Source organism: Arctopsyche grandis, chromosome 4 (genome assembly GCF_051622035.1).
Source record: "Arctopsyche grandis isolate Sample6627 chromosome 4, ASM5162203v2, whole genome shotgun sequence".
NCBI lineage: Eukaryota > Metazoa > Arthropoda > Insecta > Trichoptera > Hydropsychidae > Arctopsyche > Arctopsyche grandis.
The window spans coordinates 1,179,134-1,289,649 of record NC_135358.1 but is presented as its reverse complement, the minus strand read 5'-3'; the positions used below and the strand labels follow the sequence as shown (position 1 = coordinate 1,289,649).

At 35.6% G+C, this 110,516-nt stretch overlaps 4 protein-coding genes across 6 annotated transcripts; 1 reads left to right on the top strand and 3 right to left on the bottom strand.

Annotated features, from left to right (window-relative positions):
- Positions 1-6,782: 6,782 nt before the first annotated feature.
- LOC143910318 (diacylglycerol kinase theta) lies at positions 6,783-73,584 on the bottom strand. Of its 2 annotated transcripts, none has more exons than XM_077428736.1 (18): positions 72,240-73,584; positions 31,532-31,611; positions 31,272-31,374; positions 25,718-25,938; positions 23,333-23,501; positions 15,170-15,334; positions 14,182-14,437; positions 13,898-14,109; positions 13,601-13,813; positions 11,643-11,777; positions 11,369-11,543; positions 11,153-11,301; positions 10,898-11,068; positions 10,691-10,823; positions 9,841-10,002; positions 9,616-9,772; positions 9,434-9,541; positions 6,783-7,607 (listed from the first exon to the last, which is right to left on the bottom strand). In XM_077428736.1, exons 1-18 carry the CDS (start codon positions 72,376-72,378, stop codon positions 7,506-7,508), a joined length of 2,850 nt encoding a protein of 949 aa, XP_077284862.1. In that variant the 5' UTR covers positions 72,379-73,584; the 3' UTR covers positions 6,783-7,505. The 2 variants fall into 2 exon arrangements, with proteins under 2 accessions (XP_077284862.1, XP_077284863.1); XM_077428737.1 differs by lacking the exon at positions 6,783-7,607 and adding an exon at positions 8,039-8,176 and having other exon boundaries at positions 10,691-10,829.
- A 12,216-nt stretch (positions 73,585-85,800) lies between these two features.
- Positions 85,801-92,828, bottom strand: GCS2beta (glucosidase 2 subunit beta). Its single transcript, XM_077428947.1, has 2 exons — positions 92,411-92,828; positions 85,801-88,653 (listed from the first exon to the last, which is right to left on the bottom strand). The coding sequence occupies exons 1-2, from the start codon at positions 92,690-92,692 to the stop codon at positions 87,349-87,351; spliced, it is 1,587 nt and encodes a 528-aa protein (XP_077285073.1). The 5' UTR covers positions 92,693-92,828; the 3' UTR covers positions 85,801-87,348.
- Positions 92,829-96,674: 3,846 nt separating this feature from the next.
- IFT20 (intraflagellar transport 20) lies at positions 96,675-97,273 on the top strand. Its single transcript, XM_077428817.1, has 3 exons — positions 96,675-96,798; positions 96,867-97,021; positions 97,157-97,273. Exons 1-3 carry the CDS (start codon positions 96,675-96,677, stop codon positions 97,271-97,273), a joined length of 396 nt encoding a protein of 131 aa, XP_077284943.1.
- Position 97,274: 1 nt separating this feature from the next.
- LOC143910375 (putative protein phosphatase CG10417) lies at positions 97,275-104,201 on the bottom strand. Of its 2 annotated transcripts, none has more exons than XM_077428815.1 (7): positions 103,811-104,201; positions 101,917-102,151; positions 101,497-101,825; positions 100,939-101,422; positions 100,743-100,865; positions 100,172-100,581; positions 97,275-99,236 (listed from the first exon to the last, which is right to left on the bottom strand). In XM_077428815.1, exons 1-7 carry the CDS (start codon positions 103,919-103,921, stop codon positions 99,018-99,020), a joined length of 1,911 nt encoding a protein of 636 aa, XP_077284941.1. In that variant the 5' UTR covers positions 103,922-104,201; the 3' UTR covers positions 97,275-99,017. The 2 variants fall into 2 exon arrangements, with proteins under 2 accessions (XP_077284941.1, XP_077284940.1); XM_077428814.1 differs by having other exon boundaries at positions 97,276-99,236; positions 101,497-101,843; positions 103,811-104,155.
- Positions 104,202-110,516: the final 6,315 nt, after the last annotated feature.

Genomic DNA, 110,516 nt, shown 5'->3' with positions numbered 1-110,516 from the left:
GGGAGATAATCCTCGAAAACCAATTATAACAGTCGCAGGAATGCGACGTCTCACGCTCGTACAGATTCTGGGAAATGGCGATGCCTAATCCGAGGGTCTCCTTTGTTGCCCTCGAAACCACTTGATAATGCCGATTACGGCGTATGTTACAATATCAAACAAATCTACTGTTACAACTAGTGCTTCCAATCCCGGAACTAGAAGGAAAAAAATAACGGTCGGGTCCCTGGTTGTAACAGTAGATTTGTTTGATATCGATATTATATTTTTCTAAAAGTTTCAAAAACATATTTTTAATATGGTAATTGGATTATTAGTCACATTGCGGTGGTCACAAAGATAATTTTTGCCATGAAAATCGCGTATACGCAATATTTGGCACTCAAGTTCTCGTTAGTATGATGGACTTTTCGGCTGCCAGATGTTCCGTTATAGAGATTTTGGTGACTTTTGGACGAGCGCTTTGTGACCAATAATCATCGAACCTTATAATATACATTCCTGTATGTTTGTCCATTAATTCAATAATTCCCAAAGTATATATGTATATTAATTTTACCGGACCGAAAAAAATAATCGGTCCGGCTTTGGTTTTCATTTCGGCAAAAATAACGGTTATTCCGGTTTTCGGTTTGGCTCCGGTTCGGGTCCCTGCTAAATATTGTAGCTGCCTGATATACTGACATCTATGATATATACGCTAGACGCTACTGTGAAATTTGAAGTCACACCTAACCTAACTTATATCTCGATATGATAATAATTTTGAAGTGACCAATTCGTTTTATAACAAGGCTTTTTTCAATTTAATTTGTAGAGATTCATAATCCGAAAAATTCTCAAACCTTTGAAGTCAGTTCTCGTACTTAATTTTAGTTATGAAGGCATCATGTAGTCCATTTTTATTATTACATAAAATAAATAAATTTAATAGAGCTTGCATTTTTTGGGGAAAAAAGAAGTAATTAAATACAAATTTTAAGAATTTCGCTCACAGAAAAATAAATAATTTGTTCAATATGTTGTTTTTTTTAAACTGCTTCAGAATGGTAAGTATTATGTTTGTGTATTTTATTTATGGTTAGTTTAAATATTACATATTTCTATACATACCTATAGTCAAATCTTATAACTAATTTCTAGGGACCAATAAAATTATATCGTTATAATGAAACTGGAAAAGACGGAAAAATACTGTTTTTTTTTTACTTTTTCTATGTACGTATTATTAACAACTAGCTGTATTACCCGGCTTCGCTCAGTGTTTATAATATAAACCGCTTAAACATGACTAAGCTAATTTAATTAAAAAAAAAAAAAAAAATTAAAAATTTAAAAAAAAAATAAAAAAAAAAATAAAAAAAAATAAAAAAAAAAATCAAAAAAAAAATAAAAAAAAAATCAAAAAAAAATTTAAAAAAATCAAAAAAAAAAATCATTTTTTTTTTTTGCCTTCTAGGGCTTCGCCCTCGGCACCCCCCTGAGCCTTTGCCTTCTAGGGCTTCGCCCCTCCACGCCCCATGAGCAATTGCCGTTTAGGGCTTCGCCCCCATGATCAGTTGCCTTTTAGGGCTTCGCCCCTCCGCGCCCCCATGATTCAAAGCCGTCTAGGGCTTCGCCCCCCTTAGTTAATGCCTTTTAGGGCTTCGTCCCCCGCGCCCCCAAGATTAATTGCCGTTTCGGGCTTCGCCCCCCTTAGTTAATGCCTTTTAGGGCTTCGCCCCTCCGCACCCCCATGATTAAATGCCGTCTAGGGCTTCGCCCCCCCTAGTTAATGCCTTTTAGGGCTTCGCCCCTCCGCGCCCCCACGATTAAATGCCGTCTAAGGCTTCGCCCCCATGATCAGTTGCCTTTTAGGGCTTCGCCCCTCCGCGCCCCCATGATTAATTGCCGTCTAGGGCTTCGCCCCCCTTAGTTAATGCCTTTTAGGGCTTCGTCCCCCGCGCCCCCAAGATTAATTGCCGTTTCGGGCTTCGCCCCCCTTAGTTAATGCCTTTTAGGGCTTCGCCCCTCCGCACCCCCATGATTAAATGCCGTCTAGGGCTTCGCCCCCCCTAGTTAATGCCTTTTAGGGCTTCGCCCCCCGCGCCCCCAAGATTAATTGCCGTTTCGGGCTTCGCCCCCCTTAGTTAATGCCTTTTAGGGCTTCGCCCCTCCGCACCCCCATGATTAAATGCCGTCTAGGGCTTCGCCCCCCCTAGTTAATGCCTTTTAGGGCTTCGCCCCCCGCGCCCCCAAGATTAATTGCCGTTTAGGGCTTCGCCCCCCTTAGTTAATGCCTTTTAGGGCTTCGCCCCTCCGCGCCCCCACGATTAAATGCCGTCTAAGGCTTCGCCCCCATGATCAGTTGCCTTTTAGGGCTTCGCCCCTCCGCGCCCCCATGATTAATTGCCGTCTAGGGCTTCGCCCCCCTTAGTTAATGCCTATTAGGGCTTGCGCCCCATGAGGCTGGGCCCCCCGGGCCCCCTTCGGGGCCCCACGGGGCTGCGCCCCCTGTGGCGCCCCCTTTTGAGCCCCATGGGGCTGCGCCCCATGAGGCTGCGCCCCCCGCGCCCCCTTCGGGGCTTCACGGGGCTGCGCCCCTTGTGGCACCCCCTTTTGAGCCCCATGGGGCTGCGCCCCATGAGGCTAGGCCCCCCGGGCCCCCACGGGGCTGCGCCCCTTGTGGCGCCCCCTTTTGAGCCCCATGGGGCTGCGCCCCATGAGGCTGGGCCCCCCGGGCCCCCTTCGGGGCCCCACGGGGCTGCGTCCCTTGTGGCGCCCCCTTTTGAGCCCCATGGGGCTGCGCCCCATGAGGCTGGGCCCCCCGGGCCCCCTTCGGGGCCCCACGGGGCTGCGCCCCTTGTGGCGCCCCCTTTTGAGCCCCATGGGGCTGCGCCCCATGAGGCTGGGCCCCCCCAGGGCCCCACGGGGCTGCGCCCCTCGTGGCGCCCCCTTTTGAGCCCCCCGGGCCCCCTTCGGGGCCCCACGGGGCTGCGCCCCTTGTGGCGCCCCTGGCGGGGCCCCATGAAGCTACTCGCCTTGCGCCCCCGCGGGGGTGAATCCATTGAAACGAAAAAAAAAATCGGCGCCCATGGATCGAAAAAAAAAAAATCGAATCACGTGTTCGATGACGTCACCGATCTACGGACGACGACGACGACGACGACGAAAACGACGACCAAGGATACATACAAAGTCTCTTTCCAAATTATAGATTAGATAGATGAAGTTTTGTGATTGTGCAAAAATTCGAACTCGAGATTTTTGACTGATTCGATCACTGATCTCGTTTTCATGATCTAGAACAAGCCAAGAACAGTTTAGTAATAATCGTAAGTGAAACATAAGAGGTTTGTAAAAATAGGTGTATGTGTGTGTATTTTGAGGATTTTTTGAACACCGTTAGTCCTATCGAACTAAAACTTCGTATCGGTTACTGAAATTCTTATCGATACGATGTCATTTTTTTTCAAATTTTTAAGTTGACCGGAAATGGTACTTTTTTTTAAGTTTTTAAATCCAATTATCTCCCAAGCCGCTAACCGAATCAGACTGAATTTTTTTTACATGTAATAGAAATTATAAACTTAATACCTTAATATTTTTCAAATATTTTTACCTGAAACGGAAGTAGTACTTTTACTCTAGAGAATCGAGGTTTTTATGTTTTTTTTCAGAAACCTTTGGGTTTATTGAACTGAAATTTTATATCTAGAAGTATAAGCTTAATACCAAGTTTAATAGAATAAAATTTGTAATAAAATTTGGTAAGCATTCGTCAACCAGAAGTGGTAGTTTACTCTTGTTCGATTTTACTTCTACTATGTTTTTCGACCCCTTTAACATGTGTGCTCTTCAAGAAAAAATTCCAAATATAATAATTGTATCAATGTGTTGAAAATAAAAAAAAATCACTAAATTTAATAAACCGAAAGTGGAATTTTTCTTCTTGGCAAAGTCAAAATTATTTTGACCACGATTCTTTCCACACCCCTGAACGTATCAAGCTGAAAATTTATATTTGTATTCTTTATGTACTAACTTAGAGCTGATAAGGTTTTGGTCAGAATTCGTAAGCCGGAAGTAGTATTTTTTTTTAAAACAATATGTCATTATTTTATTTTGACATTTTAAATTATTTTCATTTTCTTGATATTTTAAGTAATAAAAATAATTCGAACAAAATTCGCCAACCGGAACTTTTCCCTACGTCTGCACTCAATTTGCATCGAAAATGCTCTCATAACTGGTATGTGTCCACGTGTATGCATGTTTAGTTATCGAATTTTTTTAAATTTCGTTATTTGAGTATTCGTTATAACGGAATTTTGTGGAATGTGACGAGTCTTATTAAAAAGAAAGTATACAAAAACAAAAAAGCATATAAACAAGCCGTTTAATTACATATATTGGGTCATAAATGAAACACTTAATCATGTTATACTATATTTCATTACTAGAATAATATGTTATATTTCAATAAACATTTACATTCAATAATAATAAGATATATTTTAATATGGTTATTTTTAAATTTAATTGTCATAATTTGAATATAAGAACATAAAGGGAAATAATAATTTTTTTTGTACGTTAAGTGGGCCTATGCCCGTTGGCATCTGAATGTGTGCACATCTTCAATTGTGTCATTTTTATTTTACTATTTTTTTTTTTGATAATAATCTATATATGCGTGTATATTGTTTTTTCCTAGTCTGTATATTTAATATATCCAGTAGGGGAGGTATAAGATATATATATATATATATATATATATATATATATATATATATATATATATATATATATATATATATATATATATATATTATATATATATTTTTTTTTTCTTTTTGATACAGTATAAGATATACACATATATTTTGTGCAACGCACCGGTCTGTAAGATGGCCGCCTTTGTTTGAGCGTTTATACATATATTATTTACATCAATATGAACCAGTATGAGATGCACACACAAATAATGAAAATCCTTATACTTAGTAAATTAAGATTTAAAACTTTCCTAATTTTATATGGTTTGAATGAATGATAGACCGTGCTAGGAGTTCCCCAGTGTATACTAGGGAACTCCTGAGCCCGCACGGCCACAGCCTCCACGGACGTTGGGAACAATGTACACGTTGAATCTCCGATCGGTGACCCGTCCACAGCAACGAACGCCAGCAAACTTACACGAGCCACAACACGAGCGTTGTGATAAATCAGCTCGAGTCAAGCTTCACAGCGGCGGAGACGGTATGAACAACAGATGAGGGTGAATGAAGCCCACGGATATACCGGGAGAGTTGTTACAGTCTTCCGTTATATGCGTGCGCTGTGTATTTGTAATATATGTATATATATTTAAATAAATGCCTCAACTTTCATATATTTTTTTCAAAATCAACTATTTTTGAGTATTAAAAACGAATTACACATATATGTATATCACTAGGAGTGAGGCTATGGCATAAGAGTAAAAAATTTTTCTCCATACACACATGGCTTTTAATTACTCGATCAATGATTTTTAAACATTCCAACAATATTATTATATACATACGAGTCGAGCTTAGATTAGGGTGGTTTAATATTAGTATATTACTATTAATCCCGATACTGACCGTTTGCATACACATATATATATATATATATATATATATATATATATATATATATACATATATATATATATATATATATATATATATATATATATATATATATATATATATATATATATGTATATATATACGAGCAGTTTATATATATACATATATATATATATATATATATATATATATATATATATATATATATATATATACATATATATGTATAATTGATGCTGACCATATTTTTTGAAGTAGTGACCAAATAAATATAAGCTTATATGTATGTATAATATTTATATCTAATGATGGAATTTTTACGACTTTCCCTTTCAATCATTGTAGATTTGATCAGAAGTCAAGCTTCATAAACAATTCATTGTCGTCATGACAATTTGTATACAGTCGAACAGAATGGCGTCTCAACTTGCAAATGTTTTGCAAAAGTTTTGTCACTTTTCCATTGAACGTATTCTAACATGTATGAATAATCATATTACAGATTTTGTTTGTATATATTTTGCAGCTTTTTAATTTTAACGTGTATATTTTCTACATTACTGTAGTCTTATTTTTATTTACTATATATATATATATATATATATATATATATATATATATATATATATATATATATATATATATATATATATATATATATATATATTTATAGTAAATATGTGTAATAAATTAGAGACTAGAGTTTTCTCTTGAAGCGGTTACATTCTTGACCCGCGTTCAGGATCGGCCGAGCCGAGCGCCGAGAGCTACGGTTTTTAGCCATAGGATCTCTCTTTCCCTTTGGTAAAATACCATACTTTATCGTAATATATTAATATTACATTACAGTAAAACATTTTCTTTTTATAGCTATATATATACTTATTCACATGAATATCTAAAAAATACATTTAATTAAGCGTTATTGACTTGCATGAGTACGAGCAGTTTATTTTTTTAGTTTTTTTTTTTAGTTTCAGTCCTATCAATGGTTGCATTCGAACGAATGCAATTTTTGTAGTGAGTTTTTTTATTTTTATTTTTTAAACTGCGTCCACACGCAAGTTCAATAATTTTTTGAAACAGTTAAACTTCTACAATTTTTAATATATAATAAATAATTGAAATATTTTTTCATGATAATACGGAGATAAGTTCAACATAGCGCATAGTTGCTTTTTTTTTAACAATAAGCTACTGAGATCGCGTCTCATAAATGTGACGTCACTCTTGTTCTTCCCGATTTACACGATTTCACACGCACTTAATCGATATTAATACTTCAAAAAAATAAATATCCTTATAATATTCTTCACATCTGACTAGACATTTGATAAAATTATAAAAAAGTAATTGTTTTATTTGTTCATATTAATTTTGGTATTCATTAGTACACTTTTTCACTTTTGTGCATCAAGTTTCAGTGTCACAATATCTTCAGGTTTGAATCAAACGAGCGGTTGATCAACCTGGATTGTTCTGGAGCGTGACAAGTGTCCTCGTTCAAATTTTCAAAGACATATACATATATGCAGGTCTAAAAAATATACGACTCCTTGGCCTTGTATCCGTTTTGAATAACGCACAGTGATTTGTCGTGGGCCGTGTCCGAATATCTAGGTATTTCCAAATGAGCCCTTGGGTAGACTAGCTTCCCAAATATTTGATATTCGGACACGTCTAGGAGCAGATCACGCTTGCTACAGAAAATAACTTATCACACATTTTTAAATAGTGTCCATTCCTCGGCTCGTTTCTTTTCAGAGTAACGTAATATATTGGTAATTATTTATTTTTTGTTTTGTTTTGAATGTGTCACTATGAGCTCTTCTTCGTTCACGCGAAACTCGTGAACCTCGACGAAGTGGAGAGTGGCCCAGGTTAAATCAATCGCTCGCTGTACCAGATTCAGAAGTCCTCCGTGTCTGGATGAGGCGACAGAGCTCCCCCCATGGAGGGCTCAGTGTTGCGTCTCTTCATCTTACTCTTCAGTTTCTTCAACATGGTGGCCTGGAGAGGGATGCGGAAAGGGGATGAAATTTTCGCATTCAACATCAGTGGCAGGTATAGTAAAAAAATAAAAATAAGAAAATGTTCAAGTGCTTAATAGTAAAAGCTATATATATGTATGTATATTTACTATTGGAATGTATTATTAAGGATGCAATACTTTGGCAGCTAAATTTATTTTCATTTAACATTAATTTTGTAAGGTGAAATAAGAACAACAACGGTATACATTGCTGATGTGAAAATGTATGATGCTTCTTCGGTTTAGTTGAAAAAATAACAAATAATAAAATTTTAATATAATAATGAAATTTCAACGTAAGCAAAATGAATCTTAAAGTACATATAAGTATTATAATAAGATATAATAATAATAATAATAATATACGCATGCCAATAATGCCAAATGGCGGTAACATGATCAAGGAATAGTGGTTGTGATGATGGATGAAGATTATAAAGATTGGAAGTGGGGGAGAGAGGGGGGGCTAGTCGCGTGGCTCCTGCCCCTCCGCCAGTTGCGGCTCCGTCATTCGCCGCTTGGCCTTTATTTTCTTGAGCATCGTTGCCTGTCACCCCACAGAACAAATCATTAGGTTTCAGAAGTTAACAAAAAACATCATTATTTGAAAATCGATCAACTCGTGCTATAATTATTTTAAAATTCTGAACAAACAAAAAAAAAAATATATCAAAAAATAAATAAAAATGTTCGAATATAAAAGAAAAACACACAATCGTTTTAAAAAATCTACACAGACAACATCAAAACAATAGTCCAAGCAGATTCGTTGGAATTCGACGTGTTGCAAAACACACGGGCAGGAGCAAAATTGTGCAACATAGATATATAAAAAAAAAACAGGAAGGATCCACCGTCGTCGTCATCGTGATTATAACCGACACAACATATATATAAAAATAAAACACAAATTATAAAACAAAAACATTGATTGGCACTATATATTATATGTACATACGTGTTGGTCGTACTTTATGTAGATTATTATATAATTTTTTTTGTAGAATTTTGAGGGACAAAATTGGAGGAAAAAAGGCAGCAGAAGCAAAATATATAAAAAAAAACCAAAAGACCTACTTTTGGATTTTTTAAACTAAATACATGCAAATTGTATGGATATTAAAAAAGCTTCCTGTTATTTAGTGTACAACTACATTGTTAAACTAAAATTAAAATATTATTTTTTTCGTATAATATTAATGCAATAAAAAAATCATCATCAATTCGAAATATTGTATTAGAAATCATATATAATTTACAAAGAAAAAACTAATATTAAATTATAATAGGGGGTTGCATGAATATAATATAATAGCTTACATGCTGTGCTACACTATATAAATTTTATAATTTTTACTGGTTAAATTCAATAATACTGGACAAGGGGTTTTATTTTATTTTCATATAATTTGGTTAAAATTTAAATATATTCAATTACTAACTCGTTTGAATTGAACATGAACAATTCAAAGGCAACCAAAAATTTGCAAGATTTGGAATTGTTTATATTTTAATTGAAATATTAAAACTTTAACATTTAATTAGTCAATTGGATTGAATAGTATTAAAAAAAAATGTCTAAATCTTATGCCGGCTTTATAGGTGGATCACCTTCACCATGAAAACGTTTGTCAAATGGATTAATTTCAATATTACATTTATGCCAGTCAGTCAGTCACAAAATTACAGTCCAGGTTAATGTAATGAATCAACTTACCAGTAAAAATCATGGAAAATAATAACAAAAAAAAATAAAAACAACTTGAAACATGCTCAAGCTAGTGGCAATAACAATTGAATATACCTTTAGAGCTGACTTCAGAACTACGACTTCTCCGGGAGACTGTACCCATGGTTCACCATCGACTTGGACAGGAATGTCAGATTTCAAATGAATTTTTATATGTCCACCCTGAAAATGATAATTGTTGCTGTAAAACTAAACTTTTTGAAAACAAATTTTATGTGCGATAGAATTGAACGAACTTGTGCAATACGCATAGCCGAACGTAGTCCGGATTGAATTTGTCCAAGATGGACGACTCCCGTCACTCCCACAACTTCCAACATTCCGTCCCAGTGGTTCGGCTTGCTGAAATGATCTTCCTTCTCGGGTCCCCAAGGATTCGCTCCGGAGCCCCAACTGATGCAAAATATTACATAAGTATTTTTTAACGATTTAAAAGTATCACTGCATCGAATGTTTTCAACCTGAGAATGTTGAGGATTATGATGCCTTCGACGGGTGGCAATTCTACATGTTTCCCGTCTACTTCCAAACGAAGTTCTCTTTGTAAATCACGGCAAAGTTTTCCGCATCTGCCGACTATTTTTCTTAAACCCATTTTCACATAAACTCCTTTATTTCGTAACCTGTAATCAATCGATACAAATAATATAATGCACATGTTAATCTTTGACATTTCAGTATTACTAACTATTAGCCGACACATAAGAGTGAGTGAAGAGATTTAAATGGCAATGAGTGGGTCATGTAGCTAAAGGAATGAACGAAAGGTGGGTATGAGAAATGTACGATGGTACTGTTGCGTAGGGGTGGGTGGAGGATCCAAGTAAAAGGCCAAAGTTGTGTCACAGCATTTATTGGTGATTAAGGAGATATACGCACTGCCAGTGCTCCGTCCAGAATGTCTTGATATCGCCTTAGTACCACTTTATAACGGGTCGGTTGCTCAAGGCATATTCAACGTCCGATTTGTTTACCTATTGTTATGGTCACTTACTCGGATGTCCAGTCCCACGCTTTGGCGTTGTTAGTTCTGAGAACTCCACGGGAATGCGACCGAGTACCGCCATCGCCGCTAAGTGCATTCGGGGGTATCTCATTATTATCCGATAATCCTCGAAACCAATTATAACGGTCACACAGTCTCTGGGATGCTAGTCGGCCCAATCCGATTGCCCTTACTCGGCGGTGTACGTAACAGTATTAAACAGCTTGTAAGAGGATGCAAGTGAGATCAAGCCTTATAAAAATGAAATGATTTTGGAGATGGGGAAGCGCTGCACTAGACAAAGCTCCTTATAAACACATACATACCTGCTATTAAATTTATTCGGATTCTCTTCTCTTGCATTGTGGAAGTCGAGACATAAATCTGCATCGATCCCAATGCCAAAATAATTATTCATAACAAAAATCTGCGAGTTATCTTCACTTTGTGATCCGGCGGCTACAGCTGAAAGTTGTAGCAATTAGGTCTTCGAAGGAATGATGTCAAGTGAATTTACATTTCAAAAACAGTACCTGGCAATTGTTTCGGAAGCTCTTGATCGGGCTTGTCCTCCGGATGGAAGACCACAGTCCAACGATCTAAACGGATCTCCTCGGCTTCAATGACGTCCCTCAGCAACGACAGAGGATCTTCGCCACCGGTGTAGCCGGGACCCCACCGTAACACTCTCGCCAAATCATTACCTGTTACAAATAAATACTAAGTTACAAAACAAGCACTACAAAACTAATCAACTAAACGACTGAAATATACATAGTATAATATACCTGTGCCGAGAGGGACTATTGCACAAGGTGGGCTGGAACATTCGCTATCTTGACCGACGTTATCAAGACATTGCAAAACCCACCCTATCGTACCATCTCCTCCACAAACGAGGATTTTATAATCCTTAATGTGTCGAAAAACGTACAGCCTGAAAATTATTATGATGAGTACAAAGTAACAAACTGTATTGTTGAATTATTCGTTGCATTTTGTACCCAGGTAATGGTCCCCCGTTGTCCAGATCAAACACTTGGAAGGGATTGAGCAGTTTTCTAAAGGACGATATCAGTTCCAGACCTTGACATCCTCCAGATTTTACGTTCACGAAAACAAGAAGTGGCTTAACGCCGCTCGGCACCATCGATGGCTCAATACTCGGCAGCAATAAAACTAAAATGTAAAATTTTATATTTGAGTATTGAATATACATATATTTAAGTCAAAGTATATATGTATATATGTAATAGAATTGAGAAGCGAATTTTATACCTAAAAGTTGCTTGTCGTCGAGTCGGGACTCTCTGAGAGCTAGCAAAGCTTTTATGGCCCGGCTAGCATCTTCATACGTTATTACCATAGATCCGTATTCATAATAGATTGGTCCAATTGACGAAAATCTGTTTTCTATTTAATAAAAAGTATGAAATTTAAGTTATTTTAAGCATGTATACAATTATAAAGAAGTGTTTCTCAATTTTCAAGACTCAAGAGATACATCTGGTCAAAATTTAAACATATGTATTTGGAAAGAGATGATTGATTTTAAATTTGAGCACTATTTAGATTTTATCACATAAAATCATCGATTTTAACATAATAATAAAATATAATTTAAAACATGTCAAGTGGTGAAGGTCAATGAAATATTTGTTATATAGTTTTCAAATGAATACATAAAGTTGGTTTAAAATTTTTCATTATTCATGTTCACTATTTATTCTGGGTTTGGTGCAAACGATCGACAAGCGCCAGACAGACTGAACCACAGATTAACCGGATGGCTGCTTTAAACGCAATTCTCGACTTCACGAATGATAGATTGCACATCAGATGTCGAGTAACCTTTCGATGTGCACAGATGCAATGATTAAAATGGTAATTATTAAAATTGAGTTGGATCTTTGTGGCGAGTTAAATAAGGCAAATTTGGAACTTAAGTATCGGGAGCACAGAACGTATACATGGTAGGTATGTCGGAACTTCGGGTAGATTTCGCTTAGTGTAAGTGCGAGCAGTGCGCACGCATAAGGTACACGTGTCGTTAATCTGTGGTTCAGTCCGTCTGGCGCTTGTCGATCGTTTGCACCGCATCGCTTTTTATTGTTCATAAAATATGTTCACAATACATCTTTCAATCTATCGATCATTTTTTTTTGTTGTTATTAGTATTGTAATGTAGAGATTAGGTAAGTAGCGCTCGTCAACCACCAAAAGTGCCACATACAAAAACCAATAAGGTTTCGTGACCCATCAACCAATAATCTCTGTGCAGAAAGTACTATTAGAATAATCTATTAGAATAACCTATGAACAATAAAAAGCCTTAAGAAAAATCATACATCCAAAATGGTTCTGTGATTATTCCGCAAAAAGCGATCTCGCGCACGTCACTAAAATCTCGATCTAGGAACATCTGGTACCTAAAAACTCCATATTGTACTAACGAGAACTCGAGTGCCAGATATTCCGTATTCGCGATTTTTGTGCCAACGATTGTCGTGCACGCGATCGAAATTTGCGCAATAATCCGTTTACCATCCAAAATATGCTTTGAAAGACGACACTTTTTTCAATTTAAGAACCCATTTTCAATGCCATGCTTACTACAGTTGCTGACCATTTGAATTTGAATTAAAATAAAAAATAGGAACATTGTTACATTAAAGATTATCGTTTGTGGGGATGGTTGCGACTGTTGCGTTATTTGGAATCGGAACTTAACACGTATACGGGAAACGGAGATTACAGTCTTTAGCGTCTTGTTGTTTGACAGCGGGAGACTGTGATGGTTTGCATCCATGCTCTCCGACTGTTGCAATCATTTATATCTTTGTGATATAAATTATTGCAAAATTAAAAATATAATAGTTTTTTGAATAGGGTAACCAACCTCTTTTTATACCAAAATTATTTTCAAGTTAGAAAAAAATCTCAAAATATTCTCATCGTCTTTATGCTATTAATTGTTGCAAAATTTTATATTTAATAAATTTTTAGACTGGGGTTGCTGGGACTGCCTTACGTACGGCAATTTCAATTGACCCGCAAAGAAAATCGTTAAAATTGAAAAGAAAGGTACACGTGGCGCTTGTCGATCGTTTGCACCGCATCGATTTATTCTTTATATGAAAACTTTGATACTGACTGGTGGGTATTAAATGTTTAATATAATAATGACCAAATAAATTTTTATAATACATATACATATGAATAATAATGAAACATACCTTTCCCAAGAAATTCCATAAGCATATTGTCATAATTGCGTTCGGATAAACCGGGAGGTAGATTTCCAACGAACAGTGCGAGTCGAGGACCGTGAGGATCCTTCGCCGGCTGAACACAAAAACGCATCAGCTCTGCCTGTCGTATACTCTCACGACCCAATCGTTTGACAATCTCCCACGGCCGTTCGTCTGGACTTAAAACCCTTTCCGTTACTGGAACATTCAAAACGCAAAAGTCAATATCAAAAAAGAAAATGTAATTGTAAGAATTATTGTAATGGAAAAATATTCCGATACCTCCTCTATCAAGAAGCATTTCTGAGCATCGATAATCCTCAGGTTGAATGGGGGGTCCTAAGCCGAATTTCTTTAACGCTTCGCCGACGAGATCGAAAACTGAGGTGGAGCCATCCACCGGCACTACCGTGCAAGTTTCGGTCGCTTCGGAACCACCGAGGGCTACGCGACCTGGATACACCCTTACGGATCCATCTATATTTTCCTTATCCCTGAAATTAAATGGGTGTGAGTGGATCAACAGCACTTTAGTTCTAAGTTGTACTTTTGTAATTATTGTATACCTGAATCGTAGAAAAATTGCTGGTCTCTTGTTGTCTCGCCTGGTGAGACGCTGCAGTGGATGGGGATCTTGAAGTGGTGGTTCGTCGGGATGAAGGGCATCAGTAAGCCGATATGCAGCAGCTCGTCGGTCTGCCAAGTGGAAAGCTGCTAGTGCAGCACGTAGACAAACTTCAACACTAGCTGCTCGGTTTAACGACACAGTACGGAAGATTCGCCGCCTTAAAGATTGGTTTCCGTCATATACTTTTATGACTTCTGAAAGGAAAAAGCAAGTTTACAATTAAATATTGTTAAAATCATTAAGAGCAGTCGAAAAAAAATATGATTTTATTTATTTAGCTATTTAGCTAATTTATTTATTTATTTATTTTTTACATATATACCAGGAAGGCCTTACAGGTAAATCCCAATGCGCCTTCCTGGCCAATTACAAATTACAATGCAGCATTTTTATATAAATCGCTGAATTATGAGACACTGAAAAACTCGCAAATCAATGAGACATCTATCAATTTGTACACAAACTTATTTATTGCGCATTAATTAATAACAAATTATAGGTGACATATCGTATAGGAGGGATTTTAGCCATTTTTTTTCCGGGCACCGTTTCAACAATGAAATCAGAGAAAATTGGCAAACTCTGATAGGAAACGATCAACCTGAAGTCACAAATCCAGGTCTAACCAACAGCATACTCTGAAAAATTATTTTTTTCATTCGAGGCCCGGCCCTGGGATCGAACCCGGCGCCTTCTCGACGCTAAGCAGAAGCTTAACGTCCGAGATATGCTGCTGGCTATTTAAAGATAAAACACATAGTACGGAGATATTGATCCATTAATCTTTAAATGGAAGTGATGTTAATCAAACTGCTTTTTTAAAGAAAATAATAATTGTGTTCCAAAATAAATGTAAAATAAATCTAAAATGTTAGGAATCCAACCCTATTGAGAATGAGGAGAAAGAAGAAGTATTAATTTATAACCTTCATCTCGATCCTCCTTTTCCCTGCCTTTGTGATGTCCTTCTTCGTGTTGTCGCGGAGAAGGTGATTGATCTGGAGTGGTGCCGCCACCAGCAGGACCAGCACTACCTCCAGCGCTTCCTCCTGCACCTCCTCCACTGCTTAATTCTTCACTAATGCTTCGTGCTGAACATAACATCGTAAATATAAGATACAAATGTATTTGGGAGATTGGTGTGAAATTTCAGCTACGTTTACAAAAGTCTAAATTCAATTTTGAAACTGAAAGATTGTGTCACACAATGATTGTTTCAATTCTTCATGATTTTTTAAAGATCAATAATTTTATCTCTACTCAAAAATAAATAATATAATAGAAATTTTTGTATATTTTATCAAGAAAACATAACCTCTAGTGATTAACATTTAACACTAAAAAATTATAATTTAACACTTTTTAAACCCAAAAACAACAAAAACTTTTAGCACATTCTCAATATAAATATATATATGTATATATATATATATTCTTCATACACATATAAGAAAGTAAAATAATTAAATTTATGAATATTTTAATTATCAAATTTTTATGCTCAATTTATCAGTGTTAAATTTTTAAGAAAATTCGCGTTCATACAAAATTTAGACGGTTTAAAAAAGTAAAAATATTAATAAAAAATAAACCAAATCCAACCATGTTAAAGCACACGTATTATATAATACAAACACATACATACAATAAAAAAGCCCCGTTTAAATAATTATTCATGAAAAATATATTGCAATTTATCCGTCATATTAACACTGATAAGTTTGTAGTAAAATTTAAAATGTTGTCATAATTATTATTATTTTATTTATTTAGAACATTCAAACTTTAAATATCTACTAGGGGTTCATGCACATTTCATTATTATTAAATATGATTCGTACGATAATAACAACAATGAAAATGGGAAAGAATATAATCTACATTTCAATCCAATTGCAGAAAAATGACTTTTTAATAATTAAATAATTGGGCTGAAAGTATTTATACAAATTCCAATCGATTGTATTTTTTTTTTTTAATATGTATACATTTATAAAACAAAACTTCCATTGATACATTTTTATGAATGTGATGTTTCAGATTTTGTAAAATATGAATCTCGTCATAAAGGATCAACGAAAAATAAAAATAAAATAAAAACAGAGTACGCAAATATAACAATTTATTTTTAATTAAATTTAATATTTGTACTCCGCTCGTGAATCGAAATTTAAATTTTATTAAATGCTGTGAATGAAATTCATAACAGAAAAATCACATGCTATAAAAAATCTATGTTATATATATTAAATCTAAGTACATCCAATTATGATCATTAGCAAACATTAAACAAAATAGACAAACATGCAAATAAGTAAACGTGAACACCTCAATAACTCTAAAGCTTGTGAATATTATTATTTTTGTTATAACATACAAACATTCGTAGTACAGATTCTTGCACAGACATCACACATACCATATACTACAGAGTTTTTCGTTCTTTTTCAATGGAACAAACACTAACTTTACCAAATGTGCATTTTCACATGACACAAAGCATATAAGAACGTTTATGATTACAAGGATAGATAATATTTGACGAACTTTCACCCATTTGAGACTTCCTTTAGAACTAAGTCACAAATATAATGTTTAATATGAGGCTCATGAATTTATTATAGGTTGTGGCTATTTGCAGGTACCACATCTGCGAATTATTGGCTATTTGCAGGTACTATATCTGCGACAGGCGCAAAGCCTTCTGCGCATGCGCGTGAACTTATAATCCGATTATAATTTCTTACATTTAATGTATGCTAGACTTGTTTAATCACTCGTTCATTATACATGAGGCAAATAAATTTAGCACGTTATTATAATAGATTTATATCATTTAGCTAGTTGGCGGCTTGTACTTGTATGTATGTATTATACGTTGTATATGATAATAATTTTCTAACAATTAATAATATTAACTAATTTGGATTATATGTTTTACTCTACGTCACTTTGCGAGTTCGAACTAAATTTTAAGAGGCTTAAAACAAAATTTTAACAGTTAACACGCTGACAGTGACAGTTCACGCGCATGCGCAGAAGGCTTTGCGCCTGTCGCAGATATAGTACCTGCAAATAGCCAATAATTCTCAGATATAGTACCTGCAAATAGCCAATAATTTGCAGATATAGTTCTTGCAAATAGCCACAACCATTTATTTTATACTAAACTTAGAAATGTACAAATTCCACAGTTTGGTCACCTCTGAAAATGAACACCAACTGAACTAAATACCACTGAAATAAACGAAAACTCTGCACAATTGGTTGTTAGAAGACATATACACACACACACATACGTCGAACGGAAAAGTTGCATCCTGTGATTTGCCAAGCAACAATGGTGGCTATCAAAACAGTCAGGCAAATATGAAATAATAAAAGCACAGTGAAAAGCCAAACACGTTGCACACACACAATCACCGAACACATACACCACTTGTCAAAAGTTTCGGTGCACTCGCATTTCACTGTAAAGTTTCACTATTAATCATATAACTTTACAAAGAAACATAAAAGCGTATCTAAACTTGACCAGTGGTATATGTACATATACATTACCCAACACATTTTGGTACCTTATAAGTTAAAACTACTCTTAGATATGTATTCTAAAAATGGCATCATTTATAGTTTTGGAGACGGGGCATAGTTACCTTATATAATATACTGATTCAATTGGTTTTCCATCAAAACTAATAACATGATCTGTTATTGATAAATATTGATGCTATATTTACATGTCCATTTATGTATTTTGAGAAGGTTTTGAAAAAAAAAATGCATGTCATTAGGGAAGAACTAAAAGCAGGGATTTTTGACAGTTTCCAGATAAGACTTCATTAAATGGCTCACTTCATTAAATATATTAAATTATTCTTGTGCTTATCCTAATTCTTAAAAGTGTTCTTGGCGTATCACTATTCTGATTTAGTACAGGACAGGATCTTTCATTTTATTAAGTTTCAAATCACATATTGCTTTTCATAAAGCTTTGATGATTTAAGTCAGAGCAAAGAGAACATAAAAAAAATACAGCAAGGAAGTTGGGATATCTATATGATGGCAGATTACTGGTACCCTCAGCGAAACTGGCTCAGTAGATCTCAATCTAAAAAGTCTTATAAAATAAGCTTCTTATATGCTAAATGACTGATTATATTGTATGCTAGTAGTAATGTGGTTGTTTTGATCGATATTGTCAAAAATAATTGTTGAATCGGTTGAATCAGCATCTAAAGTGAGTATGTCATACCTCTAAAACTAATGCTGATGCCATTATTTGAATTGTCAAAGAAAAGGTCTAACTTCCAAAGTATTTTTGTTGGGCTTTGTAATATCTAAGGTTTCCCAATTATGTAACCACATTAAAAGCTCACACTCTAGCAATCACTTGAGTTAGGTTTTGTACGATCTACGAGGGTCATTTTATAAGCAAGTATCGTTTTGTCATAAACTGATAGCAGTTTGTTGTAATTCAAAATCTTATACAATTTTTCAAAATAATTCCCTTTGATCTCCAATCATATTTGAGATCTAGAGATGAGCTAGACGATCTCTCGTCGAAGAAATCTGCCACCTGTTCTTTAAACCAGTCGGTGGCCGTTTGGTGGACCTCGTCATCAGTTTGCATGTTCAAAAATACATTTAACTTCAGGAAAAGATGGAGGATTGTTTAATATCTCACATTGAAACTTTTGCAAACAGTTTTGAACAGATAATTAATCGGCAGAATTGACGATCGACGAGGTAAATGAAATGCTATTGAAAAATAGCATTTGAGAGACTCAAGAGCTAACCGACTCAGTTTACAGACACATTCCAGACTAGGGTTTATTCTGAAGCATCAACTTGCTTTATCAAAAACTTATGTGTGTATAATATGTATATGCGAACGATTTTTACTTAAAAAACGACACTCGTATGTGAAAATGCAGAAAAGAATATGCATTTGGAATATTTGATATATAAACAGAGGAGCAAGTGATTATTAGTAGACGGTGTGTGTGTATAATATATATATGGTATATGCGGTACAGGAGAGATGATGGGCAATGGGCAGTGGTACCTCTTGAATAAGGGGGCGAATATTGGCAGTGGGGGGCGCAGGCGCGGGGCAGCATACGTCGAAGAACTGCGGGCAGCGCGAAGCGGACCCAAGTCGGTCGTACGTCAGGTACACTGCGGCCCCCGTCTCGCCCTCCGCCCCCTACGCCCCACCGAGACAGCGAGCGCAGCTCCGCTGTAACACGTGGGCCCCATGTCACACTCACATCCCGCGCCCCCCTCATTATGATACATCATTTTCATCTAATTCTAATCTGTCTGTGCTCACACTCGCCGCTAGTGCACGTCGCTCTCTCACACCGATACACATTCTCACTCCGGTGTATTAACAACAGTATCTCAATAATGTGAACTTGATGTATGATATTTATAATAGTATAGGCGTACTGGATATATACTATCTTAATGTATTATTATAAATATTTTAAAAAGCAACATTCATTGAACTAGTCAAGATCTGTCAATTTTGAGATGAAATTGTCCAATCAAATTTGGCTGAAGTGAAATGTAATATGTGCTGAAAACCATTGTGAAATATGTCTATCTTGAATAAATAAATAAGTATATTACCACTTGTTATGGCCACTTTTGAAATTAAGGAAAAATTCTGTATAAATCCGGCTCAACTTTTTGTCCAAAGTAAGTAATTTTACTGTTCTTAGCCATGGCAAGGAACTTAATTTTTTAGGTCAGCATATTCCAAATTGAAATATTTTCAATGATAAATATAGTAATAATCTAAGATTGGCTTCGAAAAAGAGCTTAACCATTAAGAGGGCTGGACAGCAGCGCCTTGTCCATACAAACGTACTATACTTCTCCCTTCCTCAATTATGGCACTAGAGAAATTATTTTTTAATATGCTATGGATATCCACCATTGGGGTGCCTCTATCGTTTTATTTTTTTGATTAATTATTTTTTATAGGAGCTAGGAGCCGCCAAACATCTATAAAATCGCCTCTTTTTTACACCCACTAAACGAGTCCAGCGTGCTTATTTAACGGTCGATTTAAAAAAAATTCCGCCGATAGATGCACAGAAAGTATCTTTCTCATACCGATGATGAAATTTTTTTAAAAATTGGTCCAGTTTTGGAGGAGAAAATAGGAGAATACGAAACCTCGATTTTGTCAATTTAAAATACGTTTATCTGGTCGAAGCGCAACTGTCGCATTCACTCAATATATACATACACTCAATATATATATATATCGAAGAAAGGAACGGTAACAAAATTAAGGTTTCGGGTGTACAGCCCTCTTAAGAGACAATGTTGAGTTGTTTTAATTTACAGTATACTCATAAATTGTCATATTTAAAATGTAAATTTTTAGGGTTTGGTGCAAACCACAGATAAACTGGATGGCTACTTTAAACGCAATTCTCGACTTCACGAATGATAGATTGCACATCAGATGACGAGTAACCTTTCGATGTGCACAGATGCTATTATTAAAATGAGTTGGATCTTTCTGGCGAGTTTAATAACGCAAAATTCGGAACTTAAGTATCAGAAGCACATAACGTATACAGGGAAGGTATGTCGGGACTTCGGGTAGATTTCGCTTAGTGTAAGTGCGAGCAGTGCGCACGCATAAGGTACACGTGTCGTTAATCTGTGGTTCAGTCTGTCTGGCGCTTGTCGATCGTTTGCACCGCATCGAAATTTTTAACATGAAATTTACTTGGATTTTAACAGTTAAAAACAAATTTTGTATTCACAATACATAGTGCTCTTGTTCACTACTAATTGATAGTAGTAATATGAAATACAAGGTGAAATTTCAACATATTACACTTAAGACAAATTTAACAATAACACTTTCACTCTGGAATTGGAAATTTATTACAAACATCAATCTTGACATATTATTTATATGAAATTCAAATTGACATGTCACTTTTTAAAATCTATATAATATGCATAAAAATAACTAAAACTATGCATAGTAAAAATGTGTCGTTTATTTACGTACATATATGACAGGGACACAATTGTAATATTATTAATAATTCATATTCGATTCACTAAATTGAGTTACTATGTGTAATAATACGGTATGTATAGTACATATAAAATATAAAATTCAAAAGTACACTATTCGATATGAATTCAGCACTACTTATGTATGTAAGAGTTGTCAATTTAATTTTGGCAAATTTTAACGGGTACATTTTACAAAACCAAAGATATGTATATGTATAACAATAAACTACGGTGATAGCAAAATAACAAAGCTTGCTATGTATACGTATAATAGTATAGGGATATAATGTGAATGTTTGATCAAGTATACAAAAGCGACGTACTCAGTGTGTGCAAACCACAGAATGCTGGTAAAAGAATGCTAATTTTCGTCGGTGTAGTTTTTAGACGAGGCTAAAATGTATGTCTTTCAAAAAGATACAATCAAAACTATATACATATGTATATGCAATGCGCTAAGCCTCCGTGTACTATTATTATCATCATAATATTGAATTGTTATTTATATTGACTTCAAACGTTAACGTGAGATTTAATTGAAAAATTGGGATGAAATAGTCGGAGTTTTCGTGGAAATGATAAGTAAACGTACAATACATATATACATTACAGTGGCCTTGATTTTGCAGGAAATTTTTAAATTTTTTTGGGTTTCTTATAAATACAAGTCTTTTGGTAAAAGTCTCATTGCTTTAATTATTTTCTTTTAGGTATGCAGATTATTTTTAACATTTACTTAATTTTTTGTTTTAAACTTTTTTGAAGAAATCAAATAATTGCGCCCTTTCAAGGTTGAGATGATTTTTAAATTATTTTTGATAAAATTACATCCCTAAAATAAAAAACGGACTATGAAGCATTAAGAGAATTATTGTGCTTATTAGAAAATTGAAAAAAAAACTAAAATTATCGCCAAAATGATGATCATTTTAATATATGTATGTATTTATATTAGAGTGCACTTCATTAAGGTAAAAAAATGAATCTTTTGGGTTGCAATTTATTATTTTTTCTAATAATTGTAAACAAAGTTTTTAGACTTTTGCAATGCTATTTTTTTTCAAGTCAGAAAGAAAATAATATTATGAGATACATATGTACTAATTGTAAATAATAAAAAGAAAAAAAATCTAGCAAAGTGAGGGCCACTCTGATGTACATATGTATGTATTATATGTATATATAGAAATATTTTGATTATAAGAATTAAATAAAAAAAAACATCAATATATTAATAATAATAAAGAACATTTTTTTGTAAGTTTTATATTAAACGACAAAGAGGCGAGGCACACGGAAAGCCATAATAGATAGACATTCAGTATATAAATATATATATAATATTTACCACCATCGTACATGCGCATACAATGAATGAGGTTTTTTTTTGGTTGTTATGACATTTATAGGCACGAAGCTCAAAAAAAACTTAAAAATTTATGCCGTCGGCGCGAGCCACCGTCGACGAAAATTTTTCAAACAACGGATAAGAAAAATGAATGATGCAACATTGAAAGTATTAAATGGACTAAAAAAAAGCATGCGCTTATCGTTCTAATACTTCATTACTGGGGAAAGTCAAATGACATGAACCGCAACGAGGTGCAATCAATCAATCGGATCACGTCGACTATGCATGGATCAAATTTAGTGTTTGGATAGCCATCTATTCGTTTCCGCAGATGCCTTTCCCTTTTTTTTTTATATCAAACCAATTTTGTATAGTATATAAAATTTAGAAAAAAAAGTTAAAAATTTCACATTTGTATAGACAAAGTTCCACAATTGGAATGAAAGTATAAGAAAAAAAAACAGGGAGGAGAATATCTCAATAAGTCATACAATATTTATAGTCATAAACATATGCGAAAAATATATATTATTTCAATTACTTTCATATTGGATGTGCAATACCTACAGTGAAATAAAAAAAATGCATTGTGGAAGTTTTGCTTTTAACTTGACTCTTTTTGTGATTTGGGCAGGGTAGGGGGGGTTGTGTGAAAAATAAAAATGATATTTGTTTGACTTACGGCATGAATATTCCCTTTGAATTGGTGGCGGTCGTGGTTGTACTCCAATGAGAGCTTCTAGGGGTACGGGAGCTCGAGGTACGGAGACAGCATGCGGAGGTAGGTATATGGGTTGCAGCATCCCGAACGTACACTCGAGCGACACAAGGCAACGACATCCTCCATGACACTGAAATCCACCACACACATTGATTTAATATGTGAAAGAGTCAACACTGCTAAGAACTGGACAGAACAATAAAAATAATAATATGATATATGGGAAACTGTAACAGTAGTTAGCCCATACAAATATAGTCATAGGTGATTTATTGGATTTTGAAGTTTTTATAACTTTCAATAAACTTCATTTAAAAGCATTTACTAACATAAACCAAAATTGAAGAAAGAATAATAAGCGAAGCTACTTGAAACATTAAATTCCGATTAGACATAAAAAAAATCTGATTGATGGGAGTGATTTTAATTACTTTAACTAAAATGTGTACATATGTTTACTTATATCTTGTTTAAATTTAATTTTTCAATGCTTTTTATTGTTCATAAATTATGTTCACAATACATATTTCGATCTATCGATCATATTTTGGGTTTGGTGCAAGCGATCGACACGCACCAGACAGACTGAACCACAGATTAACTGGATGGCCGCTTTAAACCCAATTCTCGACTTCTCGACTTCTCGACAAGACGAGATTGCACATCAGATGACGAGTAACCTTTCGATTTGCACAGACGCAATTATTAAAATGGTAATTATTAAAATTGAGTTGGATCTTTATGGCGAGTTTAATAAGGCAAAATTCGGAACTAAAGTATCAGAAGCACAGAACGTATACAGGGTAGGTATGTCGGGACGGGTAGATTTCGCTTAGTGTCAGTGCGAGCAGTGCGCACGCATAAGGTAGACGTGTCGTTAATCTGTGGTTCAGTCTCTCTGGCGCTTGTCGATCGTTTGCACCGCATCGCTTTTTATTGTTCATAAATTATGTTCACAATACATCTTTCAATCTATCGATTATTTTTGTGTTGTTGTTAGTATTGTAATGTAGAGATTAGGTAAGTAGCGCTCGTCAACCACCAAAAGTGCCACATACAAAAACCAATAAGGTTTCGTGACCCATCAACCAATGATCTCTATGCGGAAAGTACCCCATGGGTATAAATATTGATTGGTTTTGGATCGTGATTCATTCGGAGCTGGTGGGCCGACTGGGTAAACAACAATAAACTAACTCTACTACTACTACTGCGTCTTCACTCCGATTTCGGAGACCCCTCTACAAACACGTCCACATTACAGAATCTTATTTTAATGTTAGTGTACAGCATAACATGAAAAAAAGCTCAAAAACAAAATAGATAATGATCAGTAGATTAACATCTATTAGAATAACCTATGAACAATAAAAAGCCCTAAGAAAAATCATACATCCAAAATGGTTCGGTGATTATTCCGCAAAAGGCGATCTTGCGCACGTCACTAAACATCTAACGGAACATCTGGCACCTAAAAACTCCATATTGTACTAACGAGAACTCGAGTGCCAGATATTCCGTATTCGCGATTTTTGTGCCAACGATTGTCGTGCACGCGATCGAAATTTGCGCAATAATCCGTTTACCATCCAAAATATGCTTTGAAAGACGGCACTTTTTTCAATTTAAGAAACCATTTTCAATGCCATGCTTACTACAGTTGCTGACCATTTGAATTTGAATTAAAATAAAAAATAGGAACATTGTTACATTAAAGATTATCGTTTGTGGGGATGGTTGCGACTGTTGCGTTATTTGGAATCGGACCTTAACACGTATACGGGAAACGGAGATTACAGTCTTTAGCGTCTTGTTGTTTGACAGCGGGAGACTGTGATGGTTTGCATCCATGCTCTCCGACTGTTGCAATCATTTATATCTTTGTGATATAAATTATTGCAAAATTAAAAATATAATAGTTTTTTGAATAGGGTAACCAACCTCTTTTTATACCAAAAATATTTTCAAGTTAGAAAAAAATCTCAAAATATTCTCATCGTCTTTATGCTATTAATTGTTGCAAAATTTTTGGACTGGGGTTGCTGGGACTGCCTTACGTACGGCAATTTCAATTGACCGCAAAGAAAATTGTTAAGAAATCGCTACAAATATTTTTCGTTTTGAATATTGTTGTTTATTTTGTACTTGGTTAAGCACAGTGTGGTTTTTTTTTTATATAGAGCAATGATGTGTGGTTGTTCTCCGACGAAAGGGTCTCTCAGACTGAATTCGTTGGGGGAGAGGGGGTGGCCTCATGTTGAGGGCTTTGAGGGTCAAATTCTTTGACCTTTAAAGCGGGCCTTACTTTACTAATATGGTGAGATGTGATTGTGAGGGTATACTTACGGTGATACCGCACCATTCGCAGCGATATCCAGTGAGGCATTCTGCCGACCAGCAGGCCTTCCTGCAGGCCACACATTTGGTGGCGGGGGTCAGATTCCCCTCGCGCCAGTGATGGCGATGCCGCACGTCCGCCAAACGGACTTCTGGCACGTACGTGGCATTTTCTCGACAGTCTGCTGCCGCGAAGTCCACGCATTCGCTGTGCACGTAATACTCGCATACTGAAACATCAAAAACAACATTCAACATTTGCCTTTCAGTGACTTTTCGCTATAGCACGAAGCCGCGTGCACAGGGGCACGGCGCGACTCGATCAGTTATCCCTACCCAAGCCCTACCCCAAGTGGCGGATCCAGGAAATTTGCATTTCTAATTTTTATTATATACATTTTTTTCAAAAATAAGACGTACATATATTCAGTTATATTATTAATTTATTGTCATATAATTTTATTAGTTTTATGGGGCGTATGGAGTGAAACGACGGAATTGTTAAGGCACAACTGTTTAATGGTGCTTACAAACTAAACCAACGACGATTTTGGGCCAACTTTTTGACCAGCAGTAGCGTACAAAATATCGAAATAAAAATTAAATTTTAAAATTGAAATTAAATATCAAAATCAAGCTAAAGAGCGAGATTGAGCTAAAATTAGATCATCGTTGATGTTTTGAATTACAACAATGTTTTGAATTACGACGATACGCATTTTAAACCAGAGAAATATTATAATTTCTCTGCTTAAGAGCGAAAAAAAATATTGTTAAAGTCGTCACGAGATGTTACTGTATTTCCACGTGGATGATCGATAAAAAAAAACCAATTTATAAAAAAACGCGGTGTCGGATGTCGGTGATTTGTCAAAGGGTTTTTTTTTTCTTTCGTCGAAATAAAATTAATAATCACACATTATCCGATAAATTTTACCTCTGAAATGATTTAATTACTTGATTTATTTCGACGAGAGAAACAATTGAAGAATAAAAAAATCCGTTTGATGTGACCGACAACACCCCGGGTTAGCAAAAATCGTTGGATCACCCATACTAATACATGATATATTCTCAGTAACTGCGCATTACAGGGAAGTAAAAATAATAATTCTTTGATTTTTTTTCGATCTTAGTGCGTATCTTCGTAAGTCAAAACATCTTCGACAAACAAAAGTCGAGGATTACCTGTATGTGATTGTTGATGATCTAATTTTAGGTCAATCTCGAAAATTTATTTAAATTGTGCATGTTCTGTTTTACCTTTCAATATTTAATTTTAATTTTAATATAATGATTATAATTTTATTTTGATACTTGAATTTAATTTTAATATAATAATAATAGTTTTAATTTTGATATTTAATTTCAATTTTTAAATTTAATTTTTATTTCGATATTTTGTACGCTACTGGTTTTAAAAGTTGGCCTGTGGGCCGTTCGTTGGCTTGGTGCGTACGCACCATAATATGATGGGTGGGAAGGAAGTAAAGTAGCAACAGACCAACATGGTCGAGTTGGTCCCAACTCGCAGGATGGTGACCGAAACTCGACCATGTCGTAGAGCCGCCACAGTTTGAATTCCGTTTTTAAACGCCGAATGCGAATTTTAATTATTATGTACACACATATATGCATTATGTAGTCCTCTAGGGTGATGGCTTTTGACCTCGTGCCACCATTGTGGATCCATTAGTGCCTTCCCCTAGTGACGTCTCTAGGTTATGTGTTGCCCTTAGACGAAGTACAAAAAGTCGCCCCTTTTAAAAATATTGTGAAGTAGAGATTATACGGTTAGTTTTTGAGAAACACCCATTGCCTAGATTAAGATTCAACGTCCTTTGGATCTATGTATAACGCATTTGGATCAGCTGAGGATTGATGAAAAATTATTAAAAATGTGCCTATACCCATATTCTTCTAAATCACCCGATATATGTTTGTATGTATGTATGTTAGGGTTGCCAGATTTCTTCCAAGTCAAACCGGGACTCACACACTTATTAGAGCACTTAGTTTTTTCAAATAATTATTATACATTTGGCAACAATTAAAATCATAGTTTTCAATGCACTGTAGAATACTTTCAACTAAATCTATAGAAAGTCTATTTCATTCATTAGTCCATTGAATCTCAATTAACGAGTATATTCGAGAATATAATTTAACTACCCACTTTTCTACAGCTATTTTTCCATTCCAATTTGGAGCTTGTAATTCTCTCTTTAATATATATTTTTGATGTAACAAATTGTTTGAACAAATATGTGTCTTCAACTGTTTTTTCAATATCTAGCCATTCTGGTATTTTTCCCAAGCTCATCCAGGAAAACACAGAATATTTTTTTAATGGTATTGTCCATTGTTTCAAATAATCTGTCAATGTTTCATAAAAATTTGCTACTTCTTCATTAAATCCATCAATTTGTCCCTTTGAAATTGCTTAAAAAGTATGCATAATAGAAAAATTTGAAACTGGGACTTTTGAACGTCCCGAAAGTTTCTTTCGAAACACTAGGACATGAGGCTTAAAACCGGTGACAATCCCGATTAATCGGGACGCCTGGCAACCCTAATGTATGGCCCAAACGTGAGCATCTTAGGCGATAGTAGGGGTGGGCTTTTAAGGCATTTAATGGATCTGTATGATAATATAAGTATTTTTGTTGATAATGTTTAACTTTTATATATATATATATATATATATATATATATATATATATATATATATATATATATATATATACATATATATAACTAGCTGAACCCGGCATGTTTCCGTTCTCGTTCCAGTTCCCGTTCCCGTTTTCGTTCCTGTTCGCGTTCCCGTTCTCGTTCCCGTTCCACAGTCATTCAATTTTATATATATTTGTTGACGTGGGTCATCCGCTGTGTGTTTCCTGTACAGCCCTGAATGGTCAGTACATTCGAGTGCGAGGTAGGCGTGGCGCGATTATTGTCACACTCGAGGCGTGATGCGTTGAAAGCTTTACTTTCGCGTCAGTAAAATTGAGGTTTTTTCCCGTTTTTTTTCCACAGTAATCTTCCCTGACATACATACAACAAATCCTGAAAGTTCCATCGTAATCGCTTCAGTGGTTTAGGAGCCTATTCGAGACACACACACAGACATTCAATTTTATATATACATATATAGATGGTATTTTTCAATTGGATCTTTTTTAAATATTTATCTATAGCCAGCTCGTTATACGAATAATTGAATGATTGAACCAAATTGATCGTGGATATTTTCGCATAACAAAAGGTGTTCGAATTAAGCGAATTTGAGTGTGTTGTTCTTTTTTTATTGATAAGTTTGTAAGAGTTAGAATGGGAGAGTTTGTGAAAAATAGAAGGAAAAATATTTGTGATGGGAAGTGGAAAAGAGAGGAGAGACTGAAATCAGGATTTATTGCAGATCGAAAAGGCTGTTTTCCAGTTGAGGAGTTTCACTTTTAGGGTGAGTGTCATCCGTCAGCGGTGAGAACAAGAGGAGTGTCGGACATAGGTAACTCATCACTGTCATTAACTTTACTTTAAGCGGGAAGGAAATCAACTGGCTTTCTGCAAAACTTATTTATAGAATCAAGGATGCTTCGATCTTCGAACGAACGAACGGCCTCGAGAAGTGCCGTGCCCTTTAGACGCGTATAAATAAAATTCGAGATGGGTATTTAAAAATCTTCTCGAAATTCTATTCTACCGAACTTTTACTACGCCTTTCATTTTTCCTACGTTTCGTTCATAATTACAGTTTAGTTTTTATTTCAAAAGTAATTTGTCATTACATTTGAAACAAAACAATATTTTAAATACGCTTAAGACTTATGTACACCCAAAAATTATATATTTAATAAAAAAAAATCTAGAAAGGATTCTTCTAGCTGAGTTTAAACTTAAGATTGTCCATATAGAATTGAAGCATGGACGTCGCACAGAGTAGTATTTGGCCTCAAAAGCCAGCCAAAAATCAAAAATTGAGTTTATGTTGGGGTCCCAAAATAGGTAAATACGTTAAAATGCGAAGTCCTCACTAGCCAAATATAGTCGCAGTCGAATCCTGTCATTTGTGTGATAAGCTTGTTTTTGTTCGCGGCATTTTGTTGTTAAACAACATTTCGTTGCGATTATTTTTATGCAAATAGCATTTTTGGTAGAAAAACTTAGTATAGATGTTGAACCAGATATGCACACTAGTTTCATTCCTTTTAAAATTTTATTTTACATGTTTCAATCTGTCAACACACCCTACTATTTTCACTTAGGTTTCCATTGTACAAATTGATGTTTTTAAACGTATTGTGCTTATTGTAGCCGAATCAAATCTATGTGATGTAAAACTTAAGGATCTCTACTTTTATTCTAGTAAAACAAAGTTTGCCCGAATTTGCCCATTAAAAAAATAATCAATAATAATTTAACGTATTTTGGAACTCCAATTTTTTACTTATTTTTATTCTTTATTTATATTTAGGGTTACCAAATATTCGAATGTTGAATATTGAATAGTAGCTTTAAATTATTTGGATTATGTTTTAGAAAGGTAAAGAAGTTATTAAATTTTAAAAGAACCCTAATATGGAACATCGGATAGAATCAAATGTGCAGTTGATTTAAAATAAAAAAAAATAGGTTTGAGATTCATATTTATAGGTATATTCCAGTTTCTGAGGATTCTGTCATGTCTATGACCCAAAGGCATCTACATACATCATATAATAAGAGGAAGCACCTAAAACCTTTTTATTCAAAAATTCAAAGATTTAGAAGAAAAAAACTAGTAACTGTTACAAAGTGGCCCCAAAGTGAATTTCGAAAAATTATCAACAATTTTAAGATTGTTTACAATCGTTAATAGCATGTAATAGTACTGAAAGCTTTTTTCCGCTAAAAAACATTAAAAAAATATTTTTGGCCAGGTTTTCAGGCCAAATACCACTGTATGCGTCGACCAAAGCCTAATGTGTAATACATATTTATATGGTTTGAAAGTTAACGAATTAAATTGAGGAAACGGGAATCAGGATGAGGACCTCGTGGCTGCCTTGAGAAAGAGTTTTGTCATTTGCTTTCCGGATCATATAAATATAATGAAAAGTGGGAATGGATTAAGATATATATGGGCAAGTTGATTTTTGGCTATGTCGATTTTGTATGAAATCGTTTCAATTATTGTAAGACAAAAGCCCAGCAAGCCTTGATAGGAGATTTTGACTACCTACACCTTGTCAGCTACACGTATTCGTAATCATCGAGAAAATCGAATAAAATCTTTGATTTTAATCTAAATTACTTCAACCAGCAAATAATTGCTCAACTGATGGTTTTAGAGTGGTACAAAAAGAAAATACACATTCAAGGTCTGACCGAACTATATGGCCGTCGACTGCTGCAGCACGACACAACACGGCAAAGTTGATACAAAAGGCAACTCTGTCGCGTGACGCGTAGTGCGTTATATCTCATACAATTTCATACAAACAATATTTGGCCGCACGCTGCCGTTCGTGTCGTAGACGCATAGTGCGGTCAGACCTTCAGGGTTGACAGTTTGACTTACTCATGCAATGTAGGGATGTTGTCTCATCAAGACGCTTTCGACAAACTGTACAAAATTTCCGTTTATGATGTCCTGGCTCAGACCAACAGTGTGCCACCGGGTTCTGAAAACACACCACAAAATATTCTCAGTTGTGTTAAAATTAAAAAAAAAAAACAACATATAAAACAAAGCCCACACAACACGTGTTCATAGCGAGTCATGAACGATAAGAATCATTATGGAGAATGATGTAAAAAAAATGTAATTAAAATGTTTACCTTGATAAGACTGGGAGCGATACTGGAGCATGGCGTGACCACCTGACTGATACAGCGATCGTGAACGGTGAAATTGCACACTGCAAATTAACAAACGAAACACAACATTAGTACATACATATAAAATTGTATAAATAATGTGAGGGGAGGTAGGAAGATTTATAGATGGGCACTATCATGTTATGATGGGGGGGAAAGGTAGTGTGTTGAGAGAATCGAGTTCACTAGGTTAAGTATCATATCGAATAAGAAGTTCTATGTAGTTATAAACGACATGTGCTTTCCGGTAAAATTCAACCAACGTGGTACAAACTACATACATATTTATATGGTCCAAACGGCCATTCATCGTTTCAAAGCTGTGCAAATTGAATATCAAACAAAACGCAAAATTTTTAGGTTATGTGAATCACGTTTTGAACACTTAAGGTCTGACCGCACTATACGGCCGTCGACTGCTGCAGCACGACACAACACGGCAAAGTTGATACAAAAAGCAAATCTGTCACGTGACGCGTAGTGCGTTATATCCATAGAAGCAGAATGCATAGAATCGCTCTCAGCCTCCAAAAATGTTGCTACAAAAACTCTGCGCGGCAGAGTTTGTTCATTGTTTGCTAAACTTCGTCTCTCTCTCTCTCTCTTGTTTCTCTTCTTACTTTCCGTCTCTCTCTTCGATGGCTCGCTTTTAGACGGTACTTTTGTTAACAATGACCATTCTATGCATTCTACTTCTATGGTTATATCTCATACAATTTCATACAAACAATATTTGGCCGCACGCTGCCGTTCGTGTCGCAGACGCATAGTGTGGTCAGACCTTTAAGGTCTGACAGCACTATGGGACAATCGAACGATCCGACACTTCACAACAGTACGTGACCAAATATTGTTTGTATGAAATTGTATGACACATAACGCACTGCGCGACAGTCGCATGACGTACAATGATACCTTGCGTCAAAGTTCACTTTTCGACCAACTTTGATGCAAGGTGTCGTTGAGTGGGGGTTGCCATGCGACAATTATTCTCCTTCTTCATATCGTGACTTTGAAATAGCATGTAGCCATAATCTTTTGGTTTTTCTAGATTGTTCTTCTTCCTCGCATATCAAAGATACTATAACAGCGTCCGTTTCGTCCATCTTGCTCCGAGGTACCGAACAAATGATTGACATAATTTACTGCGTAGTGTCCCATCGCTGTCGTTCAAGTGCGGTTTACCTAATATTGTCGCACACTGTTGTGAAGTGTCGGATCGTTCGTTTGACGCATAGTGCGGTCAGACCTTTAACCCAACATGACGTAACATTACATGTACATGGGTGGCAAGCTATAATTTTGGACATACATACATGGAGTGGGAAAATATGGGAATTCCACAAGACCTATTTGTTTATGGAATATTCCTTATTTTAGCAGTCTTTAATATTTCAGGACAAATGATCCTATCGGTCAAAACATCTCAGCTGATCAATAGGAATTGAATGTTTATATCATGAAATGAAATATAGCCACATTTGTCTAAAATGAACGGAGCTTTGTGCAATGGACTTAATTACCAAAGTATTATTTTTAATGAAAATTTGTACATTTCATGAAGTTCAATTTTGATGTACAGATTTCACTCCACATTGTTTTAAATTATATTTCAGTTTATATATGTACATATATGTCACAGTGAAATTATATTTCAAGTGAAAATATATATCACTGACGTTTCAGTGAAATCATAACCAGTTACATTTTCAGGGTTGGTTTTGTTCATTGAATAATAGATTGTTAGGAATGGTATTATTTAAGGATTATAATAGGTTAGGTTAAGTAAGTAAGATTGGGTTGTTAGGGTTAAATTTATAGAGTTAAACGTTGTCAATTTATTGTTTGATACATTTTCACTGCTTGAATTGGTGAAAATATATTTTCACTTGAAATATGCTTTAACTGTAACATGCATATACATATGTACTTTCGAAAAGTTATGAATCATATTACATTTATTATTCGGAATCCATGAATCCTATTTCTTACATATGTACATATGTATATTAAAATTCCATTCTCTGTTCTACAGTTCCAAATCCAGTATATGTCAATAAGTAAGATGAATAAAATAAAATTTCTTATTAAGTATCAATTTTATAGTTGGTTTATGTAATAGGTACCATTAAATTCTTTCAAATCATTTTCCTTTTTTCTTCCTATATATTTTTTCCCAGTCAATATTCACTGTTTAAGGTTGCGGCTGATGGTGATGATAACCTCAACTGTTGCCATTCTCCACATTTTGCGAGATCGTGTACATTAGAATGGTCCTCACTTTGGAAAACTAAAAGAAAATCAAAATTTTTCGGCGAAGTGAGGACCACTCCAGTGTACATACAAACGCCTGGCAGCTCCTTGTACTCCGCTACATATATGTATTATATTTCCCAAGCTTTCTTTATCGATTATGCCTGTTTCTGCTGTTCATTCTGTAGAAAACTTTGATATAAATTTTCCGGGTTTTTCAATTTTCAGCAACCCATTTTTGTTCAGTTGTAGTTGTTGCACCTCTATAGCTTCATACAATGTACATTTTCCATTTATCAGAGCAAGATCTATTTCCAGAGAACGTCCACGTGGAGTGTGTACAGCCTTTGGCACGTGACAGTGCCCAAGTGCCACGTGCCAGCCAAATTTATTAACCTTTTGAATGCTGACCAACGCCAATCGGCGTTTTGCCAATAAGTCCATGGGCCTGGAAAACACCGACAAACGTTGATTTTGAGCATGTAAAGTAAACAAAAATACTACACACTAAGCCTTTCCAGGTAGGATTGAAAATACGTTGAAAATGGGTCGTGTAATCCGGGTCATTCATTTGTCAACGTTTATAAAGACTGGTTTATACCGGAATGTCTGAATTTATAACCATAGCAGAACTTCTCGATGGAAATCCCTAACTGCTGAGTATTTTAGATTGTGGCTTGGCATTTAGATTGTGAGCATTACATTTTAACAACAATGAAGAAGATGGAACTGGTTTTGGAAAAATACATTAATTAATAGATTTATTTTATATTATTGCAAGATATATTCGAGAGTCTAAACACACTTTTACAAAACTCAAAATCGTCAGCAGTAGCTATCTAGGGTTTGTTTAGCTACAATTTTTATACCTGCTTTCTATTGGATTTCTAAATAATTCTAGTTGGAAATGTTGGCGAAATTTTCAGAGTGGCGACTTCCAACAGAAAAGACGTCAGCACTCAAAGGGTTAATATTGTAATGTACAAACATTGTAATTTAAAATAGGCTGGTGAAAATGATAAAAGTAAACGTCTATAATAGCGACTTAATGGATTGTAAATCTTCATTTCATAAAAAATCCATTATTTTTATTGTAATACAAAATCATTCCAAGAAATTTAATTTTACCAAGAAAAACTAAATTCTCGAATTAACTTCTAAAATGTGTATTTTAGCCCATTTGAAGCGGCCACGGAAGATTTCTATAGGACCAATTATACAATAATACACAATAACACGGCCTCGGAAAAATTCCTCGCGAGAACCACTGGTGAGTTTTGAACATGAAAAACATTTAGTTCAGCGGACCCTAGTTTGAGAAATGCCTATCCACCTATAAGATATTGAAGTCATATATCGAAAAAATTCTCATCAAATACCATTCAAGTTTATTACGTTCATAACAGGAACCGCTTTCTTTTGTTCAGAGGGTGGTTATATTTTTCCTAACTTGAACCCCCGAACCGCCCCCCACCGCGGCAACTTTGTGAAATCCGATAATTTTTATGCGAGAATCACCACCCCCTCCCCCTTCCGGTTTGGTCCCACACTAGCAACAAGGTATAAAAACCTGGCGCGCGGTATACGAGAGAGAGAGCGTTGTCGTATATAGGTCACACAGGTTGGGCGAAGGACGAGCTCGAGGGAGAGGGAGGGTAGAGGGCGGATTTTGGGGTGGGAAGGTGAGAGGCCGGGGATGGGAAGCTGGAGCGATACGCGCCGTCTTTCGGTCCATATCGAAAATTCGCAGAAATTGTCAGCGGGACTGTGCGAGTTTTCCGGCGAAAATGCAACAATTTATAGGTTGGATGGAAGTGGAAGTTGGGAGGGGGAGGCGGAGGGTGCGAATGGGTGGATTGCTGGAGGGATGGTGGGGGATGTGAGGGTAGTGGTCCCCCACTGACGTCACGGGTCTCGGTGACGTCAGCGCGCTGCACGCGGCAGGGCGCCGACCCAGTTCGGCGTGCCACGCGCAATCACGCGCGATTGCCGGCTGGAAAAGCGTGCGCTTTTCCCAGCATTTCCCAGCTTTGTCCGCTCAATCCGCCAAGGATGCCTCCAAATTAGAGCCGGTCTTTACGTAACGATACAGGTGATTCGACAAGACCAGTCAAGTTTACAAAATACCATATATTAATTTATTTTATTTAATACAGAATAATATATAAACAAGAAAGCAGTATAGTGACACAAAAAAAAAATTATAAATACATATAAAAATATAATATTCCATGTACAGTGAACACCACATGGTAATATAAATATAACCAGTAGCGTGGTCTAGTGGTGAATGTTGAATTATCTCGTACTTGATGTTACGAGTTCGATTCCCGCTAAGTCTCGCTATTGGCCAGACCTTGATTTGTCAAGGTCGATCGTTAATTATCCGAATTTGCCAATTTTTCTGATTTTCATTGAAACGATTCCTGTAAAATTGGCGTTTCCTTCCCAATTTTCTGTTGCGAACCTTTAGTTATTGTTATATATTAGGTTTCGCCATATTGCTCACCAAAGATGTCTCTGTGGTTGTTTATCGAATATAAAATTCGTATTGTTACATGAAAGTTATTCATCGTTATTTATCGTATTAATACGATATTTGTAATATCTGACGATAGATGTCAGATATTGTTTAGATTTACATGTATCTATGTAATAATTATGTGGACCAGGAAGGCGCATTTGGGGTTTACCTGTTAAGCCTTCCTGGTATATTTGTATATATGTATGTAAAATAAATAAATAAATAAATAAGAAAACAAAAAAGAAAAACATATCAAAATTAAAAAAAAAAAACAATGAATAACAAACTTGTTAAAGAAGTAAATCAACCACAGATTAGCTTCTTCACCTTAGCCCTAAAAATACTGAAAGAATCAGTAAAAAGATCGGGACAATCATCTAAACCAGAGCATCGTAACCTCTGAATATTCGCGGCACACATTGTTTACGACTCGTAGAGTTTGTAAGCTACGTACATACATATGTATGTACTTTATCGGCAGTCGCTAGTTATTCTGTATATGCATAGGGACAAAACTAACTAAAATCGCTAAATTCTCCCTCACACGCGATCTCACTCGCACGCATTAGGCCGAAGTGCTGTTCGGAGAACACATATTACCGCGGTGCACAGGTTACGATGCTCTGATCAAAACCATCATAAAGACGGCATATACGTGCGATTGCATTATTAAAAGAAGTGTTATTACGACAAATTGGTGGATAAAAAAGATTTTTACATCTGGTGAATCGGGCATTAACGTTAAAATTTATTTCGTTCAACACAGATGTGTCAAGGATACCATTAGCAATCTTGTATAAAATTCACAAATTCGCTGAGACAAACTTGCAATCTTGAAAAAAGAGAGTCTGTCATTATAAGATTTTACATTTAACAAGACCAGTCTTATGGGATAAATGGTAAATTGTTACTATATGGGATAAATGGTAAATTGTTACTATATGGGATAAATGTAAATTGTTAAATTGTTACCAATAAGGTAACAATTTAACAAGACCAGTCTTATGGGATAAATGGGGCAGAAAACGCTTCTGAATTGTCTCTAAATGATCTATGTGACTTTGGTAATAAGGGGACCATATATATATATATATATTTATCACATCCATAGAACGTAAATATTATAACTCTGCATTCGGTATAGCGTTTTAATGATTTATCAGGGTGACTGAATAAAAATGGTAATTTTTTATCATTCACTCCAGTTGACTAACCCTTTGAGTGCTGACGTCTTTTCTGTTGAATGCCCGCCACGCTGAAAATTTCGCCATCATTTCCAACTAGAATTATTTAGAAATCCAATAGAAAGCAGGTATAAAAATTGTAGCTAAACAAACCCTAGATAACTACTGCTGAGGATTTTGAGTTTTGTAAAGGTGTGTTTAGACTCTCTAATATAATATATCTTGCAACAATATAAAATAAACAAAATAAATCTGTTAATGAATGTATTTCTCCAAAACCAGTTCCATCTTCTTCATTGTTGTTAAAATGTAATACTCACAATCTAAATGCCAAGCCACGATCTAGAATACGCAGCAGTTAGGGATTTCTATCGGAAAATTCTGCTATGGTTATAAATTCAGAAATTCCGGCGTAAACCAGTCTTTATAAGCGTTGACAAATGAATGACCCGGATTACACGACCCATTTTCAACGTATTTTCAATGCTGCCTGGAAAGGCTTAGTGTGTAGTATTTTTGTTTACTTTACATGCTCAAAATCAACGTTTGTCGGTGTTTTTCAGGCCCATGGACTTATTGGTAAAACGCCGATTGGCGTTGGTCAGCATTCAAAGGGCTAACTAACAGCCTTTTCAATTATGAATTCCTTTGACTTTTATTTTATATTAGTGTTTTTCTTGCTGAAATTTCAATGCGTGGTTTTGGAAAATAATTGATAAAAGATTTGAAATTGAAATTATGTACCTACTATTGAAGTAATGTACTAATAATATTAGTAATATTAGGGGGACCAAAAAGTAATCAAAATTTTTCAACGAGCTCTTTCGCAGTCAGTTTGTGTCGAGACACGGCCCAGTAAACACTTTCTGTTATTATGTTGAAGGTATTGTTGTACATTTATTTTTTCCGTTAAAAAAGAAGAATTTCTACTTGAGGAAGGATGTTGAGACCAACAATAGAGGAAGGGCGTCATTTTATACTGTTTATGTTAGACCAAGTAATGAAAGCAAACGAAGCAGTGAAAACAATCAACGATACTTAGGGAATATTCTGAAACTAAACAAGTGTCATCGGTGGTATCAATAATTTAAAAATGTGAATAGGGATATCAAGGAGATTGCACGAAAATAACAGCTAAAAAATTAGATGATGATATCCTGACGTCAATGGTGGAATCAGATCCTCGTCAAACCATCGAGGAATTATCGTTGAAAATTGGCTCTCTATTATATGGTCTATATATTATAGTTCAGGATCATCTTCGTAGCAAAAAAAAAAAATTGGGAATATTTTTTTGATTACTTTTCGGTCCCCCTAATATTATATATTGTCAAAAATAAGTGACTATACATATGTATAAGGTAAAATTATATTTATTTTGAATTCTAAGGACGTGGTATTAAATTTTAAGATATTAAGAGGTTTTAATTTAAATATAATATAATAACGTTTTTAAATTTTCTAAGAGGAAAAAGTCCCACTTTTGATTTATAAGATCCCCATTTTTTTATTTACATGATTATACTGTAATTTTCTCGAGAATAGCATATATGTATGTACATCAGAAAATTCAGATAAGTTTTCATTCCTAATTTTTATAATAGTAATTTAGATTTGATTCAGGATTTTTACTTTATCTACACATACATATATACGAAGCTTCGACATATGAAGTTTTATGATCATGAGAAAATTCGAAATCGAGATTTTTACTGTTTTGTATCTTGTATCGAATATTGATTTCATTTTAAAAATGTGTTTTCATATATGCTTTATATGAAAACACATTTATATGTGAAACCTATTAACTTTACCTATATGTGAAAATTATTAATGGTTTACTTAACATAATTATGTTTTTTTACTATCAATCTATGTAACTTAATAAACTGTAAATTTTCCAAATAAATAAATAAATAAATATAGAAATTTCATTAAATTGTCATATTAGTTTTCTGAGAACTATTTGAGTTTAACCTTTTAAGATTAAAAATTTTTATCTCATCAAAAAGCAATGGGCAAGCAAAATTCTTCTCAATGGAATCTGGTGAATTGCTCGAATGCAACATTGCAATTGACATTCAAAGAACTCATATTTCAAGCAATTCATCCAGGCGCTTCTCAGGGGCATGTCAATAAAACAATAGTATTACATTACACATTGCAAAATTTGTAAATTAGCGAATAGCAATCTATTTATCGGCTTTTCACAAGGTGACCGTTTCAGGGCGATTATCGTGTTTCAGACGCATTTGATAAATAGGTATGAATTTTTTTCCAGTTGTCTTTTCCACTGTCATTCATGTAACCGGTTCACACCCACATATTTAATATCAACAACGCACGACTGAATCATTTTTCATAATTCAATTTGTTAAATTAACCTTTCTAAATATAAAAGCGTGTGTGGTTTCACCGTTTCGCTGCGAAAAAAGGTACACATTTCGTCCAATTCCGAATGGAAAAATTTAACATAAACCGGAAAATCGAATGGTGATGTCACATTATCGTTGAGATCATCAAACGTTCGAATCTGCTGCCATTCTGCTCGATTCAAGTTTAATAATAAGTCATTTCAATGTTTGAATGAATATATGTATATTATATTTAACTCAGTTTTGATTCAAATCGGGAAGTGTATATATAATTGAAGACGGAAAAGAGGCAAACACGAGCAAGAGCAAGAGTTGAAGCAGAAACTACTAACACTGAATTTCATTCAAGGGATGATATTTTTTATTTTTATTTATTTATTTAAAATTTAAATTTACTATGACACTATTGGGGGCCTCGCCCCAAGGCATCACTCATGGCCAAATTTGTACATCTCTACTTTAAATAAATTTATAACATATAACAAATGAAAATAAAAAAGCGGACACCTATAAGGGGAGGTACCATTTCCGGTCAACTTAAAAATTTGAAAAAAATTTACGTCGTGTCCATAAGAATTTAAATAACCAATACTAAGTTTCAGTTCGATAGGACTAACGGTGTTCAAAAAATCCCCAAAATACACGAGCTCACACACAGAAACACATTTTTTCTAGATCATGAAAACGTGATCAGTGATCGATTCTGAGTTCGGATCAATCAAAATCAAAAACATATGTAGCTCTGTGGTTAGCGTACAATGCTATCAACTGAGGAGTCATGGGTTAAATCAGTGGACCGGTGTTGCTGGACAGACCTTGGATATATGTATGTGACTCCAGGTCGATTTTTTCCTATCAGAGTTTGCCAATTTTCTCTGATTTCATTATTGAAACGGTTCCCGGTAAAACCTTCCTACCTACTATGTCACCACTATTTGAGTTTGATTAATGTCCAATAAAATGTATGTAAAATTCATAGATGTCTCGTTAATTTGCGAGTTTTTCAGTGTCTCGTAATTCAGCGACTTGTATAATAAAAAAAATGCTGCAATGTTTGTAATTATCCAGGAAGGCGCATTGAGATTACCTGTAAGGCCTTCCTGGTATATGTATATGTAAAAAAATAGATACTAAGCCTGCTTTAAAGGTCACGGAATTTGACCCTTAAAGCCCTCAACATGAGGCCACCACCCCCCCGACGAATACAGTCCAAGAGACCCTTTCGTCGGAGAACGAGACGGTTGTTCATGAATATCGCACAAGAACAACCGCACATCACTGTTCTAATAAAAAAACCACACTGTACATAACCAAGTACAAAATTAACAACAACGCATGAACACATAAAGCGCGCATGCGGTAGGAAACAAAACCTGAGATGTGCCGTGCGAATGCACGCATACCTCAAGTAAACATACATGCTACACATAAAAATAGATAGTAAATATGTATAATATAAGATTCGACGTCAATCGGCAAGATGTTTTCATTCACCAACGTTTAAATAGACTGTAAAGGCATTGGCCTGTCACTATGTATGTATGTATGTATGTGTATAGATTCAGCTTCCTGGGAATATCCCAGCCGTCGGCCATTGTGCAACGCTTTGAATACAACAACAACAGCAGCAGCAGCAGCAGCAACGGCAACAACAACAACAACAACAACAGCACACACAACCAATAGGAGGAGGAGACGACGACAATGATAAGAGAGGAAGATCTTCGCGCTAAAAACAAGTTGCAGTTTAGCGTGTGCGGGCTCGACATTGCCACAATGGCGCCCCGGGCACAATGGCGCCCTCTGAATGGCGCCCGGGCGTTTATATGTACGTGTATTATTTGCGCAGCGTTACACACCTGCCGTCGGCTCGAGTGATGCTCAAACACGAGCCGGGCACAACTCAAACACATGTATTTATATGTATGTATGTATATCCACCCACTCTCCTCCCCCTGGAGTCTGACCAGACGGCGAAGCGTCAAAAAGTACCTACAACCAGTGGCGGCTTGTGGAACATATTCTTGGGATAGCCGTTTTCCAACGAGACATTGAATGCTGTTGCATAATTTTTGTTTTGGTGCGTAAGCTTGAAGAAACATCACAAGTGAATAGCCTTGTCGCCATGACGTCAAACGCATGAGCGGTTTCTTGAATGAATTTTTCGTTTAAAAAATTATGACATATAGTCAATGGACCTTTAATTCGCACAAATTATTCACCGGCCGTATATATACATACATATATTCATATTTATTTTATTAAATTTCATACCAGGAAGGCCTTACAGGTAAATGCGCCCAATGCGCCTTCCTGGCCAATTACAAACAATGCAGCATTTTTATTACACAAGTCGCTGAATTACGAGACACTGAAAAATTCGCAAGTTAACGAGACATCTATGAATTGTACATTAATCATACTCAAATAGTGGTGACAGTAGGTAGGAAAGTTTTTATATATCTATGTAAAATAAAATATATAATGGTTTGGTAATTATTATATGTTTGGTGATCACGGAACATCTAGTACCCAAAAACTCCATCAATAAAATAAAAATATGTATACATATTTAATTATTATAATTGGGTGCTGCAGTACTGCAGTTCCTGTGGACGAGCCGCGTTTGCCTACAATCATCCCTTCAATGCGCTGGTTTTACTTTATTTGAAATGAAACTTATATTTTAGTTTCGTTTTGTAAAGACGACGTATCAATAGATTTAGATTTTTTTTAAATAATTTTTTTAAACATCCAAAAATTACTAAAGCCAAGGTTTAAAATAGCTACATAAATAGGTAAATCGTCGTAAAATGATAGGTCCAATAATTATCTGAAAAACTGATTATCATAAAATGTTATACACAGATACATAGATTTCACAACCATGAATTTCAGTATTTTGGGATCATTTAAGTTCAGCTTCTGTATTTAAGCAGTCACTCAAGTGACGGAATCCCTTATAACAGCTTTAACCACAAGCTGGCGCGAATTTTGGCTAAATAAAATACTTTAAATTGAGTTACAACAAAATATATATATAAGGTTATAAAGGATAAAAAAAATTCAGTCCGATTCAGTTAGCGGTTTGGGAGATAATTGAATTCAAAATATTCCAATCAACTTAAAAATTTGTCGTGTCGATAAAAATTTCAGTAACCGATACTTAGTTTCAGTTCGATAGGACTAACGGTGCTCAAAAAATCCCCAAAATACACAGACACACATTTTTTCTAGAACAGTGATCGATTCTGAGTTCAAATCAGTCAAAATCTCGAGTTCGAATTTTTGCATGATCACAAAAATTCATCTATTGTTACTACGTACATAAATAAAGTAAATATATAGTAGGACATTTTTGCTTTATTTTTAGATGTTTCCATAAGCAGATTGCTAGAAAATCTTTCCAACTACGAATAGTTGATGAAATATTACTTTACTTATCGGAAACTAGGATAGTTACCCTATTATCGAAACGGAGGATATTCTTTTAGGGAATCTCCGACGGGTTAAAGTTGCATTTAATCTGTCAATAATGTTCTGTGGTCAGTGATCTAAATAAACGACAATATATATTTGTTTAATATAATATGAGATATTATCATAATAAAATCGTAATCGTTTTTTAATTAATTATATTTTTCCCGCGCCTCGTCCCTGTATGCAAGCTATTTTCATACGACCCGAGTGATTCGATACACTGCACTGATTCAAAATGAAGCTGCTCAATATTGTTGAATATATGTATATACAGTATAGGGATGAATTGAGAAGATCAAATATTTTTAACAGCGTATTGAAAGTTATTTGAATAATTAGATATAATATTTCAAGAGCTAATTTTGATATTAATTCTTCACTAAATGTTCCTAGTCGGAATTTTTCACTTATCGTACGCATAATTTAAGCGTATGAATAATTTAAGGTGGTATTCATCACTTTGGTGCTTTATCAGAATTGACAAGCCACTTATTTTATAATTTTACGACATTTGGTAATGGTCTATAAATAATCGGCCAGTAACTTTGCTTGATTTGGCTAGCAAATTATATTATCGGTCACTGACTTTGGCTATTGATTGCTTGTCAAAGAGAGATTAACCGAAAATTAATGAGCATTTTCATGACCATTAATATACGTATGTATGTATGTACATATATTATATTATTATTTCAGAATTCCAGTAAAAGTTTAGTCTGTAAGTTATATCATTGTTCAATGACAGCTATGCAATTAATTGTCTATTTATCAAAAAGAAAACAAAAACAGTTTACTGACTGTTTATTATTATTTTTATTTTTATTTCCGAATTATTGAAAAAGTTTCTGACCATTTAAGAATTCGGACAATTTATTAAGTAATCATTACAGTATTTATTGAAAACATAAGGATGAATTAATTTAAACTTTCACATTAGGTTTAGATTGTAGAGCCAAACTACAAGGCGTCGCTCGGGTAGGTGAAATTTGAAAAAATAATGCACTTTTTACAGAGATAAATATGTATGTCAAATTCCGTGTTTCTACACAAATCGAATTCTTGTATATAGATTTTCAAACAAACATTCATCTTTATTCATATACATATGTACTATGTAAACAGTGGCGGACTGGGACTGAAATTAGTGCATGCCAGGAGTTAAAAGGGGGCCCCCAGGGTTAAAAAAATTTGTCCCCCCCCCCCCCCCATATAACAAAATTTTCTTCTTTCCATCACGCTAAAAATCAAGGGTAAAAAATAAATAAAATTTTCAAAAATGGGAATAAACAAATTTAGGTACAATAAAAACGGCAAAAGCAAAATAGATCCATAAATTACATTGTATATTTCGTTTTAACCCTTGTCCTAGGTAAATAGAATGCATCATAAAATAATGCGGCATAAAACCGGCTTTTACTTTCGGTAGAAAACATCAGGGACGTCATTTCAGCTTTTTCTTGGGGAGGGCAGGCAAAGATTTGTCAAATTGAATTTTTTTTCAAAAAATATTTTTTATATCGGAATAAAAATGGAAAATATTCTTTGCATACACTTTATTGAGTTATAAATATGAAAAAAATAAGTTTATTTTTGAAAAAATATTATGTAAAGTGAAAAAAGCGCCGCAGGCGAAAATTTTTTTCCAAAAATCTTCACATAATCGATCACTGATCACGTTTACATAATATAAAAAAATGTGTGCGGCTCTGTGTGTCTGAGTGTGTTTCTGTGTGTCTTTTTATTATTTTTACTATTTTATATATGGATATGTATGTAAATAAAAAAATATTTTTATCTCAACCAGAAGTAGTACTTTTACCCTATAAGATCGAGGTATTTTTATTTTTTTCTCGGAAACTTTTGTTTCGACGTATTCAACTGACATTTCATATCTATAATTATAAACCTAATGCCAAGTTATATATAAAATTTCGTGAACACCCGTTAACCGAAAGTGACAGTTTACTCCTGTTGGCTGTTTACCGGATTTTTCTTCCACTATTTTAATCGACCCTTTAAATATGTCTGCTCTTCACGATTTTATGTATAATTCCTTGTATCAATGTGATGAAAATATAATTAAAAAAAATCGTCAAATTTAATTAACCAGAAGTGGAATTTTTTCCTCTTAAAAAAGTCAAAAAAATTTTTTACCACACCCCTAAACGTATCAAGCTGAAAATTTATATTTGTATTCTTTGTGTACTAAATTTGATAAGGTATTGGTCAGAAAGCAATTTTATTAAATAACTAAAACTTTTTTTGGACCGAATCTGTTACACATGAAGTTTAAATTCATCTCATTCGTTGTTTCGTGAGAGAATGGACGTCTGCAAATACATAAAATAAAAATACGACAAAAAATAAAATCAATTGTGATTGAACCGATTCAGTAAAATATTAATTTAAAATCTTTCTTGAAAACAAAAAATATACAAACTTTTGAAAAAATAAACGTTACACATCTGTTTTTGAGGCGAAATAAAGTAAAGGGGACCTTTCTATAGAATGAACAATTTCTAAGAATTTTACCCACGGCATACCACTTAAAAACCAAAATAATTTTTTTTTTCAAAGCACATGGCAGCGATTATTTTATTAGTTACCCAAAAGTAACATACATAAGAAATAAACGTAGCATTCATAGATCCATAGAATCTCATTAATCATTAAATTCATAATATTTTCTAAATTCACACTATTCCTTAACTTAGGGGGTTGAGTGCCCTCCTATGCCCCCCACCAAATTACGTCCCTGAAAAAAATGCATAATATTTTCAATTAATGTTAATCGAAAATCGGGATTTTGGGGAGGGGTCCCCTATCCTATATTTCTATATACATGGATGTGTGGATGGAAACTGTTTAAAATTGTGTATTTAAATCTTACTATATCGTCGAAGTATAATCAAATGTTATTTTTAAAGTATGAACTTAATTTAAATCGCTGGTTGATGAGTTAATTTAATAAAAAGTTATTTAATTTTACTGAGGGCCCATATTTTCTAACAGATAGTGGGGCCCACATGCCATCGGGCATGTTCGCTTGTATGGCCAGTCCGCCACTGTATGTAAATATATGTATCACATATAATTAATATATGTGTATGTATTTACATATAAATATGAACTAGCCGAAATCGCTTGGAGGTTTGAAAGTTGAAAAAAAATCCTTTTAAGGTTTTGGTAGGGTTTAAAGTTGGAGTATTATGAGATAGCATACCAAATTTCAACGGTTCCTGTAAAATTGGCTTTTCCTTCCCAATTTTCTGCTGCAAACCTTGAGTTATTGTTATATCTCAGGTTTCGCCAGATTTCTCACCATACATAGATGTCTTTGTGGTTGTTTATCGAATGTAAAAATTCGTACTGTTACATGAAAAATGTTATTAATCGTATTTATACGATGTTTGTAATATCTGACTGTAGATGTCAGGTATTGTTTCGATATACATGTGTATGTATGTAATAATTATGTATTTAGATGTCTCGTTAATTGTGAATTTTCAATGTCTTGTAATAAATTAGCCACAGTGACGATCTGGAGCTAATCTGTAATGTCACTATGGCGAAATTGTAAAAAATAAAGTATTTAGACTCTAGATAAATTGTTCGAAATTTAGTTTACAGACCCAGAAGAGTGTACGTATAAGTTTGTGTTGAATGCAAATTCAGTTTACCTTGGTATATTGTGTAATACCGCGACTGTAAGGGCCGGGACGCACCGCTCAACTCGCGAACAACTTGGTTGAGGGCGACCAGACCAATGCATGCAGGTAGATGGGACATGCCACACTCGTCAACTTGTTTGTCGCACACATTTCCATACATTTTTTCGTGTCGAGCAACAAGTCGGCCGACAAAGTTGCACGGTGCGGCCCGGCCCAAAGCGCTGAAAGAGTCTCAATGACTACCTGTACCGCGTGTCCCTCCATGAATCGAATCTCACCTCTAAGATCTAGTACAAATGATTCAACAAGAATCAATTCGCAAAGTCCAATTCGCAAAGAGGTCGCTAGATAGACAGGTAAATCGAGTCCAACATCAATAGCTGAAAATGCTCGCATTGTTACACCGTCACATACTAGATTGTACGTATTTGTACAACACGTCCCATGTGTTCCACATATGCGTCACACACGTGAGCGAAGCTTTGTCTATTGTTTGTTTGGCATTTCAGATAATGAGCACATACTACAATTTACACAAATGATTAGACTGTAGGTATACACGCTTTTTTCCCCGGCTTATCGCACCGACAGATTCACGATGACATGGCTGATTTGAAAGTGTTGCAATACGACGAGGATTCATTGAGGAACGGCCATTTTTTCCACGAGCCACGTGTGCGTATGTATGCTCATTCACCAGTCAACAGGTTGATTAGGAAGAAAATTAGGGGGAGGCTAGCATTGTAATATGCGAACATGGTATATGGCTTGTAGACACATGTGGGGTGTTCTCGCACGCACTGTGACAGATTGACTTAGGTCGCGGGTCGGCAACCTTTGGCCGGGACAAAAAATATGTTTAACCCAAGATAGGTGCTGACAAAAGGAAATCCACGGACCAATTCCACAAAAATATTATTTACAACATGCTGTCGTTTTATCTTTTATCTTCTGAGCAACCCTGATGCACCTAATCCAGTAGCTTTTAGGTAAAATTGTATAGTGGTTGCATATTTGGCATCAGCGCGCTGATAATAAAGATACGAGTTTAACCTAAAAAATTAAGACTTTGTGACAATTTTTGACGGTAAATTGTTGCAGTTTCTTATAGTTGAATGATTCAAATTTAATAATTAATTAAATTCATGGCGGAGTCGAGCAGAGGTCTACTTTAAAAACCCTTGGGAACTTTTTAATTTTTACAAGATATATCAAACTCAGGCGGTGGATATTCTAATCAAAATTTCTATAAAAATTAATTATATTTTTCATATGATTTTATTTAAATATATTAGAGCATACCTTTTTAAGTAATATTCAATCGAAAAGTTAGTTAAAAAGCTTTCGATTAGAGCACAATTGAACTCCAATTCGGAAGTCACAAATGCACCCAGTACAAATCTATTTCGTTGCATATCTCGAGTCCCAAGTTTGATCTAGTGTGATGGGCTTTTGACACAACTAAATAAAATTGTATTAATGCTATATCATAGTATAGGTATTTAACAATATAAAAAGATAATATTTTAATAGTTAAAATATAAAAGTCGTGAATGTTTAGGCATATCTGCAAATGACTACACTGTGCAGCGGTTCTATAGAAATGTATAAAACAATTATTATTTTGGTATTTTGAAAACATTCCGTTTATTCGATATGTTTAATAAGTATAAAATATATAAAAGCATGCGCCGCGGTTAAAAATTATTTTTTCAATACCTTCAATGTACATTAAAAATGTCAAAAACAACACATTATGTTGCACCGCAGTCAAATTTATTTAAAAATCTTTCTATAAATATATTATTATATATGTAAATATTTTTGTGATATATTTAAATCACATCGAAATTATATTTAGAAGTATACATATACATATTTGTACTTTGCACATATTTTTTTTAAGATTCAGTTAATGTTATTAACTGTCAGTATTAAACTACTCAAACTTCGATATATTGATTACTAGTGGTTTTTGTAATATAAACGGCTTAAACATGGCTAATCTTATAGTAAACATTCAGTTGTTTTTTTATTAAATTTATTTGAGTTGAAAAAAAATAATATTCATCGATATCGATATCGTCGTCATAGAAACTTTGATTTGTTTTCGATGCTCCCACGCAAACCTTTAAACCTTATTTACATACAAAGTCTCTTTCTAAATTATACATTATATTTATTAAAAAAAAAATAATACAAATCGTTAAATTGAACGTGAAATTTAAATTCTATTTTATCAAAAGCAATGATAGTTTTATTATTTTTTGAAGATGGGTACCCATATTAAAAAATGTTTTAAATATAATTTAGAATGAATATCAAAAATAAATATACATTTTGTACCCCCCCCCTTTTCATTTTCACATGGCAATATGAAAGTAACAAAATGCATACATTGCTAAAATTGAACAGGTGAACTTGTCAAGGGAGGTTCGAAGGGGTGGATGGAGGGAAGGCTATGTGCAGGAAATGGATGGGGGGGGAGGTGAAAGGGGGGGGGGCTACGTTGGCAACAAGAGGAGGAATGGGTGAGCTATTTTTAGCTCCAATGTTGTATAATGTCGAGTCTTTATTTGGGTCGCGAGGTGGTCGAGGGGGCAGAGACCCTGCTGAGGGGAGGTTGCGGGGGGGTTGAAGGCCGGAGGGGCGCGGGACGAAGGGGCGCAGCTGAATGGGCCCCCGGCCGGTGCAACGACCCGCCGTGCCGGCTGTGACCTACATTGGGTCCCCCATTGATCACGAGGCCTCCCGTTCATGCCTGCCGGCACGACCAGAACCGAGGGGCGGAGGGGCCAGAGGGGCCAGGGGGGCCAGGGGCTGAAGCGTGCGTCACGCGCTGCTACCAGGCTCTGCTGCATCTCCCGGGGTCGCAACCGGTGCCTGAGCGACCCGGAGGTATCCGCTTTAAGTTCAAAGGTTACATATGAACCTGCAATGGTGCATTTGTCGCCAGACCATTGTCCAATGCATCTATCGATTCGACGATATCATACATAGTAATGTGCTCTGAGCCTTAACCACTTCACCGCCATAAGCGCACAGGTGCGCGCTCCTTAGTATTTAAGGCTATCGAATTTCATTTCGGTTTCTTCACAGGGACATCTAAAAATATCCTGTGATACTAATGAAAATGAAAAAAGTCAATATTTTTCGTTAGTTAGCGATATATTCAAGAGGTAGTGTCAAGGGTTGACACTAAGCACATACATATAATAAAATATTAGAATCAGTTTCTACAAAGGCGTGGCGATTGAGTGGTTAACATCCACAGAGACATATGTAAATGATAAAATTTGTAAATTTGCAGCATTTTTAAAAAATTCTTTAAATACATATCAATCAACATCCACAGAGACATTTATATGTAAATATGCAGCATTTTATACAAATCGGTAAAATTAGAGATTGCTGAAAACTCAAGATTTTCCGAGAAAATGGGTAAGGTTGCCAATTTGTTGGAGCCGTTTTAATGAAAATCAAAAAAATTCTGATAGGAAACGAACGGCCTGCAGTCATAAATCCAAGGTCTGGCCACCAGAAACCAGTGGGATTTGAACACGTGTCCACTCTGTTTAAAGCTTTATATAAAATAATCGAATTGGTTTCTAAAAATGCGTGGTGATTAAGTGATTGAGAGGTGTTTCCAGAATCTGCGACAGCTTTCATTGACGTCGCCAAATAATCTTCGTTGTTAAGTTGTCGCGAAGCATTTTTGGCCCTGCTATCATTTTTTCAATTAAATACATTCAAAATATTGATTCGAAATGCTATTATGCGTATTTCGTGTTCGGTTTTATCCCAAATTTAACGCACATTTATTTATTTTAAGTTCAAGTTTGGACAATTGTGGTATTTCAGGAGTCTCTAATGCACCACAATGGTCGAAAAAATAGACAAAGAGAGATGATAAAATTAAAAATATATGCATACATTTATACACAGACAAAAAATATGTTTATGCATAATCATAAAAAAAATAAAGCATTATAATAATAGCAGATAAAGTAAAAATATTAAAGTAGGTAATTTCTTATATCTACAGCTAGCACCAGTATATAAGAACCAGCCGCAAATAGAAAACATCCCTGTGATGCGGAAATAGAAGACAGAAGATCAAAATTCCACTTATACATCACATCCAATTATGAAAATAATGATCGCAGGCTAGCAAACAAATTTAAGGTTAAAATAACCTACCAGACAAATAGGTTAAATTAATAATAAATAGAAAACCTACGCTCAATGAGGAGAAAAATATCACATTCAGGTTCAGCAGCAACGATTTCATTGAGAAGTCGGATAGCTCTTGGAATTTAGAATATAGTTCAAAAGCACTACTATTGTAAAAATGATTAATTTTTTGCATATTAATAATCGTCAAGTTGGAATAGTGGTATACTTAGAAAGACGAAGGGATAAATATAACTGATAAAGTTTTTAATGCTGATTTATAAGCAACATTGCAGTGCAAATGTATCAGATTTTGTGGCCCATACTCCAAACAAAGAGTGAGCAGTATAATTTTCAACCCAATTTTCTTGAAATTTAGACCAAAGGTAGTATAGCTGATTGGGAAACGTCAAAACTCAACTTCTAGCATAAATTGATTGGTGTAATTAATGCAATTAGTTGATTTCCAATACTCTTAATTCAGCAATAGCTCAGTCGTTTCAACTGAAAGGACAAAAGTTGATACAGCCATGTCTTCCAGTCCTTCCATTGAACCTTAAATTGCATAGATAGTGAAATCAGCAGGTAGTTTTGGAGTCAAATTTATATACATACCTATAGTTCTTACGATATTCTTATAATTTTTTAAAACGCACTTCTCTTGGTCGTGTTTTCAGCTGCGAATTTTTATGCTACGTTCGCTCTGTCATCGATCCTAGCCTGTTGCGCCATATTGGCAAAATTTTACCTATTCATCGTTGCTCAGCAGTACCTATCCAGACTACGATGGTTCCCCTTGTCGATTTTCAATTCGGTTATGATTTTCATAAACCCTCTATTCACAATTCAAAAAGAATTGCAACTCACCGCGTTCAAAAGTTGGCTTAATTTTTCATATATTTTCTGAAAATCCTCTGAAATTCTCTCATATATCATACCTATTATACCATAACATATAATAGTTTTAAAATTTCTTCCTGCTACATATTTTGGACCATATTTGGAATAATAAAAATAACAGGCAAAAATAAACAAACAAAGGCTGTAACATAACTTGAAAACGATAAGAAAAAGTTTCATCCAAGTCATTATTATGTAAAAATTGAAATTAATATTTATTTTCGTTTTAATTTAAATTTTCACGTAATGCCTTGGACGAAAAAAAATGTATATAAATTGGAAACCCTTTGTTCTATAATTGGGGTGACACCACTGGGAATGGCATTTGAGATAATGCATGATGCAACAAAGCAGATCACAAATAATTTTGAGCTGAAGTAATTAAATATGTGGTCAGATTGATAAGTGTTGTTCAAAGTAAGATGATACTAATTTGAAAAGAATGATGAAGATAGCTGATACATAAGAGCTAATGCAATTACAAGATAAGGGAGGAGATATTGTATTAGAATGACTCTGTTATGAAAAGTAAATAAATAAATGGTTGGACTGATATACATATGTACATAGTGAGGGAATGGCTGAATATAAAGAGCAGTGGCGTAGCGTGAATTCCTGGTGCCTCCCCGCAAAATATTTTAAGGCTCCCCCCCCCCCATATATTCATATTATATACTTACAGCAAAATAACTTTCCAAATTAATAATTTATACCTTTTTTACGTATCGGTATATGTACCTATATATCGAAGTGCATTAATATGTAGTTTAATCTGGACGACCAACAAGCAGTGCACAATCTGTTTAAAGTAACTGATGGTGAATTTTCCTTAAAAAATTCCCACCTGTTCCCAAATTTTATTGGTTTTAATCATATAATTTTGTTTTATTGTTTACACATTGGAAAAATATATACAAGAATAAAAGAGAATTCTCGGAAAATAGGTTGAAAAGTGGCACTGACGTTCAAAAGATGGAAAAAAGGTTGGTTTTCTAGCACTATTGGCATAGATCAATTACACAATGAGGATGAATTCAAAACATGTATAATAATGTATTTACATACATATAGTACAAATAGGTTGAAAAATAAGAGAAGTTTTTAAAAAAGTTATTTAAAAAAAATTACGGAACAAATTAAAAAATCTGTGAAAAAGGCGCGCCCCCCGCATTGCGGGGTCTGCGGGCGCGGTAGCTACGCCACTGGAGAAGATTTATTTGATAAATGGTTGATGACGATCAAAATACTATGACTTTTGATAAGTTTAAAGGGATTTTACTGTAAGTGGTTCCAGAAGGTTGATTCGAGAGTGATAAAATTCTGCCAAATCTTTTGGAACGTTGGGTCGGTCCTAGGCCAAAGAGGGATTCGATTCCCGGGCTTGGGGTATAGGAGAGCCCCAGGGCTTGAGTGTGGGGCGGAGCACCAATGACCTAGTTGTGAGGATTTTCATTGATCAAGTACTGGAGAGGGGGAGAGCACCACCATCCGTCTTCCTTCGTGTGCTGACGTCATAGGATGCGTTTCATCATTCGCATAAATATATCCCTTACATAAATGTATTATGATGTATACCATACATACACATACGAGCATGCGAGCTCCAGCTCGTCTCTGGAGCTGCCACTATTTATAGTCTGTCCCTAATTATTTTCGTACACAAATGTTTACATCCATCATTTTAAATATTTACTATACACGATACATATAGTTTGTTTCGGCTATTTCCACCGCACGACCCATCTATCACAGATAATCCAGAGAAATCTTTGAATATGTGGCGCTCCAATTAATAGTGGTAGTTCAGTTCGGAGAAACGGGGTGGGGGAGCGTTCCCTTCCCGTGACGTCACCACCTGTGCAAATATCGTTACCCTATATTTTCAGGAAGCATGGGAACGAGAATACCGTAAATAAATGGAGTTTCCGCAAATTTAATCAGATTGTATTTTTAGCACAGCCGGCCATGTTATAATCATCGCAAATTTTAAATGTCAATTTTAAAATATGAAGTGTGGATTCGATATTCGATCTTAAATCAGACTTGTAGAGACTTGGAAAATAAAACGACTTTTACACTTTCGACAAGTGTTGACTAAATTATTGCAATTCTTATGGTCGAGGTATTTTTACAGTTCAGATACTACAAAATTATGTGAAGATGTTCTCCAGTGGTTTTACTTTAGCATTACGAAAAAAATCACCCAATGAAACCAACCCATGACTTTATCTATGTATTTGAGGAATATAAGATGGTTACAAAAAAATATAAAAAAAATTCGATATTGAACCGTACAGACAGATTATGAAATACTAATAACTATGACAGCGATACAAATTGAGCTAAAATGTATGGAAACTTGCACAAGACAAAAGTTCTACTTCCAGCTATCAGATTTTCTTCAAATTTTTTTCAATACTTGAAATCACTATCATTATTATATAAATTAAATATCAAGAAAATAAAATAATTTCAAAGGTCAAAATAAAATAATGAAATATTGTTTAAAAAAAAATACTACTCCCGGTTTACGAATTCTGAACAAAACCTTATCAGCTCTGAGTTAGCACGTAAAAAGTACAAATATAAATTTTTAGTTTGATACGTTTAGGGGTGTGGACAGAATCATGGTCACAAAATTTTTGACCTTTCTTAGAGGAAAAATCCCACTTCCGGTTAAATAACATTAATACAAGAATTATACTTGATTTTATTCGTGAAGAGCACGCATATCTAATGGGTCGAAAAAAATAGTGGAAGAAAAATCGAACAAGAGTAAACTTCCACTTCCGGGTGACGAATGCTTACCAAATTTTATACATACATACATAGCTTGGTATTAAGCTTATACTTATAGATATGAAATTTCAGTTCAATAAACCAATAGATTTATAAGAAAAACATAAAAAACCTCGATTCTCTAGAGTAAAAGTATTGTATATAAAAGTAAAAAATATTGTGGTATAAAATTTACAATTTCTATTGCATGTAAAAAATTCAGTCTGATTCGGTTAGCGGTTTGGGAGATAATTAAATTCAAAAACTTAAAAAAACCTATAAGGGGAGGTACCAATTCCGGTCAACTTAAAAATTTGAAAAAAAATCACCTCACATCATTGAGAATTTCAGTAGCCGATACTAAGTTTCAGTTCGATAGGACTAACGGTGTTCAAAAAATCCTCAAAATACACAGACACCCAAACCTAATTTTTCTAGATCATGAAAACGTGATCAGTGATCGATTCTAAGTTTGAATCAGTCAAAATCTCGAGTTAGAATTTTCGCATGATCATAAAACTTCACCTATTGTTACTACGTACATAAAATAAGAGAAAGAAAAAGTAATTACAACAAAATGTCTATACTCTTCAGGTATAAACACAGATTACCTAAACACAATCTGCTTTAGATCGTCGACTTTAGAGAGTCTTTAATTAATATTATGTATTAGATGTATTATGAGCATTTATAAGAATTGTAAATAGGTTTTTGAGCTCTTTTTCCTATTATGCTGTACATTAACATTAGAATAATATTATATAATACTATGATTATTAACAAAATTAAATTAAAATTGTAAAATAGAAAATGATCAGTAGATCAGTAGCTATTAAAATAAATATAAGATGTATTGTGAACATAATTTAGTAATAATAAAAAGCATTTAAAAATCAAAAAATAAATATGTATGTATAGAAGACAAAATATACGGATTTACGTTGAATTTTTATATATTTTTGCCATATTTGCTGTAAATTTGTTTTCTAATTAATGTACATTGCGTATTTTGTGCATTACAAAATTTTATATACATAAAGGAATCCAATTTTGATCATTAGAATATGCATCCAATACGTGTCTAGAACATATTTCATATTCAAACAAATCCAAATATTAATAATAGTGGAGAATTTTGAACACTGCTTCACACCACACACCATATATACATATATACCTATACATACTTGGTATTTTTGGAAAACTTTCACAAGTTTTCACTTGTCGCCGACCGCAAACTTTCCCAAATAGACGTCTTGACCTTTGGCAAATTTAGAGACGAGCTTTTATCAACCCCCATGCTAAATATGTCAAATGGTCTGAAAATTTCCACCCATCCTTACATATCCAACACTGAAACTCATCATATTGTTCAATATAGAGAAACATGGGGCGAGTTTGGCCTGCTGCCACCAGATAATCAATTCACGAGGGTGCAGCCACGAGTTTATTTTTACTCTGTAAAATCATTTATATGTAGGTTGCGTGCAAACACGAACCAACCGCATTCACAATCCATTCAGAGATTGCATTGAAATATTTTCAGGAAAAATTCAGTTGCTCAATAGAAGGTTCGCTAATTGCAAAACTCCACCTGCGAATATATATATATATATATATATATATGTAGTTATAAATAGATACATGTATATGCACACGTTAACAAATGCATGTTCATTCCCTTTGTGTGTATGAAATATTCGAGATGTTTTCAGCTTTCAGCGTCAGTCGGTTAATTAAATCGGAACGTATTCCGGTTGCACGAATTTAATCTAATTTCGTGTGAAGTTTCAGCGAGCTCGAGCTGAATTTCCAGTATCGATTTATACCCGTGTGCAATGGAAACGAAATAAACTAGGTACATATGTACACACTTCAAATAAAACCCGGTTATGAAAGGGTTTAAAAGAAATATAAATACACACATCAATGTACATATATACCTACATATGTACTAAGAAAGCGAATAAAAAAATTAAATTATTTCAAAGGCGGCGATGTATGATTTTCATTCATACAGCAGTACATAAAAAATAATACGAAAATTTTAACAATCTAATCTAATATATAATTTGGAAAAAGACTTTGTATATATGTATCCTTCGTTCGCGGAAATCCGTGACGTCATTGAACAAATAATTCGCTTTTTTCCAATTCAAAGGATTCGAAGTTCTTGGGGGCGTAGGCGTCGAGGGCGAAGCGCTAGGGCTCCGCCCCCTAGGGGGCGTACATATAATTTTTTATAAGAGACTTACTATATATGTTTATTTGTTTGTGACGGCCAATTTAATAAAAAAAACAAATGAGTATTCAAATATATTTATGTAAAATAAAGCTATTCAAATAAATTTAATAAAATGTTTACTATTAGATTAGTAATGTTTAAGCGGTTTATATTACAAATACCGAGCGAAGCCGGGTAATACAGCTAGTATACCTATAATTTCGAAAAAGACTTTGTATGTATGTATGTAAGGTTTGGTTAGAAAAAAAATATTTTTCTATGACGACGATATCGATATCGATTTCAATTACGTTTTCAGTTCCAGATCCAGATTCCTTTGTCAGTTCCGGTTCAGGATTCCTTTTTCAGTTCCAGATCCAGATTATTTTGTCAGTTCCGGTTCAGGATTCCTTTTTCAGTTCCAGATCCAGATTCCTGTTTCAGTTCCTGTTCCAGATTCCTGTTTAAGCGGTTTATATTACAAATACCGAGCGAAGCCGGGTAATACAGCTAGTATACCTATAATTTCGAAAAAGACTTTGTATGTATGTATGTAAGGTTTGGTTAGAAAAAAAATATTTTTCTATGACGACGATATCGATATCGATTTCAATTACGTTTTCAGTTCCAGATCCAGATTCCTTTGTCAGTTCCGGTTCAGGATACCTTTTTCAGTTCCAGATCCAGATTCCTGTTTCAGTTCCTGTTCCAGAATCCTGTTTAAGCGGTTTATATTACAAATACCGAGCGAAGCCGGGTAAAACCACTAGTATAATATATGTAATAAATTATAGATAAATTACAGATTGGATAAACAGTGGTTTTCAGGTGCGGCCAATTTGGCCAAATGCGGTCACTAGACGACTTTACTGCGGCCATTATCCCACGAAAAGTATAAGGTCGAGAACACACTGAGTGGTTCGTTTTGTTTTTGTACTTTTGTTTTTTTTAGATACTGTTAAACGTGCGAAAAAACGCAGTACCCCTTGTCCTTATTTAATTTTATATTTTTTTACAGGTAAACCCCAATGCGCCTTCCTGACCAATTACAAACAATGCAGCATTTTTATTACAAAATTCGCTGAATTAAGAGGCACTGAAAACTCGAAATTTACGAGACACCTATAAATTGTACATACATTTTATTGTACATTAATCATACTCAAATAGTGGTAACATAGTAGGTAGGAATGTTTTTAGCCAATTTAATCGGGCACCGTTTCAACAATGAAATCAGAAAAATTGGCCATCTCTAATAGGAAACGATCTACCTGGAGTCACAAATATCCAAGTCTGACCAGCAGCACTACAGATATACTCAATTTCTATTCAATCGAGGTCAGTTCATGGGATCGAAACCGGCGCCTCTCGGTGCTAGGCAAAAGCTTAACGACCGAGCTATGCTGCTGGCTATACATGGTACACAGTCCTAAAAATCACCCGCTGGAGTGTTTTCGCTGATTTTTTTTATCGTTGCTCGACAATGATCCCATATTTGAATACATGTATAAGAAACATATGTATACACTCTGCACGTGCAACTTCACCCGAATTCGGATTGGGGAACACCCACTGTCACAGCCTGGAGCCAATGACGTGACGTTCCGTACTATACAGTGTGTTTTCGCCCTAATAGTGAGAATTGACTAAACTTATGGGTGAAATCTTAAGTTATGCTGGGAAAGACAGGTTAGTTTTTATTTATAATTCGTCTGCAACGTATGAACTAGGGAGTCTAATTAAAATAAACCGGTTTACCGTTGCATGCCATGAAAAATAAGTCGGTAAATTATTACTTTTACCGGTAAATCAATAAAACTTATTCGCTGTGTTCATATCACATTCCTCTCCTTTATTTTGCCTTCTGACAACTATGGTATTTTTAATACCACCAATAAATAATGAAAATTATAGTACATATACATATGTATGTAAGTTATATAAAGGATTTAAAATGAAGATGTAGTAAATCAATCAATTTCGGATTTCGATGATATTACAGTTGTTCTATCAACCACTGAATATATGTTATCAGTAAAAGAAATCAGGCAAAAAGAATTCAGTTGGAAATAAAACTGAAGTCAGTTTTGGAAAGGAATCTCTCCCAATGACAAGGCAAAAAAAAATACTAGATTACCGGTAATCGAAAATTACGGTAAATTGAACTCCTTAGTATGTATGTATGTATGTACATACATATGTACTTCTAAATGTAATTTTTATATATGTATATTAAAAATATTCCAAATTGAAATCTACATATGTATATATATAATTTTATTTAGATCGTTATTTATTTTTTGACATAAGAATAACATCAAAAAAATTACTAAGCATATCAAAATTAGAAAATGAGTGTTCCGAAAAACAAAAATAAAAACAATTTCGATTTTAAATCATACTTCATACAGAATTTCTGTATGCTTAAAATCATACAGAAATATTTCCAAACTTAGTCGTATGCTTTCCTCATTTCACTCGATACACCCTGTATGTATATGTTTCGTTCGGGATTAAAAAAAGTCAACATTTTCAGTAGTGGCGAATATGACCCACATTTTCTTTACGAGCTTTGAGCTTTTGTTGCGTTTTTAATGACGGACGATGGAAATAGATTGCACACGATAATGATCTTTAACGCGACCGTAATCGAAACAATGTCTGCACATATCTACATAATACCATAAGGAGCTTGATTTATTTATACATTATGTATTTTTATTATGCAATATGTAGATATATTTCGGGTAGAGTTTCAATTGAGAATCGGCGATTGTGTGTGACGGTGTGAGGTAAAGCATATGATAGTCATCAATCGGGAAACGATGACGTCGGTTGACGTTGCACAAAGCGCCGAACAGGGGATCTCATTTTTCCAATTAAATCCACCAAAAAAAAATCACATTCGCGATATTTCATATTAATACATTATTATGAAGTGCAATATAGACCTTTCAGAAAAAAAAAAAAACGCTAAAATTAAATTGTGATATATCTCTTATCAGGTATCCATATTTGTATTTCAATCGAGCAGTACTGTCAACTTATCATACATTAATTTTAATTAGGAAATGACGAAATGGAACTACATATGAATTATATATTTAACAATTGGCTGAATCCGGAATGCATTGCAATGCCAGAATAAGTCATGCAATATCCGTTCCCGTTCCCGTTTCAAGCGATGGTTTCAACTCGTGTCTCTTCAAACCAACTGGTAACGTGGATACCAATGAACAAATTTCCTTGACTACACAATGGCGCTTCGAAATTTGGCGTCGTTAAAATCGTAATTACGAATATTATTATTAAGAGGTTTTTTCCCGTTTTTTTTTTCACAGCAAGCTTCCCGGACATGCATACAACAAATCCTGAAAGTTCCATCGTAATCGGTTCAGTGGTTTAGGAGCCTATACGACACAAATTTGTTGAGCCTATACGACCCAAAAAATGCCAGCAGTTTAGCTTAGTGGTAGCGTATATATGTATTTAGCACCACTGAGGTCAAAGGTTCGAGTCCTCGCCATCTGCTGGTTAGATTTGGGGATTTTGTGACTCCAAATCGATCGTTTCTCTATCAGAGTTTGCAAATTTTATCTGATCATTGCTGAAACGGTTCCTGAAAATTGGTATTAGATCTAATCCTGTTGTCACAAAATCTGCCTGTGTATAATTTGTAACAATTATACACAGTAATCTGAAATCTATAGATATCTCTATGGACATCTCTATAATTTCGTATTTATTATATTTATAAAAATTGTATACAAAAAAAATCTAAAAATAATCCATAGATGTCTCTATGATTATTATTTCTGATTAATTAATCAGCCAGCAGCATAGCTCGGACGTTAAGCTTCTGCTTACCGTCAAGAAGGTGCCGGGTTCTATCCCTGAATGAAAATGATTTTTTCAGAGTATGCTGTTGGTCAGACCTGGATTTGTGACTCCAGGTTGATCGTTTCCTATCAGAGTTTGCCAATTTTCTCTGATTTCATTGTTGAAACGGTTCCCGGAAAAAAAAAATGGCTAAAAATCCTTCCTACCTACTATGTCACCACTATTTGAAATTTGATGGATGTACAATAAAAATGTATGTACAATTCATAGATGTCTCGTTAATTTGCGAGTTTTTTCAGTGTCTCGCAATTCAACGACTTATAATAAAAAAATGCTGCATTTGTATTTGTAATTGGCCAGGAAGGCGCATTGGGATTTACCTGTAAGGCCTTCCTGGTATATATGTAAAATAAAAAAAAAAAAATAAAAAAATAAAAAAAATTGTTATATGCTGTATATTCTGATTGTATATGTATGTATTACTGTATTTATGATTTCTGATTGTTTATGTATTCTGTATTTCGTTAACGTACACCCGTCGCATTGGTGCAAATCTGTAATGGCGAGTGTATATTGATTTGTAACAATAAAAAAAAAAAATAAAAAAAAAAAATAGACTAACAGACATTCCATTTTATATACATACATACATATAAAGCATTTAAATTTTTTTGAATTTAAGTATCAATCGTAGAAATTGCTACTTATTGAATTTAAAGTGTATGCATATCCTCCAAATAAGGAGATAACTTCCACTCTATTAGAGTAACGCTTTATAATCTTTTGGGTACCATTCAGGACCATTTTTCGATTAAAAAATCGTTCAATTTTTAAACTGGGACACCAGTTTGACATACCCGAGTCTCATCCATTTTTCCGGAGATCAATTGGGAGATAAACCACCCAACTTCTGTATATTATTTTTTGCTCCAAACAACATTCATCCATCCGAGTCCAAACATTTTTACTTCATTTACCAATTCATTTTTTGGGTACCATTCGAGGACTTCTCGATATTAAGACATTTTGTTTTAATATCACTAGCATTCGAAGTCAAAGTTTTACATATATACATTAGTCATTACACGATAAAAGATATTGATCGAAAAGTTTTCTCTACAGACAAAGTGAGATCTGACATAAAAAAAAGAATTCATTTGCGCAAATGCAATTCATTCACATTCTGATTTAAATTATATTACACATCGTGTCTTATATCATACATTTTATTTTATTTTATTTTATTTATTCAATCAATCATGCAAACTCGTCTAGCAGATTGCTCTTACGCGAGGAGAGGAGTCTACTCAGATTAATAATTATTTATTAATTATTTAAATACACCTTTATTAAACAAGACATGTACATATGTCAAACGATGAGCAGCCACAGATACAACTACATATGTAAATAAACAATTTAGTCAAATTTTGGGACATATCAAATACAACGCAATACAAAAATGGAACAAGACGTCGCCGTTGAACGACATTTTTTATGTTTATTTTATTTCATAGAACATGAACACACACACGCCTTTACAGATCGCTCCAAAGCAACGAGTGCACCTATACAGATACAATGTGAATTCATACAATCACCATATTGGTGAGCCTGAAGACGCTGAATAACTTGAGATAACAAGAGAGATGAGCAAGGAGATTTACAGGAACCGTTTCAATGAAAAAAATCAAAGAAAAAATGGCAAACTCTGATAAGAAACGATCGACCTGGAGTCACCATCCAAGGTCTGGCCAGCAGCGGGACTCCAGTGGGACTTAAACCCGTGACCGCTCGAAAGCATATTATCCCTCCGTCGCCGAAATGGGGTATACATGTGCCCCAATTTTTACGTTTTTCGTAATAACTATGTGGTTTTCAAAGCTATACACCCTATATTTCTTTTATTCCTAGAATGAACTACAAGAAATTTATTTTAATAGATTTTGTATGATTTAGAAAAAGGGGGTACATGGTAAAAAAATACATTTATACATTTCTACGTTCCAAAGTATGATTTAAAGGCAGTAGCGATAAGTCATGTTTTTGACTGTTCGCTTGCATACTCTTGTTGACCGATGAATCAATGCGAGAGAAGGAGACAGCTATACTTTCGTAAGCTATTGTTTTCGTCGCTTTTGGCGCGTGGCTATCGACTCATGCAGTCACCTGTTGGCCTTACCTATGTGCATTTGCATGTTGATGTCGTTATTTTTTAATACAAAAATAGTCAAAAACATGCTATAGGACTAAAACTTTTTTTTATGTTGATGTATAAAATGATTAATAAGATATATATTGAACCCATTTGTATTGAGAAAAGCTGTATTTTGATTAAAAAATACTGCGGTCTTACTCGACCGCGGTTCGGGACACTCGACGCTACGTTCTTCAAAGGTCCACGCCGCTCGTTATAAACAATGATTCAATGAAAAAGGAAAAAAAAAACATTGAATCGTTCTACAATGACATTGATAAGACAAAACGATTCAATTATATCTGCGCACAGTGGCGGACTGGCCATACAAGCGAACATGCCCGATGGCATGTGGGCCCCACTATCAGTTAGAAAATATGGGCCCTCAGTAAAAGTAAATAACTTTTTAACTATTTATAGTATATTGCAACTTTGGGACCGAAAGTTTGGGTATTTCAACAAAACAAATTTCTTACTATATACACAAACAACTAATACCTGCTTTAACAGCCCAAGGATCGGTTAACTTTTTTTATTAGGCTCGAATCGTGTAAGTTTCAAAATTTGCGTGGGCCCATTTCCAATGTCAATATTATGTATATACCAATACCTATGTAACAACTAACTACTGAAATATAAATGGGAATAAACAAATTTTCGTGAATAATATAAACAGAACTGCTTAAAGGAATTTTGATAAGACGATTAATCATCAAACAACGATTTAAATTTACTCCATAATTTCAAAATAACATTTGATTATACTTCGATGATATAGTAAGATTTAAATACACAATTTTAAACAGTTTCCGAATATAAAATCTATTCTTAATCTAGACACATCCATGTAAATAGAAATATAGGATAGGGGCCCCCTCCCCAAAATCCCGATTTTCGATTAACATTAATTGAAAATATTATGCATTTTTTTCAGGGACGTAATTTGGGGGGGCCATAGGGGGGCACTTGCCCCCCTAAATTAAGGAACAGTGTGAATTTAGAAAATATTATGAATTTAATGATTAATGAGATACTATGGATCTATGAATGCTACGTTTATTTCTTATGTACATATGTTATTTTTGGGTAACTAATAAAATAATCGCTGTTATGTGCTTTGAAGAAAAACAAAACAAAAATTTATCTATTGTTATTACGTACTTACATATGTACATAGATAAAGTGAAAAGACAGTTGGTAGAAATTAAGTTAATTGATAGTTTTTTGATGACTCAGTTTGATGGTCGATTAATGTTGTCCATGTGAAGATTTGTGGAAAAAAATTTTCGCCTGCGGCGCTTTTTTCTCTTTTTACATAATATTTTTTTATAATTACTTTTTCAAAAATAAGTTCCTTTTTTTATATTTTATAAGTCAATAAGGTAAAGGATATTTTCCATTTTTATTCTGATATAAAAAAGATTTTTTGAAAAAAAATTCAATTTGACCAATCTTTGCCTGCCCCCCCCCCCAAGAAAAAGCTGAAATGACGTCCCTGATTGTTTTCTACCGAAAGTAAAAGCCGCTTTTATGCCGCATTCTATTTACCCAGGACAAGGGTTAAAACGAAATATCTGTACAATGAAATTTGTGGATCTATTTTGCTTTTGCCATTTTTCTTGTACCTGAATTTGTTTATTCCCATTTTTGAAAATTTCATTTATTTTTTTCCCTTGATTTTTAGCGTGGTGGAAAGAAGAAGAAAATTTTGTTATATGGGGGGGGGGGGACAAATTTTTTTAACCCTGGGGGGGCCCCCTTTGACTCCTGGCATGCACTGATTTCAGTCCCAGTCCGCCACTGTCTGCGCATATGACGCACTTCCCACATTAAAAATTAACCGCACACGCGAATGGCCGAATCCACGCGAACATCACGATTTTCGACCGTATCGGGGATCCGACCGCGAACCGACACAAAAGACACCAAAATGCCAAACGGACTTGGTTAGTTCTGACGGTTCCTCTCTAACTGTTCGTCTTCCTGTTACTAAAATAAACAGACTACGTTGGGCGAAGATAGCGCTTTATTCAGAAATAGCACTGCGGCACGTCCGTTAGCCGCCTTTTGATGCTTACAAACACACACGTACGTACATACATATAATATACCGACCCATATATATATATATATATATATATATATATATATATATATATATATATATATATATATATATATATATTTTTGACCGTTTGGAACACATTTCATATTCGGAACCGCACCGTAAAGCAGTAAAGCCGGTGTATCTCGACAGTTCAAACAGACACCGGAGATTTCGCCATAGTAACAAAATATGGTACGTATGCAGTATATACTACACGGGTATGTACGCATGTATGTATGCTATACGAGCGGGGAACAGACGAGAGATTCGAAGAAGGCATTCAAAGATGTTTACGTTGAAATGTTGGCAGTGTAAGCAAAAGTTTATCGAGTTACTCGCACTCACGTCAATCGGGAGAGTTGTATCGCTCGCGAGATTAAATCCAGAAAGATGTGGCAATAAATTAATATACATATATACGTATGTATATATGTATACTGGGAATAGGCTATGCGTCTTGAACAGGCTTGTAGTTAAATTGCGTTGGATGCATCTCCGCTTGCAATGAAAGTGAAAGTATCCTATTTATGTACATATGTGTGGAGATATAAATTTAGATATGAAAGTAGTTCTCACGTGAAATTTTACCGTGGCCATGTAATATTTACATTTACCATTTTTTTCTTCGATGTGATTTAAAACTAGATCTATTATTTTTACTTTTCTGGTAGGGGTAGGGTCTTGTTTTAGAATACGCTTCGATACTTATTTTTAATTTATACCAGGAAAGCCTTACAGGTGACTCCAATGCAACTTCCTGGCCAGAAACATTGAACTTTTATTAAAAGTATTATTAGTATTATACAAGGTAAATACAAATCAACTAACCACTTTATCGCCATAAGCGTACCGGTGCGCGCTCCTTAATATTTAAGGCTATAACTCAAAACTAATGTTGGTTCCTTCACAGTGACATCTTATCCTGTGATACTAATGAAGTATCCTGTGATACTAATGAAATTGAAAACGGTCAATATTTTTCGTTAGTTTGTAATATATTCAAGAGGTAGTGTCGAGGGTTGACACTAAACAACAAATAATAAAATAATCGAATCGATTTCTACAAACGCGTGGCGATTAAGTGGTTAACATACACAAAGACATATATGTACATGATAAGATTTGTAAATTCAGTAAATACATATCAATTAACACCCACAGAGACATTTATGGTTAAACGTGTAAATATGCAGTATTTTATACAAATCGGCAAAATCACAGATTGCTGACAACGGGAAATTTTCCGAGAAAATGGGTAAGGTTGCCAATTTGTTGGAGCCGTTTTAATGAAAATCAGATAAATTGGAAAATTCTGATAGGAAACGATCGACCTGGAGTCACAAATCCAAGGTCTGGCCAGCAGAAACCAGTGGAATTTGAACATGTGTCCACTTTGTTCAAAGCTTCATATGCTTACCACTAGTCTATACTGCTGGTTAAATTATGAAAGGAAAAGCATATGTTGTGGGCAAAAAATTTAACAACCATACATATATGCATTTCAAGATATACTTCAATATAAATTAGAAGAAGTTAGTAGCAGGAAAAGTTTTTACGAAAAGAAAAGACTAAAATTATATACATAGATTCCAGTGTTGAATATTTCAATTATATATGGATAAAAATCCAATTTAGAAGGATGTACAATACGTTGTAGACAAATTATGAATAAAATTCATCTACATATTTTTCAAAGCTTCCTTTAAGCTTCGGGTATGATCAATTCCTATTCTTATGCTTTTCATGGATTGATAATCGCAGCAGAATCTTGTAGTAGCTGTACTTGAAAACCGCTGAGATAGATCAATTAGCATGACATTTTCGATAGATGCTTAAGATCAAGAGTGCAATTTAAAAAATATATATGAATAGTTTCTAAACATATTTTAAATAAAATACGACTTAAAACGTAGAATTGAACTGAAATCGTGCTACTTTAATAATCAACCATTTTAACAAATGGAAAACATGAATAGTTAAAAATATTTCAAGGATGAAATCACGAACTAGAGCGGTTTTGACCATCAACAGGTATTCCCAAGTTTAAATCAAACAGTAATGTTTACAGATAAATGAAGCACGTTTGATAAACGTGAGAAAAACAAAGCCGCATGATTTCAAAATAGCACGTACTGGCAAAAAAGTATGACACGTTTGACAATCGCGAAAGCCCCGATTTACGGATATTAATAATCATTGACGTCAATTTTTCACTAATCCAAACACATAATATGTTTCATTCAATCTTATTTCTACGTATGCAAATATTACGCATTGCGTTATCGCTGTCGAAAAAATAGTAACGTCTCGCACAATCTACAAAGGAAGAGCGAAAACCGCAAAACGCCACTTCGGAACAACGGCTTTGGCATTTAAGTGTAATAATAAACTATCGACAATTATATTGAGTATATAATACAAAAGTATACTACGTACATTGTTGATTTTTCGGGAAATATCCCGGGAATCAAGTTCGTATAAGATATTATAATCATTTTTTTTGAGTTCGTAGTCGTTCAGTTCTTTTATGGTATTAAAAATTATATAAGCTATTTATTATTACATATAATATATACGTATTTGGTCAGTTGGGTCTCATTGGACTCATGAAAGTGTTAATTATTTACGTGATTTTGAACAAAACTTCTTGTGTCATATTATTGAACCAACTGTCACAAAATAAATTAGCAATTTTCATTTAAGAGGGCTGTACACCCGAAACCTTAATTTTGTTGCCGTTCCTTTCTTCGATATTGTATATATTGAGTGAATATGACAATATATATCAATATATATATTGGGTGAATGCGACAGTTGCACTTCGGCCAGATAATACGTATTTTAAATCGACAAAATTGAGGTTTCGTATTCTCCAATTTTCTCCTCTGAAACTGGACCAATTTAAAAAAAAAATTCATCATCGGTATGAGAAAGATATTTTCTATGCAACTGTGTGCGTATTTTTTTTTAAATCAACCGCTAAATAAGCACGCTGGACTCTTTTCGTGGGTGTAAAAAAGAGGCGATTTTATAGATGTTTGGCGGCTCCTAGCTCCTATAAAAAATAACTAGATAATAAAAAGATAGAAACATGCATATGGTAGATATCCATAGCATATTAAAAAATAATTTCTCTAGTGCCATTATTGAGGAAGATAACAGTGTAATACGTTTGTATGGACAAGGCGCTGGTGTACATCCCTCTTAAGTGTCTACAGATATGATATTTGAAAATATACATAACTAGCCGTTTATTTATTACAATTACATATCGTTTAATCTGACTGAACTGACCGTTAATTACGTATAATAACTGAGAGAAGGCAGTTAAATTTACTGACTAATAATGCGGACCCACTTTAATTCATCGGGATTTCAAATCTTTGATGAATTGAGATCGCATAAGTGTTTTTTTTTTTAATAAAGAGTGCTGAATGAAAAATAGTTTCATTATAACAATTAAAATTATACAAAAGCGACAGCAAGCAACATCTATTCTTTGGATTTTAGGTGGTAAAAGCTTATGCTTAAGATTTTCCGAATGGATCAAATACAAAATGAGACTCGAACTAATCTTGATATACAGTAGTAGTTTTTGAACATCTAAAAATGAGTAAATTGGTTTATGATTAGGGGCGATAAATGTCTTCAGATGTTTGAATTTCTCGATATTAATGCTAATATTTGATATCTGTTTACTAGACGTATAATCTGAAATCGTACTTAGATAGATAAGTTTTTAATAAGAAGAAACGGGCTTGAAAACTATAGAATTTCTTGTTGTGCAAAAACCAGAGTGGTGTTGTAAATAGCTATTTTGGTAGTATTAACTTTGCAGAAGTCATTATAATTAGTCATATATATGTATATATGTACATAATTAATCACCTGTTGCAGATGAATCTAAATCTCACAGATGATTTTCAAAAGCAACACAATCTTAGAAATTCGAAATTAATCATAAGAATTGCGAAAAATTAAAGAAAATAACGGAACAAATTTCCAATTCAATTCAAGTATTATTCATTGACTTTTCATTCACAAATTCAATTAATTCGTTTAAATTACAACCGTGTTTATGCGTTAGGTAGAAAATTTCTTACTTTGTGTTTTTCTTTAAAATTTTTCTGGACGCCCGGAAAAATTTTCAATGAAAATTTCAACGTTTTTATTTGTTAATTTTATTTTGCGTCGATTTGTATCGAATTAATTTCGCAGACACTTTTCGTCCGAATTAAAATTTTGCACGCATAATTCGGTTTGCTCTGTGCGAGCAACTTGCGCTCGGAAAACCCGAAGAAAACCCCGCGCCGAGTCGGAAAATCGCCCGGAAAAGTCCCTTTCGAACGCGCGCGCACACACACACACGCACATTATGTACGTACGTATTGGTCGGAACGAAATTGACGAGTCGATCGAAATTGGGCATTCATTGACACGGTTTTATTGATAACAGATTGCGTTAATGAATATGACACTACATGTACGTGGCTCTTTTTGGATGTGTGTCGTAAACCACGAGTTATAAATATCAGATAAAAACAATCCCATTCGTGTATCGAGCGTTTCATTATTTTCATACTTTTTCCCAACGAAAGAACCAATAATGCAGTTGAACTTGCACTTTTCCGAATTTATTATGACTTTCTAGATAAATTTTTGTTACCTGTACTTACACATCTATCATTATCTGTAAAAAATGAATTTGACGAGACTAAATACAATATATATACCTATACATATGTACATATATAATTCATATATTCATATATATGTAGATATGCAGTTACATCAAAATAGACCGGTTTCCATTCATGAAGTTCTGTAAGTAATATGATTATATGGATACATCAGACAAATATGTTTTCAAATGTCAAATTATGTAAAATGTAAATAATAACGTATGTATGTATGTTTATATTTATAAGATGTTTTGACATTATTATGAAAATGAAAAAACTAATGTGTTAACATAAATTTGCATGTGAACACTCAAAACAAATATTTATTACGATACCATTTCAAGTTTCAGTTCTTGATGTCGGAAAAAATATGAATTGGTGTTTTGTAACTCTAATTTATTATTACTAGTGCCTAACCACGCCCAAGAAATACAATACAGTGTGGTATGAATTTTCTCATTAGCCATCATGCAAACAACCTTTAAAACATAAACGACAATTGACTGGAAAATTTAAAATCTGATTTTAATGCTATTATGTATGTATATATTATATATTGGATGTGTATGAATTTTCACACTTTCTAAGCACGAACACCCACTTTTCCGATATGAAAATTGCATCAATTTTGGAAAAGCTCACATACATACATGTCACAATCATTGTCATTGCGATGCGATGATTTCAATATACACGTTTATGTCAAACTTGAAGAGCAAACACGCACTATTTTTGCAATCAAAATAATTTTGGCATTAAATCAGACGCATTTTCTCAACATCAATACTATATGTTAAATTTGGTATTTTCTACGACTATTTGATGCACGGAATCTTCGACGATTTTCATCGGCAAGTACGCACTTTTCCAGTGTGCGAATTCAGTTCGGCGTTTAGCCATTTTGAGACTATTCTACGCACGAATTTTCACTTTTACAACTTGAAAATTGAATACATCAGATTAGTATTACTTCATCAATGAATTTGGCGCATTTTTCGAACGTATTTTTTGGGGTAAGTCATTAATTAGGTATTATATTTAGAAAGCATTTTCTTTATTGGCTGATGGAGTGATTTCGGTGATGCCAATTTTTGTATCATTTTTACGACAGATATACTGTGACAAGTCAATCGTCAAACTATCTATGTATAAATCAGCAGAAGTCAATCTTGAATTTATAATCGAATGAAAGGAAAAAAAAGATAAAACATCGCTTTTACACAAAACTATCAATTGATACATTGACTATTGAGCGTTCATAAAACCACATAATTTTTTACATTTGATCCCTATTAAAATTGTGTATTTTGTAAAATATTTGGATAGGAAAGGTTTTACCGATGAAAAAACTGTCGTTATACGTGTATAACTCTTTGAACTTTATGGAAATGGGCATTTTTGAGGTGAAAATTCTCCCGAGACGTTTTGGCGTCGGAAAATTCACGCCTCGCTGTTGATATTTGATTTTATAATTCAACAGATCGGTGACACTATTCAAAGCATGTGTTTTTCAGCAAATTATCACAAAATACTAATACGGTGCATAATTTGAAACAGATTTAGTGATTTTAATATTTGACTCACTTATTGTAGGATTCTACGTAAGTAATTTTAGGCAATATAAAATAATGTCGATTCTGGGCTGTATATTTTCCGAGGCACTTTTGCACTGGAAAGCTCCCGTTTCATAAATCGACACTGTTTCGAATTGAGAAAATGTCAACTGGATTGTATGTGAATCATACATAAAGCAACACGAAAAAATTTTCATTTTTCGTTAGATTTTCGGTAAATTTTCCGATAAAATCGGCGTCAATTGTCGATTTCGCGATTCGTTTCGTACGTGCGAGTGAGCGTGAGTAAATTTTGAGGACTTTTGAGGGTAGTCGGGCGTAGATTTTCCGAGGAGTTTTCACGTCGATTTTCGGCACTACAATTCGACTCGTCCGGGCGAGGCACGGGCGAGAGAGAGAGAGAGTGAGTGAGAGTGAGAGAGGCATTGAGTGAATTTTTGGTATTTTTTCGGTATTGGGTTTGTTGGGAGCGGGATTGGAATTTTCCGAGGGGCTTTCGGGTCGGAAAGCTCGCGCCTCGTTGTTGATTTTCGCGTGCGAAATTCGGCGCCACAATCGACGCCGGGCGATCGGTAAGCGGCAGCGGCGGCGAAAATAACTGCGCGCATTGCACAATGTGGGGAACGTTGCGCAAATGAGAGATAGGAATTTTCGAGCGATGGTGAAAATGCTGGTGATGAAAATGAGGGGAGGGGGTGATACGATACCTTCACAATTGTAGCCCTGTCCGATGAGACCCCAGAGGAGGTCGGAGCAGTGGTGGCAGTAGGTGGGCTTGTGGAAGGTCTTCTTGGCGAAGGAGTGTCCTCTGGCTTGGAGCTCGTCGGGCGAGGGCGCTCCGGCCATAATGGCGGCTGCTAGGTGTCGGGCGAGCGCATCGCCCTCAGCGGGGGGCGGCGGCGGCCATCCGCTCGACCGCCGTCCGCGTCCACGAGACCGATCCGACTGACGGCGACGACCACGACCACGAGCACGAGCACGAGCACGACGGCGACCACGACGGCGACCACGACGGCGACCAAGGCGGGCACGACGTCGACGACGGGGAGGACGAGCGCGGCGACGACAACGGCTGCAACGACGACGGCGACGGCGACGGCGATGGCGATGGCGCCGATCTCATCCGCCGACCGATCGCGGCGGCCACCATCGCGCGCCACTCGCCACTCGCCACTCGCCACTCGCCTCTGCTGCTGCTGTTGCTGCTGTTGCTGCTGTTGCGGCTGCTCCGGCTCCGGTTCCCCCTCGCCACTACCACCACTACCACTGCCACTGCCACTGCCACTGCCACTCCCGCCGCCCACCCCAACCCTCGGCCCGCCACTGGCCTTGCCGTTGCCGTCGCTGCTCTCTTTGGTGTGACGCTCCGTTGCCGTGTCGTGTCGCGCCGCGCCGTGCCGTGCCGTTGCCGTTCCTGTTCCCACCCACGCGCGTCTCCTCCGCCGACTGCGCCACGCCGACACCCGACGCCCGACGCCCGACGCCCGACGCCCGACACCCGACGCCCCGCCGCCCCTCGCCGCTCCCCACTCCAGGCCCGCGCACGCGCCCGCCCCAAGGTCAGCGCCGCGCGCAGCCCCCCCACACTGCCGCCCAGCCCCACCCCCACCCCCACCCCGACACCCGCGCCGCCCCAACCCCTTGCGATAGCGATGCCTTTCCAGCCGGCGCGCTCCCGCATTTCGCATTTCCACTGCCGACTAATTCGAATAACGCTTTTCATTTGTTTTCCACTTTTTTTTTCAAACAAATGATTTCATAGTGTTATGAATGAAAAATAGACTTAATCTTAATCGAAGTCATTATTTACATATTACAAAGTTCAACTTAAATTTATTAAATCTTTACGCTACCTTTTTCCTACATAGCTATACCCATTCTACTGTTTCCGACATTTTAAAAATCCTTTCTTTTGACAATCGTTCTGTCAGTTATTTTTTTTATTCAAAATAATAATTTTATATACAAATTATAGAAGAGGTATGTTTTTAAAACACTTTTTTATTATATTTTGCAATCATTCAATTGTAATACTCAATAATAAACTAAATTTCTCTGAACATATTTCTTTTATTACCAACAAAGCATTTAAATCTCTTGGATTCCTACTCCGCTCAACAAAACCCTTTAATGATCCTTATGTACTAAAATTACTTTATTTTTCCTTTGTAAGGTCTCACCTTGAATTTGCCTCAATTATCTGGTCACCTTTTTATTTATCCCATATTAATTGTATTGAGAAAGTTCAACTTAAATTTATTAAATCCTTACGCTACCTTTTTCCTACCTATACCCATTCTACTATTTTCGACGTTTTAAAAATCCTTTCTTTTGACAATCTTTCTGTCAGGCGACGACATACTGATGCTATATTCTTCTTTAAGCTCATAAATGTTCTGCTTGATTGTTCTGATTTAGTGAATAAGGTTAATTTCAGAATCCCAGTTCGGTACTCTAGACGCGTTGCACTCTTTTCACTACTAATTCCCAAAAATATTCTTATCTGCAGCGCGTTTATCGTATGTTTAACGGAGAGCTGAATGAGGTTGATCTATTTGGTATTTCCCTACATCAATTCAGGTCTAACATCAAGAGAATCCTGACCGATTGATTCATTTCTTCTCCTATTCTATTTTTCCAATATTTCCAATATGTTTATACATTAGTTTAGTTATGTAATGTGCTATTTAATCATATTATAGCTTTCATTCTTTTCCTTTTCATTTGTTTATTTTGTATTTACCTTCTTCATTTGTTTTATATTTGTAAATTTCAATTTCTTCTTATATTCTATTTTATAACCTTTTCCAAATATTTTAATACTATAGTTTAATTATGCAATGTTCTACATATTTTGTCATGCCTTTATTCTTTACTTTTTAATTTGTTTTCCTTATATTTATCTTTTTCATTTTTGTAAAAATCTATTATTGGACTCGGATGTTACATATATTATTTATTTACTATTTGTTTTTTTATACATATCTATGTACATCCTGTCTGTTGATTTTTCAATAAATAAAAAAAAATAAAAAAAAATAATAATAATCAGGCGCGGCTCGTGCATAGGAACTGCGGCGCTGCAGCACTCCCAGAAAAAATACAAAAAAATCACATTTGTATACATTTACAACTTGTGAATATAATTTAAATAAGAATGATTAGATATTTGACATAATCATTATTAATGAGTATGTCAAATATATCTAAATACAAGTTGTAAATGCGATTTTTTTGTAATTTTTCTGGGGGTGCTGCAGCACCGCAGTTCCTATGCACGAGCCACGCTTGCATATAATCCAAATAGAATGACCAGATGTAATGAGCTCCTTTACGTGCCTAATATGGTTTCTAATTATGGAAGAAGCTCATTCATCTGGCGTGCAAGCTCCGCCGTCAACACACTAATTTCTACAATTTCTATATTTGACTTATTTAATATTAATGCTATACAAGCTAGAGCAGTGGTTCTCAGGGAAAATTTTAACGTGGCCGCACAGGTGATAATAGTGGTCCCATGGAAATGTCTTGTGGCCGCACCAAATTTAATCAAATAAATTAAAGTTACAAAAAAAGTGAATCAATTTATTCATAAAATAAAAGAAATTTTAACATTTTGGTATCTATTTATTTAATAATAATGCAAATGGAAATTGCTCAATACTCCTTTCTTCCAATGCAAGCCGCATTGCTGCTTCTAAGTTTGCGTCTGTTAGCTGGTTTCTAAATTTGTTTTTAATAAAGTGCATTACACTGAATGATCTTTCGCAATATAGGGTAGTGGGAAAAATAGATAATATTAATAAAGCAATTATTGGCAAATCTTTATATTGGTTTGTTTCATTGTCAACGTATATTTCCGACTGAAATTTTTGAACCGAAATATTATTAAAATGGTTATTAAGTACTTAATCATGACTAATTTCTAATTAGCCTAATTTCTAATTAATTAATCTCAATACTGTGATTTTAGCCCAATTAATTAATCTCAATACTAAAATGATTTTAATCTATTTTTTAGTACTATGAAATTTTCATTTGTCATCATAATAAAAGGGGAAGATACAAAAGAAACTTAGTATATTAAAACTTAGTTTTAATTTTAATTTTGAAGTTGTGTCTGTCATCTTATCTATCAAATCACTAACAGAAGATAAAATTGAAAAATTGTCATTTTAAACTTCTGTCACAAGTCTTTTCGCTATATTTTTTAGTTTGTCAATGATAAGCATGGTTTCTATTATTGTTAAGTTACTTTTTTGTAGTTTTGAAAAAATATATTAATTTTTTTTAAATATTAGTATTATTTACTATTAAGTCGCTGGTGGCCGCAGTAAAATCCACTAGTGGCCGCGCTTGAGAACCACTGAGCTAGAGTGATTGTTGCAAATATGTTTTTCGATGATTAACTTTATTGAAAATTTACAATTGTGATTATGAATTTTTATCTTGATGTATTTATTTTATTTTTATTATATATTATTTTTATTAATTTATTATTTTATTATTTTTATCATACTGTTATAGTTTTATTATTCTTATTATTTTGATATTTTTATTATATTATTATTTCAATTTTTTTTCTCTCATTATCTTACTCTATTGTTATTTTTGTTTTTTATTTTAAATGTTTAAGTTTTTCTTTTTTTTTTACCTATATGCGAAAATTCTTAATGGTTTTACTTAAAATAATTATGTTTTTTATTATCAATTTATGTAATTAATAAACTGTCAATTTTCCAAACAAAATAAATAAATATGTATTTATTTATTTATTTTATTAATATGTATTTCCTCAAGGTTCTCACCTTGGACCACTTCTATTTATTATTTTTATTAACGATCTCATTACTAATCTGCATTGTCGGTGCTTATGATCTTAAGGTTTTCTATCCTATCAATAGTGTATTGGATTGCTTAAAATTACAATCCGACATTGATACAATATCCGAATGGTGTAGTGTAAACCTTATGCATCTCAATATTTCAAAATGTTTCTATTGACACTCTCCAGAAATCATAATCTAATTAACTTCGTTTACAATATTAATAATGAAGACCTTATGAAGAAAAACTGTGCCAGAGACTTGGGTATTCTAATAGATTGCAAACTGTCATTTAATGAGCATTTTAACCATATAGTCACTAAATCATATAAAGGGTGCACCTCACGAGATCGAATGTGAAATGCACGAAAAACCAAATATCGGAAGGCAAAGATCGAAAATTGAAAGATCAAAAAAAAGGGGGCATGGTAAACGGTACATACTCACTTAATTTGCGCGAGCAGGATACAACAGGAACAGGCTTTTCCTCCCGCATTCTGCGCGCGCACATTAATACGGGAGGAAAAGCCTGTTCCTCTTGTTCCTGTTGTATCCTGCTCCCGCAAATTAAGTGAGTATGTACCGTTTACCATGCACCCTTTTTTTATCTTTTGACTTAAGATCTTTCGATTTTCGATCTTTGCCTTCCGATATTTGGTTTTTCGTGCATTTCAAATTTGATCCCGTGGGTAGACCCAGTCACTAAATCATATAAACTATTGGGATTTATCTGCCGAGTTGCGAAGCCCTTTAAGAATCCGCATACTCTAATGTTGCTCTATAACAGTTTGGTTCGCAGTAATATGGAGTATGCTCCAGTTATATTGTCTCCTTTTTACCAAACTTTCATAAATCATTTAGAGACAATTCAGAAGCATTTTATGCGCCATTTATCTCATAAGACTGGTCTTGTTAAATTGTTACCAACTTATAATGACAGACTCTCTTTTTCAAGATCGCAAGTTTGTCTCAGCGCAGAAGGGTCTCTGATTTGTTAATTTTATGCAGGATTGCTAATGGTATCCTTGACACATCTGTGTTGAACGAAATTAATTTTAGCGTTTATGTCCGATTCACCAGATGTAAAAATCTTTTTTATCCACCAATTTGTCGTAATAACACTTATTTTAATAGTGCAATCGCACGAACAAACATACATACATATAAGCCATCTTTATGATGGTTTAGATGATTGTCCCGATATTTTTGCCGACTCTTTCAATATTTTTAGGGCTAAGGTGAAGAAACCCATTTGAGTGCAAATTTTTTTTAAAAGCAGCCCTACAACGCATTGAAAAAATTAAAGATACTTTGAATGATGCCGAAATTGAATGATTGCAAAATATAAAAAAAAAGTGTTTTAAAAACATACCTCTTCTATAATTTGTATATAAAATTATTATTTTGATTAAAAAAAATAATTTTATTTTACTACCGCCATCTATGTTTAAAACTAATAAACAAACGATGGATAAACGTCAACGACTATCTCACCGGGCAGATATCAAACGCGTCTTACACGATATTTTTGCACCATCGTAATGGCGGAGGATCCATTTACTTATATTGATGACCAAAATGAGCAATATGGCAAAGTATGAAAACGATCGGATAAGAGGCAAACTTTTTCCTGAATTGTAATCGAAGTGAAACGTAAAGGAGGTATGTAAAAATAAACCTTACTCAGACCATTTTGATTGACTTTTCAAGTTAATTAGCATTTGATTTTTTTATAAATATTTGTACTAGCATTATTAGGATACATATTTTTTAAGTAATGAAAAATGCCGGGGGGGGGGGGTTGTAAAAATTAAACACCGTCCTGGTACTTTTTTATTTAGCACTACACCACTGAAAACGCTCAGAGGTAACCCCTTAGACTACAAATAGAAATATTCTTCTTCATTCTTTTCAAACAGAGTGGTTTATGTTTGGAATAGTCTTCCCAATAATGTAGTAATTTCTGAAAACCTCAATATTTTTAAAAATAAGCTACGTAGATGTATTTCTTAAACTTAAAGGATTTCTGTTATTCTTCTTTCCCAATTTTTTTTCTATATTTTTGCTTTTTTTAATTTAATATGTTACGGTTCCAGGTATTGTGAATGTTCCAGATATTAATTTGAATTATAATCATTATTAGTTTATTATTATAATTATAATCTAGGTTATTATTGTTATTATTATTAATATACTATTTTTTACTACCATCATTGGTACTACGGCTGTCAATATTATTATTATATCTTTGTTATTTTTTAATATTTAAATTTTTTCTCATCAACATATGTATGTACATACATATGTATATGCGAAAATTTTAAAATGGTTTATCTTTTAATAATTATATTTTTTTATCATTTGTAATCAATTAAACTTTAAATTTTCCTACCCATTTTTATACAGCTATTTTTCCATTACAATTATCTTTTTAATATATTTTTAATGCAACAAATTGATTGAATTAATATGTGTCATTTGTTATAATATGTTTCGTATTTAAATATTCAACTATTTTTTTAATCAAGCCTTTCTCGTATTTTTTCCATGCTCATCCAGGAAAACACGGAATATAATTTTATTGATATTGTCTATTGTTTTAAATAATCTGTCAATGTTTCATAAAACTTTGCTACTTCTTTATTAAGTCCATCAATTTGTCCCATTGAGAATGCTTAAAAAGTATGCATAATAGAAAAAATTCAAAACTGGGACTTTTAGGGCGCGATCACACAGCGAGGGAGCGGTATGCTATACGCGGGATATTTTTTTTAGATAGTTTTAAACACACACAAATTGTAGGGTCATACCCGGTACGATACGCCGGATCTTACGGGATCGTGCGGGATCGGAGCGGTCTCGTTGAAATTCTATAGAATTGTTTATACTAACTTGACGGTGATATATACCAATTCGTCGACGCTCGGACGACGCTTGACAGTGATCGATAACGGTGTATCCCATATTTTTTTTGACATCTCCTCCCAAGCTTCATTGCGAATGTTTTGGTCCTTATATTTTACGGATCTGACGTCATAGACACATTCGTACTGTCGCACAACTTCTATTAATTTTTCTGACATTATGAACTGCGATGTACCGATATTATGAACTGCGATGACCGAGCTCAAAAGACGAACTGTTTGCAGTCACCACTTTCTTGAGTATAAAAAGTATAAATAAAAAATACTTTGTTCTTGATATAAAATAAAGTAAAAATGGGCTCTCTTTAAACGAACATGTTATTGTATCGACATGTACATACATTCATACTGAAATGCATTCAGTATCAATTAGTTACAGTCCATATTGAGTGCACTATAGCCCTTTACGTAAAAAACATCTTTGTTCGTTTATCTGTTGATGGTATTAGGGATTTAAGTACGTATTTAGTTTTTGTACCAAAAAACTTGAGTCCATTGTCTAGTCATTTCTGTTTATTTAGTAACAATTGGTTCCGGTAAACAATTAGTGTACTACATAAAACCCTTTATGCTGAATACATCTTTGTCCGTGATCGCAGAGTTTGTTTATGAAAGTATCGAATGAGTATTTAATTCTTAAACCTACCCGGAAACATTAGTCAATTGTTGTTATAAACCGGACACTTGTTTGTCTATTTTTGTTAATTGTTTACTAATTAAGTTTAAAACTGAATTATTAAACAATAAAAGCTTGAAATCCTTAATGTAATTTGTATTTTCTATAATCTTATTATTCCGACAAGTTCTGCTATATTTTTTTGCAAATATGGGATACACCGTTATCGATCACTGTCAAGCGTCGTCCGAGGGTCGACGAATTACTATATATCACCGTCAAGTTAGTATAAACAATTCTATAGAATTTCAACGAGACCGCTCCGATCCCGCACGATCCCGTAAGATCCGGCGTATCGTACCGGGTATGACCCTACAATTTGTGTGTGTTTAAAACTATCTAAAAAAAATATCCCGCGTATAGCATACCGCTCCCTCGCTGTGTGATCGCGCCCTTAGACGTCCCGAAAGGTTCGTTCGGGACACTGGGACACGGGGCTGATAACCGGTGACAATCCCCGATTAATCGGGACGCCTGGCAACCCTATATATGTATTTTTCGTAGTAACAATAGATGTGTCTGTGTATTTTGGGGATTTTTTGAACACCGTTCGTCCTATCGAGCTGAAACTTCGAAATCGATACGACGTTAATTTTTTTAAGTTGACCGGAAATTATACCTCCCCTAATACATAGGTTTTTTAAGTTTTTGAATTCAATTATCTCCCAATTATCCTGAATTTTTTTTACATGAAATTATAAATTTTAAAAATGATTTCATAACCTTTTCACAAACAATTTCCCCCACTATTATAAGGTGACCGTTTCTTCTAAATTCAACACCGAGACATTTTTTCAAAAAAACATTTCTAAATACTTCAATTATTTAAAACGAAGATTAAAGAATCGTAGACGCACATTTATGAAAAAAAAATGAATTAATTTTCTTGAATAATAAAATTCTACACTGGTTAAAAGCTTAAAATTATACTAAGTGATTAGGAAACATTTTAAGGTTTAAACATTCAATTTCGTTTTATCACTGGACTATATATTATTCATCAAAATAATTTTTTTTTTTTTAAAAAAGCTCTATTTTGTAATGCCCAAGAAAAAGTTTGCCAAAAAACTGTGCTTTCAGATTTTCGATTATTCGAATAAAATGTTTAATTTTATTATTCCGTTTGTAACTTTATTCATTATTTATGTAATTAGATTGATTTTACCTTATTGGTATGCACTACGCAAATTTAACAAGAAGTGCTCCTTTGAACACCACTGTGGAAAACATTTTTAATTTTTGGTCCTCAGATGCCTCAGAAAATGTTGTCAAAGAGCTGTGCTTTCATATTTTCACTGTCACTTCATTTGCAAACAAACGTATTAAAAAAAATGTACCCTTTGTTTTTCCCAATTTGTCTTTATTTATAATGCCTGGAAAACTATCGGTAAAAAATTGTGCTTTTAGATGATCAATACTATTAAGAGCGCGAATATATTTAAACAAAAATTTTAATTTCTTTTTCCGATCATAATATATGTAGAATACTAGTATGAATAAAAATGTTTCCCTTAACAAGTCCCTTACTCTGTCAGACACTAATTTTTAAAATATCGCCTCTCTAATAGAGTTCTTTCATTTGATGTTTTTTTCATCTCAAAAATGCACTATACATACATATGCTATGATTTATTTTTTGAAAGTAGTCCAGGGATTAATGTCCTGTATACAATATGTCCACTTCTCTCAATAGACAATATGTCCTCTTCCATTTTTAAACCAATTATGTTAATAGTTTTAAAAATATAACCATAAATATCTGTGTGGATGTTAATGTATGTGTATTTATGTACTTTGTATAATAATACTTGTATCAAATGTACGTTTCTGGTCAGACAGGCGCATTGGGGCTACCTGTTAGGCCTTCCTGGTATAATATTTTTTATTTAAATATATATGTATTAAAATAACGAGTGCTAAGTCTGATTACAAGAGTTTAATTTGTAGAGCATCTCTGAAAAATAATGCACACAATAACGGAAAATGCCATGTGATGCAAATGCCTTATTTTTCTGAGCACGTCACAGTTGACGTTATGGCAACACTAATCTCACCTATTCATAAAATAAAATTATACATGGATATGTATATGTCGACCACGTTTACGGTGTAATTTTGCTCAAACGATGAATATCATTTTTTCAACAACAAAAAAATTTGAAAATTGTTGTATGTATGTATGTAAATTTTTATTGGAAAATTTTCAAGGCATACAAACACTTAATATTAACTAATGGATATGTACAGTTTGTACGAAAAGGAAAAAGATAAATAAAAAAAATACTTCTTCAGATCTCCATATGTGTAACTGAATAGTTTGACAAACACGCTTTCGTATATGAAGAATCTTTTCAAAAAACAAGAAAAAATTAACCGGAATAATGAATTAAAACACGGACACATCACTGAATAATTAATTGATGTATTGCATGTAATTATTGAATATACCATGAACGAAAATAAGCAGTGAAAGCTCTACAATAAGACCGTATTGAGACATCTACATTTTGTTTTCACTAGTAACAGTACTTGTTGAACGTAGTGTCGCGTATTTTCACTATCTACTTTGACACAATTGTCAAAAAGATACAAACCTGTCATACATGCAAATATTTTCACATCAACTTATTCATTGATCGCGAATCTATCGGACGCAACCTCTCCGAGATCCGTTAATCACGTCTACATCAAAGAATATGATGACTTATTATTTATTTTCACGTCCCGTTGCAATATCTAACATTTGCGCAAATTTTTTGTTCTGTTTTTGTATCCAGTCCGATTGAGTTGTTCCATGAATAACCCATTATTGGGTATTGACGTCATAAAGCTCGTCAGTTTGGATGTATGAAAATAATATATGGGCAAACTAAAATTATCACAAATCGATCATTACACAATAATAACGCAACGGAGCGCGCGCTTTATCGTCCATTTTGAGATTTTTTCTTTATTTTTCGCTGTATCGTTGATTTAAAATGTGGCTGATCTCTTCGAAGCTTTCCCAAAAATGTGTCAACTCTGAATGTATTAAAAATCGCAATATTCGTTTAAAGAGCCATGAAATTACTCTTGTCTATTACATATAGTTAGGAATAGAGATATACATAATTATAAAACGAGAAATAGGAATAAATTAATTATAGGTAGAGTTAAGAAAGCTTAAACTGCAGGAGGTGTTTTTCACAGAGGTGTTCAAATGTATAATGCCCTTCCTGAAGGCATTAGAAGTTCATAGAACATTGCTGCTTTCTTGAAGGGTGTTAATGGATACCTTTGTGGAAGATGATTAATAATTTTTTGTTGTTATTTTGTATTGTATGTATTAGCAGTTTTGCTATTTGAATAAATAAATAAATAAAAATAAAAAATATATATAAAAAAAAAAAATATATATATATATATATATATATATATATATATATATATATATATATATATATATAATTTATATAATTATGTTTGATTTTTAAATGCTTTTTATTATTACAAAATTATGTTCACAATACATCTTGTATCTATTTTAATGGCTACTGATCTACTGATCATTTTCTATTTTACAATTTTAATTTAATTTTGTTAGTAATCATAGTATTATATTATTCTAATGTCAATGTACAGCATAATAGGAAAAAGGGCTCAAAAACCTATTTACAATTCTTATAATCTCTCTAAAGTCGACGATTTAAAGCAGATTGTGTTTAAGTAATCTATATTACTAGATAAATATGTAGTTACTAGAGATAATAAACACATAAAATAATACTAGATGTATAAATTGAAAAATAATCTATAATAAAATATCCCATAATATGGGATATACTGTTATCGATCACTGTTAAGCAAGAATGCAATTTTACCGAAATGGTCCAAAGGGTCGTTTTGGTATAGATCACTGTCAAGCAAGGATAAATATTACCATACAATTTCAAAGAAATAGGTCGAAAGTGTCGTTTTGAGACAACACGTGTCATGCATGCGTGCCATGAACGTCTAAAAAAACCACGTGCCACATTCACAGCTGTGTGATTTCGCCCTTATCCTTCTTACATATAAATTTTAATTATTATACAACAATGTATATATGTATGTACATATGTAGATATGTATGTATTTATGATGGTTTGTGTTAAAACATTTAATTTCAGCTTGGTTCGTGGTTTTTATTTTATGTTGGGGGGCCATATCAAACTGCAATGATGAACTTGTTTGTACAGCATTATTGAATAGCTATTGTGGTGCCCGATGAAATGTCATCACATGGTTTATGGCATATTAAGCTAAAAAATTAAAAAAAAAAATTAAAAGAAATGTGTCGGTCCTGTGTTCGATCCATACGCGGTCGAATTTTTTTCAAATACCATTTAAATATAATATTTATATTTAACTAGCTTTATTACCCGGCTTCGGTCGGTATTTGTAATATAAACAGCTTAAACATGTATAGTTTTATTTTATATAAATTTATTTGAATACTCATTTGTTTTTTTTATTAAATTGACTGTCACGAACAAACAAACATATAAAGTAAGTCTCTTATAAAAAATTATATATACACCCCCGGGGTCTACGCCCCCTAGGGCTCCACCATCAGCGTGTGCGCCCCATTGAGCTCCGCCCTCGGCGTCTGCTTGTTTAATATGAAAAAAAAAAATACCTACAATATAAATATAAACAATAAAAAAAACCAATAGAAAAATGAATTAATTAAATAAATTTTCAATAGATGGCCCTAAATGCTCAGAGACTTATTTTCCTAGAAGAAATAGTATATATAGAAGTTTTTTGTTGATCTGTTATTATGTTTGTATTATATTCGTACGTTTTGTTGGCAGTTTTAACTGTGAATGTCGAATCTAAACGACTATTATAATACGGCGAGCGTTATCGCACACAGATACACACAATAGTGCTATTATATATTATATATGATGATTTAATTTCTTTTACTCAGTTTGGGTTCAATGATAAAATCAAATATGAAAATTCGACACAGACATATTCTATGTATGTATGTATTTATACAGAAAATTGTGCATGTGGAAATGTTGTCGATCCCTTCAAATTCGTAATAATCGTATTTACGGATATAGGAAACTATTTTTGGAAAGGAAAGGTTACTTGGAAAATAGTTGCAAATTTTTTAACTTATTTTCTTCAATGAAAATGCCATTTTGTTGTAGAATAAATTTTTTAGGTATGATAGAATTCGGTTCAATTATTAATTGGGCTTCTTAAATTAAAACAAAAACCAGCAGAATAGGCTAGTGCTTAGCATATCATTCTTTGAACAAAGTGGTCACGGGTTCAAATCCCACAGGTTTCTGCTGGCCAGACTTTGGATTTGTGACTCCAGGTCGATCGTTTCCTATCAGAATTTGCCAATTTATCGGATTTTCATTGAAACGATTCCAGTAAATGGGCAACCTTGCCCTTTTTCTCGCAAACCTCGAGTTTTCACCAATCTCGAATTTCGCTGAATTGTATAAAATGCTGCAAATTTACAAATTTCACCATAGATGTCTCTGTAGATGTTAATTGATATGTATTTACTTTATATAATAATACTTGTATCAAATGTATAATGTTTCTGGCTAGGAAGGTGTATTGGGGTTACCTGTCAGGCCTTCCTGATATATGTAAATTAAAAAAAAATTGAAAAGAAGTAAGCTGGAGATTTTCCGTAGTTGTAATCCGACTATCGTCAAACCCAAGCTTAACCTTTTCTGCACGATTTTGATGTTTGGTTCTGGTCAGTTGTAGAATCTGTGTTCCAAATCCAAAGCTATTCTTGATTTCAGGATGTAGGAATTTTGAGTCAGGGTCAATAAAGCGAATGAAACTTGAAAAAAATTATAAATATTTTATTTAGGTAAAAATATTCAGTGTACAATTCTCATAATTTCTTGTAAATTGGGACCAGAAAATTATCACATCCACGACGACGACGTGGAAGTTATTCATTTATTTTTAAATGGATTCATTATTTCTACAGCTATTTTATCATATTAATTATACGATGCGCTTTCTACTAACCCAAAAGATACACAAAACGTTCTCCAAACTCTAACACACAAACACGGTCTATGTCGAAGAAAAAAAAAACCAATTCACACTATATTCATTATTTTCAATAGTACAAATAGTAAGAGTGGAATGTGAGTAGGAATATGCTTAATATAACCAAAAACCTTTCAAATTGAGTGAAGTGTGCATCAAAACAATATCTGGTATAAAAGCGCGTTGTATCAAGTCTGCAGCGATAGATTGGCAGTGACAGATAAGACAGGCCTGCTCCCAGGGTTATCAATTTGTAGGCTGGACTCAGCCTCTAGCTTAGTGTTCTTATCTAGGATTGGGCCTGATTTGGATATGAAATGTCACTATCGCGACAGCCTCGATTGACATTGAATATATGCACCTGAACATTGACGAGCATTTGGCTTTATTTGAACAATATGAACAAACCTACAGTCCAAAAAATGTTTGTCCTTTCTATTTGTATAAATGGAAACCTTGTGAAGTAACCTTTTTAAGAAAAACCATGACAATATGGAGGATGCTATAATTATTTCAAACACATTACATATTTTAAAAAAATGTGAAAGTAAATGGATTGAGTGATATTTCAAAATATAAATGGAAGTCATATAAAAAAAATATAAATTTAATCAAAGCAGCGTTTCCCAATTTATGTCATTCAAATCGGCAACGGAACTTTTTCATATCGTAGACAATATTTATATTATTACTTTAAATATTTTAAACATTTTAACTTCTTTTTTCGATGTCAAACATTTGCAACCATCTAACCTAAATTCAAAACTGGAACTTCTTAATTACAAGCAAAACATTACCGACTGTACTCTTTTCTGGACGTAGCATTGGTAGACATAATATTCTTGACCACCGAATAATTATTTAAAAAATAGGTATACATAATATTAGGTTTTTTTTTTTTGAAACTATCAATTTCAGTACCATTAATTGGCCAGTCTATTACAGTGGTTGGCCACCTCGATTACAACATTCTGTGTGCTCTAGTACACAGCTAATGAATAGCAGTATATAATTTAACTCTAGGTGGCCAATTACTGTAACTTAAAGCGATATCTTAACTTGGGAAACACTGTATGAAAGCAATATATATTTACTTTCATCTTTCATATATCCAACATGAACTGATTCAAAGAAAAATAGTAGTAGTAGTAGAAAAAAGAAAATAATCACTAACATGTTGTAACAATTCGCCTAATAATAAACACAACAGCTGAAAAAAGTCTTACGATACATTTATATTTTTTAAGTCTTTGATATTTATTCATCGGAGACAGAGAGATAGATCTCTTCTCGCTATCACATCTAAACATAAGTAATCGGTGGTAAGGAACTACAGCTCGTCGTGTTGCCTGGCTTCGCCAGCTTCTGCCTCGTGGTCGATGCATGCCGCCGGAGTCTCCAGCTCGAACACGTATTCGCATCGGTTCGGCTCCGAGACGGACACAACTCGGTTTTCCAGACCGCAGTGAATGTTCACGCGGGTCGAACGATCCGGCCCGTTCCAACAGGACACACCGTTCGAGTACAACATGGCTCCGTACTTGTCGTCGCTGTTGCCGACCCAATCTCCCCACGTACCGAGACTGGTGTCTCCGCCCCCGTTCTTCGGATGCTGACTCGCCTTTTCGAACGGACACAACTTGTAAACGTATTCCCTGTCGTTGAACTCCAAACACTGTCCGGCCAACGTTGCGTACTCCTCTTGAGGGCCATAGTCTTTGTCCAGCATGCCTTTGAGCTTTTCAATCTCCGAGTCCAGATCTCGGACGGCTTTCTCGGCTTGCGAGAAGTGATTGCGTGCTTCGTTGGCCGTGTCGACTAAGCGTTGAGTCTCCTCGTCGTATTGGGGTGTCGTTTCGTGATGTTCTTCGACGTGTTCTTCCGGGGCTTCTTCTTCGGCCTCGGGCAACTCTTCGTCGTCACCCTCCTCCTCCTCCGTTTCTTCCGGCTCTGAATTATCATCCTCATCTGTTTCAGAATCGCTCGTACTTTCCGATTCTGCAGTAGGTGTCGGTGGTTTAAACACACCTTCGCCGATCATCAAATAGGGTTTGATCAAAGGCCAAGCTTGTTCGACGAATTCAGCCAACGGTAGGTCCGAATTTTCGGCCAAAAAGAATGTAGCTTCTTCGACGGAAACCTCACCGTTTCTATCCTTATCGAAAGCCACTCTAGTCTGCAGTTCGGATACGTCTACGACTCCATCGTTGTTGGAATCGAACTTTCTGAACGTTTCTTCGGCTTCGTTACGATTAGATACTGCCTCTTCGGCTTCGCGTTGCCGGCGCTCGGCATCCTCGGCGTCTCTGTACTGTTGGAGCGCGGCGTTTTCGAAGAGTTCCGCGTCGTCTCTCATCTGCTGGCTCTCTTGACGAAGTCGGTCGGCTTCTGCGCGCTGAGCATCTAGCTGTGTGAGGCGCTCGTGGAGGTCCGACCGTAGACGGGTGCCGTCACGGGCTGCTTGGGCGCGGAGACGAGCTCCGGCTGCTCGCAGCTCGGCGAGACGACGCGCACGCAGACGAGCCTCACGACCCAGCTCCGAGCAGGTGTCGACGCAGTTGGTGTTCGATGCGTATTCATCGGAGCCATCGCAACAGTCGCATATGCCGTCGTTCACACGAGAGCTCGAAATATCCTGTGGATTAAATATGATACAATTAAGAACGTTTCATAGCAATTATTTTAAATGATAACATTTTTAATCGTTGGTTGTATAAAAATTTATTTTATTATCACGAATCTTACATATTTATCAGTTATTCATAACTTTATCTGAATAAATAATCCCTTTAAATTCCCAATTTAATTTGAAAAATTTCACTTATTGTCGAACTGATCTAGCATGAGACTTTTTGTTAATTCATACCAGGAAGGCCTAACAAGTATTCTTTCGTGCAGGGTGTCACGGGTTCGATTCCCACACGAGTCTCGTTGTTGGCCAGACCTTGGTTTGTCGAGGTCGATCGTTTCTTATCAGAATTTGCCAATTTTACTGATTTTCATTGAAACGGTTCCTGTAAAATTGACTTTCCCTCTCCAATTTTCTATTGTAAGCCTTGACTTATTGTTATATCTCAGGTTTTGCCAGATTTCTCCCCATAGATGTCTTTGTGGATGTTTATTGAATATAAAAAAAAATCATATTGTTACATGAAAAATTTAAAAGTTGTTAATCGTATTGTATACGATGTTTATAATGTCTGTCTATAGATATCAGGTATATATCTTCGATTTATGTAATAATTATGTATTTAATATACTATGTATATATACATATAATTTCTTGAGTCTTAATCTGTTTAGCACACTCGCCGCTTTGGAGCAATCTGCTAAGTGAGTGCGCATGATTAATTTAAAAAATATCAATTAACACCCATAGAGACATCTATTTAAATTTACAATATTGTAAATTTGCAGCAATTTTTTTTGAACAATTCAGCGAAATTCATCAATTAATGAATTAATCCATAAGAAATATATTAATTAATCCATAAGAAATTTATGGTTTGTGACAGTGGGTAGGACGATGTTTGCCAATTTGATGGAGGAACCGTTTCAACAATGAAAAGCAGATAAATTGGCAAACTCTGATAAGAAAAAATCGACTTGAAGTCACAAATATCCAAGTATTAATGGATTAGCAGGGGATCGAACCCAGTAACCTCTCAGTGGTAATCATAAACGCAACCACCGGCCATACTGCTCGCTAAAAATAAAGATGTAGATATAGAATTCTCTCTGGACTAAAATATTATATATTATCGACTGGTAATTTCACTAGCTTGAACACGGCTTGCGAGTTATCAGTTGAAACAGCTTATCAATTCGGTTCAGTCGCTTTGCAATGCAACAAGTTTGCTATCAGTTAGTTGACAATGTGCTAATTCTCAGTTGATAATTATGCAACAATGTAAGAAAATTCAATTGAACAAACAGCAGAATCATCGCAATAACACAGCTGTCGCGAAACAATGCCAACAAAGCATCAGTCGTTGTTCATCGACGGGAAAATGATGCGTGCAAATTTGAACTCACCGACAAAGACAAACGTTTAGCCATCACCACAGGTGAAAAGCAGCCCCCCCCACCCCTAGAAAGTCATTAATTAACCAGCAGAATAGACTAGTGATTAGCATATAATGCTTTGAACAAAGTGGTCTCTAGTTCAAATCCCACTGGTTTCCACTGGCCAGACCTTGAATTTGTGACTCCAGGTCGATCGTTTCCTATCAGAGTTTGCCAATTTATCTGATTTTCATTGAAACGGTTCCAACAAATTGACAACCTTATCGATTTTCTCGCAAACTTTGAGTTTTCAGCAATTTCGAATTTCGCCGAATTGTATAAAATGCTGCAAATTTACAAATTCGACCATAGATGTCTCTGTGAATGTTAATTGATATGTATTTATTACATTTCGCTGAATTGTTTAAAATTGCTGCAAATTTACAAATTCGACCATAGATGTCTCTGTTGATGTTAATTAATATGTATTTACTTTGTATAATAATACTTGTATCAAATGTACAATGTTTCTGGTCAGGAAAGCGCATAGGGGTTACCTGGTATAAATTAACAAATAAATAAATTCCTTATTAGTCAAATTCTTGTTGCACCTTGGGAAAAGCACTGATAGATTACTGGTTTCGATCTCGTGCCAATCTTTAATACTGCTGGTTTGACTTGGGTATTTTTGATTCCAAGCCGATCGTTTCTTATTAGTGTTTGCCAATTTATCTGATTTTCATTGTTGAAACGGTTCCTCAAAATCGGCAAAAATCATCCTACCTGCTGTCACAAATATCTGAATTTGGTGTATGTACAATATGTAAAGATTTATGTACAAGTCTAAATTCATAGATGTTGCAATGGATTAATCAATTAATTAATTAATTGTTAATTTCTTGTTCTTTAGTCTCTCGAAATACAGTGATTTATGTAATAAAAATGCTGCAATGTTTGTAATTAATTGTCTAGGAAGGCGCATTGGGGTATATTTTTCATGCCTTTTTGGTACATATATACATATCTATGTAAAAAATAAATTAAAATGTAGGGATGATTTGGAAAATCGAATAGAAGACAGCAAATCACTTGTAGCTCAATGTCAACAATTAGCACAAAAATTCGAAAATAAGGAGAAATCGATTAGTTGTCTTCAAAATTCAATACTCAAAGGACGTTCGTTTCTTGAAAACCTGATCGCGATTTAAATATTTATTTATAATATTATCAATATGGAAAAGGTAACAAAAAGAAAACGTGTCGTATTATTATTAAAAGATAAATTAGATATATTCAATGCTTTAAAAAGTGGTGTCTTGGGACGTTTTTTGTCAAATAAATATGGTGTCGGAACGTCAACGATCTCGGATATAAAAAAAAACAAATTGGGAATTTTTTTTTGATTTTTTAATGTCAGAAGATGGAAGCTCAGAGCGAAAAGTTATGAAAAAATCAGGAAATGAAGAAGTCGAAGAGTGTATTTTTATGCGGTTCATTCAAAGACGATCGTCTGGACAGACAATTTTTGGTTCATTACTGTATGAAAAGTATTCGCGATTTGGCAGCTTTAAAGAGAACAGCTAACTTTAGGCAAAAGTCCATAATTGAATTTGTTAAATTTGAGATCGAATGAGTGTCCTTAACTGGGGTCGAGTAAGACCCCAGTATTTTTTAATCAAAATACAGCTTTTCTCAATACAAATGGGTTCAATATATATATCTTATTAATCATTTTACATAAAAAAGTTTTAGTCCTATAGTAAGTCTTTGACTATTTTTGTATTAAAAAATAACGACAAGCATCAACATACAAACGCGCATAGGTAAGGCCAACAGGCGACTGCACGACTCAATAGCCATGCGCCAAAAGCGACGAAAACATAACCGTCTCTTTCTCTCGCATTGATTCATCGATCAACAAGAATATGCAAGCGAACAGTCAAAAACACGACTTATCACTACCGCCTTCAAATCATACTTTGGAACGTAGAAACGTATAAATGTATTGTTTTACGATGTACCCCTATTTTCTAAATCATACAAAATAAATTTATTGTAGTTCATTCTAGGAATACAAGAAATATAGGGTGTATACTGTATAGCTTTGAAATTGGGACACTTGCATACCCTACTTCGGTGAGGGAGGGTTAATAAAGAACAATTGAATATTGATCTTCATGTTATTGTATATGTAAATGTAGACAGATGAAAATGATTCATACTGAATGTAATTGAACGTCCTTGTCAAGTGTGATTTTTTCGATTATCCAGACTGCATACAATTAGTCGGGTTCTAGTGTGTGTGTACACGAATGTGTATAGGGCCACAAAGTGAAGGCAATGAGTAGAAGTATGTATTGAAATTGCACAAGGGTTGAAGGTGTGACCTGGGGCACGTGTCCTGCGTTGATGCAGTGGAAGAGGCCATTGAGGCAGGCAGGGGTTCCGGGTTCGTCAGTGCCGTCACGGCAGTCGCAGTAGTCGTCGTTGAGGTGGGAGTAGGGCAGGGTGAGGCTGCCGTCCAGGCAGGTGAAGGTGTCTCCGGGGGCGGCGGGGGTGTACAGGGCCGCGCGCGAGAGGGGAACTCCGCGGGGGCGCATCGACTCGGGGGCGGTCACCCACCCCCACACCCACCCCGCCACCACCAGCGCCATTGCGGCCGACTTCATCCTCACCACTCACTACTACTATTGCTCGATCGCCCCTCACCACTCCACACTCCACACTCCACACTCCACACTGCACTCAAACGTCAAAGTGGCCGGCCGGTCGCAGGGTGGCCACACCACTCACCACTCGCCACTTGCCACTCGCTATCGACACGTAATTAATATGCCCGCTCTTACGGCCAAATGTGACGTTGCATTTTGCCCACTTTTTAAGGTCTGTTCATACCTAGTCGGCACGAACCGACTTCAGCAGGTATCCGGCCGTACGAAAAGTATTCTTTGGTACATTTTGTATGAGTATGTTCATTTCAACCGTCACGTTTACGCCACGGCAGGCTTACAGCAGTACCCGACATTTCCTGTTCATACCTTACAGCAGCGGTTTCCAAACTGGGAGGTGCGCCTCCCTGGGGAGGCGCGGACTATTGCCAGGGGAGGCGCCAAAACTTTTTAATAAGAAAATAATTTTCATACTATAATACCTTCAAATAAATAAAACTTCATATCGTAGCTTAACAGTAAAAATTCAATGCATGAATGTTTATTTTTAATTAGCAACCTTTCTCGAAGAAAACCAACATGAAGAGACATGAACTTGCCTATTTGGTTGAAATTTTTGGAAAATTGAGCGGTTTAAATAAAGCAATGCAGGGATCACAAATACATCCACTTGTTTAAAAAGACAAAGTAAAAGCTTTCATTAAAAAGTTGAAGTTATGGAAATCAAATTTACAAAAGAATGAGTTGGATATGTTTTCACTTTCCAAAGATTTCTTGTCCACAGCCAATATTGAAGCAAGTAAAAATCTTTTTAATGACCACTTGGATGGTTTAGTGCTGCATTTTTTCAATTATTTCAAAGACCTTGATTTCTCAAAAATTTTGTGGATACAGAATCCATTTACTATTAAAACTACAATGAAGAAGACGAATTCGAGCTGACAACCATCGAAAAAGAAAAATTGATAGAATTATCATGCGATAGGTCACTAAAACAAAAGTTTCAAAATTAAACCAAAATTAAATTTTGGATGAATCTTAGTGGATAGTATGAATCTTTGTATTGCAAAACAATGCAAGTGCTTCGACCGTTTGTAACGTCTTATTTATTCGAAACGGGCTTTTCGGCACTAGCCGCAATGAAAACCAAATATCGAGCCAGGTTAATAGTCGAAAAGGAGTTACGAGTGGCACTCTCCATATTGCCCCACAAGATTTGATAAACTTTGTGCCAATAAACAACAACATCCTTCGCACTAAATTTTGATGTGTTAGAGGTAGTTTAATTAGTAATTTAATATAAAAATAAATATAGGTGTTCGTATAAATTTATGTTATAGCAAAACCTTTTTATTATTCTGTCTATTGTAGTGTTCAGTATTTTTTTTTTTAAACAAAGGTTTATTATTTAAAACGTGTCTATATTATTATATCTATTAAAAAATAAAAGGTAGGGAGGCGCGGAAAAAAAAATTTTTTTTAGGGAGGCGTAGTAGCATAAAGTTTGGAAACCGCTGCCTTACAGCAACATCCGTCAACGTATCGTATCCGTTTTTTTGGCCATCGTGGAGATATACACGCGAATTACGTGCCACGAGTCTGCCGCTTTGCTGTTTTGGACCAATTATCGATAGTGATAGTTGACAACTGTTCAATCTTTCGACATGGTTTTGGCGCAAATATTTAAATTTTTTACGGAAATATTTAAAAAAAATTTGTCCATCATCCACAAGCTCCTTATACAGTGTCCAAAGCTCTCCTTCGGTTTTTTTTTTATTTTTTAACATGGGATGCACATCAAAACGCCTTCGTGATTTTTTATTGCCTTCTTGAGCTTCTTCTTCCAACAACAGCGCGATTATACATAATTTTTCGTTCGATAAACGCCGAAACATTTTTGCTGACTTGTATTCTGACGCGTAGCTACGAATGCACGTGTATGCATTCATATTGTAAGTACTCGACAATACGACGTAAGCAATATTGTGCCGTATTGTCATGGCCTGTAATGTATAAGTAAGCCGATTTTGCCTTGCACTCGGCCAAAGTGATGTAAGCATGACGTGACCGCGACGTGTAGGTAGATATGAATAGAAATGTAATATGTAAATGTAATCAATCATGAGTACACGGGAAATCCCAAGGAGCTACGCAACTACGCATCAAACATAGAACACAAAGGAAGACCTCGACCCCGTTGGAATCTTCCAGAACGTGATCTCACCAGCCCAGCTACACGTTGCTCAAGCAACACCTTTATAAACCAGCGCATCATCTCCAGATGCCAGTGAGCTTCAGAAACTCGACCTGACTCGTTCCAGCGAATCCCCTACCTACTTCGCTGTACATACAAATACACCTGTATTAATCAAGCAAATAAAGATCCTCTTCAAAATTCAACTGAATTTCCATAGGCCGGGAAACGGTCCAAACCTTTAACCCGCCCTATACCGTTCCCGTTTTTTTTCACAGTAATCTTCCCGAACATGCATACAACAAATTCTGAAAGTTCCATCATAGTCGGTTCAGTGGTTTAGAAGCCTATTCGAGACACACACACAGACATTCATTTTTATATATATGTATATAGATATAGCTAGCCAGATAAGTGTTATAATAATAGAAGCGCCCTTTCGAATACATTTCTTGTTTCAATAACACGCGTACCGTTTCCATAACTATGCAATATTGTACGCGTATGCGTATGCTATTGCCGAATGCCGACGCTTTCATGAAAACTTTCATATACGATGTTAATTGAATTATATGTTACTTATGTAAATGATCAATTTACTTATAAAAATGTGTCCCATGTTGTTTATTGTGTGTTTTTGGATGCATCGTGTAATTTTCAACGATGCACTTGCCCCCTTGCACAGAAAAATATTATCGGACATACATACGTCGACCACCAAGCATCAAATACGACTGATGCTACAATTATTTAGGAATGTCTGTGGACAATCGTCACTTGACAATAATATAACGCCTGAGGCCACTTCTATTATTATAACATTATAAATAAAATAAAATAAGATTTTGAAGAAAATAAAGAATCGTTTTATAACTTAAAAATGCTTTATAAGTCAGTCACGGTTCGGTGATTACGTCCCAAATATGAATCACTACCAGGATAACCGCCGCTACGAAAATCGCGCGCGCGGATCTCCTGTCGCACGAAAATTCGTCACACAGGAAAATTTCCGTAATATAAACTAACAGAGAAGTTTTTATCGAACATACGTCGACCACTAAGCAAGGGACGTGTGAAGCAATGCATACCCAACCATACAACATTGAACTGAGTACCCAGCGCAGGCACGGCTGCCGGTCTAATCCATCCTGCACATGTTAAGACGGGCTTAGGGCCGGGCCGCACCGTGCAACTTTGTCGGCCGACTTGTTGCGCGACACGAAAAAATGTATGGAAATGTGTGCGACAAACAAGTTGACGAGTGTGGCATGTCCCATCTACCTGCATGCATTGGTCTGGTCGCCCTCAGCCAAGTTGTTCGCGAGTTGAGCGGTGCGGCCCGGCCCTTACAGGAACAAATCGAAAACTGAAATGTTGAGTGAACGTGGAAGCTAATGAATTTAAGAATTTCTTAACATATCAAAATTTCATTTCTACACATATAAAAATGAATGTCTGTGTGTGTCTCGAATAGGCTCCTAAACCACTGAACCGATTACGATGTAACTTTCAGGATTTGTTGTATGCATGTCCGGGAAGATTACTGTGAAAAAAAAAAAACTGCAACGCTATAATTTCAAATGTTTTCGCGTCGCGATCAATGTGTTAGCTGTCTGCATTTTTCCGACAAATGGGAACTGGAACGAGCAAATACCACTAATTGGCGTTAATATATTATTCTAATGAGTGTTTCCTCCAAAAGTTTAAATTTCCATTTTCTTAATCATGTCCACATAACAGTAGTCATAGCAACAGAACACTAACATAGGTGAAATTCATTTTATTAAAATGTCAGACGAATTAGCGCAAGTTGGCCTGTTTTTGGACGAATTCAACAAAATAAGAATCATCGATCCGGCTGTATTCGCTCAAGCAAATGACCTGAAAGATAACTATAAAATATTCGACGAAAGTTAGTATTACTTTTAGTGTTTGAATATTATGCATAAGATAAAAATAAATTTATGCATTTCCTTGTAGATATAAAAGGTCTTCAACAAACGATAGACTCCTTAATAAAAACCTTATCAGACCTTGGCCACAATGTAGATAGGGAAAAAATGATCGCCATCGGTCTGAGAAATTCACTCAAATCCATAGTAAAAGATCGGGAATGTCAACAACAAAAATTACAGGTAAATTCCACACCATGTACAGTATTTCTTAATCAATATATATATATATATATATATATATATATATATATATATATATATATATATATATATATATATATATATATATATTTATTTATTTAACGGTGCTTTAAGGCATTGATAATGGAAAAAACGATGGAATTGGAAAGGTTGCAATTGGAATACCATTCGTTACAGTTGGTCGAGGTAGAGCAGCAGGAATTGATTGAATATTTAAGTGAAATGCGGTAAATAAACAAAATGAACATTTTTATTTACTCACAATAATGGAAATGTAACTGCTAAAATGGTATTTTATTTTTCATTTCAAAATAAACAATTTAATTGACTGAATCATCATTATTACACATAATACTTAACACATCCCAGATGTCATATTTTAATTATACATAAGAAATTCAAATAAATATGATACGTCAACTGAAAAAAATATTGATCAATAATGAAAGTTGCCACTTTGAAGCAATCGTTCTCGTCTACTTATGTATACATTCATTGTAAATACAAACTTATATAAATAAAGATAATTAAAACACACATGTTCAATATATAAAAGTTTAGATTAAATGGTATTATTTCTGTCACGGACATACAAATTTTTCACTCAGATTACCGCAACGGTCAGATTCTGACCGCGGCGGTACGAGATTCTCAAAAATAATTTTTGATATATATATATATTATGTACAGCCCGCGAAAATGGCAAAAACACACAGAATGTGCATCATCGACACTTATCCGAGTCCTTTGATCATACAGTGGTTTAAAACTTTCGACAAGGAACAAACATCCCACGTATATATCAAAAGACTCACTCTTGGAATGCACTCTTTCAATTTTTCATCACAATAAATAAATCGCAATAAAAAAAAAATTGTATAAAAATAGCTCCCTACGAACGAAAAGATTCATTTGCAAACAATAAATACAATACATATTTTGATCTTTGAAAGAAAACAAGTTCACCACACTCAAAAAGCTACTGATTGTATTACATTCAATCATTATTTTTCTTGTCTGTGTATTAAATTGGCTATATATAACACTGAGATCACTAAAATATGGAATACAGCCTCCACGTGTCTTATATTCATATGTAAAGAATAAAAAGCTTAAATGGTCATTACGCATCAATTAAAATAACCTTAAACCGAAACAGTTTCGTTAGAATGGTATTGACAGCTAGATTAGGCCTGCTCCATTGATAAAACATAGCACAACAGAATACAGTTGGTGAATGTGTTTTTGTTTAGAATTGGGCCCGTTAGAAGAACCGTTAATCTATCGCAATTGATTTCGGTTCATTAAGTGTGTGAGATTTAATAATTGGAACGTTAACTAGAACAATTTTCAAGTGTCAAAGAAATTTTGAATTCAAAATATAAAAAAAAAAATGCAAATGGCGCTTGTAATATTGTTCTAGCCAACGCAACAACTAGAAAAAGTATATAAACAACAGAAATATTACATTTTTTCGCTAATTTTAAAACTGCTTAGGCCTTTACATGTTAAATAATAAGGTATCAAATAAAGTTTGCCGACAAATAAATAATCTTCCAATGTTATTAGTGTAAAATGGAAATTCCAGCATGGGAAATGTTGTAAAAATATACATCTACAAGTTTAAAAAATTTCCGACTGAAACAGATACACATGTAATATTTGATTCCGTTTAAGAAAGCACTCCAGAGCTTCACGCCATTGGTCGATGTGTTTACTTTGGGCGGCTTGAAAGTTAAGCTGTGAATGTGGACAATATTATACATATATCATAAAAAAAAAATCTAAATTTTATGCGCCTCTGAAATGCCTTCTTAAGCGAAACGAAATACAACACAGTAACAATCTTCAGTAAATAATTTTCATTTATTACAAATTGGTTTTCAGTTTTTCAATAGTTTTATTTATCTCAATATGAAAGTTGTATTTTTTTTTTAAATTTCACTTCACACATTCATTTAGAAACTACGACGAATTAAGCACTCGAAGAAACTGAACCGGCATCACTATCAGTCTTTAGGCGTTTGGCTTGAGTGTCCTCCTGATTGTCCGCTTCTTCATTGTCAGAAGGTCTCTTTTTCGACACTGCTATTTCACTAGTTTTGTCAGACTTAAATACAATTATTAAAGCGGTCATATTGTCACAACCGGTTCCGTCACCAAGTGTATTCGGTGCCAAGCAATGATCGAACATCTAAAAACAAAAAAAAAAATTAGCACACAATCAAAATACGGTGCTACTTTAGTATGCGGTCTCCCTTTGAATCGCAGTAGACTATTTTTTTTTATTTGTATCGTAGCAACGACCTGTTTATTATGTCCACCCCATAATGTTGTCGAAGCATTTCTATCAAAATATCGCCAGCAGCGAAGAAAATACCGACCCTAACAACCTAATGAATAGGGCCAACACTAACTTAACCTGACCCTTAAATAAATAGGTGTTGGCTGCTAAGATATGTTTTTTTTTTAAGTTTTATTTCATCAATATTTTCACAAAAAAAACATATCTTAGCAGCCAACACCTATTTATTTAAGGGTCAGGTTAGGTTAGGTTAAGTTAGGTTTGGCACTATGCATTTAAGATTAGGTTTAGGATCGGTTTTTTTTTATTTTATTACATTTTATACCAAGGAAGGCCTTACAGGTAAACCCCAATGCTCCTTCCTGGCCAATTACAAATACAGAATTTTTATTATACAAGTCGCTGAATTACGAAACACTGAAAAATGGCAAATAACGAGACATCTATGAATTGTACATACATTTTATTGTACATTAATCATACTCAAATAGTGGTGAAATAGTAGGTAGGAAGGTTTTTAGCCAATTTTTAATCGGGAACCGTTGTTGATTGGCAAACTCTGATAGGAAACGATCGACCTGGAGCACAAATATCCAGGTCTAACCAGCAGCACTACAGATATACTCAGAAAAATTCTTTTCAATCTAGGTCAACTCATGGGATCGAACATGGCGCCTCAGTATTAGGCAGAAGCTTAACGACCGAGCTATGCTGCTGGCTATTATTCAATCTCACTGAACCGAGACAGTCAGACCGCATATTAAAGTAAAAACGTGAAGGCGCCCAAATACAATATAACACGAAAATAATGCAATAATAAGTACCTCTTCACATATTTGCGAAAGTTTCTCCCTGCCTTCGGCGAGCCGTTCTGACACGAAATTGACTACATTTTGGCTCGACATAAAATTCCAAATACCGTCACATGCTAAAACTATAAACTTATCAGTCTCTCGGTTTATTGTGAGAGTCTTTACATCTGGGAATGCGGTAATCATCTGCTCCTTGACTCCGAGACTCTTGTTCTGCTTGTAGCCGAGGTCTCCGATCGCTCTCGATAAGTTCAGACCGCCGTTGACTCGGCCGTCCTTGGAAACTTTACCGCCGGCTTTTATGATCCTGTCCAATTCTATGTCGTCTTCAGGTTTGTGGTCAATAGACATATCGACGGCTTCTCCATTTCGGCACACGACACACCGAGAGTCTCCTGCGTTCGCCACATACAATTGGTCACCTGAAATTCATTGAAATTTTGAATAAATTAGGCCACGACAACGGTATTTCAATATCTAAGGAAACATCTGCAGCTTTGAGTCCAATTTGTCATGTTGACTATATAGGGGCAGCTTGATTTGAACAGTCTTTACGTTGACACATATTAAATCAACAACTCACGATGTAATAATGCTACAACTGCTGTGCAACCACTGTTCGACCCGGGTTCATTCTTTATCCTCATCGAGAAGTCATTCATTTCATCCTCATCCTCTTCACTGGATTCTTCTTCTTCGGCTCCGTCTATAAAATTTAATTTACATATAATACACATTTAAACGCAGCTGATTTTTTAAGTAAATCGCCATTTAGTTACCGTCTTCGGACGAATCACCGCTGACACCGTTAACAGTGTTCTCCTCTTCGGAAGAACTCGCGTCTTCTTTGCTCTCGAACGTTTCGTCATTTGAATCACTGTCATCGTCGTCATCATCGGCAGTGATCAAACCTAGAAAACTATTGTAATTAGCCGTTGACCGTTTTCTCGTGCTGCTTGGACTCGACTGTTCCGGTGTAATTTCGGCCGTCGTCGACGGACTCGTTGTACACTCCGAAGCCTTCGATTCGGTCACTTCCGACTCTGATTTAGAACTTTCGGCATCGTTCGATTTTGCATCATCCGGTTCCGGTGTCTTTGCTTTGCTTTCGCTTTTGACCGAGGCTTCTGAATTTTCTTTTGCGGGAACTTCTTTATCATTGGGCAAGTCTGTCGGTTTTGTCGATTCATTTGAATCATTTGTGCTCGAAATATCTGCGGGGCTTTCGGGTAAATTGTGATCGCCGTTCGTCGTAGAAGAAACCTGCAGTCAACACGTGAAATTATAATACAATAATAATGTGAACATTGTTCCGAATTAAAATGCAAAAAACTCACGCTCGGTTCATTCGCCAATGGTTTACTACTTGAACTCGAGCTGCAGGCGCTCGACACTTCGGGTTCGTCGACTGGGCATTTGCTGGAAGAAGAGCTGCTGCTGCCGCCGGCTCCGTCGCTGGACATTCCGGCTCTCTTCGATCTCAAATTCGGCGACATCGGCTTGCTGCTCGTGCAATTTTCATTTTTAAAATGCGAAACGAACGAATTTACTTCGTTTTGATATCTAGCAATGAGCTCTTCCAGGGGCATCCGCGACTCTTCGTATAAATTATGTACGTTTTCCTCCTCGTCTGACCCGTCATCCGTCACTGCCTCCGAACCCTCATCTGTAACACCGTCCGATCCTTAAAACGTCACACATACATACATACATACATTGTGTCGATCAAGAAGATCAAAATATCATTAAATAATTACCGGATAGCGTTTTCAAAGTCTGTATTACGTAGGGGTGGGTCAATGTGTCATCGATATCTAAAAACGCATTCTCTAAAGCTTGTGCATAGTCTCCTTTTTTGTATGCTTCGGTGTATTTGATGAACTGTGGCAATTTTTGCGAGCAATATTTGGCAACTTCGGCGCCCCCGTGGCCGTCGTATACGGCAAATAATGATGAGTCTGTATCAAAATCCAGAATAACGTTGTGCGCATCCTGAAATTATAAAATGCATATATTTAATGTGCGACATAAAGACAAATTTGATGACGTATAGACAGGGCCGGGTCAAAGGTGAAGCAGACTAGGCACGTGCCTAGGGCGCCCCCCAATTTTCTTTTTTTTTGATCATTAAATTGAAAAAATAATTTGGCTTTCTTTGAACTTATAAAGCATTCTGTATTCAACTTAATTTTTCTACTCAAAGTAACAATACTGATTGTAAAATATTATAATTTACGAGGAACGCAGGAAGTTGACTGTCAAATATCAGCGACTCTTCAAACTATCGTCGGTACAAATGGTAATTTGGAATTGTATTTTATATAAAATACTGCTGAAACATATGTAAGTATATATATATATATATACATATATATCAGGGATGGATTTGCTTTACGAAATTAAATATCTTAACCAATCATAAAATTCAATTCATTGTTGAATATAAATTGATGTATTCATTATTGAATTTATTCAGTTATCTGTATTTTATTCATTTTTATATATAAAACGTATCTATTTTGAATAAAAATTTTAAATTAAATTTTTCGACTCAATATAAATACCAATTAGCAATAATCAAATTGTTGCTAATTGGTGGAAGTATCTAGTTCCGTTTGGGTCATAATTTCTATATAATTGATCCGGTTTTTACAGAATAGGAAATGAATCACATTTCAATTAGCCTAATAGACGGAAATTTATTCAGTAGAATTTTTGTCTATGATGAACATTTAAAAAAAAAAAAAACTGAAACTTTTCTTAAGATAAATGGTCCACAAATAGAATGACAAGCCTAAAAGCATAAAAGATTTTCGTCGGGTAATTTATTTTGAAGAATGTTTATAAAAGAATTATCAGAAATAGGTGCTTGCAAAACGGCTCAACCATGATAAACTTTTGGTAGACTATTCTGAGTCCTGAAAAGACTTGTAGCCTCCTAATTTGTCACCGAGCGATAAAATTGTTGGCAAATTTTCATATTGTTTGTATATAAAATCAAAATGAAAGTCTTTTATACAAATTTACAATTAAGGATCACCATATTTTAAAACTGTCTAAACTTACGACAATAAATGAGTTTTGGAAGGAGTCAAAGCCTTTTGAAGATGCCTAGCATCTTCATACGTCTATCTTATAATGAGTTTGTACTTAAAATATATGAATGTTTATTTTATATTATTCATGTTTACGATATGAAAATAGAATGTAATCGAACATCGGATTGTGAAGGCTCATAAACGGAAGACGGAAGTAATTCAAAGACAATCGTTTGGAAGGCATCAATGTCGGTGATGAAACGAACATCATTGCATCGTCTCAATTTGAACAATTTATTCTATTTTTTTTTTTTTACTTCTTTATAATGAGAAAATTTCATTCGAATGTCACCATAGGATTGAATGAAAGAGCCTATGGAAAAAATATATGGAAGTATTGCCACTACAAAAAAAAGGCAAAATGGCTTCGCACAGTCCAACTGAAAACGGAGATATGGCAACCCTAACCTAAAAGTGAGGTTATGTAGGTGCGACGAAGGGTGGAAGGCGAGCGTAGGGGTGGGGGGGGAGGGGATAGAGCGTGCAGATGTATCGTATGTTGCAAATGTATGAATTGAATGAGGGTGTAGGTGTAGGTGTAGGTGTGGGTGACCTCCTGCTTGACGCGCCATCCTTGCATAGAACTGGCAGCGCATCGCAGCTGATGATCGTCTTCGTTGGTCGACTCCTTGTCGGTTCGCGGCTCGGAAAGATACGCGCCCATGGCTGTGGCTGTGACGGTGACGACGACCCGCTCGGAATCTCTTCTCGGACCGAACCACGGCCTCCACACCGCACTCCTAATACCGCACTTCGCGCCCACCACCAGCAGCTGATGCGAATATGGCGCGTTCGCCTCTAAGCGATCGTCTGTCAACCGACACTCGACACTCGCCACTCGCTACTCGCCGATTGCCGGCACTCGCCGTTCGCTATCCGACAGCCGCCACAGCAGCCTGCCCGCCAAATAGCCGCACGAGTGCATCACTTTTCGCCACCTCTATGTACATATAATTTACCACTGGAATTTTGTTTTTGTATTTCACCAATCTCGTCTTCCACATGCTCTACGGATCTATTTTCAAAATAACAAATGTAGGTGTAGGCGGGGTAGGTAAGTGTTGACCGTATCCCGGCCTAACGAAACACTGTTGTGCTAGTTTTATAAAGTTTTATTGTTTGCCTATGGTTGTACAAAGGTATGGTATTTGTGGGCAAAAGTATGTCGTTCAGCGGTCTCTGTCGTTCAGAGGTCTCTGGATGCGGCAGTGTGTTGCTGGCTCGTTGTTCGGCTATGTTCGGAAGGTCTCTGGATACGGCAGTGTGTTGCTGGCTCGTCCGGCTGGTTGATCTTCCAAGTCCGCGTAGTGTAGTGGTGGCTGGTCAGGAGCTGTATGTCGACGCTTGCTGCTGTGGGTCGACTGGCGTTGTTTGGGTTGTACCTCCTTTTATAGTGTTTCTGAAATCGCCTGACCGATGGTGGTGGTTTGTTGATGCGTAAGAAAGGAATGCACTGTTGTCGAGGCGTAGAATTTTCTGGAACGCTTGATGGAAGTGGTTATTGATGCGTGCGAGCATTTAGTTGTTGATGCGTACAAGAGGAATGCACTTTTGTCGAGGCGTAGTATTTTCTGGAATGCTTGATGGAAGTGGTTGTACGAGCATTTAGTTATTGATGCGTACAAGGGGAATTTGCTTTCGTCGAGGCGTAGTATTTTCTGGAATGCTTGGCGCTGTTCCGCTCGATGTATTTTGTTGTTGCGGAATATTCTCGAAGGTTTCGATGACGATGACGACGACGAGATTCCTACATGGCTCTCCGGTGAGTGTTAGCGATGTGTGTGATTTTGTGGGAATCTTGATGTGTTGGAGTCTATTGACTCGATGGCGTCGTTGTTTGTCCGGTTGTGCTGGAGAAAGTTGTCTCAACAGCGGGTCTTGTGTTGCATGCCGGTCCAAGTCTTGTTCTCTACCAGGTTGCTTATTTTGGGCGAGCTGCGTTGGTAGTGAAGGTTTGTGATGGCTTGGATGGTGCTGTTGTGCAGGCTGTTGTGTTCTGCGTGGAGTCATTCGCGTGACTGTTTTGCTGGTTGTGCTGGAGTTAGTTGTCTCGGCAGCGGGTCTTGCGTGAAGAACGTTGGTTGACGAAGTGCGTTGAGTGCTGGTCTTCGTTGGTTGTGCTGGAGTTAGTTGTCTCGGCAGCGGGTCTTGCGTGAAGAACGTTGTTTGACGAAGTGCGTTGAGTGCTGGTCTTCGTTGGTTGTGCTGGAGTTAGTTGTCTCGACAGCGGATCTTGCGTGAAGAACGTTGGTTGACGAAGTGCGTTGAGTGCTGGTCTTCGTTGGTTGTGCTGGAGTTAGTTGTCTCGGCAGCGGGTCTTGCGTGAAGAACGTTGGTTGACGAAGTGCGTTGAGTGCTGGTCTTCGTTGGTTGTGCTGGAGTTAGTTGTCTCGACAGCGGATCTTGCGTGAAGAACGTTGGTTGACGAAGTGCGTTGAGTGCTGGTCTTCGTTGGTTGTGCTGGAGTTAGTTGTCTCGACAGCGGATCTTGCGTGAAGAACGTTGGTTGACGAAGTGCGTTGAGTGCTGGTCTTCGTTGGTTGTGCTGGAGTTAGTTGTCTCGACAGCGGATCTTGCGTGAAGAACGTTGGTTGACGAAGTGCGTTGAGTGCTGGTCTTCGTTGGTTGTGCTGGAGTTATTTGTCTCGACAGCGGATCTTGCGTGAAGAACGTTGGTTGACGAAGTGCGTTGAGTGCTGGTCTTCGTTGGTTGTGCTGGAGTTAGTTGTCTCGACAGCGGGTCTTGCGTGAAGAACGTTGGTTGTTCGAAGCTTGCGGTTGCGTGAAGGCTTCTGGCTGTTGCCTTGTCGTGGCGTTTGTTGGCTGCTTTGTAGGCTGCGATGTGGGCTGCTATGTAGGCTGCGATGTGGGCTGCTATGTAGGCTGCGATGTGGGCTACTATGTAGGCTGCGATGTGGGCTGCTATGTAGGCTGCGATGTGGGCTGCTATGTAGGCTGCGCTGTGGGCTGCTATGTAGGCTGCGATGTGGGCTGCTATGTAGGCTGCGCTGTGGGCTGCTATGTAGGCTGCGCTGTGGGCTGCTGTCGTGGCGGCTGTTGGTTGTTGTGGAGGCTGCACTGTGGGCTGCCGTGTTGACTGCGCTGTTGACTGCTATGAAGGCTGCGTAGTTCAAAGATGGGGTCACCAATGTAGGCGGGGTAGCGATGTGTGTTGACAGCGCTGTTGGATGATCAGAAGGTTGCGTAGATCACGTCGGGGTAGTACCAATGTAGGCGGGGTACATGTGTGTTGACAGCACTGTTGAATGATCAGAAGGTTGCGTAGATCACGTCGGGGTCACCAATGTAGGCGGGGTACAATGTGTTGCTGGCTCGTTGTTCGGCTATGTTCGGAAGGTCTCTGGATACGGCAGTGTGTTGCTGGCTCGTCCGGCTGGTTGATCTTCCAAGTCCACGTAGTGTAGTGGTGGCTGGTCAGGAGCTGTATGTCGACGCTTGCTGCTGTGGGTCGACTGGCGTTGTTTGGGTTGTACCTCCTTTTATAGTGTTTCTGGAATCGCCTGACCGATGGTGGTGGTTTGTTGATGCGTAAGAAAGGAATGCACTGTTGTCGAGGCGTAGAATTTTCTGGAACGCTTGATGGAAGTGGTTATTGATGCGTGCGAGCATTTAGTTGTTGATGCGTACAAGAGGAATGCACTTTTGTCGAGGCGTAGTATTTTCTGGAATGCTTGATGGAAGTGGTTGTACGAGCATTTAGTTATTGATGCGTACAAGGGGAATTTGCTTTCGTCGAGGCGTAGTATTTTCTGGAATGCTTGGCGCTGTTCCGCTCGATGTATTTTGTTGTTGCGGAATATTCTCGAAGGTTTCGATGACGATGACGACGACGAGATTCCTACATAGGAATACATGGTAAACACGTACATATGTACTACGCACCAAAAATGCATGTATTGTAAACATTGTACAAAAATTTTTGCAAAAAAATTGTGCAAAATCGAGCGTAACTAAAATACAAAACAGGACCCCCAGAGAAAGTAAAGTTGACCACTAAACAGGTACAGGGCGTGACCTTCCAAAGGAAGAAGCTCGACCCCTAAACCAGCCACTTTAAGGTCTGTTCATACCTAGTCGGCACGTACCGACTTCAGCAGGTATCCGGCCGTACGAAAAGTATTCTTTGGTACATTTTTTATGGGTATGTAGGCGGGGTAGCGATGTGTTGACCGTATCCCGGCCTAACGAAACACTGTTGTGCTAGTTTTATAAAGTTTTATTGTTTGCCTATGGTTGTACAAAGGTATGGTATTTGTGGGCAAAAGTATGTCGTTCAGCGGTCTCTGGATATGGTAGAGTGTCGCTGGCTCGGCATTCAGCTATGTTCAGAAGGTCTCTGGATGCGGCAGTGTGTTGCTGGCTCGGTGTTCGGCTATGTTCGGAAGGTCTCTGGATACGGCAGTGTGTTGCTGGCTCGTCCGGCTGGTTGATCTTCCAAGTCCGCGTAGTGTAGTGGTGGCTGGTCAGGAGCTGTATGTCGACGCTTGCTGCTGTGGGTCGACTGGTCTGTTGCTGTGTGTCGACGCTTGCTGCTGTGGGTCGACTGGCGTTGTTTGGGTTGTACCTCCTTTTATAGTGTTTCTGGAATCGCCTGACCGATGGTGGTGGTTTGTTGATGCGTAAGAAAGGAATGCACTTTTGTCGAGGCGTAGAATTTTCTGGAACGATTGATGGAAGTGGTTGTTGATGCGTAAGCGCATGTGGTTGTTGATGCGTGAACGAGGAATGCACTTTTGTCGAGGCGTAGAATTTTCTGGAATGATTGGCGCCGTTCCGCTCGATGTGGTTTAATGGTGGCGGCGTGTTTCGACCGTTTTGGTTCCACTCGACTGGTAGGGGCGTTCCGCTTGAGTTTAATATAATGGTTGCAGGTGTGCGACGTCTGGTTTTCGGGAATGTTTGTTTACGTGTGTGAGTTCCGCAAGGAATGTGGTTTGTTGTTGCGGAATATTCTCGAATGTTTCGATGACGATGACTATGACGAGATTCCTACAGGTATATTCATACCAACCGTCACGTTTACACCACGGCAGGCTTACAGCAGTACCCAACATTTACTGTTCATACCTTACAGCAACATCCGTCAACGTATCGTATCCGTTTTTTTGGCCATCGTGGAAATATACACGCGAATTACGTGCCATGAGTCTGCCGCTTTGCTGTTTTGGACCAATTATCGATAGTGACAGTTGACAGCTGTTCAATCTTTCGACATGGTTTTGGCGCAAATATTTAAAAAAAATTAAAATTTTTTACGGAAATATTTAAAAAAATTTTGTCATCATCCACAAGCTCCTTATACAGTTGTAGGAATCTCGTCATCGTCATCGTCATCGAAACATTCGAGAATATTCCACAACAACAAACCACATTCCTTGCAGAACTCACCACACGTACACAACACGTGCACTTCTTGGAATCAATCGCCAGTTCCTTCGAGAATGTTCCACCCCTCACACTCGAGCGGAACGAAACCCAGACGACGCACACCTGCAGCCATTATATTAAACTCAAGCGGAACGGTGCCAAATCCAACTCAAGCGGAACGGTGCCAAATCCTTCGAGAATGTTCCACCCCTCACACTCGAGCGGAACGAAACCCAGACGACGCACACCTGCAGCCATTATATTAAAATCAAGCGGAACGCCCCTACCAGTCGAGCGGAACCAAAACGGTCGAAACACGCCGCCACCATTAAACTACATCGAGCGGAACGGCGCCAATCGTTCCAGAAAATTCTACCCCTCGACAAAAGTAAATTCCTCGCTTACGCATCAACAAACCACCACCATGGGTCAGGTGATTCCAGAAACACTATAAAAGGAGGTACAACCCAAACAACGCCACACGACCCACAGCAGCAAGCGTCGACACACAGCACCAGACCAGTCGACCCACAGCAGCAAGCGTCGACACACAGCAGCAGACCAGTCGACATACAGCTCCTGACCAGCCACCACTACACTACGCGGACTTGGAAGATCAACCAGCCGGACGAGCCAGCAACTCACTGTCGTATCCAGAGACCTTCCGAACATAGCCGAACGACGAGCCAGCAACACACTGCCGCATCCAGAGACCTTCTGAACATAGCTGAATGCCGAGCCAGCGACACTCTACCATATCCAGAGACCGCTGAACGACATACTTTTGCCCAAATATAATACCTTTGTACAACCATAGGCAAACAATAAAACTTTATAAAACAAGCACAACAGTGTTTCGTTAGGCAGGGATACGGTCAACACGTTACACCCCCGCCTACACAGTGTCCAAACTCTCCTTCCATTTTTCTATTTTTTAACATGGGATGCACATCAAAACGCCTCCGTGCTTTTTTATTGCCTTCTTGAGCTTCTTCTTCCAACAACAACGCGATTATACATAATTTTTCGTTCGATAAACGCCGAAACATTTTTGCTGACTTGTATTCTGACGCGTAGCTACGAATGCACGTGTATGCATTCATATTGTAAGTACTCGACAATACGACGTAAGCAATATTGCGCCGTATCGTCATGGCCTGTAATGTATAAGTAAGCCGATTTTGCCTTGCACTCGACCAAAGTGATATAAGCGTGACGTGACCGCGACGTGTAGGTAGATATGAATAGAAATGTAATAAAATGACATTTGAAACGGAGTCGTGCAGTGCTGAAGCCGTGCAGTGCTGTTAAGTATGAACAGACCTTAATATACCAACTGATTGGCGTGATATATGTACCTACTGATACTATATATAATTTTTAACATCTCTTCGATATCGCATCAATTTATAAACGACTCTATAAACGAATCTATAAACGAAAACATGCAAAACAATTAATTCATTTTTCACTGACTTTTAGAAACGCGATTACGAGTTGAACCTCGATTAACGCTCGCCGTACTATAATAGTCGTTTCGATTATAAATAAATATGTACGTCACAGCTTAACTACTGCCAACAAAATGTACGAATAGAATAACAAAAGAAAAAATCTTCTATATATACTGCTTACTACCCATTTTCCTCTAGGATAATAGACGCCGCTAACTCTCTGAGCATTTACCGCCATCTATTGAAAATTTATTAATTTATTTATTTTTTCTATTGGTGTTTTATATTGTTTATATTTATGTAGGTAGTTTTTGCCATTTTTTTCAAATTAAACAATTAAATATAAATATTAAATATTAAAAATTAAATTAAATATATTTAAAACGTATTTGAAAAAAATACGACCGCGTGCGGATC

Excerpts from the sequence above, each read along its gene's own strand:
- LOC143910318 (XM_077428736.1), bottom strand. The coding sequence starts at position 72,378 with ATGGCCGGAGCGCCCTCGCCCGACGAGCTCCAAGCCAGAGGACACTCC. Across the intron at positions 11,302-11,368 it reads AACGGGGGACCATTACCTGG|GCTGTACGTTTTTCGACACA; the intron begins GTACAAAATGCA and ends AATAATTTTCAG. Across the intron at positions 10,824-10,897 it reads GCTTCCGAAACAATTGCCAG|CCGCCGGATCACAAAGTGAA; the intron begins GTACTGTTTTTG and ends TTTCAGCTGTAG.
- GCS2beta (XM_077428947.1), bottom strand. The coding sequence starts at position 92,692 with ATGAAGTCGGCCGCAATGGCGCTGGTGGTGGCGGGGTGGGTGTGGGGG. Across the intron at positions 88,654-92,410 it reads ACGCAGGACACGTGCCCCAG|GATATTTCGAGCTCTCGTGT; the intron begins GTCACACCTTCA and ends TTTAATCCACAG.
- IFT20 (XM_077428817.1), top strand. The coding sequence starts at position 96,675 with ATGTCAGACGAATTAGCGCAAGTTGGCCTGTTTTTGGACGAATTCAAC. Across the intron at positions 96,799-96,866 it reads CTATAAAATATTCGACGAAA|ATATAAAAGGTCTTCAACAA; the intron begins GTTAGTATTACT and ends ATTTCCTTGTAG. Across the intron at positions 97,022-97,156 it reads GTCAACAACAAAAATTACAG|GCATTGATAATGGAAAAAAC; the intron begins GTAAATTCCACA and ends CGGTGCTTTAAG.
- LOC143910375 (XM_077428814.1), bottom strand. The coding sequence starts at position 103,921 with ATGGGCGCGTATCTTTCCGAGCCGCGAACCGACAAGGAGTCGACCAAC. Across the intron at positions 101,423-101,496 it reads CATTGGCGAATGAACCGAGC|GTTTCTTCTACGACGAACGG; the intron begins GTGAGTTTTTTG and ends TGTTGACTGCAG. Across the intron at positions 99,237-100,171 it reads TTTCGCAAATATGTGAAGAG|ATGTTCGATCATTGCTTGGC; the intron begins GTACTTATTATT and ends TTTTGTTTTTAG.